This window comes from Papilio xuthus, unplaced genomic scaffold (assembly GCF_000836235.2).
Source record: "Papilio xuthus unplaced genomic scaffold, Pxut_1.1 DF827756.1, whole genome shotgun sequence".
Lineage (NCBI taxonomy): Eukaryota > Metazoa > Arthropoda > Insecta > Lepidoptera > Papilionidae > Papilio > Papilio xuthus.
Window position 1 is genome coordinate 3,089,725 of NW_013530893.1, and position 144,179 is coordinate 3,233,903.

General features: G+C 33.1%; 5 protein-coding genes and 3 non-coding genes across 11 annotated transcripts in view; 4 read left to right on the top strand and 4 right to left on the bottom strand.

Annotated features, from left to right (window-relative positions):
- Positions 1-345: 345 nt before the first annotated feature.
- LOC106116181 (barH-like 1 homeobox protein) lies at positions 346-50,615 on the top strand. Its single transcript, XM_013309930.1, has 2 exons — positions 346-926; positions 48,504-50,615. The coding sequence occupies exons 1-2, from the start codon at positions 422-424 to the stop codon at positions 48,893-48,895; spliced, it is 897 nt and encodes a 298-aa protein (XP_013165384.1). The 5' UTR covers positions 346-421; the 3' UTR covers positions 48,896-50,615.
- Positions 50,616-73,564: 22,949 nt separating this feature from the next.
- On the top strand, positions 73,565-91,466 carry polybromo (protein). Its single transcript, XM_013310156.1, has 33 exons — positions 73,565-73,890; positions 74,138-74,287; positions 74,702-74,873; positions 75,616-75,746; positions 75,966-76,220; positions 76,561-76,728; positions 77,084-77,189; positions 77,743-77,974; positions 78,439-78,557; positions 79,007-79,251; positions 79,865-80,141; positions 80,586-80,850; positions 81,312-81,410; positions 81,576-81,737; positions 81,879-82,085; positions 82,557-82,736; positions 83,212-83,360; positions 83,975-84,093; positions 84,514-84,627; positions 84,830-84,996; positions 85,563-85,629; positions 85,917-86,022; positions 86,451-86,584; positions 86,822-86,941; positions 87,198-87,321; positions 87,789-87,977; positions 88,504-88,643; positions 89,066-89,168; positions 89,447-89,488; positions 89,790-89,985; positions 90,165-90,241; positions 90,563-90,734; positions 91,151-91,466. Exons 1-33 carry the CDS (start codon positions 73,765-73,767, stop codon positions 91,425-91,427), a joined length of 5,190 nt encoding a protein of 1,729 aa, XP_013165610.1. The 5' UTR covers positions 73,565-73,764; the 3' UTR covers positions 91,428-91,466.
- Positions 91,467-91,818: 352 nt separating this feature from the next.
- On the bottom strand, positions 91,819-95,042 carry LOC106116168 (protein BCCIP homolog). The gene is made up of 7 exons (XM_013309914.1): positions 94,837-95,042; positions 94,147-94,273; positions 93,748-93,875; positions 93,467-93,603; positions 92,957-93,093; positions 92,485-92,630; positions 91,819-91,954 (listed from the first exon to the last, which is right to left on the bottom strand). Exons 1-7 carry the CDS (start codon positions 94,954-94,956, stop codon positions 91,883-91,885), a joined length of 867 nt encoding a protein of 288 aa, XP_013165368.1. The 5' UTR covers positions 94,957-95,042; the 3' UTR covers positions 91,819-91,882.
- Positions 95,043-95,323: 281 nt separating this feature from the next.
- On the bottom strand, positions 95,324-100,989 carry LOC106116092 (odorant receptor 85b). Its single transcript, XM_013309832.1, has 11 exons — positions 100,927-100,989; positions 100,442-100,548; positions 99,892-100,040; positions 99,217-99,369; positions 97,661-97,829; positions 97,346-97,453; positions 96,093-96,189; positions 95,862-95,963; positions 95,589-95,677; positions 95,449-95,515; positions 95,324-95,380 (listed from the first exon to the last, which is right to left on the bottom strand). Exons 1-11 carry the CDS (start codon positions 100,987-100,989, stop codon positions 95,324-95,326), a joined length of 1,161 nt encoding a protein of 386 aa, XP_013165286.1.
- A 34,689-nt stretch (positions 100,990-135,678) lies between these two features.
- Positions 135,679-144,179, top strand: part of Gyc88E (Guanylyl cyclase at 88E) — a 14,898-nt gene continuing 6,397 nt past the window's right edge. For 3 of the 4 annotated variants that reach the window (XM_013310331.1, XM_013310333.1, XM_013310332.1), the window contains exons 1-9: positions 135,679-135,850; positions 137,455-137,736; positions 138,030-138,235; positions 138,661-138,784; positions 139,234-139,375; positions 140,626-140,697; positions 141,207-141,333; positions 141,604-141,808; positions 142,864-143,010. In XM_013310331.1, the coding sequence (XP_013165785.1) occupies positions 135,683-135,850; positions 137,455-137,736; positions 138,030-138,235; positions 138,661-138,784; positions 139,234-139,375; positions 140,626-140,697; positions 141,207-141,333; positions 141,604-141,808; positions 142,864-143,010 (1,473 nt within the window). In that variant the 5' untranslated portion in view covers positions 135,679-135,682. The remainder of the gene's footprint in view (positions 135,851-137,454; positions 137,737-138,029; positions 138,236-138,660; positions 138,785-139,233; positions 139,376-140,625; positions 140,698-141,206; positions 141,334-141,603; positions 141,809-142,863; positions 143,011-144,179) is intronic. The other variant, XM_013310334.1, reaches the window with a different exon arrangement.
- Positions 136,984-137,057, top strand: TRNAI-AAU (transfer RNA isoleucine (anticodon AAU)). The gene has a single exon. It is a non-coding gene; the product is annotated as a tRNA-Ile (tRNA).
- TRNAA-CGC (transfer RNA alanine (anticodon CGC)) lies at positions 137,238-137,309 on the bottom strand. The gene has a single exon. It is a non-coding gene; the product is annotated as a tRNA-Ala (tRNA).
- TRNAA-AGC (transfer RNA alanine (anticodon AGC)) lies at positions 137,858-137,930 on the bottom strand. The gene has a single exon. It is a non-coding gene; the product is annotated as a tRNA-Ala (tRNA).

Here is a 144,179-nt window from a genome sequence, read left to right on the forward strand (position 1 = left end):
GTGTTGTAGCGCCGTACTTAGACCAAGCGTCTTCATCCCGGTAATTAAACGATGCCCCCGCCGCGCCCCGCGACCCCCATCCGAACCCCCCGCCGCCCGCCGGTGCAAAGCTAAATTAATCACACCACGAATCTCGCCCCCCAATCGAGAGGGCCGGATTAAAAAGTTTTATTGGATCGTACGGTGTGACAGGCGACCGCGCCCCACGTACCACTGCCAACCAATCCCCGCCATGCCCCTTCAAGAGACCGCCTCACCATTGGCCCATGCTTAAATTCGGAACGCCCTCGAGCGACGCCCGCGGCGTCAACCGTCGCGTCACGTCAGTCGACCGAGACGCGTCGAGTCGTTAGCCGTGTATCGTGTGAACCGCGACCTCCGATAGCGTTGTGACTTTACTGTGATGGATGTGAACTGAACCATGGAAGAGGAGTCGATGTCCGGGCACAGCTGTTCCGAGGACGATATCAGCGTGGGCCGCCCCTCGCCGGCGCCGTCGCGCTCGCCGTCACCTCAAGATTACTTCAGGCCGCTGAAGCGCTTGAAGATGGCTTCGGAGCCGGTGGAGGAGCGACGGGGGGAGGGCGTGAAGAGTTTCTCTATCCTGGACATATTGTCTCATAGCCCTAGGGCGCCGCCTCGTATAGTGCGTCCATGGGACGCGTCTGGTTTGGAGAGGTTGCAGCGGCTGCAGAGACTGGCGGGCGCGGCGCTTTTGGACGGCGAGCGGTGGAGGCTGGCAGCGCTTGGTCTGCTGCGGCCACGAGAGCCGGACTGTGATTCCACCTCAGAGCGTTCCTCCTCCGCCTCCGACTGCTGTTCGGAGCCGCGTCGCCCGCACACCTCCACCGCACCACACACGCCGCTCGACGCACTATTCCACATGACCAGCAAGACATTCGAAGCCAACAATACTGACAATGGAGGTAAGTCCTTACCTGTTTTTCTTATTCTTAATTGTTAAGCCTCGTTGAAGCTCTACTGCAATTGGTCAATACCAATCCAATACCAAAGGTCAAACCAAGAGAAAACAAACTCTTCAGTGCAATCACTGAAGAGTTTGTTTTCTTAATAATAGCATAGTTGTGGACATGATCATATTGGAAGGTCAATTTAAAATTGTCTAATATAAAACCTACAGGATGATGGTTAGCATTAGAGAAAGTTAAAAGTTACTCTATAAATCCTGTCATTTTTCGTCGCTAATAAAATATCATACTTTCATATATCTTCAAATAGGAATTAAGAACACGCCCTATAAACTAAACTTTGCAAATCAGTATGTGCAAACAAATATATTTTTTCAAGATATGAATTGCCTAATTGTGCCTACATTACTAACATATCTATAAAATACCATATAAAGTATATTTTACACTAAATAATTCAATAATATTGTAAAAAGTAGGCCTAACAACAATTTGCACTTTGAATTACACTCCTATAGGAATCCCTTTTAGTGGTATGCATGAAAAAAACAATTTGTGATTTTACTGCCTTCAAGTTTGACAAGAACTTTCAAAAAAAATAGCGTAAATGCACATTACCGCAAAATAAAAAACTATTTATTAATATCTTTCAAAGTATGATATTACAAAAAATAAGAAAATTCCTACTTCGAACTCGACCTAACGTAAAAATCTAACTATAAGATTTTTACTGCTGAAACAATTCAAAAACATTAATTTGTTCCAACAATACTTAAAATTGTCCTTGTTTTTTAAGACGATTGAGACGGCATAATATGTTTTTTGCATTTGTTTCGGTAGTGGAAACGTACAGTGAAATTATGAAAAAAAACAAAACTTTGATATCCGTTGGCGTCAGTTAATGATGTTCCCTTGTTTGATTTTCGAAGACGTTTTGTTTGTTCCGACATTAGCGGACATATTTGACTATAGAGAAACGGACTAGGCAAAGAGTTGCTTTCTATTTAATGTTTGCTACTTTTGGCGGAAGGTAAAATCACATAGGAGCATGGGATGCTGACACGTATTGAAAAGGCTTTATTAAGACATTTTGAATTAAATATTTAGTTTTCATTTGGCTGAGAGGAATACTCCGACTACTGGTGAAATTTCGAATTATATGTTGTAGTAAAATTGTTTGTCATACAGTGAATTTTGTAAATTCTTAGAGAAATAAAGATCTTAAACCACAATACACGTGCTTCGCAGGTCCTGTCTCTTAAAAGTTATAGGTTTAACGTTCTTTGCAAACCAAATGTTTTTGTTAATGATACGAATATTTGACTCATGATAACCCAGTGGCAAAGCTATCGGATATGAAAACTATCTTGTTTTCATTTCTTTTAGTTTTGGTAATTTCTTTCTTTGATAAATTCTTGCGGTAAAATTCCACAGCCTCGACCCTTGTTTATTGTTATTAACCTACATATATTCAACAACAAAACAATCTTCAATATGTGTTGATACATAGGCTACTTATTATTTTTTTTTGGACGGAGTCGTGGGTGACAGCTAGAATATAATAGAATCGAACCTGAATAAGCGAGACTCCACAGACCGCGATATTTTTCTTGCTTATAGAGGGCGCCGTCGGGAACAGACAATGACTCTCACTTATAGAGATTTGTCGTTTCGATTATCCATGTCCGACTGTATATGTATGTGGGTATATATCACATATGTGAAGCATTACAGTATAGGCAATCGTTTATCATATTTAAACTAAAATCAGACGAGAAAATTTCTGTAGTCTCTTTTATCTGACGTTGTAAAATTGCAGTGAGTCATTGTTCAATTCGATAGTGACGAAAAAAACAGTATGTAATCTTATGGCAAAGTGGGATTTTAATTATGTCACTAATTGCTTTTCGATATTACATAATTTTAAATATATTTTGTTAAAGCAATAAACTATAATTGACAAATGACAATCAATAATAAAAATTCTCACTTTGTAAAACAAAGAAAACATCTGTCAATCAATTCAAGATGGCTGACGTTGATCAGTATCATAATCGATATTCGTAATCGAAGACAAAGACATATTAAGAGATAATGCTCGCTCGTATTCAGAAATTGGTGATTAAGTTGTGATTATAGAGCGGCGTCGGACATAATTGAAAGATTTTTGTGAAGCGCCATCTGCGTTGCGCGCGCTGTCATTAAAATTCCCGCCATTTTTTTTTTCTTGTGTCATCGTCGATGTTGATATCGATGAGTATCGATAAAATTATATAACATTATATAGAAATTTTTACAAGTACAAGTGATAAATTAAAATTCAATTTCTATTACGTGGACTATAAATTCGACCACCCAAGTACCTTGCCTCCATAATTATTTTAGACTTGCTCTATGATTATAATCATAACATATTCCTAAACTATGTCCCTACTAATAGTAAAAGTCTTTCCATGTTAAATACCGTGTGAAAATAACTATTTAAAATATTTGTTATAGCAAATAGCAAATTAACCAATAGTAAATGGACCGTTTGAGCAATCATTTAAGCATTTAGAAGTGGTTATTATAATTTAATAGAACCTTTCAAAAACGTTATAAACCTAATTTAAACGGAGTCTGCAAAAAACGCCATTGTTGCTGGCACAATAGAGAAAGAAGACATCAACGTTTAACAATGGTCGTTCCAAATTTGAAGTTACGTCAAAAGGCGGTATCTAATCTTTGGCGCATATGTCATAGATTAAAATATTAGAGGCAGAACATTTGTCATTGACAGCACGGCACAAGACCGGTTGATTGAGGAAGTCATTTCTTGTGTTTCTGAACGGAAATAATATATTTTTTTCCAACATCCCCCTGTATACACCGCGGGGCATTAGATATTATTGTTGTAGATATCTCTATCATTATTATACGTACATTAGATAAACGATCGGGGTTTTATATGGACATGTATATCACTATATAATTACGGGAATATGAAAACGTCATTTCCACCGGCAAATAAATTGAAACTTGTTTTTTTTTAATTACAACAAGATGACATGTAATATTGTTTATTGTCGTTGAATAAAAGTATAAATTGCTTAAGTTAACACAATACAAGAATTTAACGTAAAATAAAAATTATACAAATCGATAGAAATAAAGGTACGTTTACACAATAACGAGAATAAATCACATCTAATTTGGAAAAAAAAACATAAAATAATTATGATGTGTTCATCATAGTCGTATCATAATTTTAGTAAACCACAGTACACAAACCAAGGTTGCAACAAAATTAATCTGTCACAATCATTTCTAGTTGAATATGACATTAAGTTAATTCAGATTTTATCTGTATAATGATCGTACGTGTAATTCATATAGTCTGTGTTACATACAATGTAAGCGACATTAAATATTTTACAAAGAAATTAATCATTGATGGAAACAATGATAGAAATCTCTTTAAATACAAGTAATTTTCTAGTAAATTATTGTTGATATGTTCTAAGAATATTATTAACCAATGGCTTTAAAATAGTATATTTATGAAATAAATATAAAATATCCAGCAACTTTAGTGCAACATCTAATTTATATTAAGTCAGTAGCGTATACAACTGGCATAATGTAAACACTAACTGAAGCCAGTCCATACCAGTGCTACCGTCCAGTAGTACTGGCATAATGTAAACCAGACATAAGCGCTTGCATTTAGCACTTTTTTGGCAGTTAGACTAAGAGTTTTCGCCGTCTAAATTATTAAAATTTCTCATTATTCCTTACTTCATTATAAAGTTATATGAGCGTTTCAATTCACGCTGAGAATTATTACATTTTATTACCCCACAAATTATTCCTATACAACCTCCTGTGGGGTCCGCAAAGGTGTCAGTCCCAACGCCTTATATTACCCCTATTATGAAAAAAAAGAAAAAAACGGCGGCAAAAAGCCACCGCCGCCATTATGCCGCATACACACTGAGCTTTTACACGTATAAAGTGAGTTTTTGAACGAATTCGCTGACTAATTGATTGTGAATAGGGTTCTTTATTTAATTGGATATCCATAGGGGAGTTCTCTTCATTGGTTACCGACTTTTTTATACGGTAAATAATTTAAAACGGTAGATAACGATTTTTTATGAAATCATTGTGTATAAAGTTAATAGAGAGAATGTACATCTTTTTTAATTTATCCTAACCTGAAAGCGTTTCTCAACTAAGTCTTTATACCTCCAGTTATTAGCTTTAGTTAAAGATGTGGACAAGAAGTGAATAAAGCTAAGACTTTTTTTTATAATTTTGGTGAAACTTCTTCAAATAGGTGACGACTGGTAAAGTTTTTGCGAACTTATTATTCAAAATCATTTTTATGTCCTGTAATACGAAATACCAATTTAAAGTAGCAAGGTGTCACTTGCAACATGCATCCTTTTCATTTCCAACTCATAAGAAAGGGACAAGTTACACATTAATTTAATTATAATATTATCCGGACATAATCATCGGATCCTATCGCCTCCATCTGTGATAGCTTGAAGATGGCTTTATTATACGTTCGACTTATAATGGTGCAAGCTTTGAAAGCTTTGGAAAAAAAGATGAAGAGTGCATTTTAAGTGGAAGTCGAAACTAAAATATATGTTTTAATTTGTTTATAATAATTATATCTGCATTGTTTATGTCTAACTATTTACATATACAATTTTTTTTAAAGTTTGTTATACAGATACAAATAACAAATTAAACAAAATTAAAAACAAACAGACAAAACATAATAAAGATAATTAAAACATATGACAATTTAATTTACCCGTAATATTTATCTGAATATATGCTATGTTTAGTTAAAAAAATATTTAAAACCTTTGCACATGTTGTAGGCGTGTAGATAATGCATTACGGCAGAAGCCCCATTATTTAATAACGTCGAATTAGTCCGGACACCCTGGAGCGGAATTATTGGCCTGTTTTTGTAAATAAACCGCCGGCCTTTTCGTAAAAACACCCTGTTATTTTGACCCAACCGACGAAAAGAGTTTCATCTAGTTCTATTGAGAGATGTAACCCTTTTCGTCGATACTACGAATCAATAGTATTGCTAGAATTCGAAGAGAATATATGTAAGTGATTTTATTTTTGATGAAAGCTTTAATATTGTAAAGACGTAAATTACGAAAATCACGTATTTCTATCAAAATGTATATAAGTACATTTAGTTGTATTATAAGTTATTCCTTTGTCTGTGGAGAGAATTAACCAACTAGTAGTTCTATATTACTCTCGTTAATTAGTTTTTAGTCAACTATTCATTCTATTTAAACAGTATGTTCAATAAAAAATTTAAATATCGAATACTTACAGAAGAGTACATAAAGATTATGTAGTCGATTATATTATTTTGAGAGTTATTTAAAAGTAAGTAGAGAAATTAAAAAAAAGCCAAAAACAAAAGAACTATTTCAAACACATTTCAAGGGTTGTCCCTTCATAGATATTGAACCAGATAACACATCCCTAACTAATTGATTAATTCATTTTTTTTGTTCTTAAATTGTCGATTGGAAATAATTGTGTGCCCCTACCATGGTTTGTCGGTTTTTGTAGACAGGTGTGTTCTTTAATAATTGATAGGTTGTATTATAAAATGGGGAGGTTTCCTCATGTTTTATATAATATATAAAGTAAATATAAAGATGTTAAATAGATTGCATTTGTTTTTTTCTGTTCTTAAAATGTATGTCGAAGTTTATTTTCATATCGTAGATTTCTGAGCTCAAAATCTATGTGTACAACCATATTGTAAAATAGAGATAACAATATGCTTGAAATACAGATTTTGGTATCAGAAAACCAAAGTTAGTCGTAGATTTCCACTGCTGAAATCTTATACATACTAATATTATAAGTGCGAATGTTTGGTTGGATGGATGTTTGTTGCAAGGTATCCCGTGACGGCTCAACGGATCTCGATGAAATTTGGCATACTCTGGAAGCACACATAGGCTGCTAGTTAGTAAATATTTTGCGCGGACGGAGCCACGGGCGACAGCCTTCTTGTCTCTTTTATTTATTACAAGAAAATTGAGATAGCAATATGGTTTTCACATATGCAGTGGAAACAGATTGAAATTATGATGTAAATTTTAATAATTAATATTAAATGATATAAAATAGTTTTCACTAATCGAATAATTTGCAAAAATTTTATTCCACATCCGTTTATTGCGAATAATTATTTTTTATTATATTCATATTTTATTATGAATAATACATAAATTACGTATCAGCTGCTGTTTGTTATAAAATTTGAAAAATTAATTACATCGATGGAAACACATTTCGAACATATTGCGAAACAATTCAATAAACTATATGACAATGAGACTTACTAAAAATGATGTCTTTTGTATGTAATTGTATCGCAAAATAAACGCAGTCACGACTTTTTCGTCTCTTTTATTGTAACACGCGATTTCTTTCAGTCGAAATAAAAACGTCCAAAATTTTTTTGAATTGCTTTCGAAAATTATTTCATATTAAGGAAGAAAGCTTCATCATCATTGAAAGCTTTATAACCATATAAAGCTTTCAATGAAGATCGTATGAAATTTGGATAATTAGTGTTGTGCGGTTTCAATAATATCGAATTGTCGATTTAAAAATCGTATCATATCTAGGTCATAATTTCACTAATTATTTATAATAATAAGCTTATATTCTTTAAAAAAATGAAAAGATAATTTTAAGATAAAGATAATTTATTTCATGAAGGACGAGAATAAATACATTATTGTATATCTTAAATCTTTTATATATATAGAATCTCGGAATGGGTTCCAACGATTTTCATAAAATTTTGTATATAGGAGGTTTCGGGGGCGATAAATCGATCTAGCTAGGAATCATTTTTAGAAAATGTAATTTTATTCGTGTTTATCTAAATCAAATTAGACATAAACTTAACTTTTTCTATCGGTAAGATCGAAAAATATTATTCATATTTCATTATTTTATTAGTAATTCGTACTTAAATATAATTTCCAAAAAACACAATTTAAAAAAAAATACCGAACAAAACTCGGCCATGCAGGTATTATTATTATATGTTTATTATAACCGAATTGAAAAGTTCATAATTTATCTATATTTTAAAATAATTACAGGGCTGATAATATGTTTTATACAGGGTTTTTTGATCTAAAAAATAAACGGTTAGTACTTTGTAATAACAAACGTAACGTTGCAAAAATACGTTAGTAATCTTTGTAGGTTTGGTTGTTCTCTACGTAATGCTTAAAAGTGATAAAATAAACGATTAACTTACAATTTGATACACACTATAAAACGTGATAACGTTAGGAAAACAGAGTGAAAACTATTTAATTGAATTATGTTTACATTTTACTGGACGCACGATAAACCATGTCGTGTACTTATCACTGATTGGTCCGTTTGAATTATGAACAATGGCGGACGGTTGACATGTCAAAGAGTAAAAAATAAAAGAATACAATTTGCATTTTTGTTTATTTTTATTTTATGTCCTGGTAACATAGACCTTTAGGTCATGCATTTTTATGATGTTTTATGACGCAAAGAATAATCTTTTCATAAACAGAATTGTCAAAATGTACAGATATGATTCGTAAATGCTTTTTATTCTTGAAAACAGATGTTTGTTATGATTAGGAAGATTTTTATAAACGAATTAAACATTAAATATAATATTTGAAATAATTAAAACTTATCTTTTTCGATGCAAGGAAAGTCGATAATAATTCTAATAAAAACTTATATACGCTAAATTAAATATTCACATTTAATAATATTTATTTAACAGTTATATTTTTAAAAGTTATCGTGCGTCAAATGAGTGTTACATTAAAAAAGTAATTTACATTGACAGTAAGTCACGAAGACATTGTAAGATGCAGCGAACTTTAACAACGTTTAAAATTACTCTGACAAACACAAAAGACGGTTGTGAAGTCATTTTCGGTTGTATTACAACGGTTAAGAGCTTAATGCGGTGTAGACTTGAATGGTTTGGTAAAAGTGTGTTTTAAACGTATCTACATTAACTCTTCAATGACGATATGGAAAAAGTTAACATAAAAAAAATGTTTTTTTTCCTATATATTTTCTGATTGAAGCCAAACCTACAGAAAAAACAATAGACACTAATTCTATTAAAAAAATGTATGAATTATCGTATGTTAGTAATTAAGATTAGTAGAGTATCGTTGGCGGTGTAGTTAAACGCTTGCCTGAATGGTACCATAATCTATACAAGGTTCAATCCACGCCATGTACCAATGTATTTTTCCATTTTAGAATTTCGTTCATTTCTCCGACGTTCTTACGGTGAGATAAGTGATGCAACCTGGACATCCGATTAGTTTGGCGGTAGTGGGGCCGCGTCCGCGAAATAATACCAGTACCACTCATCCTGATGAAGGGCCCCCGATGGGCTCGAAACTAGTCGGTGCCGCCACCGGACGAATATACGTGAGTGTTTAGCCGTGTTTATATATGAGTTTTTATAATGAATGCTGTTATATTCTATTGTAGATGTAAATTATCTACACCAATATAATTATTTACTATGACTTTGAAAGCAAATAACTATTTCTAAGCATCGAGACGAGCGTAATGTACCAATAGGTACGTATTAATACCACATTTAAATATGATAAACATATGAAGTATACCAATCCACTAATTCATGTAGCAACACTGAATAACTATAATTCAAATCAATGAGCTATTTGTGTCAATAATAAATCGCTAAAACTCGTCTAGAAATAGCCAAAGCGTGTTCATTATTCGATGTTGAATTGTACATATACCTACTAAAGTGTTTTCTGTTACGGTTGAGTGAGACAAACTTTTCCTAGTCTTGCGAAGCGCCCTATCGCGATTACATATTGACAGTGGGCCACCAACTTATGTTCCAGTTCCAGCTAAAAGCCGTGGTACTTTGTGCCTATTTATTTTGTACCATTGTGGTGCTGACTGACGATTGTGGTTGATACTGGTATTAGGTAAATTCTAATATTATCTCTATGATAAAATTAGATGACTTCAATTGGAGCTTTTAAGTCTGAACAAAACAAAAGGTTTTCAATGAACAATTCAAAGTATATGAGATCAGTGAGGTCAGATATGTATGTCGGATAACATTTTTGAACGCGATTGTACTTTCGTCTTGACAGAAGCAAGTTTCAATACGCAACAAAATGGCTCCTTTGTAAACGAAGACATCATATTGATTTGAAAGTCATGTAGCGATCGGAAAGCCACTTAAGTTTTTTTATATCTCAAATTGAATGTAAAGAAATTGGTAGATGATGACAGTTGATTCAACAGCTTGTATAAAATAACGTTATCTCTGTCTCTTTCAAAGAGTACGAAAGGGACAAATATATATTTAAATTTATCACTTTTTAATTATGTTGCATTTTGAAGAAATATATAAAATTCATTCGAGTATTTTTAAACATTTCATTTCAGACGACTTACTTAACCTTTTAAATGCTTAAGCATTTGTTTTAGTAAGTTCGGTAGTAGCAATCGTAAGCTTTTGTACTCGTTGATCCTAAAACTGCCTCCAGCGTTCCCCCGATTGCCATAAATAACAAAGCGTCGATACAGTGGCACAATAAAATAGTAGAGTTACATTTGAACTCTATAATTAAACGTTAAAATCGATTTAAAGATTATTTTTACTTTATATCCGGAGCATGTGCAAATATGGAACAATTATACTCTAAACGGAATATCAACTTTTTAAATTATTACGATAATCCTAAGCGTAGATATCTTATAAATCTTCACTAAGATACATCCTTAGTGGCCAACCAACAACTTTGTGGGAGACAGTTACATACTAATATTATAAATGGGAATGTTAGAATTTTTGTTAGAATATATCTCCAGAACGGCTATAGATTTTTTAAATTCCGTACAGACGTAGTCAAGGGCGAAAGCTAGTCAGTTGCAAATAAATAAACACTATAATTAATATTCAAAAAATATCTTAGTGAATAAAAATCGAGATCGGTTATTGAGTTCGACGGTTAGTCAATGGTTGGTCTTAATATAGTCCCCCATTGTAATCCAAGTTGACTAATCACTGTGCCGGGGGCGACGTAATGACCAGTAATAGACCGGCTTTAATTAAACGCGACTGCTATTCTCTGATTGAATTTGACGTACGACTAACCGCCATTTTGTTTCTATGTTACGCTATTTTGCTTCTGTTTTTTATGTATTTACAATGCCTATACTCTTATACATTGTTATTTTTTTTTAAAGTACGGCAATATAAGCAGTTACCAAAAGAATATTTTAACATGATATAAACTATAAATTAGCACCAATTATGATGGTTTAAAAAATAATTTTAATTATCATATTCACTTAAAAATGCTAGAGTAACCGTTGGTTTCTGAGACAAAAATCTTTGTATAAAACTTATCGTCATCCATCCCAAAGAAGAATCTTTGACAAAATAGAGATAGTAATATTTTAAACGGAGATTTTGTTCTCAAAAACCCACGGTAAGTAATGATTATGTCTGTAAGTAGTCATAACCAATTGACTTCAGCACTATTTCTTGCAATAAAAATTAACTTAAACTTATTTCAATTACAGCGAAAAAAATCTCGGCCAATCGATACTCTATAATCTAAATCGTTTATTAAACTTAAAACGCCATCTATCGATTTTTTAAAGACACTGCGCAATAATCAGGTTAATGCCTCACAATTAGTTCCAACACGAGCGTCGACCACCGGCGGCGAATAACATGTGCCCCGTAAACCGGTTCCAATTGAACTCAATCCATTCAATAAAAAGGCATCTCAAAAGACCGCATCTGGTAAAATCTTTTGTGCTCTTTCTTGTAAGAAAAGGGCTACATGATTCATAATGAAATTACTAAAGTGCTATACTGTAGGCCGTATGCAGAATTATTATATCACTAGTTTACGCACGCGACTCCGTCTGCGCGGTATTAAAAAATCTTAGTAGCCTATGTGGTCTTCCAGACTATTTTCTATATCTGTGCCAAATTTCATGGTCGCACGCATCAAGATGCGTTGAGCAGTTCCTGAGATACCTACTAACAAACATCCAACCATTCAAACTCTCGCATTTATAATATTATAATAGTAAGATGGTTTACTGTTGTTTAGGGAAGTTTTATTTTACTAAAATAAAAGATAAGAAATCATGTCTGACATGTAAAATAAAAATCATAATTCGATATAAATTAAAAGAAGTATAACTAAAATTACATATATCTATAGCAAAGGAAACTGTTCAAAACAAAAAAAAATATTGGCCTTTTTTTTGCAAATGTATTGCGAAATATCTGATTCGTTAAGGTCCTTATAGTTTACGATATAATGACCGTAATTTGTGTTATGAACGTTGATTTATACAAAAATATGAACAATTAACTCGTTTCTTATTATTGCCAAAAATATCGAGGGCAAAATGTACAATAATAAACTATTGTACGTACACAGAGTAATTAGGGCGACGGTCCTTCTCACCTGTAGCTTCTCTATGTAAATCTAAAGGTGTTAAAGAGGCTGTAACCCCGCAATATTAAATATTCTTCCATGACAAAGATTTACTAGTTCGTTCGTCTACCATGTTCAAATTATTATATGTTTATTCAAAATTTTGTGCGAATTTTAGTTTTTTTTTGTTATATAAAACCGAGGCACAGAGAGATTCTTCGTTTAAAACGGAGTAAATATAATAATACTGGATCAGCGCCTGGTAATATTTAATTAAACTAATTAGTAAGATTGCTATAATATTACCTGATTATATTAAATTGATTAATTTTCTCAACTTCGAATCCTCCATAGCAAGGCTAGTTACCGCACGCAACTGTAGTCGTAATGTTTCTTAAGTAGATGATTACTAGCTTTTACCGTCTTTTGTAGAAATATACAAGGAAACATAATAATAGTGTTCATGTTTTAAATTACCTCGTTGCTAAGGCATTTAAATATAGCAAAGTAGATCATGAGAACTTTCAATATTTATAATAAAAAATAAAGTCCTTGTCATTATCTTCTGATAGATGCTTACCAACATTTCGAAATCTTACTTCTTACTAACATTATAAATGTTAATATTTTTATGGATGTTTGTTTGAAGGTATATCCGGAACGGCTGAACGGTTCCTTCTGAAATTTAGCATAGATGTAGAGCATAGTCTAGAAGAACACATAAGGCTACTAATTAAGTTTTTTTAATTCCACGCAGACAGAGTCGCGGGTGACAGCTGGTTAATTAATAAAATAATAGATAGCTACTGTATAACGCATAATTTATTCAAATGTAACCGATAAAGAACGCATGGTTTTTGTGCTATAGCGTGGAAAATCAATTAACATACTAACAACAAAAATTGGCAATAATAACTGGTATCCATTGCCGAAAAATTAATCGAAAAAAACATATAGCTATCCCTATCATTGTCTATGAAATTAACTGAGATAGCATGTTTGTGTGAGTGCAAACCCACCAATAGAATCGCGAATGTCGACGCTCGCTAATTTGACGGTCGCCATACTTTTTAATATTCAAGGATAAATAAATAATTGAATTAAGGCAAATTAAAAACATAATCGTTTAGACAATTTAGTTATAAATGACTGTCCAATTACGATATTGTTGATTAGGCAAGGTGTTGTTAAATCTTTGTTAAAAAGGACAATCTGCCTTAAATGTTTCTTTGTAATTAAATTAATAATCTAGACCGTGTTTAGTAATATTTTTAATTGCCTTAATTATTAGACATGTGTTATTTTATTGCGACATAACGAATAGCGATGTATTTTAATACTTTGATTTTAAAAATTTTATATTTAATAAATAGTCAGAGCTCTTCATTTTAAAAGCTTTTATTAACTTTGTATCGAAAACTAAGGTTTGATACTATTAGAACTACTATACCTAATTTATTAATATTTCTGCGTAGATTATAAAATTCTAACCTATTAAATTATTTACAGATTATAAAAAAATTATGGGAATAATGAAGACATTGTCTATGGACACCCTAAGCGAAAGATTAAGCCATTTGATCGAGGCCCGAGGATCGATGGTATCGCGCGGTTGTTTTCTTTTTGTGAGGCCAGTCTTATTTTGACGCAACACAACCTCTCATTACAAATTAGAAGCGCCTTGCCTTCTAAATGGTGCCTTAATATGCCTTTAATATGAACATACTATTCCAAGTTTTAAAGCTTATTAACATTTTGAAATATAATAATTGCATTGTTCTTAAGAATATATTCTCTCGTGACATGTTCAAATATGGTGGTTAAATAAAATGATAAATAGAATCGATATATTTTACTTCTTGATATCCTAGTCGGACAATAAGCTGGAAATATTTGTTTCTGAACTAGTTATCGCCCACGACCCCATCCTGATTTAAAAAAACAACTTTTACCTTACCTTCTGATATACATCTATCCATCTATCCATCCATCCATCTAAGCATTGGCATTTATAATATTAGTAAGATGGAATAATATCTGATCTTAACGAACCGATTTCTGTAATTTTTTCCGAATTTAAATAAAAATACACTGATAGTGGACGAACTAAAAGCCTTTGAGAACACTAAATTCTCCTCCATTGTTTTAAGAAATCTACCTCTATAAGTCTGTAGTCAACAAACTATTGAATCTACAATTTAAATAATTCCTTTAAACTAAATTATACCTTATTCCATTGTAATAAAGATGTAAAGAGATGCATGTAGGTTGTTTTATCGTATAGAGATGGTGCGAGGCGTAGGAAATTGGTCTTAACGTCAACACTTCACTGACGGCGGTAACTTAGCGCAACATATACGGCGGGGCCTTTGTGGCTTAAATCTAAGTTATATAGCCTTTGAAGCACCTTTGGTTACGCTGGAGCGTACAAAATAAATCAGTTAACTCCCCTGCTATATTGCATATTGGAATCAATACCGAGGTATAGGTTTTATAATGTACTAGTTGTTGCCCGGGACTCTATCCTGGTGGAATGAAAAAAAACTTAATGAATTCCCGGCAATTCGAATTTTTCTCACCTTTCAAACCTTCCCTAAATCTCCATGAACATTTCAAGACCAAGATAAGATAATTCCGTTCAGCCGTTCTCGAGTTTTAGCGATACTAAAATGCATTCAATGATATGCATCATAGATTATCTATATAGTAGATCGATCAACGTAAATATTTTCAAGTAATTTTACGTAATGAACATAGCTGCAGATGTGAGTAAAACACACGACAATTGGCTAACTTCACACCGAAGGATCAACATTACTAATGCGATACAAGTGAGCTCTACCTCATTCAACACTTTAAATCCATTTTTGGTTGGTTTTCATCCGCGTGTGGTCCAGCCAGAATCATATGAGATGCATTTTAATAATCCACAATAGTTGGTATCAGGCTTTACCGCGATGTGTTGTGTATAGGTGAACTAAGTGATCACACAACAAAGGTTGTAGTAATTGCCGAGAGCCGCGCGGATCTCGCGGTGAAATTAATCAATCCTGCGCGAGTGCCTGCCTAATATAAACGTTGCAGTGTCGGCGCGCTTTGATCCCGGCAAGGCCTCCAATTAGCGCGCGCGCCGACGCCTTTGGCGCTCACCGCCCGCTTTGTATTCACCGCAACTGTCTCACTCACTCATCTCTTCTCTCTGTTACACGCTAAGCCTTTTTTAATAGGTTTTTTCATTGTGGTACTATGAACCCTTTAAATGCAAGGCCTATAGTTATTTTTGTGATAAAATATGCAATTTTCCTTATTGGACTTTTTCAATAGTTAACGGGTAACTATTTAAATGTTTCTATGAATAAAGTAAAGATATTGTGGTCTGTACAATTTTAAATGCAACTACATTTTAACTTAAAATCACACTTATCTTATAATTTAAAGTAACTTTCCATTAAGATTGTCACAAAACTACAAAGCTCTTATTTTTTATCATTTTATAATATTCACAAAAATTGAAAATGATTCCGAACCTTATAATGCCCACCCTCAAACCAATAAATCTCAACAATACGATTCACTTTTATTTTGCATTAAATAAAACTAAATTATATCAGCCCTTTGGATCGTCCGGTAGCCGACGGATAATATTGTAATCGGTAACGAAAATGAATTAAAAAAAAAACAATAAAAAGTAAAAAAGGCAGAGTAAAAAAGGTCGGAAATGTCAAAGAGTCCGCAGTCACGTACAGTGTTATGACTAACAGCGGGTGCTTTGGACGCTTCTCAGAGAAATTAACGAATTACAATACAATTTTCAAATCTTAGACAAGATTTGAATGTTAAAAAAACTATTTCTATGATTTCAGAACGAAATTTAAAAATAAATACTAACTTAAAAAGTAAGTGCTCCTTTTAAATAGAAACCACATTGAATATCGGATATGAAAAAAAAACTTTAAAAAGTTAATTTTGAGAGGTATTTTATATTTACAGTTAAACTTTAAACATTACTAGAAGCGTCACAAAAAAACTAATTTTGCAAACTGTCTGTAGATTGTATAATATATTGACCTAAAATATATAAACATTTATTTTCTTTTAATATGAATAAATTCTCGTGGAGTTCTTAGGGTACCTATCTACAGTACGTACGTTTTTGAAAAGATGTTAACACGTTGAGCGCCACGAGTATTTCTAAGACAATACCGTTCAGGCCACGAGCGCAGCTTATACGCACTGGTATTAAAGTTTACATTTTTAACGGAAAATAGTGTAAAATTTTATAGTTCTCATGATACACGCTGTCAGCCACCGATGGTTGACGCAACCTAAACAGAAAATGTAGTGACAGCCACCGATGGTTGACGCAACCTAAACAGAAAATCTAGTGTCAGCCACCGATGACTGACGTGGCGCTCAACGTGTTAATCTAGTTTAAAATATACAATCTTAGGATTAAGATAAACACTTTTAATTTAGAATAGTTAATTTTTCTTAAATGATAAATCAATCCCGTTTAAAACTTGGTATCAATCGCCTTCCCACAAATAAATCAACTACTGAATGAAACACAAAAAGTCATTGAGAGAGACATTCCGGCGTGTGATTAGAGCACTAGAGGTGTAGAGCCCAACCACTATAGCTGTAAGGTAACCATACTTTTATTCACACCAGGACATACTACGAACGCCATATTACGGAAAAATACAGAATTTCTTTGCGTACCAAAGTGATCTAATTGTGCGGTTGAGGTGCCACCTATTTGCTTTGCGGCTTTTTCGTTTGATAATTTAATTTATAATTATAATATTTTGTAAATGAACTAGCAAAATATAATAGTGTTCAATAAAAACCTATATAGTTTCATTTTCAAGTAAAGTAACATGATCTTTTTTAATATTTGGAGTGGTAATATTTTGTAATGTAGTAACAACTTCGCTTTAAATTCAATTCTAAATATAATCCTTGTAATATATAACGTATGGTCACTGTCGTCGGACCATTTTCTTTATACTTAAGAAGCTGTATACAAATTGTCTGTGGTCGACACAAATAATATTTATAAAAGCGATTTTTATAAAGCAAACTATTTTATTATTTTATAGTTTGAAGTGTTTAGATGCTTGTACATTTACTGTAATCGTAAATTTCTGCTGAAACAAATGTATTACAAAATATTGCTATCTCTCTTCTTTCAACGACAATGAGAGAGATGACAAGTTTTTAAATAAATATTGTGAGCCCTTTATTAGAAATAACACTGTAATTGCTGCCAAAAATTGTTGTAACTTGGAAAATAGTACTAATAAGTAAGATTAAACATTGTGGTGACATTTTAACCCGTTATTTCCACTTGTACTAAATCCCGACAAAACAAAACTAGCTTCCGACATTCTGATATCCGACACAACACAAAGCAATGGAGAAGCGCATCACCTTTGTAAAACGCCGACGCTATTAAAATGCGATTAAGCGGGCCCCCGAGACGACCCGGCTCCCACTTTCGATTTTACAACTGTCTAAAATTGAACCCGCCCTATTCCTTCTCTTAACCATAGACTATATTGCACTTGTCTCGTTTTCACACTACCATAACGTAAGAGAAAGAATATGTTCAAATATTATACTGTGATTAACTCAGTAATCCGAGAATACTTTTATAGCTTTCTATTAACATGGATTTCCACAAGAAAAAGACTTACAAAAATATATTGCTATCTCTATTTCTCTAAAGCGAATAATAAGGAGAGCAATACTTTTTTGTACGGTTGTTTCGGTATTAGGAATCCGTGGTTAATAACCCATTTGTTTTTAAAACATGACAATGAAAAAAAAATTTAAAAAAGGAATGTGTCCATGTCGAATGTGTTCCATATTTGAAAATTGCCGCCAAATAAAACTTATTCCAATTCGAGTAAGTTAAATTAATTTGTTATTAATTTAAATTTTAGGTAAATATTCATCTTGCTGGTATAAATGCGAATGTTTAGAATGTGTCTGAAGGTAGGGATCTCCAGAACGGCTGCATGGATCTCGCGGAAGAACATTGACTATTAAAATATTTTTTTTAATTCCGCGCGATCAGAGTCGCTTGCGATAGCTATTTTGTCATAAATACTGTAAAATAAACGCTACAAAAAGGTCACTACACTCAATTCTCTTTCATTGATACAAACATTGCAATTATTAAACAAAAAAAGACTTTGCTGCATTCAATTTAGAGCTGTATTGGAATGCCGTTAGTTTTATCGACGACCTCGTAAAGTAATTGAAATTGCGAATAGGGTTGTCAGTGGCATGCAAATTTAAAAACACACGAACGACAGTGAACTTCAACCGGTCAATAACCAGTTGATTGTTTTATAACTGCGTGTTTTCATTGTATAAAAACATCTTTATTTTTATCATTATTCTAAAAGACTAGCGGTTACTCGCGAATTCGTCAGCAAGAAATTAAATATGTCTATAACATGTCCGCGTGCATCAGTTAGCTTCCCGTCTAAGTTCCGACAAAATAGGTGCAGTCGTTACGGAGATTTCCCGACCCAAACTTGGCCGACGTACAGACAGACAATAGACAAAGCAGCACAAACACATCATGTGTACTAAATATGATTTTTTTTTCGATACTGCATACAGACACTCTAGTTTTATTAATATATAGTTTTGGCCAATGACTTCGTCCGCAATGGATTAAAAAAAAACGTAATGAGTAGCCGATGTGTTCTTCCAGACTATGTTCTACATTTTTGCCAAATGTTGTCAAGATCCGTTAAGCCGGTCCGGAGATACATTCAAACAAACATCCATCCAAACATTCGCATTTATAACATTAGTGGGAAATAGATTTGTTTTTATTACTAGTCGTTATTACTTTGTATATTTCCTGTAATACAATCGTAAAAATATATAAATTATGGTAAATAGTAAAAACCTTTTTTGTATGTAAATCAAGGGGGGTCACCTCGTGCAGTTTTTGTAATTTAACTACGTTGTAATACATAATATGAATTTTAATGAAAACGTGTATCAATACATTTATGTTTCTAATTTAAACATATACTATATTACTCCAAAAATTACAATGTTTGGGTAGACATCTGTTTTAACCCTTTCACCGCCGGTGATTGATGTTACAAACGTATCAGCGTGTTTTTTTTTATACTTTTAGTCTGAGTACTGCATAGATGTAAAACATAGCCTGTAAGACCGCATAGGTTACTAATTAAATTTTTACACAATTCCGCGCGAACGGAGTCGCGGGCGACAACTAGTATGTTTATACCGTACTAACCTTTTGGTTGTCAATGTGTCAATTAACATATTAAGTTGTAATGGTGAAATGTCAATGTGTTAAGCATAAACATATCGCCTGAGGGGACAAATTGTATGCATTATTTGCGCCACTTAAACGTTGAATTTAGCTCTAATAGATTGTATTTTAGATTGTCTAATTAGATTGTTATTGTTACAGTTTAAGTTCAAATTAAATCAATATAAGAAATGACTAACACATTCGATACGATGATTTTTTGTAGCATTTTTAGCATTATTCACACATTTTAAACATCTTACTTGAATGATACAACGGTAAGCCGGTAGTTTCCAAGAGCAAATCTCTGTTTAAATCATGTTGGTATCTCCGTTTTGTCAAAGATAATGTCAGGGATGACGTTATTTTTTATAAAAAGAATTTGGTCTCAGAAACCAATGGTTAGCTGATATTATCAGAATTTTAATGTTTTAACCTATACTTAATGTAAAAATGTTTAAATTAAATTATAAATGACATTAGAAGTTGAAATTAATTCCTAAACTTTTTGAAAAAGTATTGGCAATTTCAAAAGTGTCTGAATTCGCACATTAAACATAACATAAATGGCAAAACATCGTTAGCTATGTAATAGGTTCTCGGATCTTGATTTTCAATTACAAGATTATGTCTGTATCAGTTTAAAAGTTGTTCTGTTACTACAATCTTAATACTTAAGGAATAAGGGTCAAATTTCAATAAACCTTCATCGCAGTGTTCTTAATTCGGCAGTTTTAAGGCCAACTTTGTACCAACTCTAAGAATGTCATAATTATAATATACAGATAATTTAATAAGTATCGTTTAATAACATGTTCATGTTTAAAAAACTATAATCTGTTTCAAATTTCATCGAGATCCGTTGTGCTTTTCTGGAGATACCTTCAAACAAACATCCATCCATCTAAACTTTCGCATTTATGTTAGTAAAATTGCTTTAAGTGGTAAGTACAGTCAACAACCACGTTTGTTTTTAACAAGAATAACATAAATTAATGTAAAACACACGGACAGACAGGTAACGAGCCTTTTACAATACGTTCAAAAACCACTAATTATCATATACGTTGTTTTCTGCTTTTGACCACTAGTGCGACTTTTTAAATTTAATTAATTAAAGTGTTCGAATCAAGATCCGTGCAAAGATGTCGTAAATAATCGTCTAATAAAAACTTAATTATGTAAATTAATAAGTCCAAAGAATTAATGGCTTACGGCATAGAGTAGTTTGCGCACAGAGCTGATATTAGCGAGTGATTGATATAAAATTATATTGGACGTGTTTGAAATATTCGCACTTCGTTGATTGCTTATTCTTATTATTAAAGGGACTGTAATAAAAGTATTGTAAGGAAGCATTTATTATCATGGATTTTAGCCAAGTAAAATTGTTTAAATAAAATAAAAACAGAATCTTATAAATATTTGCGATTGGTTATAATTTTGTTAGATTACTTATCATCATCATCATCATCAGCTCACTATACGTCCCCACCGAGAGACTCGGAGCCTACCCTAAGTTAGGGGTGAATAGGCAATAGTCAACCACGCTGGCCAAGTGCGGGTTGGTTGACTTCACACATATCTTTGCATTTCTTCGCAGAAATGTGCAGGTTGCATTACGATGTTTTCCTTCACCGTAAGAACGTCGGATAAATGTATAATACATATATAATCGGAAATCAAAAACACATTGGTACATGGCGGGATTCAAACCTAGGACCTACAGATTGCAAGTACTTAACCTCTGAGTCACTGACTTATTTTTAAGTTAATAATCATATTGTTTACTATAAATACACATGTTTAATTTTTAAAATGAATATGGTTCTTTAAACACCTCTAAATATGTTACTTTCATAATGGGTAAACCAATTAACATTGAAACACGCCGTAGATTATAATAAAATGTAACTACGAGACTATATTCTAGAATTATCCAATTATAAATATACGAAGCGCCACATCAAATACAATTAAAAATGAATTACTTTAACGTTTCTACGCCAAAGTAATTGGTCGATTACTTAAGCTCGAAGCGATACATGATACCTCTGATTCGGTAACTACTCTGTGGCAGACAGTTATTTTGATAGTACGAGCTACGTGGGATATAACTTGTGGTTTAACCAAATCCCTAAATTAAGAATCATAACTTTTTTGATATTAAACATTTAAGCCGGACAATTGGGTCAAAAATGAAAATGAAATTTCAAGGACGCGTCACTTTTAGAACATGTTTGTTACGTGAGAGAAAAGGAAGATATCTTTATCTCGCTTTTAACATTAATTAATCAACAAATGAACTTTGCACTAACAAGAGCCTTTTATATACCTTTCGCCTTTACTATTTTTTCTATTATCGTTGGCTTCTGAGACTAAAATCTCTGTTTTCAGAGAATCATCTGTTTTGAGAGCTATGACAATATGTTTTATACAATTCAAATCAAAAATTAAATAGAGTATACGATTTAAAATAGTTTTCCAATAATTAAATATCATGTAACTTAAACAAAAACCTTTTTTCGCAAAAAAAAAAACAAATAGATTAATTAAATTTTTGTTACACAGTTGATGATGATTGGCCCGTATTCGTTACTATCACAACTAATTGTTCTCGAAAACACATCACAAATTCGAGTTGTGAAATACATACCAACAGTGGGCAATAACAGGCTATAATCGTGTGAACAGCAATAGAAATCACTACCATGTTATGTGTACAACTTAATTAGTAAAAATTAGGCATTTAGTAAGCTAATTACATATTATAATGGTTTCAAATGATGTTAAGAAAGATAATACGTGGAAAATATTTCTGTTTTTATAAAGACAATATGTTAGGACATTGGTAGGGGAAATTAACGTATGTGAAAATACGATTGTGAATTTTTCTACATAACACATTCAAAAATTTGCATTACATTTATAATTTCCCATGAATTTATTGTAGTTAACAATATAAAGAGATTTTATAACCAACCAGAAATATGCTTATTATAATCTACATTTAATAACAATTTTATTGCAACATAAATAAATATAGGAAAATATTAAAAAAAATACTGAATATAACATACAAAACATATTATACATATAAAGAAACAAAAAAGCAGATAAAAACGACAAACAATTTTTTTGACATAGTTATAAAATAAACTTACTGTTGCTCGCGAATCTAATGAAAAATTAAAAAATATATAATCTATGTGGTCTTCCAGACTATGTTCTACATCTATGTCAAATTTCATCCAGATCCATTGAGCCATTCCGGAGATCCTTTCTTATAAGCATCCATCTATCTAAACATTCCTATTTATAATATTAGTAGGAAAGTCGGAAGATATTATGACCTTCTTTCGAAGACAATGACTCTACCATAACCAGAAGAATAAGAAAACAGTTTTAAACTTACTAATAATATTATGTTTAGATGGATGGATGGATATTTGTTTAAAGGTATCTCCAAAACGACTGAATGGAACCTATAGGATACTAATTAAGTTATTTTATTTCCACGCGAACACAGTTGCGAGCGACAGCTAGTTTATAATAAGTATTAAAATTAAACAAAAATTCATATAAACTCAACTTACTCCTTGCTTTAAGGGTCTACAAGTATAAGCCCCACATCTCAAGTTACCAATTACAAGTGTAACGAGCAACAAAATATCTATTCCTAAATCATTAACCTGACTTTAAGGATACGACGTACGAGGGTTATACATGATTGTATTACAAAATTAATTTCTTATGGAAGCAAATTGTTCAAGCTTTCGAAAAGTTAAATAAATATAGATAAAGTTACTCGTCGATAGAAAGGATTTTTTTAATTATTGATTTTAAATGGAACAATTATTATTTTAGAGAAATGTTATTTTAATCGTTTGATTTAGATTTACAGTTTCCGTTTAAGCATTTTTTGTATCAATCTTCTATTTCATAAACACTCTTTAATTATAAATTATTAACCGTGGGTTTCTGAGACCGAAATCTTTGTTTAAAACATATTGTTATCTCTGTTTTATCAGAGATAATGACAGGGATGACAATATGTCTTCTACAGACATTTTGGTCTCAGAAACACACAGTAAACGGGCTACGGTGTACACTAAGTATCACAAATCTACACTAAGGGGTTTTTCATAACCGTTTGAATATGACCAAGTATTTTTGCTCTTTTCCTGTCTAACGTATAATATGGAATTTTAAATTAACTGGTTCATACATTGTTTAATACAAAACTAAGCAACATTAATGAAAAAAGTGTGAAAACGACCACCATCTGTTAACAGAATTGACAAACATTTTAAAAAAATGTAAGGACACCGCAAAAAAATATTTATTTACGATCTATGAGTTACGCAATCTGTGTGGTCGTCTTTTGTTATCTATATTGTATTGTTTCAAAATAAACACAGACGGGTGAAGTAGCTTTTGCTAGAATTGACAAATATTAAGTACTTCCGTTAATCTTACTAATATTATGAATGCTTAAATGGATGGATGTTTGTTTAAACTCCACAGCGGCGGATCTCGATAAAATTTGGCATACATATAGAACATAGGACATATGTCTTATGATGAATCTGTGTCCTGCATTATATAAATTTTTGTACAAATTGTATGATTTTTGTAAGTTATATAACAAACTAGCTGTCGCCCGCGACTCCGTCCGCGCGGGATTAAAAATAGATGTTGGCCGATTCTCAGACCTACTCAATATGCTCACAAAATTTCATGAGAATCAAGCCGTTTCGGAGGAGTATGGGAACGAAAATTGTGACACGAGAATTTTATATATAAGATGAATTTGAATAGCCTGGAAGAACACATAGGGTACTAAATAAGTTTTTCTTATTCCACATACGGATCCGCGGGCAATCGCTAGTTTATTATATTTCAATGACTGCCACAGACTCATTTAAAGATTACTTAAGTAGTTCCTTATTATAGAATTACAACCTGGTAACTTTAAAGAAAATAATTTTGTATGTAGGTACTTAACGTACAGTAGAGTAGTCATATTTTGTAAATACAAATATATTAAAAAATGTACTTAGTACAAAATACGATTTAATATTTAGTTTGACAGCAACCAAGTGAAAAAATTCCACATTTTACGCTTAATCTTTATAAAATGGATCCAATCAAGAATATTAGTCGTTTGAATGTTAATTAACTGCCAATGACAAAATCAAATGACCATAAATTAGTCATTATGAATATATCACATTATACAGACGAGTGAAATCTGTCATCGATTAATAAATCGAATAAATTATCGATATCGACATAACAACATCCTTTAGAATCAGATTTTGAATATATTTACCTACTTGTGATTTAAGTTTATGAAATATTATCTAATCATAATAAATTAACTACATAATAGTGTACTTACTAAAATTAGTAGTTTATTAATTAGTATTTTTATTAATATATCCAGTTTTCCCTATTATTTCACAGGCGAATTTTCAACTCAACTCATCAACTTATTTATTCCTATTGAAAAAAGTATAATTTATACGTTTTTAGCACTAATTTTACAAGAATATCTACAGACGTAGTAAATATATCAAGCTTTAGCCCACGACTCCGTCCGTGCGGAGTTAAAAAAAACTTAATAAGTAGCCTATACGATCTTCCAGACTATGTTCTACAACTATGCCAAATTTCAGCGAAATCCGTTAAACCTTTTAGGATCTTAAAATCTTGAAATATCTACAGACTTAGTGAATATATCAATAATATTTGAGATCCTTAATAAATAAATACTGCTCTTGCAACATATTGCATTCTTCAATCAATTCGTTTGCAGCAGGCGCGGTTCTGATACGAACTTAAATGCAAAATACGATTTAACCAGCAATAAATCAATAATGTTACATTAAACGTCGATCGAGTAGCGTATGAGCACACTTACCGCAAAAGGTTCTTATCTAAACTCCACTTAGTAGCATGTCATAATATTGAAACATGCCCCGGGTCTGTTCAATGTTCCCGGCCTTAGCGTCTTGTCAAAATATTGGCGCCAACTCGAGTACGGGAATACAAAAAACATGGCCGCCGCTTTTTCTTTTTTTTTTAGCCAAACACGCAAAAGTCAAGGTGCTTGCTTTTTTGAATTAATTAGAAATATTTTTTTCTAAATTATCACCGATTTTTATGACCTTAAATATTATGAGTCTATTGTCACTCACTCTAAACATAGACAAAAACAAAAATCTATGATTTTTATAAAGTTGCATAACGTACTGTCTCGTCGATGTATTAAAATTTAAATTGAAGAAATTGGTTATATTCGTAACTAGTGCTTCAAAATGTTTCTATTTATGTTTACAAGATAGATAATTAGCTTTGGGAATAGTACGTCAATTACTGCGAGCTTCGGAGCTCTAAAGATTTGATTCTTCACTTGATTTCTCCAGATTTATTGCCTTACTAATTAGGCCCGGAGCGGCCCTGCCGCTACATAATTTAATTTTAACGCTAGCAATTAGTTAATAACCGTCCCCGTTCATTATGAGCTACCTAATTTCGCTCTGTCATTGTTTTGTTTTACTAAAAGATCATCTCCGTGAATAAATTGGAAATGAATTTCTTCCGAATCATTTTATGTGCGTAGGGTAAAACAAACGACTCACCGTCGATTGCATTCAATTTTTTTTGTTTCGAATTGAGAACATTCGCCGGCGCCATCTCTGTCGCTAATGAAGATTTCGTATGCAGCCGTCCTTTTTTGTCAGCCATGTTCTGTTTGTTTTTGAATCACCATCAATTATTAGCCAGTTTTAAATTAGCCGCTGGCAACACCGGGCAGCTGCCGTCTCGCTCTTTTGTTTACATTATATATGTGCGTCCTTGTCACTTTCGTGTCGCTTGAGTTTGTTTTGTGCGTGACGCGCCACGCCCCCAGTTCTTTGGAGCGCAGGCGGCTGCTTTGACCGGTAGGTAGTAGCGACTCGTTATCGTTTCTTTTTTTCCTTCAGTGTGTCCAGTCTAATATTTGTGTAGGATGAAGAAAAAGTCAATTTGTAGACTGGGACACACTTGTTCGTGTTTATTAGTATACTAATTATGTCAGCCTATTTACATTCTCGTGTAATCTAGAAGCGACGTTCTAGTATTTACATAACGTTGACATGTGTAACATAAATGCATAAAATTAATATATTTACGTAATGAAATACAAAGAGTATTAACCTAACCTGTTCAGACACGCTGGCCCCTTCCCATCTACATGGAACCAACAACAGAGCGGGTGCGGCTTGTGAAGCGGCTGAAAATGCAAAAGCATGCAAATACAGGGGTCTAGGCTCCGAATATCATTTTGTCCCATTCGGCGTCGAGACCCTTGGTCCGTGGGGTCCTAGCGCTTTAAGACTTTTTAAGGACATTTCCAAAAAATTAATCGACATCACAGGGGACCGAAGAGCTGGCAGCTACCTCGGTCAAAGAATTAGTTTAGCTGTACAGAGGGGGAACGCTGCCAGTATCTTCGGGACCTTGCCTAAAGGGACTCCTTTTATTAACATATTTTAGTTAATTATTCGGTTTTTTTTTTTTTAATTTTATTTTATATCATAGATTTAAGAGTTTATGTATTATAAGTATATATATGTATAAGGATGTAAATAAAGAGTATTAAACATAGTAAATTCTACGTTTTATTAAAAATCAGGCAGTAATAGTAACAGTAGTCTACTATTTTTTTTACAAAACTAATAAATAATTTAAAATAACGTTTAAAATCAGGCTATTATTATGCCGCAATAACATAAAGATGTCCGTCTTTCTTTTTTTACTACTAGCAGTTGCAACTTCGTCCACGCGGAAGTGAAAAAGACTAATATAGTAATACTAGCGGACCCGACAGACGTTGTCCTGTCTACACGTCTTTAATTTGAATAAATTAATATGAAGTTATGAAGTTAATATTTGATGAAAATTGTGAATCTAAACCATTCCCAGATCCCCTTGAACACACACAAAAAATTTCATCAAAATCGGTCCAGTCGTTTGAGAGAAGTTCAGTGACATACACACTCACAGTAGAATTATATATATATATAAAGATAGTCTATATCATCCAGGAATAGTGTCAATACAAATAGTAAAAGAGTTTTTCAAATCGATTCAGTAGTTTCAGAGTCTAAGGCAAAAAAATGAATAACATCTTTATTATATAACCTAGACATATATAAGATTTTAAATTGTTCTACAGCTTCAGCAACAGTTTGTTTTATGTATTTGTATTATTCCATTTCATTTCATTTTACTAGTAATGCTTAATACAACAATGATCTTTGATTCTTCCATAAACATTACTTTAATTCGTAATAATTCCAGTATTTTATTGCATTTAACAAACTCATTGCAATGCATTGGTGATACTTTGAATGTTTCTCACTTATATTAAACGTTTAGTCGTGTCCATACATTGTTTTATTTTAATTAAACGGTTATTATCCGTAGTTAAAATACTTATAACTGTTTGTATTTAATATTAGATTAGGAAATCTTTTATTATTTGTAATAAATAACCAAAAAGATGGAACTGATTTTGAAATACTTTAATGAACACAAAATGCCAGTGGTGTAATCTCGTTGTTTTTTTAGCTGGCTAAGCGAAGTCGGGGCATGTTGCTAGTTGCTTGTAAATGTATAACAGGAAGCAAGTCAGATTATTGTTCTAGTTTATGCTGTTTTCCGTTGAAATACTACCACTAATGAGGCATAGTTCGTAATGACGGTGATTTGCTGCCAGATGGCGTGCGCGACGTCCGTCATCACGCGACTTATGTCGCCTCTTTCGACTATTTCCATGCTAATCGGATATCGTCTAAAAAATTCTGACAATTGAAGTGGCCAGTACTAATTTTTTTTTGTTATCTTAATGGATGGAAAATGTTTGGGTGGCACTAAATAAGTTATTTAGTTTCGAATGTCGAATATTTAGTAAAAAAAATAAAATAAGTAGTGTGGTGACTAGAGGAAAAAATTATTAATAATCACAATATTTTTCTTACTTGTTACCTTAAATTAAATTAAATAATAATCAAATTACATTTTTATAATGTAATCGATGTACGATAAATCGATTAATAATATCGATTCATGTTCTACACTTGGTGGTCTCTACTTTCAAGTTAGAACTTATACTAAACAATAGATTAATCTGCATTCAAATATTTGCATAAACATAAATTAAAACCTATTTCAATAGAGTAAATCTATGAGTAATTTATTAAACGTTCTTTGTGCAAATTTCTTTTGTGGCTGAATGATCGATGGTCGTTTGCCTTTTCTACTTAGTAAAAACTTTGAACCACAGACAATTTCTATTATAGCGGATAACGGTAGTTGTTTAGATAATATTAATCCGACGTAATTAAATTAGAAGGCTGCTTGAATGAATTTTAATCCCCTAAACTACGGTTGAATAAATTTTAATTTTTAGGTTATAATTTTTGTTTTACAATTCCATTCACGCGTAGAATATAACTGTGTTAAATTAAACATGAATTAAATAATGTTATTAACAACAAACACCTGCAGTAAAGCATCTACATATCAATTAGCATGAAAATATATTTAACGGGTGTTTTTAGTTTATAAATTTAAATAAGACATTCTTTATACTATCAGTTATGTATTGACGCGAGAACTTGTTGAAATATCGTATTCACTTAAGGTTCTTTAATTAAATGGTTTTATTAACAGGTTTTGTTCAATACTAGCTGTTGACTGCGACTACGTTCGCGCGGTATTAAAAAAAAACTTAATTAATAGAATATGTGTACTTCCAGACTATGCTCTACCTCAATTCCAAATTCCATTCAGATCCATGCAACCGTTTCGGAGGTACCTTCAAACAAATACTCACCCATCCTTCTTATCTATCATTCGCATTTATAACGACTTTCTAACGACAAACTTGACTCATAATAATTATTTATTTTTGTTTTCGAAAATTATTTTTTTAAATACTCTACTGCCCGCGTTTGTGTGTGTGTGTCAATTAGTTCTTTCCTTTATTAATTCATTTTTTTCTCTATCTCCTATTTGGTGATTTTTTCAATACCACGATTATGTATGTGTGACTAACATTGATCGTAGAAAATATCTTTGTTATTATTAAGTTTAAGTTACTGGTAAACCTATTATTGGCCTTGCTTTGTTTATAAGTGCTCGATGTTAATTTTACATTTCAATACGCTGTTCGTTGTTAAATGTTTTTGCTCATGTTCTATTCAAATTGTGCGAGTCGAGAATTTAAAACAAATATAAGTTAAACCCAGTTATTTAAATAAAACGACACTATAATTATAAAAATCTAGCATAATACATATGGTGTTACAAATAAAAACTAATTTAGATTACGACTGCATAGAAATAAAATTTAAAACGACAAAAAAGCTAAAAAAGATTCGTTCAGCGAGTGTTAACATAATATTGGTTTGTAGAATTAATGGAGTCAAACAATGTTAGTAATCTGTTGCTAATGTTTTATTATGCTTTGCGAAGGGGAAGAGATTCGCCACGCTACCGGATTACACACATCGACAAATTTAATTTGGTACAAGACGCAGCTGAAATAATGGGGTTGTAACTTGCAAAATAAACTTTGATATTCATCAATTATTTATTGAAACTTGTATTACATTTACGTTTTTGATATCGTCAAAAATTATTTAATTTCCTTTGGTCGTTTAGATACAAGGGTTAGTCTTTATTTAGTGCATTTTTTATGTCATAAGGTGGCAAACGAGCGAGCGGAAATCTGAAATCGCTGAAATACCGAAGTGACCGTTGCCCATAGATATACGCTATTGCATATGCGTTGCCTACCTTTAATCGATCGAGGAGAGGATGCTCAGAAAGAAAATATCTTCCCTTTCCATGCAGCCTCCCATCCGCAAAGTCCACTTCCACTTCCCATCCTTTCCTTATAAGAAAAAGGGTGTGAAGGGAAAGAGGACTAAATTAGGCCTCCGGGACGCACACTCATCAGACGAAACGCGGAATTGCTTTCAATTCACGCCTGACTTCTGTGTGGTCGTGGTATTTCACCGGGCGAGCCGGGCCATTTCGGTGTTAAAGCGGGCTCTACCACTGTTAACTGGAAGTTTTGACAAACACGTATGCAAAATCATATTGTCATTAGTCTCACTCTCTTTGAAAAATGCATAGACAATATTGTGTTTTTTTACATCTGTTTCGATAGTGGTTACTTACGGTACAACAAACAAAGATTAAAGTATTTATTCTTTGTACCGAAAAGGTTTTGACACAAATTGCCAGTCTGTATTTCCACATACAAATTTTAAAACATAAATGTACTTTTGTTGTTAATTTAATTACCACAAAGAATGACACATGTCCCCGGCGAAAATAACAAAGTAAACCAATAAAAAAACAAAATAAAAATTCCAAACAATAAAGAGTAGTGTAGCGCGTAAAGAATTATCTCTTTTATTAGGGCAAACCAAAGAAATGTGTTTACAGCAATAAAAGGAGCAATATGTCGGCGTAGTGGCTCGGAAAATGACAAAATAACAGTGCTGCCAACACAATGCCGCGATTGTCCGCGAGCGTTCGCGCGTCTAAATGTCATGTGGGGATGATATCAAATTATTTTTGGGAAAAAAATACATTTTTTATTGTCCAATGCTTATTATTTTCTCAAACTTTATAGCTATTAAAGCTAAAAAATATTTCATAAACATTGAAACAATTTACGAATAAAAGTAACATTTACTAATTTTGCTAAATTTTTGCTACTATTTAATAAAGTGAATTAAGCTTTGGACTAAAAGTCTAAAGAACCTAATTTAGAAACCCATTCGCGGTCAATTAAAAAAAAAAACGTTTAAAAAGTATTGTCTGTCTAAACATTTATTCAAGTACTTAGTCAAGAGCAGTCAGCGTGAATTCAAAGAGGGAGATAAATCGACTTGGATGTGAAAAAAGCACAAAATGACGCTAATTAAACAGCGGTAGTGGAAATGCGCCAAAGATTTGTACCAAGATGTAGTTAAATCTGGTACTTTAGATGTGATGGCAGATTGTTGAGCCACTAAAACGTTTGATATTCCGGTTACAGAATACGCTCATCCTTACTAATGTCTCTGTCTGTCTGTCTGTCTGTCATTCTTTCATTCAAAAACTACTGAACCGATTGAAATGAAACTTGGTACCCTAAACGCTAACAAAAGATAGAATTTCACGCGGACAAATTCAGGGCTGGGCTATTTGTGAATATGTTCCTTGACAGGAAATCCACAGCTTAACAAATACAAATTGTAATCTAGAACCAAGCAAACGAGGAAGTATTATGTGAAACCATAAATCCCTCTATGAAATACCTAGTTGTGGTCGGTTATAAAATGCAGAAAACTTTGAACAGCAGATAGTCGTTTAAAAGAAGATTCGAGAAAGACGATGTAGCACGAAGCAAGGAACCTACGCCCTTGGTTTGGAAATTATTCGTTCGCTACTCAAAGCCGTGGTGGCAAGTGTAAGTTGCCAATGATAGCTGACCTTCGAAAGGAGCAATTTAAGAAGTTCCCTGAGAACTACTGCCTTAAATTTACAAATTTTTATGAAAAAAAATCCTGTTGTAAGTACTGTTGTTGAAACTCTTACAGTGTTACTATCTTTATAAAACGTATCCACTTGTAAACATAAAAAATCTCGATTTTCCGACGTAATTTCAATAAATCATGTTATTAAACAACCGTGTAATTGTAGAGTGGGTACTATATAATTTTGTATATGTATATGTGTATATAAGTAGCGTGTACATAAGCGACGCCTCTCAGTCCACGCTCCGCTGACTTTATGCTAAATCATGATAAATATCGAAATAAAGATGTCGGAAATGTTCCTTATATTTAAAGACATGTTTATCACAGAGTGTGTTTGTAGCTTCTCTTACCATTTACAATGGTAGATAGACATATTGTAAACTGACGTTTATTTGCGTGTTCGGTACATTTTTGAAATCTTAATTAATAATTTTACAAAATAATTTAATTCCCTTACGTTAATTTATGTTAATGCAAATTTAACTTACCTTTTAATCTTTTATCAATCAAAATACACCAGAACCCATTTCCTCTCACTAAAATTATTATACTTTTTTTTCCTCTATTTTCCTTAAAGCCAGAAAGGCATAGTTTAAAAAAACAATCCATTGGAAATTGGAACGCAATGTGACTGAGCATTACGAATCAGGAGAAATGACAAATGATGAAGTCGCGTTCCATTTTCAAATTGTCACAGCCAGCATCGCACCGCGCGGGAATAATCGTTGCGTCCCGCCGGGATTTAAATCGATTCTCTTCTAGCATTAAAATCGACATTTTTTAAAACTCGAATACGCAATATTATTTAGTTTAATTATTATAATTAAAAAGACAGAACGACCCTGAACTCTGAACTTTAATTTAGTTTTGAAATCAAACCAGAGTTTCTGTTTCTAAAAATACATCCGTCGGCTGACTATTGAATATTTACGTATATTCAAAATACGTCATATCTTCCTTAGTATATAGACTCTTAGTAAAAAAAATGTTACTAATAAATAAATTCTTATTGTGTTAAAATATTCTAACAATGTCAAGTAACTACAGGATAAATATGATTCAACAAGATGGTTTCTTGTTCAAAAATATGCGAGACAAATGTTCGATATGTAGTTATCATAGTTATGTCCAATCAAACAAACGAGTTCTTAGAATTGTATAAACAGAGGCACGCGCTCTCCACTGAGCTTAATAGCCTATTCGAGTGGACAATAACTAGGTTTTTTATAGCGTCCGGACGCAAGGTGTTGTTCGCAGTTGTCAATGCGTTACACTCGGCACTAAACGGCTACCGTCGCATCGTATAACAAAAAATAACCTTTTAACGATGCATAAACAAAGCGTTATTTAACTGTCAAATAATAGTTTATAGACGGACAAAGTTATCTGTCCTGATAAACATAAGTCAAACTACGATGATAGCTCACTAGCGCCCTCCTGTCAATCGCAAGTGTTACAAGATCTTTGTCATACTATAGCTGTCTTGTTATATGTGTTTTTCTACTACTACTTAAGTTTGACATATATTTGAACAGAAATAACCGCGATAGGAGTTCTTTTCCCGGCCTAAATAAGCATGTTGCACTATAAACATGGATTCTATAGACTAAAAATATAGACAATAAAAATACAGTTTACAAAATTTCATTACAACACTGGTATTAAATACTTTTTCAATGCATTTTATTTATTTTTCAGCTTCCATCTTTATTTCTCTCTTCAAGTCTTTGCATCGAATGGGTTGGTTATACATATTATTGACTACATTGTTTACTTGACTTACAAATGGATTCATTAAAAAAGTATTTAATACCACCGTGTAAACAGTTGCAAGTGTTGTTTAAATACGTACAAGCTGTAGTTACTGCGTAATGACAATGCAATGTTTGTATGTCGACGTCAAATACAGACTAATAATTAACTTTACATTGTTGCCAATTTAATGCTGCCCACCGACGAGCAAAAATAATGGCAACATAGTGGAATTAATAAAAACGACGATTTCCTTTAGCATTTGTTTATGATGACTGACATTTTGTGTTCATCAGGAGTTTAACTTTGAAATATAAATAACCTTGCTTACATGTCGGTTTAACATTTATTTTGACGTCTGTCAATTTTAACATTTGTTTCCCTAACTAATATGGGTGAAAATATTTGCAAAGGAATATTTTTTACACCTACACAAGCCATCAATTACAATGCAACATTTGTGTAATTAAAAAAATTAAATACTATGTTAAAGCACGACATAAAATTACCACCTGTTCGAGTGCGGTCTTCAAAAACTAAGTTTAAGTCTGTCAGTTGTCATAAGAATAAAGTCCATTAGATGTTCCACTCAACCGACAACCTGTTAAGCAGTCACGAAAATCGATTACAGCAAAGGCGAGACATCAATGTTAAATCGAATCAATTTGTCGAGATTCCCGCTTGAGGTCGCCCCAATCACAATGACAGTTATGACGTGGCGGGCTGCGGGCTAGCGGACTGGCGGGCGTGTCTGGGATTGTCCCCGGGCTTCATTTGTCGAACCATTTGCTCTGCGGAATGCGGTGTCATCAGTGGGGAACGGAGCGTGAAATAGAATACGCCCCTACAGTGACAACCCTCGGGTGCCCATCCCCCGTGGACCCCTTAACGTGCTAACGAAAATTCCTCGCATCCACTCGATTAAATATACGGTTCATGTATTCAAAGAGGCATCGCAAATTACGTAAACTTATATAATTGTTAAAACAATTATGACTTTAATAAAAACAAAATGCAAATTGCAATTTGAATTAATTTCACATCAGTTAACAATTCATTTCACACGTGACAAAGAAACAAAAGAATTTTTACGAAAACGATAATATAAATAAACCAATGTTATTTATTCTTTAAAGATTATAAACTTGCATAAGTCGAGTTATGATCATGCAACTATTACTGGAGCTATCACCTTAGTAGAACAGTATAAAAGACAGACATTTAATTTTCTAAGGAATAACTTTGAAATATGATATATTTACTAAATAGCTCTCACCTCTGTTCCTGAATTAAAAAAAAAAACTTAATACGTAGCCTATGTGTTCTTCCAGAACAAGTGCCAAACAGTATATATGTATTCCAACATACCTATGTTAAATTTCAGCGAAATCCACGTCAATCCATCCATACATTCGCATTTATAATATTAGTAAGAATTAAGATTTAACTTAAAATACTTGCTCTAACACTAGATTGATGTCAATAAAATAATCAGTACACGTCTATAAATTTCAATGTCCCGTTTTCAATCAGTACAAAGTTAGTCTTGGTGTGATTGTAACAAATTGAAAACTCAGTCGAGTGGAGGTATCCTTTCTAAATCGTCACCCTAATCCTAGCGGGGGCGATTTGTTTGCTAAAGGGATCTCGCGGCTTTAGTGACATCTGTACGTGACCCCCAACACAATAAGGTTGTAATACAACAGATTTCACTTAAAAAAAATACTAGTCTTCTGTTTTTAATTTTAAATTTTTTCTATGATAGGAGTACAGAATATTATGTTCCGATATATCTTACTAATATTATAAATGCGAATGTTTGGATGGATGGATGTATCTTTATTAGAAGGTATCTCCAGAACGACTGCATGGATCTCTTTGAAATTTGGCATAGATGTAGAACATAGCCATTAAAAACACATTGGCTACAATTTTATTTAAGTTTTTTTTACAGCTATTCAAAGATTAAAGTCTCTGCAGCCACGTTTATTATTTAAAATAGGTTAGGTATACTTTGTGTTTTTGAGCTAGGAATATCATGTGGTATGGGCAATATAATATAGCCACACCTTACGTTCATCATCATTAGAGCGGTCATAGCATTCCCGGCATCATTGTCGTCAGTCGGCTAGTAGCGTGGACTATCATGGCGGCCTAATGTGGCGGGAAACGCATACGTCTCAATTAGTGACGCGCGATAACAAATGGCCGACCGGGAGCGGGATAACGGCATGGGCGCGCCACAAAAACTATGCTTTTTTATTTAAATATTAAATGATAAGTATTAGTAAAAGTATAAAGTATAAATTTATGAGCACAATTGTAAAAAAACTTTTTTTTAGTTCGCAGTAATCTACTAGATTACCGATGTATAAACTTTAATCTTACTAATATTATAAATACAAATATTTAGATGGATGGACGGATGGATGTTTATATGTTTGAAGGTATCTCCGGAACGGCCCGACGGATCTTGATGAAATTTGAAACAGATGTAAAACATATTCTGGAAGAACATAAAGGCTACTCATTAGGTTTTTTTTAAAATTCCGTGCGGACGAAGTCGCGGGCGACAGCTAGTCTTTTATTAAAGTCGAATTTTAAGATACTACAGTCAATTTATAATATATTGCATATAAATTAAATAATTCATTAATGTGTTAATAACCAATTTATTTCTGCTAAGACCACACATGAAGACCAAATGCCACCCTAGATAAAACTCATACTTCTCTCACCACGACATCTGCGACTGGCAACAAATTACAAATTTTACAATGCTCCGACATTTTTGGCGAAATTCAAGTGTCATTCTATTTTACGCCTTCAAGAAAAAAAAACATTAGAACAAACTAATAAACAGTGGCCGAAAATTGTTACGAATCTGCATTGACGTTTGACATTTGTTGCTTTGGTGACCTGCTGTCAAAAGTACAACTTCTACGGTGTTGCCAAAATAATCTAAGACACTTATGTCATAGCAAATACAGTTTAATTTCGTTTAACTCGTCGTTTTTTATTTGTATAATGTGTATTTGTTTTGGCGGGGAAGTGATGCTACTAATATATCTGTCAGTGGGGCGTTTTGTTGCGGGCCCCAATGACAACATGTGCAGTGATTTGTTTCGACCGCACACAAAATGTGTTGCTCTTAATATTGTTATTAGCCGACGATATATTTGTCGCAGTTTTAAAATATTTCATTGCTTTTTTACATCGTAAAACTATTAGAGTAAAACGGAGCGACTTTTTGAACGTATTTTTTAATATAAACTCAAATTGTAGTGCATACTTTTTCTATATACGCTAAGAAACTCCCTTAGATACAGTTTCTAAAGATTATTGTCAACTAAAAGCAACAAAAGATTCACAGTTTTCTCAACATTTTATCAAGTAAATAACAATTAATACCACAATTTACTTCAACTAATTGGAGTTAGTTAAAACGTGCTTTATTTAATTGAACATTTTAAATTAACTATAGTTCCGTTTACTTGTAATACTAAAATTGTCGTAAGAAAGTTTACATCCGTATTAAAATTCTTCAGTCAAATTAACATAGCTAGTCAATAAATCTAAATGAAGTATCACAGAGCGAGCAGTTAATATAAATGACACTATTAAAAGATCGTCTCTCATTCACTATAAATATCCGACGGTCGCTCCCTTCGTAGCCACAGTCATATGTCTTTATTCCGTCTAATAACAATTTGGGCAATTATGTGACAAAAGGGAAGTGTTTTCGTCGCGCACATTTCTCAGGGCTTTACTCCCCAGGGGAAGTCTGCCCACATTATTGCCTCTATCGTGATTTATTTAACGCTTTGCAACTAGATTTCGCACCGTTTATTTTCTTAGTAACATTAGAAGAATATATATTCTTACTTTTATAATTTAGGTCAAAGTTTATTTGTGATAAATTATATTAAAGCATTTATTTAGTTATTAAGTAATTTAAAATGTAGAATAAATTGTAACGAACAATCCGTAAAAACTTTGGTGACCCACTAAACCCCTCTGTTCCTCCAACGCATCCGGACGGGACCACGGGCACGCTTTCGCTCTCGTCCGCGGCCCCGTCTGCGCCTTCTGCCGAGGCAGCTCCCTCTCCCTCAGTCGCCGGTGATGGACTCCCCCGTGTCCATCACCAGAGGGCAAAAAAAACTTTGGTGACAATTTAACCCAACTCATAAAATTCTATTTTCGAAAAAAAAACACTTATTTGAGAGATTGTAGCTCCTAATAGAGGGTTTATGAAACCAAAATCTCCGTTTAAAACATACAGTTAACTCCGTTTTGTCAAAGATAATGGCATGGCGATATGTTTTATACAGATTTGGTCTCAGAAACCCACGGTAAGCGCTACTGGAACAGTTCAAAATTTAAAGTACAGTCACCAATATTCTAGCTTTCAAAGTTACCACTAGAGTACGTTCACGTATAGTCACGAAAACAAATGTGTTCAGCACACCGCGTGTTAGTCGGATCGGAACACGCAAATTGCTTTTAAATTCGATTTATGTCCCGCTGTTTGTGAAATCCTGTAAACAGATTATGTTACTTCCGTTTTTTATTTATATTAAAAATATCGTATCTATTAAATTACCAAAGATATGTGTGACAACTATCTTCTGTAAAAAACGTGATGTAGAGATATCCTATTGATTTAATTTTAAAGCATTGACAACCTACGGTAGGAAGATTCTGCTTATTAACAAAAAAAAAGAAAACAATCAAACATTATGCAAGTTATGGCGCGAACTGATAAACGTCAAATTTTACGAAATGTTAATATGGGGAAGTACATAAAGCTATTTTTAATTGTAAACTAATATTATAAATTCGAATATGGATGGATGTTTGTTTAAAGGTATCTCCAGAACGGCTGAATGGATCTCGATGAAATTTGGCATACATATTGAACACAGTCTGAAGAACACATAGCCTACTAATTAAGTTTTTAATTCCGCGCGGATGGAGTCGCTTGACAGCTAGTTACAAAATAAAACTCTTTGATTACGAATTATGTTCGATTTTCGAACAATGGGCACTATTTATTTTTAACTAAAGTTTATTATTCAGAAATAAAACGTAATATGAACAGCTTATGATTACGTTTCAATATTAACTAGTGCAGTTTATTTGTAAAACGTGCTATGAATATAAAAGACGGGGTAATTAATTATTTTAAAACAAGAGAACGCGGAGACGATAAATTAATTATTCAAAAAACGTGCCAAGTTTGTAGTTATTATAAATTAATATAATTTGCATGACACCGTCATTGTTAATTATTGCTTCTGTGCTAATAAAATTGACAATTTAAGTACTCTGAGTACAACTGCAAAGTTAATTAATAATGCAAGTTACTTAAGGCCTAGGTAATGAAAAGAGGTTAATTTTTTAAGACAAATGGAGTGTAATGGAATAATTCGTAGCAAATATAAAGATATTTTTTACAATGTTTCTTGGTGTATAATAATTGGTAATATTATAATTGCGAAAGTTTAGATGGCTAGATATTTGTTAAAGGTATCTTCGGAACGGCTCAATAGATCTTGATAAAATTTGGCACAGATATAGAACATAGTTAGGAAGATTCATAGACTACGTATTAAGTTTTATTTAGTTATGTGCGAGCGGCGTCTCTGGCGACAACTAGTAACCTAATAATATAAGAAAGCCTTGGTAGACGACATAAACATATTTTTTCAATAAATCATTAAGTTGGTTCAGGAATCTCGAGTTAGTATACAAAGGAAGACATCTATATCTAATACCTTACCTTACACAATTTGCTTTCTTGCTGCCATTTTCCTTCTCATTCGGCTTTGTCAAAAATTAAAATGCTTTGGTTATTTTTATACTATTTTTTATGGCTTCTTATTAAATATACGAGTATTTAAAATGCAATCGAAACAATCTAGGATATAATAAATATACACATAAAACAAAACAAGGGTAGATTCAAGTGGCATCTTAAAATGGACTCAAACGGTTTGTTGTGACTACTTTGAAGTGAAGAGGTATAAAAAGTTATCAGCCGCTCTGTTGTTGTATGTTCAAAGCCGGCGGAGAAATATTCAATGTATTCCTCTCTACGCGATGTTTTTACACCTCAAATAAGATACATCTTCATAAAACAATAGAAAATCTATCTAAAAAACTGGCTGAAACAATAAAGATTCGTTTATAAAGATCTAAAGAGGTTTTTCTTTAACATAATCAAGTCTTCGAAAATTAACTAAAATATTTTTTAATACTGGTAAATGAGCAACCTAGTTGTTTTTTTACTTACATGTTCTTAATTTAAAAAGGAATTAAGAAAAAATTTACTAACAATCTAGCTCCGAACATTATCACGGCGCCAAACGCTGACATTTTATTTTTTGTGTCTAATAACCAGGCAATATCTCAAGCTTTTAATAGATTAAAGAGCAAAATTATATATAATTTATTTTTGAAACTATAATTCCTTAATAACTGCCTTATTCATTAAAATACCAAACAAGAAAAACTCCGGCGCCTAAATTTAGTTTGGCGCCAAAACGCATGACATTTTTGTTTTTTCTGCTCTATGACGTTTCGGACGTTGCATAAGAAGAGTAGGGCACAGAGTTACAAAAACGCGCGGCGATAGACAAAAAGGTTGCACGCGTGAAGTATTGCAGTTAGTGCAGAGTCCGTAACGAAACGACCGATCTTTATCCAGAATGACAGAGATCGTCTTAAATAAAAATTACTGTTACTACTATAGCAATTTAGTACAGTGCAACAAATTTATCTTACCCGGTGGGCAAAGGTGAACTTAAATTATTGTAAAACAAGGCTATTTAAACTTGAGAGAGGCGCTGCTATCGCGGTTAGTTATGTCAGAATATATCAAACCTACTTATATATAGAAAATAAACTTCGATATACCATAGACAATTTTTGATGTCAAAATTATAACAGAAATTTCAAACTAAGCAAAAGCAATTATTAGCCAATTAAATGTTATTGTGTCTGTATTGTACTGTAATTGATACAGAGGCGTAATCGTATCTAAACAATGACAATAAAGTCAGTACAAAAGCGCCTACGCAGTACAACAATGTTGGATATTTCATATCACTAATTACGTCTAATGAGATATTGTACCGGTATAACTGGCTAAATAGAGTTGCACAATCGTGACAATAGATTTATAAATCTTATTTGTTGTAGCTTGTATCCTAAATAGATATATTTTCTTTACCTTAAGGCTCTTTAGATCCAAATATTTTAGATGTTACATATGTCTGGGTTTAGAAAATCAAACTTGAAGCAATATATTTGTTTACATTTTTTATATCATAGCTTTAAGACTATTCATTAGATTCTTTGTTAGTTTATTGTTAAAATACATTTGTACGATATATTGACGTACGATCCGAAAACCTCTTATCAATCAAAAAGTAACGTCTACATTTCGTTATACATAATAATATTGTTTATATGTTAAAAACATTTATATTCGTATAGAAGGGCCGTACTACTTTATAGTCTCAAGCCGTCAAATGGGAACATGATATCAAATTCTCAGATCAACCACAGATTAAATAAAAAACCTCAAATAGTGCGGTGCAATTTCACTGATAAAAAAGTTTACTCCCAGAGATCGGTTAACGGGGCGTAAAACCAGAAGTTACGTGCCGATTGCTATTGACCGAATACTTCAGTGTGAATTACTAGATGCGTCCGTGAGAATGTGGTCGAGATTTTTTTTTTTATTTAATATATATCATCTTTTCCCATAGGCTGCCAGTAACTTATTTGTAAGCCTTTAGATTATTAATTAAAAAAATATATAAAGTTCCAATAACATATTTTTGCTATTCTGAAAATAATAGTCCGTTAAATAAATGAACTCCAAATATACTGAATGAAAATGGAAATATACGCTAAAGAAATACGGATCTACTTAATATAATAATGCAATAACAAAACATATTTCATGGAATCCATTGCTGTTAAGATTTCAATTATCATGTGTATAATAAGCTTTTCGCGCCAAAACACTGAGCTGTCAAATTGATAACATCAGTTTTGGCGCGAGTATGAATTGAATCATCGGACAATGATGGCCGGTTGGGTTTGTTGAGGTTGCGTTCACGTATTGACCGTGGATAATTGTTCGGTGAAGGGACTGACTTTATTCTTTTTTACAAGAACTTTAAACCTTTTAGTTTTTATTTCAACATTCTTAAGGATTATTATTTTTTGCAAAATGAATGAACTATTGTAATAATTTTTTAAAGAAATAAATTAGTAATTAATCAATTAATATCCAAGTAATAAATTACTCTAAAGGACTAATCAGAGTGTGCGTAACTTCTGCCTCGTAAGGTTTTGTAGGTTATTTTTTTTAGGAAGTGAATATCCCGCGAAAACAGTCTATCAAATTTACATACAATTACGATTACAATATTCCAAATTTAAAAATGAAAAAAAAACAAGTCCAACCGGATACTTATCCCTAATTAAGGAGCATAAACAGAAACATTGTCACGGACCATTATGCGGCGGCTTCTCAAAGTATTGCCAGAGCGCAGACACACGAGCGCCCTCTTTTAATAGGCCGTGGTGCCAACCGAGCCGTTCAGTCGCGACTAAGAACGTTTGTTTTGATAACACCGCGCTCACGTTTTTTTTCCAAAATGCTCTGTTTGGTACTTGTCCTATATCTGTTGTACCTACAGGGCTGTCAACATGCTGTCAATTATTTTCTTTTGACAACCCTATCGTAATAAAAAACAAAACTGTCAAAATAGCTGTCTTTAATTGGTTAATGAGGGAGATCTTTAGTGCAGATACACAAATATGTGTAAAAATTACAACTATGACTTCGTATAAAGATCATACGATTTAATCTGTGAAGGTTTTATTCTGAATAAAAGAAATAAAAATTAAAAATTCTACAACTACAAGCCATAAAAACAAAACGAAACATATTACATTAACACAATCAGTTTCATCAAACATAACTAAAGTATTAGTCATTAATACAAACCTATTCTTATAAACGTAATCAAATCAGCATTCGTATTATAGTTTCGTTTCAATTTTTCGGTCGGTCGACACTCTATTATTAGTTCTTGTAATGACTACAAATAGTTTGAGTTTGCATATGTAATCATATTTATCTATGTTCATTATCAAATAATACAATAGTAAATACATTTGTTACTAAATAATCATAAACAGGAGTGTGTAAATTACTTCCCTCAAATTATTTTCTTTACACTTCTAAAATGTAATTTGAATATATTTTTTTTATCATGAGGTGGCAAACAATCGAGCGGCCACCTACAATCGCTGAAATAGCGAAGCGACTGTTGCCCATAGACATACGCAATTGCATATGAATTGCCTACCTTTAATCGACGGAGGAGAGGATGCACAGAAAGAAAACATATTCCCTTTCCATGCATCCTCTCATCCGGAAAGTCCACTTCCACTTCATCCTCTCCTTATAAGAAAAAGGGTGGGAAGGGAAAGAGGACTATTATAAATTAAGCCTCCGGGACGCACACTCATCAGACGAAACGCGGAATTGCTTCCACTTCACGCCCGTCTTCTGTGTAGTCGTGGTATTTCACCGGGCGAGCCGGGACAATTGATGCGAAGATGTTAATGCGGGCTTTACCACTGTTAAAATAAATGAATATCACGGATTTATAACAATTCATTACCTTATGTAATCATGTCTTCCTAAAAATGATATATAGTGTACAGCTGTCTCTTTCTGTCTGTTTTATATCAATTAACAATTAACTTAGCCAATTATCAGTAGGTACTGTTAGGAAGAAAATCCGACACTACGTCGGTGTATCGGCGCCACACTAGCCTTAATAAAATCTTAACGTTTATGTCCCCTCACTAAGCGATCTGACACATGACTTAGTAACAAAATCGCGCCATTGGCTCCAAATTTAGTAATATTTTGTAAAAGTATTATACCTAAATATAGAGTTGTAGCTACAGAATCACCTGTGCGCATCAAATGCTTTTAAATACGTGATTAACTCGAAACATTATAAAAAATCAATAGTCAACACGTAAGCTCGCTTTCGCTACGCATTTTTTCCGCCAAACTTCCAATAGACCCGTACGATCTAAGAAAGGAATGTTTTTCTACAAAATTCCATCAATTTGAGCTCCGTAACGAGGTATCCGAAACGTGTCAGGATATTCAATTTGTACTTGTTAGAGACCTGTCCACGTTCATTGTTCGAGACGCACGCACTAAATTACGTTTTGATGCGGTCCCTACACGTACAAGAATTTCTAAAAAAGTATATGTGATTCTAAATATTTTAAATCCGATTAAAAAGCAAAAATGCGAGATAAATGTACCATTATATAGACTTTATAACTAGTATAACTCAAACAGCTAAAAATACACAAGTTTTGAGGTTAGGCAAAGACTAGTTAGGACCTAAGCGATGTAAATGGTTACAATTCCTTGTGACCTGTCGCATGGATCACTATCACACAGTCATAACACTATTCTATTTCTTTGTCTAGAATCGAGAATCCTTTATGTGCAACGGAATATAATCGATATTTTAGTACTTGTCATAGGTATATGACTTTAAGTATCCTGTTTATTTTAATAAATACATCTTCATTATTTAAATAATGTTTAATGAGTTTTACTTTAGTTGAGCATCCGCTTTAATTGACCACATTTAAAAAATTGATCTTTTGTATTCAAAAGAAATGTACTAGGACAACATGAAACGCGTGATACGTGCGTATCGATCGGAAGACGGGCCCCGCCATGCCATTGACTAAACAGAGCTTAACATTGCCGAGTAACGAGATTCTAGAAATATCGATTTTATAAAGTCGGTTAACGTTTACATCTGACAGACACTACTAATGGCTACTATGAATTGTGTTATTGTCTTTGTTTTAAAGCATTTTTCAATGAAAGTTTTTTTTTTATATTACAAGGTAGCAAACGAGCGAGCGGCCACCTGAAATCGCTAAAACAGCGAAGTGACCGTTGCCCATAGACATACGCAATTGCATATGCGATGCCTACCTTTAATCGACGGAGGAGAGGATGCACAGAAAGAAAATATTTTCCCTTTCCATGCATCCTCTCATCCGGAAAGTCCACTTCCACTTCCTTTCCTTATAAGAAAAAGGGTGGGAAGGGAAAGAGGACTAATTTTGGCCTCCGGGACGCACACTCATCAGACGAAACGCGGAATTGCTTCCACTTCACGCCTGTCTTCTGTGTGGTCGTGGTAGAAGTAATTTGAACTAGGCTGAAATATCTCTTAAAACAAAAATACATTTGACATGACAAGCTTATAACAATTTACGAGTAAAATTAGGGCCCCTAACAAATGTCATTACAACGAACAAAATTGCCAGCCTCGAAAATTTCGAATTCAATACGGTGCGACGACATTTAAATTGTCCTCGTTATTAATATGTCGTTAGAATAATAAAATCTAATGCGATTTAGGCAACACTGTCGCTTGTCAGGTGCGGGGTAACTCCGAGCGTTGCTGATTCGTAATTTTTTGCTGGCTCTTAACGATGTCTTTTGCCTTTTTTTAGCATTTTGCGTGCTTCATACGGTCCTAATTGAGGTACAGATTCGCTAAGGATGCGATTAGGTCATGATTGATACAGCTGTTTTGCCGTTTTGATGCCTTAGGTATTTAAATCGTATATTATAAATTGTTCTCCTTTGTTAATTTTGACTTCTTCGAAAATAAGCATGACGGCCAACGAATGGAATTTAAATTATAATTAATGAAATGTTTTAATTTATTTTTTTATGTCTCAAGATTACATTTGTGTGAAAATCGACGGATATAAATCGAGGGCTTCGACAATGTTTTGCTGGAAACAATTGCAATTGACACTTGAAATAGGGTTGCCATAACAATCATTGCTTTTAAGGCAAATTTAAGCGATGAATCATTTTTGACACATAAACATAACAAAAGTATTTATTATTTCGTGACCAATTGGATATTAATAAAATCGATATGTGAAATTCCATAACAAAGCGTTGCATAGGCAGTTTAAATTAACGACAGCGATTTAACTGCGATATTTTAATGTATGTGGCTAACCGCACCCGCTAAGTACTCGGTCAGTTATCTTAACATATTCCAGGACGTTCTTTTTAAAATTTATATTTACAAACAATACTAACATTACTGGCAGTCTCGCGAATTTACGAATCCAGAGACTAATTTGTGTGACCTTTGAATGTCATTTTGAAGGTTTAATAATCATGAATCAATTGAATCACTTTATTAAAAACTACGCCATTTTGAGGAGAGAGCGTCGGTGGCTCAGGGGTTTCAACACTTGACTTGTAATCTGCAGGTGCTGGGTTCGAATCTTGCCATAAACCAATATGTTTTTCGATTTCCGATTTACATATGTACATTTATCCGACGTTCCTACGGTGAAGGTAAACACCGTGATGCAACCTGCACATATCTGCGAAGAAATTCAAAGATATATGAGAAGTCAACCAACCCGCACTTGGCCAGCGTAATTGACTATAGCCTAGTCACCCCTAACTTAGGGTAGGCTCCGAGCCCCTCAGTGGGGACTTACTATAGTGAGCTGATGATGACATGACGCCATTTTAATTAAACAAACTTAAATATTAGTCAACACTGTATATCCGAATAAATGTTTCGATAGGTTAGGTTATAATAGTGATGACGATAAGATAAAGAGCTTTAAAATTAAAAATATAACTTCGATGTTAAAGTCTAGAAAAATTGTAGTCATTTATAAAACTAAATGAGTTATATTTTACTAGTAATGTTTTAAAGTAATAACTGAAAACATATTCTTATCGCATAGCGAAAACAATAAAGTTAAAAACGGTTACGTAAACTAAAGCGTTAACTGAAGCCGTAAAATAAAACATTAACAAGTTAATTTCAAGAAAACAATTAACTGTTACACAATTTTGTTTGGAAATTATGTGCAGATAATGAATATATAGGGCAACACTGAGTTAGTTCCCTATACGTTCATAAAACACTGAAAATATTTTGAAAATAATTTGGTATAATATTCAGAGCGAATCAGCAATAATCAAAATATTAATTACCTTAAATAAAATTAACTTTATGTGGCACTAGCTTTCGCACGTGACGCTGTCTGAGCGTATTTAAAAAACCTTACTCAGTAACCTATGTGTTCCTCCAGACTATGTTCCGCATCTATTCCAAATGTCAACGAGATCTGTGCACCCGTTCTGGATTTTTTTTAACAAACATCCATCCATCCAAACACTCGCATTTATAATATAGATAATAATAACATTAATTGTATTTTAATTATTTATGTTTTGGTAAATTTATTTTTAGAGATTAAATTATTTTAAAAATTAAAGCAAAATATTGTTTAGTGACGTATCATAATTACTGACTAATTTCCAACAATGTGTACAACGATTATATATTTCTTTTAAAGCTTTTAAGAACGGCCCGTATATTATTGAAAGCTCGTTAAAATGTTACGATTGCTGGGTGTGTTTTTTATTGTATATTTTATGGCGGGAGAGTTACATTTTAGCGCTGCGGGCTCTTTATTACGGTGTCATAGACTCGAATAATGTTTTAGTGCCTGATAACGAGTCGAAAGTCGGTTCCCTACCTCTATATACAACACTAATATACTTTATGTCTGTCTATGGTCACTCGACACTACTGTTACGAATAAATTATCATGTTATTGGTATTAAATATATTTTAGAATATATCTAAAATTAAATATTGCTTTATAAACAGTTTGCCAACGTGCAACAGAAGTGTCTTTGTTGTGACAATTCAAAGTTACGTCAATATCGATGTACAAGGGTACAACACTGGCATAAAATGTGCCTGAATAAAAATAATAATAAAAAGCTATTTGGTGGACAAATCTATTCTCAATTATTTTTAAATTTAGAACGATTTTAAATTAGAACTTTTGATAAAAGACTTAACCAACTAGAGTTCACCAGCTTTGCTTTTGTTTTCTTAATTAAAACAAAATGTTTTAGCGTTTTTTAAATTATTTCCTGCAATGCTATTTTGTTAACAACGTCCTTTGTCATTAGCGAACTAATGAAAACTCATTTCTTTTATTTAGGCTAATGGTTTTGTAGTGAGCTGTGCCACTTTTTAACATTGTTAATTACTGCAGACTTTTTAAAATTACGTTAAATAAAATTTTTAAATTGAAATATTTGTAGTACAACCTTTTCGTACTTATACAATTTACAAGACATTTTACACTAATAAAATCTAACTTTCTCGGTCGAGTCAAATAGACAATTTGAATAGAAATTTCACTATTGTATTAATAAGAATTATTTCCTCGTTTGTTTCAGATGGTCAGTCAAATCACCTTAACTTATTCAACTCGAGGCCGCAGCCGAAAAAGAAGCGGAAATCAAGAACAGCATTCACGAATCACCAGATATTCGAACTGGAGAAACGTTTCCTATACCAAAAGTACTTATCTCCCGCGGATAGAGACGAAATAGCCAGCTCTCTCGGTCTATCCAACGCGCAAGTCATAACATGGTTCCAAAACCGACGAGCAAAATTGAAACGAGATATGGAAGAGTTGAAAAAGGACGTCGAGAGCGCTAAAGTCTTATCTGCACATAAAACCTTTTTGGAGAACGTGACAGATTTGGGTATATTGAAGAAGAAGGCGATGAGTATAGGTGCAAGCGAGGAAGCCGCGACCAATCTTGTGGTGAACGCGTCCAAATGAAACGAGGCAGCGCGCTCGATCGCACCCGATACCTACGATCGAAGCGTGCTCGATTTTTAAATCGATATAGACTATAAAATGAGTGACCGATTTTAAAACAACAGACTCTAGTGGCGTTGTAACTTAAAAAGTTTATATATACTGGCTGGCAGAAATAAAGAACTATTAAAAGTGTAAATTGTTTAGTAATTAATCACGTGTATAATACGTTATACTTTTAAATGAAATTGTCAAGTGAATTTTAGAGAAATAAATATTTAAAAGTATTTTCAATTTAAATAGTGACATTAGATGTTTTTATCTTCACTAGTTTAGTCTCGCGTACTTCACTATTTAAAACGTTATAAATAACTATATGTAAACGTCAACGAAACCGTTGACGGCATAGGAATATTTAGTACCGCTAAATATTCATTGCAAAAGTTGTATTGTAAATAAATCTTTGTACAAATGAAAATGCTTTTTTCGAAATATAAATGTGATAGTTGATTGTATTAAGTACTTATTACTTTATAGAAATATTTTTAAATTATTTATTACGGTAGCTATATCACTGATATAAAACGCAAAAAACAACTATAAATTAATAAATAACGATTAACCATTTAAATGCTATTAGCGTACCATAGTGCAATATAGATAAATATCTCTATCAGTGGTAATGCTATTTTTCGAATTATCTTGTAAATATTGTAATTGTATAGTTAGATTTCTTAGTTATAGAATATTTTAAAACGTCATTCATATTTTATCATATCTTAATGTTTCCCCTACTGAAATACCAACGCAAGAACAGCAAAAAAATGTAGTCATCGCATTCATTGGCCTTGAAAAAAAAAGAGATGGCAGTATATGTTTTCTCTCACTTGTTTTGACAGTAAAAACGGTTAATTTGGTATTTATACTACTAGTGCTGTTACATGAATTAGTAAGAATACTAATTGTGAAATATGTTTAACTTTGTATTTTTACTAATTATCAAATGAAGTAGATCAATGTTAGTAACTTTTCTATTTAAGATAAAAAACAATCCTAGAGCAATTGCATTCTTTCTGTACTTAATGTATTTATGTAGAACCTTTAATTAAAAAATAGATGTATAATATTTTATTTATAATGTCTTTGTTATAAACTATTTATCGACTGGCTAATTTTATTTGTTTAAAATTTTACATTGCATTCAATTTTATAATATTCAAACGACGAAGTTATCATGACTGCTACAAATAAACAAAAACTACTACTTTTAGGAACAATAAACAAACATTATTATACGAAAAATGAAAAAGTACTTAGTGTCTGTTTTAGCACGATCAAGGGCCTGGCCGAGATTTCTATGGAGTCCCCTATTTTTACCAATTTGGGGGGGGGGGGGGCTTTACCAGTGACGTTAGATTCGTAGATCAGTGGCGCCTCTTTTTATCCAGAGTGCTTACAAAATTGATTCACTTAGAAGCGATTCCATAGCGAACTTCAAAAATGTATGGAAGTGACGCGCGATAATCACGTGACTTACCGAAAGTTATTGTCAGTTCTATACATTTTTGAATTTTCGTTATGGAATTGCTTCGGAGCGAATGCACTTTGTCTAATCCTCTAGCGCCCTGGTCGGTTAACTAATAGACCTAACGCTAGTACTAAAGATATACTTAAATGAGTAGCAGCATTTAAAGTTCTAAGTAATATTATCCATATTAATTATGCCAATTTGTCAAATTTTCAATAAAGTTTTTTAAATTTCAACTTGTTAAATTATAATAAACGTATTATTAAAAATCATATATAAAAAACATATTTGCGTTACTCATAACAAATAAAAGTACACACAATATTATCATTTACATTATAAAAATAAGGAAAAATATTTATATATCTGATACCAATTAAAAAAAAACAACATAAAAAGTTTTTACCAAGTTTTTACTTGAAATCAAATAATAAAATGGGTAATTTTACAATCATTAAAAAAAAATAAATTGAAAAGAAAAAGAAATAATTAAAAATTTAAGAAAAGAGATTCTCTTTTTTTTATATACCTATGAAGTCAATAATGACACATTCAAATAAAAAGAATGTTATTAATTAAACAACGAAAAAAAACGAACTTAATGACGATTCATCAATTAATACTATTAAATACAAATGTTGCTTATACCTAATACTTGATTTCTATATTATCTTGGAAAAATAAAATATTTTATTTTCCTATCGTAAACAATATTATTAGCGAATTCTTATTTTGCTGTCTTTGCTAAACTGATTTTATTATCTGTAAGAATTTTGAATGTGTCAACACTGATTAAATGTCAAACGTTCCTACTAAGCTGCAGTTATATATGTTAATAGCACTCGATGTTTGCTTCAGCAAATAATGTGAATATTAATTAGTGTAAATAAATAATTACGTGTTCTTTAATAGTTGTTTTATATTCCCTTGTCCCAGATATACAAATAATATAAAGAATGAATAATTAATAAGAAAGAAAGGAAATACCACGAACTACTGTTTCATCTTTTTTTCTAATACAAGATTTACAGAAAAAAAAATTCATCTAACAAAATTATAAAAAGTAACACTGAAGGCAATGTGTGGTTTCATTTTTAATTTAAATATCAATTAAAAGTCAAGACTAAATCAAGAATCATCAAAGACCACACCGATGTAGTCGTTTAATTCAAATATGTAGTATATTAAACGGAATTAAAATAATCGAATAGCAGAGTAACTAAAAGCGGTTTCGAATACTGTAATCGATTCGCTACACGTCGAGTCTGGCTGTACGAGAATTGCCTTTGTTTGAATTACAAACGAGCATTGATGACGACGTCGCGTGCCGAACGCATACAGGAATACAGGTTTGTTGCACAGATAATGCTATAACTTTACATATCTTCTTACTATCTGCGAAAGTTTAGATGGATGGATGTTTGTAAAAGGTATCTCCTGGACAGCTCAACGGAACTTGATGAAATTTAGCACAGATGTAGAACATATTATAGTAAAGAGGAACACATAGAATACATACTGAGTTTTATTTTTAATTAATCGGAGACGGAATCGCGGACAAAATCGATTAAAAATTAAAAAATAAAATATAAAAACTATTCGAAACTTGGAAAGACGATATTTTTACTGTTTAATAGATTCCGATATTGCATAGTTTATCTGTCGTGGTTATTGTAAAGCTGTAACCAAAAATGATCTAAAATCTGCGTAACTTGCAATACCACTACCAAAACAGCTAGGTATAATTAAAATTGTTTCGATAAAATCAAACACAAACTCAAATTACTTCACAATTCTATCTAGCAAGGAAATCTTCATTTAACGCGTGCGCAGATTTTTTTTAAATTAAATTTTAAACCGCACTTTAAATCTTCCGATGTCAAATTACGTAAACAATCCTAGAATGTAATTGTTAAAACTGTACGAGAATTTGTTACGGACACGAGTTTGTTATTCTATAATTGGTCGCCCGATAGATTCATAGTCCATTGTAGAAAGAACTTATATTCAATACATCATAGATACTACACGCAGGTCAATGTAAGCTGGTTTGTAGACACGCAGTGTTTCGGCCACTTTTAAATATTCATTGTACGCCGTTAAAACGTTAACTATGGCCAGTGTCTTTAGTCGACGTGATGATCCGTAAACAATTAGTAATTGCTTTAATAAAGTCCAAATATAAATTGTTTCTTTCATTTGTATGGCGTACTTCGTAAATATTTATGAACCGAATTAATTTAATACCGGAAATGGAAGAGACTTGTATAGACTAGCCAAAAAAACGTTAATAAAACACTCACGCCTTTAACCCAAAGGGGTATGTTGAGATAACAGATCTCGATTAACTCTCCTTTTCTATCACACTTCACTTCCACTCTCTTTCACACTAAACAACCTCTCAATGGACCCTTTTTAATTGTTCCATATGTTGACGACTAAAAGTACCAATCATTTAATTTTTTTTATTTAATAAACGTTATAATTAGATCATTATATCAAAATTATACGGCAAGATATAACAACTCTATAGTAGCAATTTCACAACATTCAAGAAACCAATAGCACTTTAAATAGAAACCGCAAAGAAATTATACTGGCAGCCGATAAACAAAAGAAAAACATACATTGCTTACGAAAACCGATAATAGCATAGCCGTAAGCTGTTAATTACTGTTGCCTTGTGTTAAAAATAAATTAAAAAGTTGTCTTTATATCGTTTTGTATACATGGAAAGTTTTTAATTCAATGACGTTGGTTTATATGAACAATTTTAGTACGCCCCGGGCATTGGTATCCATCCTTTCTACGGTTGCCATTTCAAATTCGGCGGCTAATAACTGCCAGTGTTTTACAATGGCTGAATTAAAAACAGTTGTTCAAGTCGAATGTACCAAAATAATAATCGGGTACAATCGTGATGTATAATTATTCAACATTTGTTTTCGGAACCGAGGGCGCTTGTGTGGTGTTGCTAGATGTAATTATTGCTATAAAATATTTAATGCAACTAATCAATATGTGCTGTAATTTAAAATATTGATATAATATCTACTAAAACCACTAATTATTTATTGATGCAACAACTTAATATTAATATATATTGATATTAAAAAAATATATTTGTCTCTTTCTTTTTTAATCTGACATATAGTGAAACATTAAGAAAAAAACTGTCACAAGTACCTTTATATTAAAATAAAACTATCAAAATAAATTTCGTTTAATCGCAGCATTCACAAACCTCACAACAGCCGTTACATAATTTAGGAACTGAATCTGTCATTATCTGTGGCGTCATTTTGTTTATAATTAAACTGTCATTATAATTAATTTAGGCGCGCGCGCGCCGCCCTAGGCGCTGACAGTTGCAGTCGTATTTTTTTTATCTGCATTTATAAATTTTAAGTTATGCTGTCATTTGGACACTATCATTTCTTGGTTGAATGTTTAAATAAAAAATAACGTTGAATATGTATACAATAGCAAATATAATCATTGTCATATCTAAACATCTGAAAATTCTTTCAACAAGAACGATTCGTTGACAATTAAAAATTAATATTCTCAGCGAAAATTTGGCCACACACCGCTTTTAAAGTACACTTCATATAAATGAATATTTCAATAGCCATTTCGCATGTCGAATGTTTCGCCAATTTAATATCGCTCCCGCAATTCATCCTTTGAATCCCAAATGGCGTTTACGGTAAAGTTTTTTCTCACATTAACTTACCCCTGCGGCAAAGAATTGACCCAAAAATCCAGCCTCCATACTGTAACGAATTAACAAGAGAATTTGGCCGAATGATGAATCGTCATTTCACTTACGAGTGCACTAAAAAAAAACAAATTCCTACTTTATAGCTGTTAAAATAGATTCATTTATAGTCTGCGTTCAAAAATTGCAAATGACACATCTTTTGAAAGTTGCAAAGAAAATAAACAGGGCTGTCTATGGTTCGTAATTCGGCACAATGACAATTTGATGTGGAGCGGACACGTAACAATGGTTGATAATGAAGTGGTTTTGTCGTGTTTTAGAGCTTTAGCGGCAACTGTGGGTATATTAAGGCACAATTATGTTATAAATGGGGGTTTATTGGACGATTAGCGGCAACGGATCAATGTGGCGTACGCTGTTGTGAAACTCGCTTTACGAAATCTGTGTACACTCGCGTACACTATTAATATGCGTTTTGTTTTTTTTTTTTCTTAGCTAAATTGATTTTTTAAGATCATCACGAATAAGATTTGGACTTATTGTCTTAAATCTTGTTATCCATCGTTTCAACATGTTAGATATAATCACGCAGATGACAAAACGTAGATTTATGATTTCAAAATAGCAAGTAGACATTTCAAAATATGGCTTTGAGTTCATGTTATAACTTTATAGGCATAAAAATTATTTTTAAATTTTGTAATCACTTTTGTTCATATATGTACCATAAATGATTGTAATAAGTAATAACGTCGTAATAAATTTATGAAAGGAAACGTTTGACGCTACGAGAGACATATTATAATATCCTCATTGTAATCATATTATTACTTCGGTTATTTAATGCCAAGTATTTAATTTTGACATTCACTCTTCAACTTATCTATCACTTAGAAACCCATCTAACTAATTCCAGTTCCAGACAACTTAGCGATGTAAAAAATAAGTAGCTACAAATGTTCATGAAGTATAACCATAAACAAGTACTCAAGCGAAAACTATCAGAGTTTCCTCGTTGTTTATATTGTACTACCTGTCGCCTGTCACCGTCAGCGCGGAATTAAAAAAACATAATTAGTAGTCTATTGTTCTTCCAGACTATGTTCTATATGTATGCCAAATTTCATTGAGATTCATTTAGCAGTTCTGGTGATACCTTCAAACAAATATTCATCTAAACATTCGTATTTATTCTATTAGTAAAATGGTAAGAGATTAATTTGAACTATGGTTTTTACGCAGATTACGTTTTAGTCGTTAAATACTGTCAAAAAGGCAGTACGTGTAGAAATAAAAGAAAAAAAAAGATTTCCTCCACTGGCTGTAGGAGTAAAATACCTTTGCCCTGTCATAAGACGCGGATGTTTTAAAAAGATTTCATTCTATTTACAACTATCAATTTAACGTCACATCAGCTCGTGGATCTTGTACGTCCGTGATCCCGTGCCGCTTAACAAGGCCCCGAATTATAAAACAAATCAAAGACACCGCTGTATTATTGCCACGGCTCGTTTGCGCCTCTCAATCACAAGCGTCCGATCCGACGAGGGATCTTGTCGCATTAAATAATCACCTCAAATAGGTGCATATCAATTGATTCGTGAGATAAGCACTAATGAGCCAGGGTTCCTTTTGATACCATGTCTATCAAGCGACAGATTTGTTTTGCAACGTTTTTTACCTGTACATTCAATCATTTTCAACCTTATTACAATTCAATAAGGTTCTAATATTTTATTTTGGTTTATAACAGTAAGTTTGTTAAACAATAAGCCGATAATAAAATTACTCGGATCTTTTTAACGTCTTTCCTGACATTCGGCTTAGATGTTACTTTCGGCCACACAGTCTTTTGACATGTACGAAAGCATGCAATAATATCCCCAATACCAATGCAATAGGGACCACTTTTGCTTTTTAGAATTTTATTCCAAAATTCATAAGAATATTTTTTTTTGTAAATACAAATAAATGTCCTTATGAACTTCATAGTTCAGAGTTAAATTCAAAAGGGAATTACTACACTATTAGCAACTGCATTCTTTTTTCAAATAATCATATATATAAAATTCTCGTGTCACAATTTTTCCCATACACCTCCGAAACTGCTTGACCGATTCTCATGAAATTTTGTGAGCATATTGAGTAGCTCTGAGAATCGGCCAACATCTATTTTTAATCCCGTGCGGACGGAGTCGCGGGCGACAGCTAGTAATCAATAGATATCTCATCTAATATAAAGACAATTACACATTAAGAAAAAAATATAATGTATTCTTATAATATAGATATGCTTTATAGCCACAAGAAGAGGATGTTTAGAGCAATTAAAACATTTCTAGTTTATTAGACCGAGTACGTCTTATAAAGATAAGAAAACTGTGGTTCTCAAAGTCTCCTAATATAGCTTTTCAATATTTAAGATTTAAAACATTAAAAATCTTCCGTTATGTATGACAGATTTCTCTAATAATGTCACACCAGCCTTATTAAAATATCAACGTTTATGTCCCCTCACTAATCAATCTGACACTTGACTTGGTAACGAAAGCGCGCCATTCACTAAAATGATTTCCACTAATAATGTCTAAAAATAGGAATAATTTATACACAAAAAGCATAATACTAAAAAAATACCTTTTGAAAAATTAAAACAAGAGCTACCACAGATGTAAAATTGTAACACTATATTGGTTGTTTGGTCTATTATTGGCTTGCTTTGTTATTAACTACAAATATAGTCAAAAAAGTTTGAGTACCACTGTCGTGGAAAGACTGTGTTCCATCAAATTTTAGTCAGCAGTCGGTTAGTCCACCAGCCAGCGATGGATTAACAAACAAAAGTCCACATCAAAGAAAGACATAAAATTACGATTATGATATTCCTTTTGATATTAATTACGAGAGCATGTCGAGCTCTGGCCTTTGATAATCGTAAATCATCGCTAGCTTCATGCGATCCTGGTACTGCGTTGTATGGAATGCGATCAGTTTCGCTATTTTTGTATTCTTTCAATTTGCACTGCCGAAAACGTTCACATAAAAACGAGTTATGTGACATTTCTCTGCAGTGAAAACTAGTCAACGTTATTATATGATTTTACGTTGCTTTGTCTTTAAAAAAATTGATAAATTTTCTTATCGTGATTTTCTGAAACCAATACCTCTATATAAAACATACCATCAAACCTGTCAGTATCTTTGATAACACAGACTAACAATGTATTTTAAAACAAAGATTTTGGACTCGGAAACACACGATTAGTTCCAATAGCGTACTAATAGATTTACTTGTAAATTCTTATGATCATTGCTATTTCCGAGTATTTTTATTAATTTAAATAAAAACTTTTACAATATAAACTTACCACTATCGCTTAATGAATGAATAAAGACAAGTAGTTTTCCATCATTACGATATCCATTGCTGGTTGTGTACCACAAAAAGAAATAATAAAAAACTATAATTACATTGCGGACGCTACTTGGCGCCAACGCTTAATCTATACTCGTCTAGAAAACTGATTGATTCCCATGGTTGTTGCTAGAATTTTTGCAATGGGAAGACTAGTACGGAACATCCTGGCTGTTTTTTATTTTTTTTATTTCATATAGGTGAGAAAAGCGAAGTAACTACTCATAGTCATCTGCCACATAATAAAAGATTGCAGATCGGAATGAGGCGTCAAAAAATTTCCCTTTCTTCCTCCACAAAATTCACAATCCGTTTTCATACTTTCTTTATAAAAATAAAAGGATTTGAAACGGTCTACGAATTACAGGCTTACATACCTACCTCCTAGGCCTGGTAAAGAAAAAGGGTGCCGTAGAAATCTCACCCAGAGCGCTTGTAGAGCTAAAGAGTTACTAAAGGAGTTTTCCTAATTACAAAGGATCGTCAAAGATATTCATTGTTTGAAAGGCGTATTTCCACTTCAAATAGTAATTAAAACATTTTTACACACGAAAAAAGTCATCTCTTAAACAAGTTATTGCTATTACTTGATATATGACAAATACATATACTAATATTATAAATGCGAATGTTTAAATGGATGGATGGATGTCTGTTTGGAGGGATCTCCGGAATCGGATCTCGCTGAAATTTGGCATAGATGTAGAACATAGTCTGGAAGAACACATAGGCTACTAATTAAGTTTTTTATTAATACTGCGCGGACGGTGTCGCGGGCAACAGGTATACTTATAAATTTTTAAAATATTAGACACTATTTACATCCGTGATAAGTGCGTGGGCAGACATCCCGATACGCAAATCACTGTCTTGTTGATTTGAATAATTAATACCGTCAGCTTGCCACCGAAATAGCCCCTCCTAAAATTTAATACGTATTAAATATTATGCACACATAAAACATAAACAATTATATGACCAGGCTCGCAGTGAATTGATCCTAATTATGTCGAAATAGGCGTTAATAGGACACTTAATGGCCGACTTTACGACCCTCAAGGTGCCGCCAAAGAGCGTTCCGTTGTTTTTATTGACCCCCTTTTTTCCATCTCTCTCACACGAGCTAAGTTTTTGGGCAAACATTTCGATTCATATATCTCGATACTTCAATTTGAACCTCTCTGTTTTATCCTCCGCGTTGGATAATGTAACCTTCTGTTTGCTTTATTTGTATATTAAGACTTATACGCTTTCCTACCGGATGCTAACTTTAAAAGATTCGATATCAAACACGTATTTAAAATTTGGTAATTAGTAACGGACGTAAAATACAAAAAATATCTAAAAGTTTACTATAGCATAGGCATGTTAGAGGAGGGAAGAAGCGTATGTGACAAAGAGAACTTTAATAATGAGTGTGGAATGTACACCAATAGACGTAAACATAGGAAAAGATGAATGAATTTCGTAATAGGTAACATGATCGAGATGGGAGTGACGACTGAGATGACGGAAGATAAGATCGATATGAAGGATAAAAACCTTGTGCGCCAACATTACGATAAGGTCGGGGAGATAGAGACATCTATGTATGAAATATTGTTGCTATTGGAGAAGCGAAAGAATTGGTACTATGTAAAAGTAATGCAATATACATAAAATATCGATTAATATGCCCTAGTCAAAACCTTTTCATATTTACAAAAATTCTATACATACCTCTTAAAATATATAGAAGAATATGACTTCATTTATATACTCCAGACTTGTTATACAATAAACACCAATTAAATCTAGACACCCAAAGATCTTTATTCGACTCATCAATCCAGCGATATCCGGGACGGTCAACTGGGCGATGACCACCGGGACTGGGTTGGGACGTCGCAGGATCTGGGAAAATGAAGACTTTTGTCGGAGGCCAAGGCCCAGTTCGGGTCCCTGCATCACCCTAGTTATTTAAAGACCTTAGTACATTTATACCTATTTAATCAAACAGACCCGATAGCTTGTAAAGGCCACCATCAGACTTTATCTTAAGAAAATGAATCTGTCAGATAGCTTTTAACCAAAGCGAGGCGTCCCAAAGAATAGGTACAATTCCACTATAATTTATAGCACAGTCGAAGCGAGCTATAACACTATAATAGCCTTTCAGACACCAGCCGCGGGAAAGGGACGGAGTCATCGGTGTGAACGAGAAAGACGACCAGAAGCGCCGCTTCACGTCAAAATACGTGCTTCATTCGTTTTATTGCTTTGTAGTGATGGGAAAGTAAAAGTCGATATCGATATTTTTTGTGAAGATCACACAACTTTCTTTTGTATCGAGTTACATTGGACTTGTCTTTTAGATGTATGGAATAAGTCCTATTCACTTAATTTCTTCGTGTTTTTATCAGATATTCTTTTTTGGCTTAATGGATTTTATTTTATTTTTCTTACATACATAACAAGGAAAGTAAGCTATTCATAAATATTAAAACTTATGTGCCAACATCGTGATACACATATGAAATAAATACGACAAGTAACTAAGTAATTACAAGTTCATCAAATCACAGAACTCATATTTGTTTACAACAATACAAAATTAAGAAGTTTATTTTATCGACATTAATTAATCGATAGCTCTGAGTCGGCGCGGCGCAGCGCAACATCGAGGGCGGCACCGCGGCAACATCAAAGGAGGCCACCTCTTTGATGTGGCCGGCGGCGCGCGCCTCCAAACGCCGTAAGCGACAAATCCATACGTCATCCCGCTGTCATTATAACGCCTCACAATCGCGCTGGGAATGTGGAATTATTAATGAGACAATATAAATTGACAAGGCGCTTTAATACCGATTACTTGATCTCGAATATTGACGGAGCCCTGAGCCCTGTGTCACTCGACATGCTGCTTACAAAAGCCATTTGTACAGTGGTGACATCAATTAGGAACTTATAGTATAACAGACTTATTTGGCCCGGCGAGGGAAGCGCTTTTATCACAATTACATCTGTCAAAAAGTGTATGAAACCTGATAAGACATGACAAGGTAGGACTTACGACAAGGATCAGATTGGAGCTAAAATTACACAAATTTTTCTGCGCCAAGGACTTTATTAAGACGGAAAATATTTAAACTATAATAATGTCATCTTGACAGCGTCATATATTGACCAATTAGGTAGCCGCATACACAATTTTGGTATTCCATAAAAATATTACGCTTGAAGTTATTTGAAGATCGAAAGGCCAAAGCAGCATACCTCGGGACCCCGATTGGCCGCCGACCCATCGGTCGGCCCAGGTACCGCTGGCGAGACGCCGTAGAGCTGGATCTGCGGGAGCTACAAGCGATGGACTGGCAGGAGAAGGCACAAGACAGGCGACTTTGGCGATCTCTTGTGTCGGAGGCCAAGACCCACTTTGGGTCGATGCGCCAGCGGAGTAAGTAAGTGAAGTTATGACATGTAGGTTAATTTATTCATTAGTTTTGATCATAAGTTGCAAATCAATTGTTTGGGATTGCAACATGGACGTCTTTCCGAAGAAGTTAAAGGAAATTTTAGCACACTGGTTAAGTACTCAGTTACGAGTTTACTGCCCTTTCTTTACACTACTCTTGAAATTCTTCACTCCGGCACAGAATTTGTGCAACAATTTATATGATTTGAACTCTATCAAACTGTTATTAAACGGTACAAAAATTGTGGTATACGTAAAGGAAGTTATTCGTCAGTTATAACACGGTTCAACCAGTTAAACGTAAAGATAACATCTAAAAAGGTAAATATAAAGATGAGATGGAAAACACAAACGTAAGTGTTTTGTTTATGTCTTTTGCCGTGTTTCCATTGCTATAAGTCTTCTATTAAAACATTATTATGTCTGCTTTTTCTAATAAGAATGAGTGAGATGACGATATGTTTTTATACATGATTTTGCTTCAGTGAAAATAACGACGAATGTTCACTCATTAGGTTATTCTGAAGTGTTATCGCAGTAACAATAGTTGGAACCAATCTTGAAAGGGAACAAAAAGGTAATTACAGGTTGCTTTGTGCGCATTGTTGCTCAGGATAATTTGGGGTAACCCTGTATATATCCTTGAGGTAATACCTATGCTCTCTTTAATACTGTGGCTTCAATTTCCGAACACGTTGAATGTTCGGATCTCACCATTCGACTCAATAGTCGTTTACTACAATTAGTAAACCATAACAGTACAAGCCTAGACCATTAGTTGGAATGTTACAAGAAATATTAGTAAATTTTCAAAAAATGAAATATAAAAGAAAGTAGTGTTAGTTACACTATTTATAACTCAAGAACGGCCTTACTGATATGGCTGAAAATTGGTGATGCTGTAGCTTAGAGCCAGGAGACGAACATATGATACTATTCATTAAATTTTTATGATTGTTTTTTTTTTCGAATTTATGCCTTGAAGAGCTGCTTTTTGTTTAACTTACTAATATTATAAACGCGAATGTTTAGATGGATGTGTTGTGGATGAGTGGATGGGTATCCACCCGGGCTACACTAATTAAGTTCTTTATGTATCCACGCAGACGGAGTCGCGGGCGACAGCTAGTTTTATATAAATAAATAAATTAAAAATTACTTGAAATTGAATTTAAACGTCGCATTTCTTGGCTTTTTTAGTCGAGTTCGTTTCAATCACTTCACACTATCTCAAAATTCCACAAAATCAGATTAGTGTGGGATTTCATTGTATGTCTATAAGATTTAGGGATTATATATCTCGTTATAATTTGGCATTGTACAAATATATCTTATAAGAACACATAGGCTACTAATCAAGTTTTATATTATAAATGCGGACGGACAAAGTCGCGGCCGACAGATAGTTTTATTCATAATTATGTGATGTACATATAGTATGTTTTAGGTACATGGGTGAGGCTAACCCAAACTCCCAAACACCTATGTAATGATTAATTATAATAAACAATTAGGTGATTAAATTTTTTACATAGCCTACCGAAAAATATGAAAGTTTGGTGATTTACACAAGCCGACTTACCTTCAGTAAATTTTATGTGTATTTACATTGATGTCGTTTAAAATATTAAATTACTATCCCATGGGTGTCGTTTGTAGCAATTGATAATAAAAAAAGAAAACCAATGGCTATATTCGTTGGTATAAACTTTATTTACATTACACGACCGCACAAAAGACAGGGGTGAAGTGGAAGCAATTCTGCGTTTCTTCTGATGAGTGTGCGTCTCGGAGGCCTAATTTTAGTCCTCTTTCCCTTCCCACCCTATTTCTTATAAGAGAAGGATAGGAAGTGGAAGTAAACTTTCCGGATGAGAGGATGCATGGGAAGGGAAGATATTTACTTTCTGTGCATCCTCTCCTCCGTCGATTAAAGGTAGGCAACGCATATGCATTTACATATGTCTATAGGCAACGGTCACTTCGCTATTTCAGTGATTTCAGGTGGCCGCTCGCTCGTTTGCCGCCTTATGATATAAAAAATAGAATTAAAAATCAATAAGGTTTTAGACTTGAATGGTCACTTACACAAACCTTTAGTGTAATTTCTCGTAAAAAAATATACACTAAAGGATACTTAGTTAGTGACCAATTAAGAATCTATAATTTTTTTATGGTAAGATGAGAGACGAGAGATTAGCTACCTTAATTCCCTAAAAATAGTGACTAAAGCAACGACATAATTCGCAGATTAAAATCATTTTGTAATCTGTTTCGATTTAGATGCTAGACAACAGTTGTCCGGACGTAAGGTCTGGTCCGGCGGCCACTCCCCGCCAAGCCGCCAACACAGGCAATTAGCGATCATTTATCTTCGCGCCTCTGTCAAAACTGTGTCGTCCACATACAAAACATTTTACTAAAGCCCGCCATAATTACGGACCTCTTGATTAATTCGAAATGCGCTTGAGTTGAGGTCTTTGTGCGTCAAATTTGGGACTCTTTAACGTGTGAATTAGACGATTTTTCTTGATGATAAAGGTTGACGGATGGAAAATGCACCTTTGTTGTTAATTATGCACGGTTATCTGTTAAATTTATTTAATTATAGCGTCGTGTAGAGGTCGCCGGTGTCGGATGTTACCTTTTTCGTTGATTGATGAGTTACTCGCGTTAGTAGACCTGTCTGTTTGTGGCTTATAAATCTATCATTATTACACCTACCGCAAAAAGTTTTTGTGGTGTAGTGCAAAAAACTCTAAGATCGAATTCAAATGTTTGTTACTACGGGACTTTGTTGGAGTTTAAATACCAGTAACTTTGTAAAAAATTGTCACAAAATTAGTGACAATCCGACAATAGATTTTTCGTCCCCGATACATTTTTCTAATTAAAATTAAAAATAGATGTTGGCCGATTCTCAGACCTACTCAATATCCTCACAAAATTTCATGAGAATCGGTCAATCCGTTGGAGTATGGGAACGAAAATTGTGACACGAGAAACGTTTAACACGCTGGTTAAAATCTATTATAACATAAAACAAAAACGGTAAGTTACTGAATTAAATTATGTATAAATTAAGAACTAAACACTAATAATCATATTAAAATTAACGCAAAAAATTCTACCAAAAAATCTCAAGTCATTCGGACATTTTAAATATTTAAACGTACCTAAACATTAGAAGTGTGGAAAAGGATCATTTTAAATGGTAACACTGTTATCATATTCGCGATCGTGGGAACCTTATCTGCACTTTACTGCATCGTAATATCCGAGATAGCTTCATGACACAGCACTATATCTATTAACCAAATACCAATTTAACTTGGCATGTCTTGAAACTTTCGGCTCAGTGGTGTAGAGGTCATTTATAATCGGACGAATTACATCTAATGAGTAGTTAGGTTTTCTCTTCAGAGTGAACGTGTCATAGATAATTTGATTTAATGGCGGGTGCCTGGTAATTATCGAATTAGGAACGACCCTTCGATGACTTTTGTCTGTGTTTTTTTTTATATGAGAAAATTATTCACTTATTTTACTAATTAATTAATTTTATAAGCATTCAATTGTTTGCAAAACTACAAATAAAATTTGAGTACAAATAGCACGTGTGTACTTCAGGCGGATTCGACAAAGTGCAGTCGCTACGAAGCGATTCCATAGCGAACTTCAAAAATGTATAGAACAGATAATAACTTTAAATAAGTCACGTGTTTGTCGCGCATCAATTCCATACAATTTTGAAGTTCCCTATGGAATCGCTTCGAAGCGAATAAACTCTGCCTAACAACCCCAGATAGTAATAGAGAGAGAGAGAGATAAATGCAAAGTCTATTTTTATTTACACTTATTAAAAAAAGTTAATCCAGTAAAAGAAGAGTAATCTAGTATCTTATCCTAATTTTAAAATGTAACCCCAAAAAAAAACGAATCAATCGGAGATGATCTGTCGGACGAAGCGGTCACTCATTTATAAACAATACGTCAGTGACGTAAGCTCCTTTAGCGGCACAGATTTATTGCTAGTGATGTACCAATTTGAAAGAAAAATATCGATTTATAAGAAAAATTACGTTAAATTAAACTTTTTTGCTCCATATATACTGAATATTAGAAGTTTATTAGATATTTTTAAAAAAAGCTTGTAAATATAAACACAACATTTAAGATTACATGAAAAAGGATCAGTCTGTAATTTTATACAGCTGTTCTATTTACCTATGTAGTTATAAACTTTTGATTTTACAGCTCGTGCTATATTATTTCATTACTCTTATTTTTACGACCTATCATATCTTCCATGTTACAATTAGTGACAGTACTATCGCAATAAACTATCGACATCGACTTAATTAAGGACATCGATATGTTACAACTCGCATCCCTAGCGGCCATTTCCAACACAACTTGATTCAACCCGTTCAAGTTACTACAAACATCTTACGTGCGTCTCTTTCACACCAGCATTGGGTATCGCGCTCGCACGTCGGCGTGCCTTTGTGACGCGCGCGGCGCCTTTGATGTCGCCAGGCCACGCCCACAGCCCCTCACCCGCGCTTAGCGTCCCCCCGCGCCCTCCCGTTGTTAATTCGTCACAAGATAATGACAATGCTTTTTAATTACCATCGGAAACGACGGATTGCTGAATATATTTGCCCGTAAGTTGTTCTGCTAAACGTCTATTAAGTTAATTAGGTTGGTTTTTACTTAATGTATGCAACTACTAAAGATTTTTATGGTTTGTTTTTATTTGTTTTTTTAATAGAAGTCAGTTTAGGTGTCATACATCCTTTTATTTATAAATATTGTACTTTTTATATTCAATAATGTAACCTCTCTGAATTTGTTAATTTTAATTCAATATGATTAACTATTTCAGTGTATTATAATGTAAGTTCAGATTAACATTTTTAACTTTTTATCAATCGATCAAGGCATTGAGGTAACATATTGTTGACAATATCCAATAAGAAAGTAATCAAAAATATTGTTTAGAGTTTTAAACAAAAATGTTTTTGGTTTACTTGATTCGAACTTTAAGCTTATATTTGATTAAATATATGTCCGGTATGTTAACATACGTTGTGGGCCGATTCGACCGAACGATGCATTCTACACTCGCGCTTACGTAATTACAGGCGGCGACTACAAAGGGGCCGCCGCGAAGAGCGGTTTCTTTGTAGTCTAATAAACGAGCTTTGATCCCTTTACCGAAACAAACCGTATTGTAACGAAATAAAATCGATTTTAGGTTGAAATATTAAAGTTACCTTAACACCTTAGACGAGTAAAGGGTCATATCGGTTAGGGATTTTGCCACGGATATGTCAAAAAGAGATTTTATTGCGTCTCTAAATGAGGGACCGCACGGAGAGCGAACGAATTGGGTCGTTCAGAGTGCGCCGAGCTTCGGACGCTGTTTTAGATTGATTTAAACAGGGCTATGATTATACGCGCGACTTGTGCGAGCGTCGGTAGTTGTATGAGCAAAATTACTTTTGGTTAAGCGACTTATGAAAACATACCAAACCCACAATGGAAACCCACATCATGAAGGTTCGGATTAAATCGTCCTTATCTAAATTTTGTAACAATTATTCTTTCCCGTGAACAAATTTACTAATCTTTTCATACTTGTTATTAGTTAAATATTAAATAGAAAAACCCCTAAGATAGTTTTTTTAATTATAATAAGATTAAGTAACCTGGCACTAGCACATTATTCCAGCCAAAAAATATTGTTTTACTTTTATAAAAGGCTGTCTATCTACGAACATTTGTTCAGTTTTTTTTTTAAAGCAAAGGTAATCAAGTCTTTCGGCTAGTATTTGTTTTAGTATTCTTAAGTATCGCGTGCAGAATAAATGCGTGTTACGTTCGATCAATTTTCTTTTTTTTTTAAATACAATCGCCGCACACGGAGAGCTCATTATGGCCTTAAAATCACACCGGCCAATTGGCTGGATGATATTATTACGCGGGAAAAATTTGTTATTTTTTTTAAATATGGTAACTGACAGCTTAATTTCTGTCTGATTTTCGTTTACTAAATACTTTAGGTATCGTTGTTTTTGATTTAATAATATTTAAAATAATTAAATCGTATTTTTTTACTTATAAACTGCAATAGCAAATGCAATTTGTGTCATATTTCTTAATTGATTAAAACTTTCTGTATTAACACTGTCACAAAAGTGTAAGTATCATGTGTACATATAAACATTAATTGTACCTATAAATACAATTCATTTGAAATGGATGAGAAGAACGAAGGAAGAAAGTTAGATATTTTCAAATATTTACAAACAGATATTTACAATTTTCGTCAAATTTCGTGGCAAAAATTAAGATATGTTTATATCCATCGCATATAAAATTACCTCATAATATTTGTATCGATAAACTTTAGGTATATCATAAGATCAAAGTCTTAATTAAAGGTAGACCTCATCAGATAGAGAGATAGCTTTAGAACAAATTACTATCCAATCCCGCGCATGCTCGCTCAAATAATAGATCATTGTTTGGTCACCTATAGTGATGTGTCGATACCTTATCGATAAAAATCGATCATCATTGTTGTGACAAAAAAAATGCATTGAAAACATTGAAAAATATAACGCTCTTAAACATAATTCCTACTTAAAACCTACATCTCTCTCGTTCTCTTTTTCTCTCTGTGTATCGTTTCCCCCGCGTGCCGCGACCTACCTTTTTGATTATCTCTTGTAAATATTATAATGTACTTCTACTATTACAGGTTACAGAAAGATAACATAGCTACGGCGAAGCATTTACCATTATATTAATAAATCAAAGCTTATGTTTAGGTATCGATTCTTAACCTTTGCATGTGATATGATGGTTATATTATCGATATAATGTACATCACTAGTAGTCATTATTGCAGACGGCCGGCCACCCAGCGCGGCTCCATCTTACTCCCACACACGTTGACTGTAACGAGAACTAACAGGGAAAAGCGAATCGAAGCCATATAAAGTACTTACGGATTAATGTAATACATAATTAATAATACTGGCCATAAAATATTATAGAATAAATCTATAAAAGGTAATTTATAAGTTCTAGTTGGATATTTTCAGTCTACATGTTACAAGTTTAAAGACGACGTTTTTGCGAACATGACGGACAAATAAAAACTTTTACTACAACCTTATTTTTAGGATAAGTAGCGCCATCTATTTTAAAAAATTATTATTAATATTACCAGTAGCAAGACAACATTTTTGTTGTGTAACGACAGAGAAGCCTTTTTTCTTTTAACTCATCTTAGTAATATAAATGCGAATGTTTGGATGGATGGATGTTTGTTTAAAAGTATATCCGCAACGGCATAACATATCACACTGAAATCGGACGTCTATGTCAAACTTAGGTGTAGAATATAATCTAGAAGAACACATAGGCCCCTTATAAAGTTTTGTTTATAATTCCGCGCGGTGTTGCGGTCAACAGTTAGTAAGGAATAAAAACTTAGATCTTTACTATTAAAAAAGCGTACTTAAGTTACCTCTAAAGATGCAGCTAGACTTCCAAGAATTCTTGTAATAAATCGTCTCGACACCCACTACGTATAATCGATGGCGATCGTATTAAAATTGCATTAATTCCGCACACACTCGATATATCGATGTTAACAATTAATCATACGGAGAAGCGAATAATCGGTACGATATCGAACGCTTGCTTTTGCCTTTTTTGTTTTTTTAATGTGTTAAAGTCAAAACAAAATTAGATTTTGATTAGTAGCAAAGGAAACTCGTTACTCGCTCTTTTTCTTAATACACAGTATGAACTATTCTTCTATACATCTCTATATGCAGTCATATCTGAATTCATCTTTTTCTTTCACACAATCCATACTTTCTTTAGGCTTTATCTGCCCTTACAGCCAGTCACATTCAACCTCGTTATGTGTATATAAAACCTCATTTCGCAAATGTTCATATACTGTAATTCATTACTAATCAATAAACGAGATATTTATTTATCACAGAATTTTTCTTGCCTGAGGCCTAATTGTCCTGTTTCCCTTTACTCCCTTTTTCAATATGGAAAGGATGGGAAGGGGCAATGGATTTGTCAGAGGACGCACTGTAAGGGAAAATATTCTCTTTCTATGGTAGGCAATATCCGCATTGCAGATGTCTATGGGGAGCAGTCGCTTCGCTATTTCGGCGAATTCAAGTAGCCACTTGATAGTTTGCAACCTTATAATATAAAAAGTAAAAATAATCAATTGACTAACTGAGTTACTTCAGTTGTTCTGTAATTTTTTTTTAAATGAAAACTGCATACATATTACTTGTAAACTGTCAGCTTTGGCTTTACTAGGACTTTCGCACGCTTTCAGTCAAGTGGCGACCTCTGGCGACTGTAATGCGCGGTCACGTCGTCCGCACGATCAATCATACGTGTCACGTCGTATCAAATTATTAATGGTGAGATTTTTGTTGTCCCGTTAAAATGTTTAGCGCTTGCCCTCGATTACCTACTCGATCGCGTCACGCTCTGACGACGGTTAAAGACTATCTTTAACCGTGAGATTCCACTGCCAAAAGCATGTAAAACATCTCTGTTCTTTAAAGACAGAGAAATGACAATATTTTTCGACACATTTTAGTCAATGGAAACTTACAGTTGATGTAAAGACAAATAAACATTCGAATTTCGAACATCATTGCCTCGCTGATTAGTCAGTAAGGGATAGTTTAGTCGCAATTTAATCTAGTAGGCGGAAACCATATAATTTGAGAAGGAGACCTTTAATTGTGAATGCAGAATGCAACAGTAGAAGTAAGCCTAGGGATTTCGTGAAAGGAAACCTGGTTATGGGGGTGGCAACTTAAATTTCGAATGATCAATTTTACCACTGGATTCTGGCCAATTAATCTCAGTTCTTACTAATGTTATAAATGCGAATGTTTGCATATAAGTGATAAGATAGAAAGATGGATGTTTGTTAGAAAATGTTCAGAACGACTGCATGCATGAACTTTGGCACAGATATAGAAAATAGTCTGGAAAAACACATAGACTACTAATTAAGTTTTTAATTCCGAACAGACGGAATCGCGGGCGACGGTAGCTTTTTAAATATAAGACACGGTTTACATTCAATTAATGATTTTATTTCTATTGTTCAAAAGTTTTTAAGTGAATATTCAAATCAAAAGATTATCACGTAAGTATTAAAAATAATTAATTGAAGAGATTCTATTATAAAATGATATTTTATATCAAAATCATTATAAAGAATTCCCATACATAAAAGCAAGATGGCATCGTGCATCTCTCTCTAATCTTCGGGCGGAGCTTACCCGCGCTTGGCCCACGTATTTAGACCTCTATGTGAGGTCCCGATGATAATTTATTAACCGGGGCCCCACAAATACTGACTTTCGAAACGCACCATCCATTTCCAACTGATGGCTATATGAAATTATAAGACCTTTTTACTGATACTTTCGTATAACGGTGCGAATTCATGCTAATTAAGACATCACGATGTAGTACTGCTATTAAAGTGAATTAATGTTATTCCATTTATTTACTGGAATATATCGGCATTTATGAAATTCGTTTCTTCGAAATAGGTTTATTATTTCAATTCTTAGATCAATAATAGATATTGTAGATAAAAAATATTAATCGCACATTCGATTCGAATAAATCAAGGCAAATGTTTTATAGTGTTTTTGGGTTTTTAGTATATTCTAATTATAATATTCTATTAGAGTTTATCAGATTTTATTCAATTTTTGGGACAACTAACAGTCGATATTGATTATTTTCAAAAAACGTACATAATGCTTGTTTTATTTTCAAACAATTGAATCCCCAAAACCTACTAAAGGACTGAAAAAACAGGTTTCTACCGTCAGATGGCATATCAGTCAAAAATAACCGAAAAAGAATTCCAATTGTAATGACTTCTACTCAACATTAGATGGCGCCCTTCTGCCAAATAAATACGATGCAGGATTTTTCCACATACGATTTAACCTGTAAGATAAACCTTACTACCAAGTTCAATTACTTGCAATAAACGTCTTTCCGTTAAATTTACAATTTCTCAGATCATGAGTTCGTGCAAAACTTTGATTAAAAAAAGTTTTTCAAATTCATCATTTCTTTCATCTTTGACAAGCTTCCGTTGACATTGACAGGAAACAAACAAATAATGTAGTTTTAATTTTGAATTTGTATTCACTTAAATATTATTGATTCTGATCTCCGATTACTATAAGCAAATAAAGTGTAAAACTTGTGATGGTACATTGACACGAAGTAAAAACAATAATGAATAAGCAAATGATAGAAAAAATAAATAAAATAAACAATAACGTGTGTCCAGAATTCGCATTCGATAATCCTTTATTGGATCGAAATGTAACTAACGCGTTGTCGAAGAGTTTTATTAAAATACTTGATGTGTTAAAAAACCCTAACAGCAATAGCAACCTTCGATTTTCTGTTCTAGAGATTATAAGAAAAAGTTGTCAAACTGAACCGAAAGATCATATAAAAGTTGATGAAAATTTAACAGAAATAATATCACAATTTTATTGCTCTGATTTGAAACAAAAAACTGAATTGGAAGCACAAGAAAAAGTAGAGAAGACTTTAGATGCATTTTTACTACGTAGAATAGAAAACTGTGAAGTGTCAGCTAAATATGAATCTAAATTAGATCTAGAAGTTATCCAATCATTGATCAATCTTAAACAGGATGGTGTTTATGATATACTTTCTAAAGATGTCATAAATTGGAATGTAAAAGATTCCAAACAGATATGTATTTTGAAAGAAATGTTTTTAAATAATCAAATTACTGATGAAAGAAAACTATTGGATGATATTTTCATTAAAATGTCACCAGAAATAGAAAAGTATTTTCTAGAACTTGCTCATCGCTTGATAGAAAGTACAATTGAAATAGAGACTTTCTTTGTTAATTTAAAAATAAAGCGACTTATTAAAACATGTGCAATTTCTCCTAAAGGCTTTCAAATATGCTGTGCAATTTTGAACTTTATATTCATAACAAGTAATTACAATTCAAATATACAAAGTTTTATTGTAATGTTTGTGAATCACATCAAATCAAACATTACAAATTATTCATTTCATTCATTATATCCAATTCATCTAAACCACATTGTATTACTTTTAGATTTGAACGATGAAGACTTATCATACTCCCTAAGAAACATATTTGTTAAAGAAACTCTTAAATATTTAAAATGTTTACGTACCAATGATGAAAGTAGTTTAATAATGTTACTATCTCACTTTCCGAGATGGTTTGATATTTATTTTGATTCTGAACATTGTAGAAATTAAATTATACAAACATAAGACTTCTTGATTATTATTTCTTATTTATCTTTTACATTTATATTAAAAATAGTTATGTTTGTTATTATTATTATTTTCTGGATATTATTCCAAATAATATAAACCACTTGTGACTTCTAGGTACTATTATTACACAAATAATTAGTATTTGTTAAGACATATAGGATAAGCCATTTGAAGGAGTACCTGTCAATTGGCACATTCATATAAATACCAGAATCATTATTTTCTCTATTATTTAATAAAAATACGATCTATATTTACCTATACATATAAACTTTAACTATTTTTAAATAATAAAGTAAAAGTTTTATAAAATATTTTGTCAATTTTATGTTATTTCGAGTAACTTTCACCTTTGCTCCTGGATGTAAAAAGTACCTTAGTAAATTAATATGAAAAAAACTCACCTTAGGAAGATCTCTGCTCTTCATTGTAGGTGGAGGTGTCCTTGAAGTTGTGTTAATTCATGGTAGCCTGTCCTGAAAATTTATTGTTAAATTTAACATGGCGACAAGAGAATAACGAAATTTTGTCTACATAGCTATATTAGGTTCCATACCTTAATTAACTCCAATCTTATTTCTCTCAGTCAACATCTTAGTTTTGTTTTCCTTCTACCTACTTATACAAGTTTGTCTATTTAATATTATAAACTTACATATCAAATTTATAAAGAGACAGATTGAATTGCGCGGGCCAAATTCAAACTGTACTTCAGCTTTCTCAAGCTGGACACACTATAAGTTAAGTTATATATTACTATAAGCACCCACACTTAGAATATAAGCCTATATCAAGTATATAAGTAATAATATATAGGAGTAATAAAGATGAGGGGCGAGCTTACAACACAAGATTCTAGACTAGACTTTTAAGGACTTTTAGATATTAATTCATGATAAAAATATTTAATTATTGTAATGTCGCACTAGCGCCATCTGGCGGTGTTAACTTCAATTCCAAAACTCGATAATCGTTAACCAGCGCTCATTTAAGTGAAACTTTTCACCATTTTAAGAATTTAATGTTTATTTCAATTAAATTCGTACCAGAAGCCAAAATCCACACATTCGCAAATATTCAAATAATACTATTGTTTGCAAATAACGAAGCCTACCTTTATTCTATATTTCCACCAATCAATAACCACTAACATACTCTTTGAAAAATACCGTAAATGAAAAAATGGCGGTCAAGTAAATGACGCAGTTTTTGGATTCATCATTTGTTTATTGTGATTAAGATGAATTAGAATTAGTTTAAAAATGAATATCCTAATGTAAAATAAGTGCAACGTTTATTTATGAGTGCATTTTTCATTTTATTTCGTTTTAAAAGTGTTACAAAGAAGTGGCGTCTCTGATAGCTAATAATGAGTAAAAGACGCCGGGCTTCGTCGGTGGCGAGCCGTGGGGCCGATGGTGATGATAGTGATGATGCTGTGGAACTGAGTAACCCAGGACCACCACCTTCACGTAAGAAGAAAAAATTGGAGCCGGTATGCTGAAAATCGATAATATTGATATTGACATACATATTTGTTTTGTATTCATACCTTACGCACAAACCTATTTATCCCTTTGGTATAACTTACTTAAAACGATTATGAACTATGAAAGTACATAAGAAATATTTATACACAAGGACCTTTATTTTTAGTTGAATTAACTAACTTTACCTTTGAATATTAAGCAATATTTACACAGTACCCATTACTACAGTTTTTACTGGTTTTATGTTCCCAGAGTGAAATGTGCCAACAGTTGTATGACACAATTCGGTCATACAAAAAAGAGGATGGTTCTCTTCTATGTGACTCATTCATTCGAGCTCCAAAGAGACGACAAGAGCCACAGTACTATGAAGTGGTTTCACAGCCTATTGATTTGCTTAGGGTAAGTATTGTTCTATATTTGAATGGTTTATAAACTGACAAGAACATTGTGATCCTTTACAAACCTGTGATAAAATTCAGAAATTCTGATGGAATGAAAGTAAGTAAGAAAGTATGAAATCAACCTTCCTATACTAGACAGGTTGTAAGGGTTAAGCCCACCTGTAGGGAAGTATATGAATCAACTACAAATGTAATGACTTATTTGACTTAAAGCTTATGTCCCCGTAGTGGGGTAGAGGGTGTCCAAGTGCGCCACCAGTTCGCTTTATCTTGGCCTTTGTGGTTTTGGGCCATGTCAGCCTGATGTCCTTCATGTTGGCTGCCACTGAGCGCCACCAAGTTTGTTTAGGTCGGCTAAATGTAATGGCAATTAAACTTTTTAATGAAATTGCTATTATCAACTTTAATATAGGTGCAACAAAAGCTGAAAACGGACACATATGAGGACATTGAAGAATTATCTGCAGATATTGAGCTATTAGTCAACAATGCAAAGGCATTCTACAAACCCGATTCAATAGAGTATAGAGATGCTATTGATCTATGGAAACTTTACACACAGAGTAGACAAGCTCTTGAAAATGGTATGTAAAATGTTTTAACATACAAATATATGTTTCAAATGTAAAAGTAAACATTATAAACAAATAAATGTTACTGGTGTAGTTGTTCATTAAACTCTTTTATATTCTTATCAGAAACTAGCTGTCATCTGTGGCTCTGTCTGCACAAAATAAAATAAAACCTAATTATTAGCCTATGTGTTCTGGGCAATGTTCTACATCCATTTCAAATTTTATCAGGATCCATTGACCCGTTGTAGAGATAAGGTCTTGCAACCATCCATCTAAACCTTTATATTTATAATATTAGTAAAATGTTTTGTGGTAACTTTTAATATGGTGAAGCGCCTGTCTATATCTTCTATCTATATATATAAAAGAAAGTCGTGTTAGTTACACTATTAATAACTCAAGAACGGCTTTACCAATGTGCCTGAAAATTGGTGAGACGGTAGCTTAGAGCCAGGAGACGGACATAGGATACTGTTAATTATTTTTTTTTTAAATTTATGCCTTGAAGAGTTGTTTTCTATTTAACTTACTAATATTATAAATGCAAATGTTTAGATGGATGTTATATGGATGGATGGGTGGGCTACACTAATTAAGTTTTTTTTATATATCCACACGGACGGAGTCGCGGGCGACAGCTTATTATGGATAAAATATAATATTATTGAAGTCTGTTTATGTCTGTAACTAATATTTGTTGCTTATTATTTGTTATTTTTAGATAAATAAATTCTGTTTAAACATTTAACAGGAGAGGAAATAAAAACACCAAAAGTGTCCCGCAATGGATCATCAAGTAGAAGATCTGATGTGGCTGAAGATTTATCAGAAACCTCTACCAATAATGAAGATGATAACATTTATGAAGAACTGTTTAATGCTGTAAGTTATTCATTGTTCTGATACGGGCATCAAATGTTAGGGCTTTTTGGTAGATCCAAATAATAAATCCAAGATGGCCGTCACTACAAAATTATCAAATATTTCTTGTATCAAATTATAGAGATTTCAACAACAATATCTATATCTAAACATAATTTAAAACTAAAATTGAATAACAAATTTGTTCAACTTAGTTGAAATTATTAATTTTGTGTTTAGGTTATGACGGCAAATGTGGATGGGCGACCTCTTTACCCTCAGTTCCAATTTCTTCCATCCAAACGTCGATATCCAGAATACTATAATGTAATAGACACACCGATAGATCTAAAAACAATTGCTCAGAAGATACAGGCTGGTGAATATTCAAATTTGACGGAACTGGAGAGAGATCTAGTGTTGATGGTCAGAAATGCATGTCTCTTTAATGAACCTGGAAGTCAGATTTATAAAGATGCCAAAACTTTGAAAAAGGTAATTTTTTTTTTATTCTCAACATGCCCTAATATTTTTAACTATATGTAATAATATGAAGTCTTCAGTATGTTAAATTATATATTTATATAATACTAGCTATTGCCCACAATTCTATAAGCGCAGAATAAAAAAAAATATGTTGCCTATGCATTCTTACAGATTATATTCTACTTCTATGCCAAATTTCAGCGAAATCCATTGAGCTGTTTTGGAGATACCTTTTAACATCCATCTATCTAAACTTTCGCATTTATAATATTAGTAAGGACCTCACCCTGCAAGTCTTATACAAAATAAGTCATAGTAATATTGAATATATTATTTCAACAATTTCTAGATAATACAAGTACGTAAACAAGAGATTGACCAGCATGGCCGTGGTGGTCCACCAAAGACGTCGGAACGCATTAGAAGCAAGAGGACTTCTCGAGTGGGTCCTGTGCCCAGTAGCCGCGCCCTCGCAATCATGGATCCATTGGGATCTGAAGCTGATAGTGATGTTAAGGTATGTGAACCTTAGATTTTTAGGGGAACACAAACATTTTGGTGGCCTGGAACATCTTAGGAGTGAAACTTCGTGATGTCCATGGGCGTCGTTGAACACCGCGGTGTTGCTCGTTTGCCCCCTTCTGTTATAAAAAAAAGTATTAGCTAATCAAATTGTATGGCAGCTTATGGTTAGTAGTGAGCGGTAATTGCTTAGGTTGATTATGACGGTGCACTTTGTAACATTCAGTATCATATTTAAAGTATAATATTTAAAACAGCATATTCCTATAAAGCCAAATAATTATAATCTTAACTAAATATTTCTTTTAAACCAGTTATTTGCGAAAAATGTTAATTGTTTATATTTACAGCACTCTGATGAAAGTGGTGGGGATAGTGACGATGACAAAGTAGATAACGAGGACACTCCGCAGTGGAAACTTCTAGAGACTGTCAGAAACCACCTTGGACCTAATGGTAAAGTGTAATAAAGCTTATTTTCTTTATTTCTTGACACTTATTAAAAAAAACAGGAGTCCTGTTTCAACAGAAAGTGTTTAAATATACTTATTGAAACTTATAGTAAATATGTTTTTAGGAATTATAATCAAAATTTATTAAAAAAAAAGAATCACAATTAAAAACTACTTATTTTTTACATAATAAAGTTTTAGCAATTTTATTAACTAACAATCAACCATTAATTTACACATCACTCCGACACTAGGCACTTTTACACTACGCACTTTGACACGACCTATCGCCTTGAAAGCCAACGAGCAAATGAACACACTGAAGTTGGCTGACTGTAAATAGGGTGTCAATGCAACTCCATATTTTAATATATTTTTTTTTGTCTTAATTTATTTTATCCTTATAATATTTATTAGATCGTTACAGAAGATTACAATGTATTTCACTATGCATTTGTTCAATTTGTGATGTGTAGCCTAGACATTGTGACGAAAATATTTCTATCTATTCAATGAACCTTATTGCCGCTTTAAAATTAACTATAATTTATCCACAGGTACACCAATGGCTGAACCATTCTGGAAACTTCCATCCCGTCGAGAATACCCTGATTACTACAAAGAGATTAAGAATCCAATGTCATTGAATCAAATTAAAAATAAAATACGTCGCGGTAGTTATGGTACTGTGTCAGAAGTGGCAGGCGATATGAATATCATGTTTGAAAACGCCAAACAATATAATGTACCCAGCTCTAGACTGTATAAGGATGCTGTTAAATTGCAAAGGTGAGATGATTAACAGTTCCTACCGATCTGTCTTCCACAAAACAGATATAACAATATATTTTAATTGGGAAGTTTGGTCTCAGAAACACGCAGTTAACTATTTTTTTTTTTTCACAAAGAAAGAGTGAGAACTGATTCAGTGTGTAAACTTTAAAAACTAAAGTATAATTTACACTGTAATTTGTTCGAAGTAGTGTAATTATTGTTTTTTTACGGTTCCTTACTACGAAAGTAAAAAAAAAACGTAACCCTTATACATTGTCCGTTCTTCTGTCTGTCTCTGTCAAGACCCTTTTTGTAAGTAATGCGTATTTATAAAGTGTATTTCTAAAGAGTCGTTAAATTGTCATGTAAGCAGTTACTCAGAGTTAATTTATTATATTAAAATCAAGAAGGGATCTCCCTTAGTGATTATCAGAGAGAGGAAGCAAACATTTTAGCAATATTTTCATTTCTATTTCCAGATTAATGCAACAACGTGTTCAAGAACTGTTAGACATCGTGCAGAGTTCCTCGAGCGATGATGAAAGTCTGTCGTCAGTTAAAAACACGCAAACACTAGTCGCAACTCCTAGACCAAGAGGTAATTATTTGCTAACTAGCTGTCGCCAGCGACTGCGCCCGCAACCAATAAAAGCAAACTTATTTAGTACTCTATGTGTTATTCCAGATTATGTACTACATCTATGCCAAATTTCACCAGCATCTGTTCAGCCGTTCTGGAGATACCTTCAAACAAACATCCATCCATTCCTCTAAACATTGGCATTTATATATTAGTTAGATATACGACATAAAAAAATAACTCAAAGACAAAGGTTTACAATTTTGAACAAATTAATGTTCGTAACAATTGTAATTCTTATCACAGTTAGCATGTACAAGCACTTATAAATTATTCTTATGAATATAAAAAAATATTATTTACCTTCTAAGACAAGGGCATATAGTTTTTCTTATTCAAACCCAAGTTTATATTATTAAATTCATATAAAAAAAAAACAAATTTAAATTAATTCTATCTGTTACCAGGTCGTCCACGTATAAATCCATTGCCATCATCAATTCAATCACCAATAATGAGTTTACCAAAACCTAATATGCCGCTGAAGAAAAAGCTACATTATATATCAAAACATTTGGTTGAATTCACTTGTTCAGACGGCAGACAACCAATGTTGTTGTTTATGGAGAAACCAAGCAAGAAGTTATATCCGGAGTACTATAATGTTATTGACAGACCTATAGATATGATTACTATTGAAGCTAATATAAAGGTAACTCTTTAGACATCATTATCAGCTCACTGTACAACCCCACTGAGGGGCTCGGGGCCTACTCTATGTTAGGGGTGACTAGGTTTTAGTCAACCATGTTGGCCCATAGCAGGTTAACTTTACACAAATCTTTGTATTTCTTCGTAGATATATGCAGGTTGTTTATAAAGGTTACAACGCGATGTTTTCCTTCACCGTAAAATGAGGAATGTACATATGTAAATCGAAAAACACATGGCAGGATTTAAACCCAGGACATGCAGATTACAAGTCAAGTACTTAACCCCTGACCCCCGTAGCTTACTTACTCTTCAATGGCACCTATGTAAATTGTCGTAACTCACAATTTGATATTAGCATATTTTTTTTAATTTGGAAATTAACTTGGTGCTTACCAATTTGCAAATATGTAAGATATTTAGATTTTAGTAGTATATAGCTTTTTACGTCTAGATTGAAAATAAGTTTATTCTTAGGAAAGATTTTGAGGAGCATTTATTTTATTTAATTAGGCATATTGCTAATTGTTGTTGAGTTTTTAATTGTAATTTTTTTCTATTGAACCGCATTATATGCAACTACATAAAGTATATTTTGAAATGTTTTTTTCCAGAATGACCGTTACAACAGTGTTGACGAGTTGGTTGCCGATTTTAGTCTGATGTTCTCGAACTGTCGACAATTCAATGAAGAAGGTTCTATGATATATGAAGACGCGATACTCCTAGAGCGAGTTATGAATGAAAAATTGAAAGAACTCAATTCAGTAAGTTGCGAGAAGAAAACACCAGTGAAAACACTCAAACCTGTAAAAACAAGGCAACTGTCACCATTTGAACAGAAACTAAGAACTTTATATGGTGCTATTCGTGATTACAGAGATCCTAAAGGTAATGTTTAAAAAAAAAACAATGATTAATATTAGTTATAGTTAAAAATATAGTGCAACTAAGTACTGAAAAATTATTGTCAAAATGAAACTTTTTTTTTTCTACATATTACAATATTCACAAAAACATTTCCTATGAAAATATAATCGTTTGTTTCCACTGATAAAAATCTATACAAAATCTGTTATTTGTTTATAAAGAGTGGATAAGTTGACAATATGTCTTTGTAAATTTGTAAGCCGCCTTCTATAATATGTGGTAATTGTTTTCAATGACTTGCTTTGATACACTGACCGGTTTTTTAGACCAAAACCTCTATATATAACATATAGTTATCCCTGTCATTGTCTTTAAAAAATCAGAGATAATATGTTTTAAGCGGGGATTTTGGTTCTCAGAAACCCAGTGAATAAATAATCAAACTAATTAAATTTAATATTTCAGCATATCGACAATTAGCCTTAATATTCATGAAATTGCCAAGTAAAATTGAATATCCAGACTATTATGAATTGATAAAAAATCCAATTGACATGGAGAAGATTGCCCACAAATTGAAACATGGGTCATATAACTCGGTTAATGAATTGGCTTCAGATTTCATACTGATGTTTGACAATGCATGTAAATATAATGAACCAGATTCACAGATATATAAAGATGCATTGATACTACAGAGAGTTTGTTTGCAAACAAAACAAATGTTGAGGTAATTATAACCAATTATTTATCACTTTTGTGTGATTCCTATAAGTAGAGTTAAATTTTTCAAACTGGAATTTTTCAAATGGCTCATATCCCTAAAGATTCTCATCATAATCAAAAAATGGCTTGAAAAGAATAAATTTCAACAGAAAAGAATGCCTTTAAAATAAAATACTCCGTCTGAATGGTATTAAAAAAAACTTAAGAAATAGCGCATGTGTCCTTCCAGGCTATGTTCTACATCTATGCTAAATTTCATCAAGAACCATGTAGTATAATAGTTCAGGAGATACCTTCCGACACTAAGCTGTCCAAATATTCGCATTTATAATATTAGTAAGATTTTTACTGAACTTGAATTTTAGTTAAAAATAACAACAGGTTTCAAGTTACTTGATGAAATGTGGCATAATTTATGCCTATTTCTATTGGAAACTCTAGATTGTATGTAATTGCATTTTCCAGGGAAGATGAGGACTCTGTGCCAGACGTTCCCGCCGCTGTACAAGATCTGTTGCTCACATTGTTCACCTCTGTCTACAATCATCAGGATGAAGAGGGCAGGTAATAAAAGCCTTACAAAGTATTGGTTTCTCAGAGATAACATGTTTTAAACGAAACTAGTACTGTTTTATCATTAAAATTAATTGTGCTTTAACAAATTACCCGTATTTTAAAATGTTGCAATTTATAAAAAAAATCATTCATAACAAAATTCATAATTTCCAGATGTTATTCAGACAGTATGGCGGAATTGCCGGAACATGACGAATCTTCCAATGGTGAAAAAGTGCGCGCCATCTCATTGGACTTAGTGAAGCGACGTCTGGACAAGGGACTATATAAACGTCTTGATCACTTCCAACAGGATATGTTTGCTGTATTTGAAAGGTACGAATTAATTGTAATAAATAGTTTTTTTTTAAATGAAGTGGCATAGAGCAAGTGGCCACCTTAATTTGCTGAAAAAGCGAGCACGGGCTGCCAAAAGGTTAAAACACGTGTCTAAATACAGTTCTGTTTATCCCGCAGAGCTCGTCGTCTCTCCCGCACCGATAGCCAGATTTTCGAGGATTCAGTGGAACTGCAGACATATTATACGGAACAACGCGACCTGCTGTGTCGCGGCGTGCTGCAGTCTCCGGCGCTCGCGTTCACACGAGACGCTATAGCCACCAGCGTGGAACTTGTGAAGCAGTGCAAGCTGTTGCAGGAGAATGAAGATGAGGATGAGACCAGGTCAGTTGAGATAAGCGCCATCTATCGGTACACAAGGTGGCGTAATTATATCCCACTAGCTGTCGCCTGCGGCTCTGACCGCGCGGGATGAAAAAAAGCTAAATTAGTAGCCTATGTGTTCTTCTAGGCTATGTTCTATATCTATGCCAAATTTCATCGGGTTCCATGGAGTCGTTCTGGAGATACATTCAAACAAATAAATGTTTGAAGGTCAATTCTTAATTAATAATATATTAGTAAGATTTAAAAGAGACAAATTGCAGCTTTTCTACTCGGCGAATATTACATTATTTTTTAATTTGATTGGAAATTTTGAAACTTGGATTTTTAATATAGCAATGTTAAAAAGGGGTTTCCTAATGTTTTTTTCAAATATTTCTATGTCAGCTTAACTGCTTCAATTCATTTGTCTTCCCTGAAGTAGAACACTTCACACGGTAAGTTTTATTTAACTTGAGTACTTTTCTTCAGGTCCAGTACAGATGACTCGATGCCCGCGGGCGCAGCGCCATTGAAAACTCAGTACAACAAGGGAGACTTCGTATACATACAACCAGATAAAGGCAATAAAGAACCTTCCATAATGCAAGTTGAGAGAGTCTGGACAAATAATGAGGGTGTACCCATGATGTACTGCAACGTTTACTTTAGGTACTTTGAATTTAGTTAATCATCATCAGCTCACTATACGTCTCCACTGAGGAGCTCATAGCTACCCTAAGTAAGGTTACTAGGCCATAATCAACGCTATCCCAGTGTGGGTTAACTTCGAACATATTACTATACTTATATTTGAAATCCTTCACAGATATGTTCAAGTTACATCATGATGTTCTACACAAATGTACATTATATATTAATCTAATAACAGATTAGCATCTGTGGAATTCGAAACCAGGACCTGCATTTACATGTCAAGTGGTTACCCACTGAGCCATCACGATCTTCCGATTTAGTTAATAATCTACATATATAAATAAAATTGAAAATTCGTAACTGTTTGATTGCTGTCATAATTGTATTATAAATTGTCATCTATTTCATTGTCATTGAAAAACAGAGACAAAAATATGTATAAATATATGTATTAGTGCAGTATTGTAGTAATATTGAAATATTTGTCCAGGCCTCAAGAGACATTCCACGTGCGCACGCGCAAGTTCCTCCAGCAAGAGGTTTTCAAGACGGAAACTCACCGCGCAGTGCCTCTCGACCAGGTCATAGGACGCTGTTACGTTATGAATGTTAAGGAGTACTTCAAGTTTAGACCTGAAGGTGACTTAATTATATCTTGATTTAGTCATATAAGTTTGCTATGTCTATCTTTTGTCTGGTCCGGCAGATACAATCGAACCTGGATAAGTGAGAGTCTGAGGACCGCGGTATTTAACTCGCTTATGAAGATTTCTCTTTCGTCGTCCGTCAGACCGGACAATGACTCTCTCTTACCCAGATTCGACTACATTGAACTGTAACTTGTCTTGTATGGAATTTTCTATACCTATGTATGTTTTACACATTTTCTGAGAGACCTAACCGCGATGAAAGCACTTCTCATAAATGGTCATATGAGAGGTTTTAAATCCATTGTGACGTGTCATTCCTATCTTGTTTTCTCTTTGAATCTTATTAGGGAACAATCATATGAGATTGTTGTTTTTTTTTAAATTGACAACTACATATGTATAATCTATAAGATGTTTACTTTTATAATTTAAAGGAACAATTCTATTCAGCTTCTTTTAATTTATAAGATCCTGGCAGTCGCCCGTGGCTTCGTCCGCCTGAATTAAAAAGAAGACATAATAAGTAGCCTATGTGTTCTTCCAGACTATGTTCTATATGTATATACTAAATTTCATTAAAATATTGTAATTTATCTTATGCAGGTTACGCGGACAAGGACGTATACGTTTGTGAAAGTCGCTACAGCACCAGGTACCGCTTGTTCAAGAAGATCAAAGTATGGGAGGGAGCCGAAAGAGAGGTCACTCTCATACAAAGAGATGTAAGATATTCTTTTTTTAATATGATTATCTTTAGCAGACAAGTAATCCAGTCATTTGTAATCTGTGTCACTTTTTTTGTAGAAGATGATGGTGATGATAATATTATATATTAAATCAGTGACATCGTATAATAATTTATAGTAACTAGCTGTCGCCCGAGACTTCGTCCGTGCGGAATTATTAAAAACTTAATAAATCGCCTATGTGTTCTTCCAGAATATTTTCTATATCTATTCCAAATTTCAGCGAGATGCGTTAAGCCGTTTTGGAGATACCTTCAAACAAATATCCATCCATGCATCCATTCCTATAAACATTCGCATTTATAATATTAGGAAGATAAGATAGAAGTCGGACCACACTAATAATAATAATATTGAATGCAAAATAATATTTTATTGTTTGTATGACGTTTGCAGGTCCCCTTAGAACCGAACAGGACAGTATCGGTGTTCAGAGAGCGAGTGGAGAAGCATAAAGACGAATTAGCAGAGTTAGAAGTGTTGGAGAACATACAGGAGAAAGATAGACCGGTCAGTAACCTATCACAGATGTTGTTTTGTGTCAGAGGATAAGTTTCAGTCCTCCCACATTTTTCTAGTAAAAAAGAGGAGGGGAGATGAACTTGGCGGGGTGTGGACGTATAGGAAAGGGAAATATCCATTCGAATTCAGTTACACAATTGCTCGTTTGCCATCTTATGTATATATTAAAAAAATATATTTGTGGTTCCAGGACGTAGTAATGTACAATCCATTGGGCACAGACGATGAGAACACTTACTACGAGCAGTACAACACAGTGTGTTCCGGTGTCGTCAAGACTGGAGACTACGTGTATGTGGTGACTGATGGTGGGAAGCAGATGATAGCTCAAGTTGACACCATATGGGAGACTGGCGAGTCAGTATTCAACTGTATTAGTAATCGGAGAATTATACTGCCATGATATTTGTATTGATGAACTAGCTGTCGCCCGCGACTCTCTCCGAGTGTTATTAAAAAGACAATTAGTACACTATGTGTTCTTACAGACTATGTTCTACATCTATGCGAAATTTTATCGAGATCCGTTAAGCCGTTCGGGAGATATCTAAGCTTTAGTATTAGTAAGATATTTTGGTCTATGTTTTGTCATAGAGTAACTGACTGTCAAAGAGTAATACTTATTAATACAAGTGTCATGTCAGAACTTTAGTTATGATTGTGAATGTATGGATATTTGTTACCATGGAACTAGTGGCTGAACATATATCTCAATAAAATCATGTAAAAAAATCAAATATGGCTCCGATAAAACACTTTCATGTAGAAATCGTTTTTTGTGTCACACTCACAGTTAAATATAACAGAACTTTCGATTTCAAAAATGATAAGGGGACATTAGGAAAATAACATAAACTTTTTATGTTTTAATATAAATTTTTGTCGGTTTTTTTATTTTTGTTCACAATTATTTTCTATTTCAGTAATAAATGCTACTTCCGTGGACCCTTCCTTATATTTCCTGCAGAAGTCGCGAACGTTATAAACAAGGTAAACTGTTTTTTTTGTGTTTTATTGATACAGAAATATTTTCCATTTATTTTCTTAAAGAGCTGTCGCCCGAGACTCCGTGCGAGTGGAATTAAAAAATACATAATAAGTAGCCTACGTGTTCTTCCAGACTATGTTCTACATGTGTGCCAAATGTCATCAAAATCCGTTCAGCCGTTCCGGAGATAACTTCAAACAAACATCCATCCATCCATCTAAACATTCTTGACTTACTTTTATATTACTATTATATAACTTATATTTAAACAATGATTATTTATTTTCAGCCATTCTACAAGCAAGAGGTATTGTTAACGACTATGCACGACACTAGCCCATTGGTGGGCATTGTAGGCAAATGTGCCGTACTGGACTACGATGATTATCTGAAATGTAAGATATTTTTATTTATTTTGGTATTACACTGTTTTGAATAATTAAGTTGTATATTAGAATAAATTAAAATTAAAAAAAAACATGTTATTACCCAATGTTATGGGAAATATTTCTTTCATGTACTATATATATATTTTTTTGTTATACAAAAACTTTACATAACAAATTAAGTTACGGTTAGACAGCAGTACTAAAACCCACGGGGTTTAGGTGTACTTACTGGTCGCTTATTAATTTATAAGATCAGCAAATTAACAAATACAGATGTTATTAACCACAATTAATTATTAAGACCACAGACCAAAATAGGGTCGATTTGATTCATAATCCTCCGAGAGTCAGAGTTACAGTCCCTAAGCCAGACGAGACAGTGTTAAATATGTTAACTATTGATTGTCTTATTAATATATTATTTATGTTTTCAGGTCGTCCTACTGAGATAGCGGAGAGTGACGTGTTTGTCTGTGAGTCTGTGTACGATGAATCTAATCGCGTGGCGCGCAAACTAAAGACTGGACTCAGAAAGTTTGAGCACACCAAAGATGTTACCGTCGATGAGGTAAGAATAATTAAGAAGTAAAAGAAGACAAACACGTCTTCTTGTATTAGTTTGTAGTTTGGAGCTTAGCATAAATAATGTCCTTATAATGTTATTACTAGAAAAATAACTTTATAACTATAGATTTAATATGACAAATTTACACTAAGGGACTGATTAAGTATCACTAAATAGCTGTGATTGAGGTCGTAAATGTCATAGTAAAAAAGATTGTTAAAATATTTGTGTTGTTTCTAGATCTTCTTCTTCCCGAAGCCGCTGGGTCCGCCAGCGCTGGCTTCCGCGCAGGAGGTACAGACCTCGTCCACGGCGTTCACACAGAAGCCCTTCAATCCCAACATCAACATTGACTCAATGGTATGTAAGCACGACATTTTATTTGGCACCTAAATGACATATATGTTCTTCCAGGCTGTGTTCCATATATAAGCCAAATTTCATCGAGATCCATTGAGCTGTTCCAGAGATACCTTCCAACATACATCCATCTAAACTTTCGCATTTATAATATTACTGAGACAATTTTTCCATACATTTACAGTACAGGTTTATTACCATTGTTATTGTCATTGTTTAGAATTATAAATAGACTGATAAGATAATTTGTTATCAGGATGGCAAGCCGCAGTTCACGAACCTCATCAACACAACCATCGGCAGTCAGGATGTGGAGATGATACTGGAGAACTCTCTCGACGACTCCTCCATGGCCTCGCCTGCCACACCGCTCTCTATTGGTAAACATACTAGTTAATTCCACTATTTCTCATTAAGTTATAAAAAATACGTACATTTTCGGGGAAGGTCTTATTTTTATCTACTTTCCCTTACCACTATTTCCTTGTAAGGAAAGGGTGGGAACAAGTGGGTTTTTCGGAGGATGCATAGAACGGGAAATTTCCTCTTTTTATGAATCCTGTCCTCCATCTTTGGATTTATTTTAGAACCATCGAGTGTTTAAATTGATACAAACGCATCTGTTTTTGATTAATCTGTGATTATATTCTTATTAAGATTGTCGAGAAAATGTTTATAATTTCATTGAATTGGATCTTACTTGTAATAAATTAAGATGTAATGTAAAGAAAAAATATATTTCTGATTCCTGCACATCCTATATTGGGCATGCGATGGAAAATTATTGTTCAAAGTTATGTATTCAATTTATTTTCCAGTACTTAGACATATTGTATGACATTTCCAGGTGGTAACAGCAACCCGTACAATCCGTCAATGACACCGTCGACCAGCAACGAGCGCTCAAACCCTGCGAGCACGCCCGCAACCAGCAAGAAGAAGAAGGAACAGAAGCAGAAGATTGTCACCGGCTATATATTGTACTCGAGTGAGGTCCGCAAAGCTATCGTTGCTAATAACCCGGAGTCTACCTTTGGTAAGATATTCTTTATTAGCTGTCACCCGCAACTGCGTCCGCGCAGAATCAAAAAAAAACTTAAATAGTATGTGTTCTTCCACACTATGACTTGAGACAAATTTCAGCGAGATTCATGCAACTGTTGTGGAGTTTCCTTCTAACAAACATCCATCCATCCATCCAAACATTTGTATTTATAATTAAAATGCCTTTTAATTCTTTAAACTTTACATTTTTATTGGAGTTTTAAATTAGTTTATGACTTTTTATCCAACATGAAGTTTTTTCGCGCGTGTCTAAGTTTGTTAAAATCTTTATTTTAATATACTGTCAATAGATGGCACGAGATTAGTCAGACTCAGTCAGTGGGGGTTTTTAATTAAAGTTATTTTGCTGTGTATTATCTGACTGACATACATACATTGTTTTTGGGTATGTTTGATATATGTCCATCCCATTATCACATGTAATTTTTAAAAGTGAGGTGTAAACTCGAGCCTTAGTGACGTCATATATCTATGGATGACGTATTTGTGTTTATCAGGTGAGATATCCCGCATCGTTGGCAACGAGTGGCGCTCCCTGCCGGCCACCACCAAGCAGAGCTGGGAGGAGCGCGCCGCGCGATGCAATGAGGAGACCTCTGCACGACTTGCTGAGGAGATGAGGGAACTTGCACAACACGTATGCATCACTTATATAGATTTATGTAAACATAGAAATATTACATACATGGTGTTTGTGCAATTCCTGAGTAAAGAAAGGAACGTCATATTTCAAATATGGTCATATTACACTGTTTTTTCAGTTGTTTTGTGAAAAGAAGATTGTGTGATTGGAGTTCTATGTAATCTATTCATCTATACATAATAAAATAGGAGTGTGTGTATGTAATATTAAAAATAATCGCGTAGCTTATAATGAAAAACCAAATTTTAAAATTTTTGTATGTCTGCCGCAAAGGCTCATTTTTCCGGGTCATCTCAATGACATAAAGCAATGGTTTTCAAACTCATGGAAGAGATAAATGAAGTATTAACCAACAAACTTCTAGTATTATTAACTTGTAGTGCTTTGGAAAAATAATTTAAATTGTTGCTTTTCAGACTCCTATGGAAATGACGTATGAATGTGCATGGGACACATGCGACTTTCAGTTTGAGGATCTCTCTGATTGTATGGAACATTGTATTGGAGATGGAGGAAACAGTATGTATTATATGAGTATTGTTATTGTGCATTTTCGCTATGTCCTAGCATTTTTTATTGTCACTAATGTGTAATTTTAATACTTGATTTTCATCTATTAGATATTTGCATCGTTATTTTGATAACATGTTTTCTCTAACTTAGATTAAATAATTATTGTTTTAATTTGAATATAGCGCCATCTAGTTGAAATAATATGTTAGTGCTTTGCTTGTTTTTGTTTTTAATGTGTTATTGTATTGTTGAATGTTGATGTGGATTTTGTTTAATGCTGCCAGTGATTGGGACATTTATTGAGACAAAGAAGAGCAAACTTGAGCGTAAGTATCATTTTTACTTTATTTGCTACATAAGATTATCTGATTCTATTAATTTATATGTGTTTAATAACAAACAAGCGTTGTGAAAGATGGGCATTTAATGTTTGGCAACTCTCTATTTGTTCACTTTTCTAATAAAAACAAAATAGAAAAGTACAATTAAAGTTTAAAATATCTCTCATTTAAACATCTTTGTTGTTTAAATGAGAATGAAAGAGATGGGAATATGTTTATCTGCGAATATTTTATAATTTATGGACTTGTCCGCGTTAACCTGTCTCTACGTCCACATGTTCGTCAGCGGGTCACGTGCAGCTTCACTACCGCGGGCTGGGCAGCGGCGCGAGTGGCGAGTACGCATGCGCGTGGCGAAGTTGCGCGCGCGTGCGCAAGGGACAAGCGCCCTTCCCCAACCTGCCGAGACTGCTGCGTCATGTGCGAGATCTCCACGTCAACAAGGGTAACGGCAGGATCATGGCGGTGCACGAACGTTCCAGGTAGCTTATTCAAGATAGAGTTTACCAACTTTTTCAAAATTTACTGCTTTTGATGTTGGGCAAATGTCACTGTAAAATTGTAATAATCGTTAACATATAATAATATTCTCTCAGTCAAATCATAATGGTGTTGTTTATATTGTTTTATGAAATATTTAATTATTGTATTTGTTGTGCAGGAACTTTGTGCCGTCGAGTAAAAAGCCAGTAAAGACTTTTATGACCAACTTCCGTAGCGGAATAATGTCGCCTGGAGGTACAGTTCATATTTTTGCTTATAAAAATTTACAAAATCACTTTTCTACAATGAAATGAAAAATGTCTTCAATGAAAAACCATATCTTAATCTTACTTATATTATAAATGCCAATGTTTGGATGAATAGATGTTTGTTTGAAGGTTCTCCAGAACGGCTGCATGGATATTCCTGAAATGTAGCAGTATGGAATATAGTCTGGAAGAACACATAGGCTACAAATTTATTTTTTCCATTCAACGCGGAAGGAGTTGCGGACGACAGCTAGTACTCTTATAATCCACTAAAAATCTTTGTATTAATAGGAATCTAACATTACAGCGTCGTTATCCGGCATGTCGCCAATGGCACGCAACAGTCCGTCGCCGGGCGCTGGCGGTGGTATCACGTCTAGCGCTGAGGGTGCTGCGAGCGCGCGCTCAGGCCCCGAACCAATATTCGTAGCTGCACCTCCCAGAGCACAACGACTTACCCACTCTGAAGCTTACATAAGGCGAGTATATACTTTTGTGCAGTTATTTTGATGTTAAGTGTACTATAGATCCTAAGATATTTGCATCGAAATGTTAACAGTGGTAGTTGTCAAAGAAAACATCATATTTTTTTATATTGAATAAACCAGTGCCTGACCACAAACCCACTTTATAGTGTGTGATTTAAGGATAGTACGCACTAGCTTAGTAAATACCTATTCAATTCTAACTTAGTGTTCTGTTCGGTCATGACAAGTAATTTAATAGTATATCGAAACTCAGAAAGTGTAAAGTCTTTTACGGGTGTGTGTGTAAATGCAATAACTTAGTCAGATGTCTTCAATGGATTAATCCACAATTGAATTTATCTTGTTCATAAAATTCTTAAATCTAATACCTTAAACATACAAATGTTGAACCTAGTCTCAATCACCAGGTATATTGAAGGTCTACATTCAGAGCAAAAGTATATAACACCTTGGGAGAAATCATTAACACCGATGCCATCCAATCCCGACCCTGCTCAGTTCAACGTGCATAAACTGTCACAATGGATGTCAGAAGACGCTGTCAATGGATATCTAGCATATGACAAGACTCTAACAGATAATGACATACAGAAAATGGATCAAAATACGAAGATAGTAAAAGCTATATGTGTACTAAGAGATTATATGATGAGGGATGCACTCGCTATATACAAGAATATGTAAATCAATGTTTTAAAGACATATTAAAAATTATGATCTGAATATTATGTTTTACTTGATAACTTCTTCCATTTTAATTAAATATTTAACGATAAATATTTTATGCAAATAAATAAATTAAATTAATAATTACCTTTTTTTAATGTTTATTTATATTTTAGACAATAAGCTTTTAAGTTTGATAATCAATATTATCAAGATACAATAATTATTATGTATATTTCATGTTTTGTAAAAGGATGGCATGGCTTGGCATTTGGTCTCTTGTATAGAAGACTATGGCTGCGAAAAGGTTTATAAAAATCATTTTAAAATGTCATTGAACAGTGAAAACTCAAGGACAAATGCTCTCAGTATTACAAAGGCAAAGAAAAACAAGGTTTGTGTGCTTACATTTAATAATAAAGTATAAATACAATAGTATATTTTAATTATATGGCATATAGTTAAGGCAATAATTAAACATTTTCCACCTCTTCTTTAAGGAGTCGCACCAAGTTGTTAAATTTGCTGCCGTCGAATATAAGAACCTGCAATAGTTAATTTATTATTGAACAAAGAACTTTGTTACTTTATTTGTGTAGTCAATATATTCATAAATAAAACTCTGATGGTTCAACTATAGATAATTAAGGTATTACTTTTGTACAAAGACATTCAACATATATATTAAAAGAACGAATAAGATACTAAATCAAAATCCACAACTTGTTACCACTGGGTAACAAATCTAAGGTTGACGTGTTCAAATGCATGGCATTTGGTTTTTACTAGCTATCGCACGCGACTCTGTCAGCACGAAGTAAAAATGAAACTTAATTAGTACCCTATGTATTCTACCAGACTATGTCCTTCATCTGTGCCAAATTTAATCGAGATCCATACAGCCATTCTGGAAATACCTTACAAACCTCCAGCCATCCATCTAAACTTTGGCATTTATAATATTAGTAAGAAGTTAAAGTGTTAGTAATATCTTTTAATTTTTATAGAAGACTATTTTCTACACAAGTTTGGAACCTCATATAAACTTTTTTTTGTTATATAACAAAGATCATACCTTCCTGCAGGGCGTCAATGCACCTCCTTCATAATCCCATTGCGACAGATCAGCCTGTTCAGTCACATCCACTTCAAAACTTGCTAAAGCTTCTTCTAATAAGGGTTTTTCCTCTTGATTGGCAAACAACACTTCTGAACTATCCTCTAGAAATAAGAGAAAATAACATCACATAATAATTATATGAAGGTATGTTTTATCAAGTCATATTTTTTAAATGAAACATTAAAAAAACTTTATCTTAGTTTCAATGAGAATTAGTAGAAGGGAGGATGTTATGGGCATTAGGCCTGATATAAGCAATTTTTATTTTTTATTATGTTTTGTATTATGACAACATATATACAGTCATAATATGTAGGTTTATATTAAAACTAGCTGTCAAACATGTCAGCTATCTTCAAGATATCTTCAAAAAAACATCCATCCATTCAAACATTCGCCTTTATAATATAAATAACATAATACAGACCTCCAGTATTATATGTTTTACATATCCATATTAGGTATTGGAATGTATATGGCATGTCTCTCTTCACTGCCTTCTCTAGTTCTGACTGCAGAGACGCAAACAGTGGTACGCTTATGGCAGCTGGAATGTTTAGGATCCTAAAACAAAGGTAAAAGCATTAGATTATATGAAAAAATATGTTTATATAAAAAATGTTTATTGCAGTAATTTTTTGGGGATAACAGCTTTTTTTTGTTATTTCTGACTAAAATCTCTCTATCCCAAATATACAGATCAGTTTAGCCATTTTAGACGCTTAGACAAATTACATTCGCTCTGAAGAGACTACATAATGATTCTGAATATATGTATGGAACTGACCAGTTACAATTACTTGACATATTGAGACTTATGATCAGTTCTATACATTTTTTAAGCTTGTTATGGAATCACTTCGGAGCAAATTAACTTTGTCTAGTACCCCTAGAGTTAGTAACAACTATCAATACTATCAATCCAAGTAAGATTTACCTTTCATTAATTACCAGGCCAACATGACGATCATCATCTGACAGAATTTTATTAACCAAAGCTTTTGTCTTGTCATTTGCATTTTCTTCAGCAAGTGTCATCAACAAAGTTCTTATTTGTTGTACACAGCTTTCATCCTAAAATGATACAAGAGTTTACTTTGTGAGTTCCCACTGTTGAATTACTTGTATAAAACATTGTCTCAACTCATTCTTTGAAAAAGAGATGACAATTTGTTTTAATTAAGTGTCAAAATTCAGACATATTACAACAAAACTTACTTTTCTTTTAGTGATATTTATAACAGTGGTGACTCCAAAGACTCCATCACTCCCATCATCGTCTTCATCATCATCATCCTGCCCATCATCCAGGCATTGCTTCACAACACTGCCTACATAGTTTTGTGCTGCAAACCATGAAATATGATTTACTAGTTAGCAAGACAAAATGGAGAACTGATCACCAATCTTCGTTAGTCGGAGAGGCACCTCAAGAAGACAAAGGCATTTAATTAAATAATTGGATAGAAATTTGAAAAATTATAAAAGTGCTACAAAGCAAATCTCTGGAAGTAAATTTTGCAACTCTAGCTTTTTTCTATAACAACAGAATAATATAAAATTATTCTTTAATAGTAATTTTAATTACTATTTAATAGTAATTTTTTACAAGCTTACAAATGATAATCTGTGCTAATTCTCCCAGGTCTACATTGGATTTCAGGAACAGTTGACGTAGAAGTTGCTTAATGCCGTGGAAGTCACAGTCTTCAGGGTTGCGACCCTCAAAGTCTGCTTGCAGTTCCTATAAGCAGTACACAGAGCTTTAGTTAGTATTTTGATGTTTTTATGACCTTCTAGACAAAGTGCATAGAATATTCAAAACTATGTTATTTAAACAATAATTTTCAATGTCACATGTTTTATACTATATAATACTACTACTACTAATATAATGTGACTTTATATATGTCCTCTGGTTCCTTTTAAAATAGTTAAACTCTGGGAATATAATTTCCCATGTTTTATTGACAGTGTAAAGTACCATTAAACAACTAAACTACTCCCTTAGTGTATTGCAACATTTTGTAACATAGTACTTGAAATATGGTGAAATAATTAGGCAATAAAACATGTTATGCAGAGGCTTTAACGATTACAATGAATAAACGCGGAACAATAACATTAATCTTTGTTGATAGTTAACATTTGTTATGATTCAGAAATACGATAGAGAATTCAGACGTGTCAGTCTATGTATGTCTATAGAAATAATATAAAACCCAATAGATTAGCTTAGAATCGTTTTTAACACAATTTAAGTTGTAATTCGATGTGTTTTTATTGCGCCATGTGTTTTTAGGTTACCTTGTCTCCGATGTAATTGCCGTCAGAATCTAAATCAGAGTCTCTGTCGCTACCAGATTCGTTTTCATTTTCACTTTCACTATCGTCTATCTTGATATCTTTGTTCTTTTTGTTAGACATATTAGTAAGTTCACAAATTTTAGATGTTTTATAAAAAAAACAATGCAGAAGTACGCCGCTGCCGCTAGCCAATTTGAGAATGACAATTTGTCGTTTGACAATGACACTGATTGGCCATATATAGAGCAGGGACAGCAAAGAGTACAGGAACAGAAGTAAATAAAATAGCAGAGTTTTAAAAAAAGGTTATGGAATTGAATTATAGAAGAAGATTATATACTTTTACGTATTTAACTTATTTTTAAGGGCAGGTTAATGGATAGATATAAAAGGTAATAAACTAACAAAAGAAAGAAAAAAAAAACAACTAACATCGAGACAAATTAATTTTTATTTCAAGTTAAACTACATTTCATTACAATGTAATTTATTTCTTAAATACGTTGACTAGTAGCATTAAATAAGACCAAGAAGTTTTCAAAATCTGAAAACAAAAAATTCAAAATGTAGTCTGTACTAAGTAAAATAATAATAATAAGTTTATTTGCTTACTGTACTATAACTTGCGATAGAAATTACTGAAAATCCATATGTAGTAACGTACACCTCTTTTTGAGCACTGGAAAATAACACAAATTATGTAACTTGTCTCACATCTCACAAACAAATTAATTTTTAAAATTTAAATATACCGATAAAATATAATAATTAGGAAACTCTTTACACGTTGCGGTACGTTATACCAGCCACTACAATATACAGCATCAGCGATTCCTTGACTCTGAAAACATACACAATTTTATAATAACCAAAATAAGCAAACAGTATCTCGGTTGACATAGCAAATGAAAGACGAAAATTTTGTCTTATAATTTAAGTTTTTAGTTTAAATTAAACAATTATTGAAATCAAACGAAAATATTGCCGATTGTCGGTTAAATAACCTAGGAATTGGTTTTACTTACGGAGTCTAGAAGTTTTTGTCCATACCAACAAACTAGCCAGATTTGAAGAGTGGCGGTTGTCAAGAAAAATTTATACGTAATTTCATTCCATTTCTCTACAAACTGGAATTAAAAAAAATTGAATACACTCAGACTAATGTTGTTTTTGTGAATACTTAGTCCGTGGTGGCACACGATTAAACGGTTGATGTTATGATCAAATAAACGTGTTAAAGATATGTTTGTACTTACCATACAACAGAATCCACAGAAGCAAATAATAATAGAGCTATTAATGAAATTTATGAGAAGAGAAAATGTGAATTGATTTTCCACGACGCCAGACATCCTGTTGAAAGCAATATACATAAGTTTACACGTCGTACAAGTACAATCAGATGTACAAATCTTATTATTATAATATTATAAATGCGAATGTTAGTATGAATTGATGTTGTGTGCGAAGAGTATTCACATGTGCCCACACCCCGGTAAACAGTGAGTCGAGGGAACCAGAGGGGGTTTTGGTGGGTAGGCTCCTTGTCCCTTTAGGGATGTGGAGAGAGTCCCACATAACCGGAGTGGCTTTCCTCGAGGCTTGACCCGATATGCGTAAAAGAGCGTGTTTAAAAAAAAGGATAAATTGATGTATGTTTCAGAAGGAATATCCAGAATGGATGCATGGATCTCGCTGAAATTTGGCATAGATATAGAACATAGTCTGGAACACAGAGGTTACTATTTAAGTTTTTCTTAATCCCTCGCGGACGGAGTCGCGTGCGACAGCTAGTAACACTATATTCTTATTCTAGTCTTCAAATGTCTTCAACAGTGGTAGAGCCTACAATAACATCGTTTTTGCGGACCCGACCGGTGAAATACCAGGAACACAAAGAAAAGGCGTCAAATGGAAGTAATTCCGAGTTTAGTCTGATGAGTGTGCACACCGGAGGACTAATATTTTAACAGTGGTAGAGCCCGCTTTAACATCTTCGCACGAATTGGCTCGGCTCGCCCGGTGAAATACCACGACCACGCAGACGACATGCGTCAAGTGGAAGCAATTCCGCGTTTCGCCTGATGAGTGTACGTCCCGGAGGCCTAATTTAGTCCTCTTTCCCTTCCCACCCTTTTTCTTATAAGGAAAGGATGGGAAGTGGAAGTGGACTTTCCGGATTAGAGGATGCATGGGAAGGGAAGATATTTTCTTTCTGTGCATCCTCTACTCCGTCGATCAAAGGTAGGCAACGCATATGCAATTGCGTATGTCTATGAGCAACGGTCACTTTGCTATTTCAGCGATTTTAGGAGGACGCTCGCTCGTTTGCCACCTTATGATATAAAAAAAATATTAGTTTAAATTTTACACCAAAAGTTTTTTACTTTAGTTTTTAATTAGAGAGATGGCTATACTTTTTCTAAAAGTATTTAGGTAATAGAAAATCATGGTTAGTACGGAAGTTTTGTTATACCTTTAAAGTACTTTGGATAAAAATATTAATTACCTGATCAAGGCACGATGTTTCAAAATAACATCGACCAATTTCTTTTGATAAACTTTCTCCGATTCGTTGTTGTTATTGAATTCAATATTATCCGTATCACATTGCAAACTGTATTGTGCTAAATGTTAAAAAAAAACAAGTTAAAAACATAATAATTAAAATAATTGGTCGTTTAATTTTTTTTAATTAAAATCTTTGGATATTTTAGACGGACCTCCTTGTTGAAACTTTAATTCGCAAACAACAATCGTACAAACATCAACAGTTCATATAATACTAGAAAATCATGGCATCAATGTGTTTTTATAACGTAACAATAAAAGCATATTACCAAGTGGATATTTCTCAATAAGCTGTTCATCTAATGGCACGTAAAACATTTTCTTTAATCTAATAGCAAGCAAGTCGAATTGAGTGGTAATATGACTCAGGAATACCCAGAATAATGCGTCTGTGGGCAGCATGAAACCAAGCGCGAGGAAACCTGGAAACAATAAAAATCAAACTATACGCTAGTAAAAAACAAATGTGCCTGTTCACTATGTCCAAGTTAGGCTTGAATTAAAAGGTTGTTGTAGACATTATGAGTTAGAATCAAATTATTCAAACTTTCGTGAGACATTATACTAAACTGATATATAAACATGGCTAAACACTCACGTATATTCGTCCGGTGGCGGCACCGACTAGTTTCGAGCCCATCGGGGGCCCTTCATCAGGATGAGTGGTACTGGTATTATTTCGCGGACGCGGCCCGTCGCTCGTGAGCTCGAAACTAGTCGGTACCGCCACCGGACGAATATACGTGAGTGTTTAGCCGTGTTTATATATCGAGTTAGAACCATTAAGCGCGAATGGCGCGCTTTTGTTACCAAGTTAGTGTCAGAATGACTAGTGAGGAGACATAAACGTTGACATTTTAATAAGGCTAGTGTTCCGCCGATACACCGGAACACTCGGATTTTCTTCCTAACAGTTAAAACTTTTAATCATATAAAGTCGTTGTTGGCGTTTCACAATCTTCAAAAAAAGCTGTCGCAGACTATTTTTTGTCAGTAAATTTATTTGTTAGTAAGTTATCCAGCACTTTACACGGACATTGTGTAACAAGACCTTAATTTTAACATTTTTAAATACTATCCCATCAATAGTTAGTTCGTTAGTCGCATATATTTCGCTGGGAAAAAGTAGAGGGACTATATAATACAAAAACATATTGCTGTCTTTGTTTATCTAATATAAATCGAGAGGGATGTATGCATGTTTCGACGGTCGAAACTTTACTCAGATCAAGCTTAATTTAGTAAAAAACTTAAGTGATATTTCTTACAATGCCATGTTTGTATAACAGCTATGACTTCGAAGCGACCTCGTTGGAATGGATCGAAGGGAAACCAGTAGGAGAATCCTAGCGTTAACGGCACTTCTTGACCCATAGCGCGCTTTATCATTGCCGTGAATGGCGGCGCTGATAATAATATAAAAAGAGCCAATGTGCAGAAATAGTAACCTGCAATAAAAACAGTTTTAGATTATGTGATCGCCCGCTAAAAGTTAAAGCCTCATTTATAGCCTCACTAGTTGTCGCCCGCGACGCCGTCCGAGCGGTACTAAAAAAAATATTAGTAGCCTATGTGTTCTTTCAGACTATGTTCTACATCTGTGCCAAATTTCAGTGGGATCCATAAAGCCGTTCTGGAGATATCTTCAAACAAACATCCATCCATCCAAACATTCGCATTTATAATATTAGTATGATTATATTACAATTTACTGACATAAAATTCTCAGGTTCAGATAACAGCTGAATTTACGTTATTTTGGCTTGAGGATGTCCTAGGGCTCTAGCAAATACATAAGAACATATTTACCTTTGATATTGCGTCTCAATCTAACAAGTGCCAAACGCACTATGTCGTACTCTTCCTTCGTCACCGCGTCCTGTGGCCACATGTCTCGTAGCTCAGTGATAAGATTCTCATAGACGGGACGATAGTATAGTATCTTGTATGATTTCACAGAACCTTAGGGAATACTTTATCAATATTAAGTTGCCTATCAACGCCAGTTTGGAAATAGTACCCGTTAGCTTTTCAGAGCTATGCTATCGAGAGTATATCTAAGCTACCCTAATGATCGCCGACCGAAAGAAGTAAGCTCTTTAACAAAATGAATAATCAAATTGCCTTGCTGGCAATTTTCAGTAAATTGTGATTCTTCCACGACTTTTTAGCACCCGCTATATTAGTCTATTTTGACGTATTTTATGCGACGCTTTATAAGCAAGTAAGGAAGTCTTTAGTCTCATAGTCTGACATCGTTACTCTAGTCAAAGAATGCGAAATAATTGAAATGTAGGTAAAAGTAAAGGAAGATTAGTCGTTGGGAGAAAGATAATACTTCTGTAGTTCTCTATTTAAGAACGAAAGTTCTAATGAGTCACATTTACATCTATTTTATCAAATCTTAGTTTTTCACTTAGCAAAAAATGGCCTTCTTAAGAAATCCCAAACGCTCTTTTAACATCATTAAGAAGTAATACTAACAAAGTAACAAATATCCAACGCAGGGCATCATAGTGAAAAGTTCAATAAAGGAACCGTCGCGTGCTGTTTGCTTCATTTTGATAAGCTCAAGGAACATCGCCAATAGCACGTTGATAGCTTCGAATAAGTAAAAAGCATTCCACAGCAATCTGCAATAAACAGATTATGAAAATATTATAGAATAGAGTTATTGGAATCCTTAAAAATAACATTTTGGGAAATGAAACATTAAAAAAGAGTTTAGATTTTCAGGCTTACATGTTCTTTTTTGAAACTCTTTATAAGATTTCGTCCAATTAGATATCCCCAAGAACGGTTTCTTGACCTCTACATAAACAACATTCTATTATAAAAAACTAGTTGTCGTCCGCGACTCTATCCGCGCGCAATTTAATAAAAACTTAATAAGTAGCCTATGTGTCCTTCATTCAGCCATTCTGGAGATACTTTCAAACAAACATCCATCTATCCATCCATCCGTCCATTTAAACATTCGCATTTATAATATAAGTAAGATTATCTAATATTTAGAAGTTTGAAGGGTTAATACCTTGCTAATGGCGGATCGTTATGGGTTAACCGGAGACCGACCAATCGAAACATTGTCTTTGAAAGATCGTAAGATGCGTCGTATTCTTTCTTATCGAATTTTAACTCCTGTAACAAAAACAAATTATGAATGGAATATCATTAAGATCTGCATGAAATAGTCTACGTTTATGTCTTATGGGTAGACAGTGTACAGGGGCCCTTATACTCTACCCTTACTTAGAACCTACCACATATAATAAAATGCAACCAAGAATAATCTATAGACTTTGAATGTTCTTTCATACTATTGCAGAATTTTTGTACATAAAATTCTCTTGTCACAATATTTGTTACCATACTCCTTCGTAACGTCTTGACCGATTTTTATGAAATTTATTCAGTAGGTCTAAGAATCGCGGGCGATAGGCAGTATTTTTATAAAAACTAAATTCTTAATTACTCGTATATTTCTTAAAAAGTAAATTAAATATTCTTAATACCCACTTGATTTTCAGAAAACGTTTCGACGTTACTTTTCTTAAAGAAATATTCCCTTAGAAAAGACATGCTGTATACTGTATGCGACTGTAACTTTTGTTCCGTAATAAATAAAGGTTGTCGTATTTATATTGTTTTGACGTGTTCAAAGTATAATTAAATATGAAAAGTTAAGTTACGTTTACAATGGTAATATTAGGTTTCTTTTCATTTACAAACTACCTGTCGCCCGCGACTCTGTTCGTGCGGAATTTATTAAAAACTTAATAAGTAGCCTATGTTGTCGTCTGCGCAAAATTTTAATAAGATCCGTTGAGCCGTTTCGGAGATACCTTCAAACAAATATCCATCCATCCATCCCATTTATAATATTAGTATTTTTTTTACTTTAAAAGAAACTTCAATCATAATTCTCAATAAGACGTTGCTTACTTCTCTCATAGACGTTAATTGACCTCTCAGATATTCGCTTAGTATAGATTTGAAGTTGTAAAGTGAATAATTAACAACTTTTATGGACGAGTAAGATTTCTTTTACATTGGTATTTTGCTGAAATAAATGTCGTGCCAAAATCGTAATCCGATTACTGTCAAACACTAATCTTATCTTTCAAGAGAATTAAGTTTTACAAGACAAAATAAATGATTTAACAAAGTTTTTGTACTTAAAATATCAGCAAAAAGGTTTAAGTTAAACTGTGTAAATAACGGCCTATATTTTCTCATAATAGCTCTTTAATTACACTCAATATATTATTTATTTTTTAACTACAATATTATAAATTCAAAAATAAAAATTGCTAGGTTTAGGCGAACCTTCTTTTAAATATTTTCTATGTTTTGTTTAAGTTAATTGTTACTTACAAATAAACATCTGTGGTGTTTCATAACCAACAGAATGAAATTAAAGATTTAAACGATTGTTCGAATAATACTTTGAATATCATGTATGTATTTTAATGTTACTTTTTTTATATCACAAGGTGGCAAACGAGAGAGCGGCCACCTGAAATCGCTGAAATAGCAAAGTGACCGCTGCCCATAGACGCAATTGCAAATGCCTACCTTTAATCGACGGAGGAGAGGATGCACAGAAAGAAAATATTTTCCCTTACCATGCATCCTCTCATCCGGAATCCACTTCCACTTCCCATCCTTCCCTTATAAGAAAAAGGGTGGGAAGGAAAAGAGGACTAAATTAGGCCTCCGGAACGCACACTCATCAGACGAAACGCGAAATTGCTTCCACTTAACGCCTGTCTTCTGTGTGGTCGTTGTATTTCACCGGGCGAATTCGTGCGAAGATGTTAAAGCAGGCTCTACCACTGTTAAAGTGTCTGTCTTACTTTTTACTAATATTATAAGTGTGAAAGTGAAGATGGATGAATGTTTATTAGAACGTATCTCCGGAACGGTTAATCTTGATGATATTCGGCACAGACGAAGAACATAGTCTGGAAGAACACATAGACTAATTAAGTTTTTTTCTCACATGGACGGATTTGCGGGCGATTGCTAGTCAGATATATATTACAGGTAACTGGTAATTTACAATTAACCGCATATGTAATTTTTACGATCCTTTTCCCTGAAGGCTTTTGCCGCGTAAATTAAATATCTTACAGTATATATAAATATTAACGTAATAAAAAACATTCTACTAAGCCAACCACATCTCTTTGAACTCGGAGTATAAACCTTACCCGTACACCTCTTCCCTTCTATTTCTTTTTAAATCAAAACAAGAGAAAAACATCTAAAAGAACCTTGATATTAATGGCACTTAACGTTACCAGGGTGCCATAAGAATTGAGGAGTTGACTTGGAACATTGTTATTACGAACACGTCGACCGTTCGTTGTGGACGATGGATTTGCGGTGTACCGATGGTGTAGCGATTAACGATTTGCATTTACAATACATTAGATATCACGATAACTGTGACGTTGGGACATTTTATTACGAATTAACACTCAAAAAAGACGGCGACGTTTAGTTGTGTAAAATAAAGTATTTTATTTTAGACAACTAAACGTCGCGGCAGTTCTGCCGCTTTCCCAAAAAAAATCTGAACGAGCTAAAATCTAGGCATCTAGTCACAATTGAAACTAAAAATGTACAGATTTTCTGGCTAAGTTGTAAATGACAGTAATACAACTTCGAAAGGAAGATTGGTCGTATTGATTAGTTATAAAAATGTAACACTCCATAGTTTATGTGGTCAATTAAATTAAATAACTGGAGCATTAAATTTTAAGAGGTAAACGACTAAAGCTTTTATCAAGATATTAAGTGATAACTCGATTATATTCAGCATTTTAAGGGAAAGAAGGTTTAATAATCTCTCGTTCCCGCACATTATTGTTTTAATAATACACTATTTTACTATTATAAACAAGCAGTTACCCGCGACTTCGACCGGTCGTAATAATAAAATCTATAATAAGTATAGCCTATGTCACTTGGAGATAGTGTCAATCTCAACAGTGAAAGAAGTTTTCAAATCGGTTCAGTTCTAGGTTTAGTTTTGTAACCTATTCAAAGTAAACAGTCAAATCTTTCCTCTTTATAACATTAGCACAATTAAAAAAAACTATTTTCTTTCTTATATAACTTAAGATCTTTAATATCGTAAGTCTTCACAGCTGAAAACATAAATGAAAGATCATATTAGTTTTAACTTAGCGGAACGCTAACTTTGGATTTATGAGACCAAAATCCCTGTTTAAAACATTAAAACATTATCTCTATTTCGTCTTAAAGATTTTATTCTCACAAATAAACGATAAGTAATCAAAACTCAACAAACATACTAAATAAGTTATAACAAAAACATTTTGATGTACATCTCCAGACTCGGTTTTTGGACAAACAAATTACCAGTGAAACGATTACATATTACGTGTATGGTTATGAATAGGTGATACGATGTTGATTGTCTTTTAGTCAGTGGGTAGTCGCGTGCGGCCCATTGTCAACTAATATTCGCGCCATAAATACAACAATTGCGTACTCTGCTCGCCATTACAGAACAAGGAGACGTTTAATGGCTTCTTTGACTTTTGCGAGGCAGGACCAAGCGCGCGTAAAATTACTAATTATCTTATAATACTAATATTATAAATGCCTAAATTTAGACAGATGTTTGCTAGAAGGTATCTCCGGAACAGCTCAACGGATGTTGATGAAATTTGGCACAGATGAAGAACATATTCTAGAAGGACACAGGCTACTTATTAATTTTTTTTTAAATTCAGCCCGGACGGAGTCGCGGGCGACAGCTAGTACTTTCATAAAGATGCGATTTTACGTAAGAGCATGATAGGCATGTGTATTTGTTACTTTACCTCCGTTAAAAAGTGGCAGAATTTATTTTAGTACAAAGGTGTGGCGCGGATTGTGGCTTCTTACTTAGTCCGTTTCTCTATAGTCATAGAGTGGCTTACATGAAATTATATTATAGGTTATAGTAGTAGGATGTAGGGTTTTGTTATCACGTTTTTATTTACTGACCTTGATTTTAAATGGATTTTATAAATTCAATGATTAGTTTAATAATTATAACTCTTATAACTAAATGTTTATTGAATATAGGTTACTAGCTTTTATTAGCAATTTTTTCATTAATGTATTATCTCAGAGTCGGTTATTGGTCACTAAGAGAGTTGCTTAGCATAGATTTAGCATAATAAATCCACACTAAGCGACGTGCGGCATAAACATTTGTATATTCATAAGCTGAACGAAGAAAATACTTATTAAAAGGCATTAAAACAAAGCTGTATACTATTTCAATTAAAAAAAAAAGTTTCCGAGGTCAGGTTGCATCGCGCCTGCGGATCGGCCCCATCCTGACATCCGTGCCATAGAGTAGATCACAGACATAGACTCAGTATAGCGCACGGTTCATCGCGCGTCGCACGCTTTGCTGTGTACCTATCAAATGTCAAAAAAAAAGCTTGACGCGTAAATTTTCGCGGCAATTTGAATATTTGTTCAGTTTGCTGACTATAAAAAAGTGTTATAAATCATAATTTTTACGAAATATGTTTAATATTGTTTTGTCGTGTAAATTAGCGTTGTTTTCTCTAATGTGATATTTATTTTATTGTGGCTGTGACATCGTAAAGTTTAATTGGTTATAAAATGGCTTTCAACTAAAGATTAATTATCTTTTTATTTGAAAATATAGATTAAAAAAGGTAAGTTTGAAATTTTTTGTGTTGTTTAATCGAAATTGTATCCTATGTGAATACATATAGAATGGATATTTATTATTTATATGTAAATACGTAGATGGAGGAGTGTATTTTTGTTATATTGACTTTACCCTGAATCGTCGATCTCGGGTCGTTTGATCTCTTCAATATATCACTATTGAAATTCTTTGAAGATTTAATATGTTACTCATTTCATTTGTGATGATTGATAGATTTTTACTTTAATGAAAAAACTTTACAATCGTTTTGATTCGTTTTTGAACCTATTCGGAATTCTCATTAAAATATTCAAGAGATGATAAAAAATAAAACAATTATAGGTAAAATATTTATGATATTTAAATGAATAAAATAGCAGAGTTTAAAAAATTATGAGGGTATGTGGAAATTAAATAATGCATAGAATAGGTGATGTAAAAAAGAGAATGTATATTTGAAATAAGAATTTTTGAAAATGTTTTCGTTAAAAAACAATTAAAAAATAAATAAATCTAATCATCGCATTTTTTTATCAGTTTCAATTTACAAGAAAAATTACAAAATTTCGGTAATATTTTTTAATACATTTGTAGTTACCATTCCAAATAATATGGAAGCTTGTGTTTGGACTTGTGTAAAAATATATTTATAATATTTTGTTCTTTTCTATTATAGGTGTAGAAAGTACAAAAGAAAGATTAAATGTCATAAGTTTTTTGTTAATCCGTATATGAGAGTTTGTACGTCACTTCCGGTAGAGACAGGTGGCGTCAAGGTCAAGTTGTCTACGTGCCGGACATAATCGGCACCTATTTACTTTGGCAATTCGGTCAATAGATAAATTTCAACAGAAAGTGTTTTCTTTATTACAAACCGACCACAAAAACATCATACCTTGCTACACTGCAATCCTATAGCCTCTTAAAAAAAATACAGTTAACAAAAGAACGTGCGACTAAAGTCAAAATATAATATGTAGAATAACTTTGTTACATCTTATTAATATTATAAATGCGAATGTTTCGATGGATGGATGTTTGTTTGAAGGTATCTCAAGAACAGCTGCATGGATCTATCTGAAATTTGGCATAAATGTAGGACATAGTCTTGAAGAGCATAAAGGCTGATAATTATTTTTTTTTAAATTTCGATGGAGTCGCGGGCGACAGCCAGTAGTATATAAACACGAGTGAAGTCGATGGTAAATCTAGTTTAAAATAAACGCTCGTAGCGCCCCTGGTGTATTATTATGTAACTAAAAATGCCTGCTGAAAATGCAGTGTTTCGAAACTAATAGAGCGCCCTATCTCTTTGTTTTGTCGAGTCCATTATCAGTGTATATTTTATACTTGAATGAATTCCTTTCTTCTCTTTATATAACATTTTATGTGGTTATATATACATATAAAATTTCTTTTATAGCTAAGCAGTTACTTGCGACTTCGTTCATGCGACAATTTCACCAGGGGATAGTGTAGCTTCCCAATCGTGCCGTGAAAGGTTTGTCTTAATCGTTTCAATAGTTTCAGACTCTATTCACACAAACAAGCTTACAAACAAACAATCAAATCTTTCCTCTTTATAAAATCGGCTATTAATCTTATATGTAAAATTCTCGTGTCACAATTTTCGTTCCCATACTCGTCCGAAACGGCTTGACCGATTCTCATGAAATTTTGTGACCATATTGAGTAGGTCTGAGAATCGGCCAACATCTATTGTTATTCCCGCGCGGACGGAGTCGCGGGTGACAGCTAGTTATATATAGATTAAAGAATTTTGAATTTGTGTAAAGTATTCAAATGTACTTTGATTGTAATCGTTGTAAGCTACTTTTAACATAAAATCAGAAGCGAAATTTCTACTTCTACTTTTTTAATGAATGAAATTTCAAATAGTGCCACTAGCTTTGCCGGAATTTTCGAGTTGCCGAATAGTTCATAGTTGCAGTGGACATCGTTTGATAAACGATACGAGTTTCCCATTCGTGTGTGGCTGGGGACAATTAAATTTACGGATCGCTTCACTTGTATTTTCACGTTTTTCGTTGGCAACCCATTCGATGCTATCACTGGAATGAATTATTTATTTTGTTGGTTAACTTTTTTCACTATATATTTGAATTAATACTTCTAAATGTGTTCACATTACCGAAACATTAATATAAAACCTGTTATATCACAATATTGTTTGCCAATTTAAAAAAAGATATAAATTATTACCACCACCATTTAAAGATAGAATAGACTATGTGGAAAAGGATATGCTTAAGAAGGGAGTAAATTAAGGTATTAGCTATCGCCCTTAACTCCGTTCGCACGGAATTAAAAAAAAAAACTTAATTATCCTATGTATTCTTCCAGACTATGTTCGACATCTATGCTAAATTTTATCAAGATGCATTGAGCCGTTTCGGAGACGCCTTCTAACAAACATATAAGAATCCATCCATCCATCTAAACATTCGCATTTATAATATTAGGAAGATACCTATATGCAGACCGATAAAAAACTTTAATATTGTCAAAAGACTTTCCAATAGATTCTATAGTTTTCGAGTTTATTCGCTACAAATATACTTCAACTTTCTTTTTCTTCATTATTACGAATGCGTAAACATTATACGAGTTATTGACCTTAAGTTTATAAGACTGTATTCAGCAACTTTGTGGTTTTTAAAACGAAATACGATACAAGTTTCAAAGTATTGGATGGGCTATTAAAAGTAATGGAATCCCATTTCAGTCAATTTGTCTTTAAACTCGAAGCGCTTGCTGTGTTGGACTTGACAAGCGTTCCCTAGAGTTTTTATATTTTACCAAATTGGATACCAAATCAATAAATTAACAATCATCGATGTTTACCTTTTGTTATACCTTATGTACGAACTTCTTCAAGGTCACATCTTACTAATATTATAAATGCTAATGTTTGGACGGATGGATGGATGTTTGTTTAAAGGTATCTCCAGAACGGTTGCATCTTAATGAAAAGCATAGATATAGAACATAGTCTGGAACAACAATTTTTTTATTCCGCATGGACGGAGTCGCGGGCATCAGCTAGTATACATATGAATGGAGATCAATAGAGGTCTACGTCCACCTGGTCACTGATTGAAAAGGATAGAATGGATATATCACCGAACAATCTTGAATGCCGCCCTTCATAAGTTGCCCGGGAAACTGTAATCAGAAACCATTCATAATTGATTTCATGAGAAGCGAATGAATCCTACCTTTTGAGGGACTTACATTGATTTAAATAGGGAAAGCTCATTATAAGTCTTATTATTAAAGGCTTGTCGTAACTTATCTGAAACAGAATGAAGGAGAATTTAATACCATCAAAGCTTATCTAATCTCGCGCCTCGGCTTAATGAAATGACTTAATTTAATTCCAACCTTATTAAAACAATGCTTCGCAAAGGAACTCCTATCTCGTAATATATAGAGTAAAAGAATAATCTACCGAGTACTAAGTAAAGAAAAAACAAAAGAAAGTCGTCTTAGTTACACTTCATAACTCAAGAACGGCTCTACCGATATGGCTGAAAATTAGTAAGTCAAGACATAAATTCGAAAAAAAAAATAGTATCCTATGTCCGTCTCCTGGCGCTAAGCTACCTCCTCAACAATTTTCAGCCAAATCGGTAAAGCCGTTCTTGAGTTATAAATAGTGTAACTAACACGACTTTCTTTTATTTATATAGAAGATATATACTAATATTATAAATGCGAATGTTTAGATGGATGTGATGTGGATGGATGGATGAGTGTTTGAAGATATCTAGAACGGCTGAACGGAGCTCGATTAAATTTGGCATACGTACGAACATACGAACATAGTCTGAAAGAACACATAGGCTACACTAATTAAGTTTTTTATATATCCACGCGGAGGGAGTTGCGTGCGACAGCTAGTAATAAACATAAAGTAAAAGATTTTTTTCATATATTACATACAGACATTCCAATTATATTAATATGTATTGGAAACAATATAACGATTTTTGAGACACAAAAAATTTGGCGATTATCTAACAAATTCGATTGGCGATTTTAAATCTCTATTTCCTTCACTTTAGTGATTTAAACATGTCAATCGGTTTTCAACGCTTTGTACTCAAAGAAGCCAATTGATAAATTCCCCGTAAGCCTTCTGTAACATTTTCAATAAAGCTAACACGAAATTCCATTGACGATGTAAAATTATAAACAAACTCTTGGTTCGATGATGTAACTAAAATCAACAATTTAATGTAAATAACAGATTTAACTCAAGCTTTGTGCCAAAATAACAAAGTTTTATCCATTTAAGGTACGTTTCCATGGGCCCGCGCCGAACGCAATGCACGCGCGGAAACGGATTTGCTTTGTCTTGATGCGATGCGGCGCGGATAATGTACCCAGCGCTATGCCAAATCATACAAAGCAAACTAAAATATATTGCGGGCCGTGCGTGCGGTGTGTCCGGCGCGGACCAATGGATGCGTACCTTTAACAACGAAAAAATTCAATAAAGTACGATAAAAAATCAATTATTCTCGATAATTTTTGACAGAATGTAAAAAAAAGGTCGTTGAACACATCCATCAAATTTTGATTCCATTATATAACATTTTCGCCATCGCAAAGCTTTCATATTAAGCCCAAATAATTTGCCTTAATTATAATTTACGATCAGATAGTTTCATTCGTTAACTTGTTAGACATTATTCGTAATTAGTTTTTTATACTTTTACTAAGTGATTATTTTTACCTGTCTGTAAAGGCACGTGTCCATTGGCCCGCGGCAGTGCGTCCGGCGCGGGTCAAAAGCTACACCGGACTTTTGTGTGCGGGAGTAACTTACTTATTTTATTTCTTCTCTGACGAAATCGCATGCAATCGCTAGCTTTTAAATAAAAACGAAACTGGAATATATTTCGTTTACAACCAATCTCTACTAAGTAGAATCATTAGGAAAAGATGAAGGAAAAAATGTAAGATCGTTAATTACTTGATAAAATATCGCACAAAAAAAATAAATTATTTTGGAACACAACTCAAAGCTTATAAATCTCACAGAGACGCCAGCTCAAGCCGAACAAAGCTCGGGAATTATTTTTCAGCGCGAGAGATATTTGACTTTCTAATACTTAGAGTTTGTATAAAAAGCTCTTTAAAATCTTTCGTATTTCTTTTAAACAATTTAATTTACGTTTTGCTCGAATGAAAGGAGTATCTATGTACCGTTCTATTAAGACTTCCTAGAGCCTAAATCTAAACCTACAGCATGCATTGTTTCTTGTTTGTTTCTTTCAACAGAATAGTTTATTTATAACTAGCTGTCGCCCGCGACTCCGTCCGCGCGGTCTTAAAAATAGATGTTGGCCGATTCTCAGACCTACTCAATATGCTCACAAAATTTCATGAAAATCGGTCAAGTCAACGAAAATTGTGACACGAGAATTTTATATATAAGATTATTGCCCTTGAGATGCGCTTAAAATTTGACAAGGACTTAGGAATTTTGTGGCAGTAATTTTCTGTTTTTCATAACTAAAAATATCACTTATTATTGCGCGTAGAATTTGATCTAGTGGTTTGGTAAATATTTGTATCAATCCATTGATATTTATTTTGTTTAGATGTTTGTATGGAGCGTTTGTTTTTCTTACGACTTTGACGTAAATAGAAATATTATCATAGATTTGTTTACCTCACTTGGTAACACCCTATTATGTTATCTCTTTTCTTTTTTAGAAAATGAAAGGGACAAAGATACCTACTTTAAAAAAAATTGTCTGTCTATCCGCAAGACTATTTTCCGGGTAAACTCCGGAACGGTTGGACCGATTTTGACAAGACTTTTAAGGAAAGGTAGCTGATACATACAAGTATATTATAGGTTACGTTTTTTAATTCCCCGCAGACAAAATCGCGGGCGATCGCTAATCTTAATACAACTCTTTGGAGTATGATCTCTACTATTTAAGTATTATTATCGGTTTCTTTTGTTAAATAGATTATTCCATTAAATAGGTAACAACATCGTACTTCCATTAAGCGAAATATTTTACAGTTCGTACGTGACATCGTAAATTTAAGTGATAGACGTAATTGAAAAGTCTTGCTCCACAATACTGTACAGGTGCGAATTATAACCATTATTATTAATATGCAGGACGTGTGTTCACTTCTAACGCCGAAAATGTTTCGTGAATTAATTTAGTATTTGGTACTTTCATTGTATTTAAAAAACCGAAATGACAGCTAGCTGTCGCCCGCAACTTCGAGCGGAATTAAAAAAAAATCACTTAATTAGTTGCCTATGTGTTCTTCCAGACTATGTTCTACATCTGTGCGAAATTACAACGAGATCCGTTGAGCCGTTACGGAGATACCTTCAAACGTTTGTTTGAAGGTATCTCCGGAGGTAACGGATGGATGGATGTTTATCCATCCATCCAAATATTCGCATTTTTTATATTTTAGAGCTGCAATTGCATATTGACATTAATTATTAAAACAATGATGATACAATTTAATAACCCTAAATATCCCAATTAGTAAAAATGTGAAAACGAGAATAATTTAGCATTTAAATTTCTCTAAATTTTGTTAACTTATTTAAATTTCCAGACGCCTTCTTTGAGAAGTTAATCTTTAAATTTCCCTTTACTGTTCATGTTTTTTTTAAACTTAGATCGTAAAGCTTTCAGAGCTTTTTCTTTTAATAAATTTGGATGCTTTAGCAGTCTTTGTTTTTTTTCTATAACTGCTTTTTATATATTTTCTCATTTTTTATTAAGATTTTAACATAAAATTAATTAAACTTAAAGACGGCTATATTTTTTAATTACTTAATAATCCAAACCAACAACTTTATATAAACTTAACTTTAAGTCATGTTAATAAGGCCATTAAGGGTCTTTGGTATCCTTCATCCAATACTTAATATATCCTTGTATAGAAATATAAGGCACATAATTTAAGTACACAGCGCGTAGCAATATTAAAACATCATATCAGTTTGGGCGGGATATGAACCGTAGCATAGTACGCGTAGCATAATGCTACGTGATCGAATCCGTAGGGTTTGCGCTGGCTGAATGAAACTGAAAATGCTTTAAGAATACACAGATAAAAGAAAGATACTTTAATATATATGTCGGACAACTCACCTACGTCATAAAAGAATAAAAAGTAATATACGATGTGGGTCGGTCAAATATTGACCTACGTGGAATATTGTACTTCCAAGCGACACAAAGCGAATACACGACAAAAACGTTTTACATTATTTGTATAGTAATTTTATTTTGTAAAAATTCTTAATTTCAAAAATAGCACGTGGTTTCGGATTTGTATGGGTGGATCTTCTTCTAATGCCTCTCCATTCCTGAAGGTTGGCAGTCAGCTAAACGAATCCATCCCTGTCCTGCGCCAAGCGAAAAAGCTGTTCATGGGACATGGGACAAGTTCTGCATGAGTACATGTTTTAAAACACTTTTTACCCGACTTCAAAAAGGAGGAGGTTATATAATATAACCGATGATACTCAGGGTTAATGTAGCATTGTAATGGTGAAAGAATTGTTGAAATTATTCGAGTAGTTTTTGAGTTTATTGATTACCAACGTCTTCACAGCATAACTTTTTTAAATGACCAAGTCGTAGGATGAAGGCCAAAGATTGTGCATAGCAATTTTACTTTTGTGTTTTGCTTATTTTAGAAAAAATAACTAAATATATAGTATATATATTTTACGTTTTATAAGCTAGCGCTTGACCACGATCCCACCTGGTGTTAGTGGATATTTGGTCGAAAGATGGTACGCGCTAGCTTAGTAAGTGCCTATTCACTCTACTATTGAAGGTCCCAACATCATATTTGGACGGAAAAACAGAGGCTGGCAACTTGTTCCAATCCTTTGCGGTACGCACAAGGAACGATGCTTCGAATCGTTTCGAATATATATGGTACTGACAAAATAATATTCTTATTGATAAAATAATAATCGTGGTTGAGAAACATTCGGGACTGGATCACTATAGACAGCGTTATACAACTTTTTCGTTTGGTACAGGACAGGGATTGGTTCGCTGAGCTGACGGCCAACCTCCAGAAACTGGGGAGGCATAAGAAGAAGATAAAGCAATAAACATATTATAATAAGTATGTCTTCTAGCACGTGTAAGAGTTTCACTTCGTGCTTTTCTGAGTGATGTTTGAAGTGAGCTTTTCTGACAAACTTTTCCTCTGGCAGATTTGCTTAAGAACATAATTATATGTTTATATTAAAAAGCTTTGACGATTTCCGTATAAATATTTCCTGCTCAAATATATCAGGAAACGTCTCTTTCTCGGATAAAATATTCCTTTCAATTAATAATATTACTTATTTTTCCATATTGATAGATCTTTTGGACAAGTCACAAAAAAATGGGTTTTGATTGAGGAAAAATTTTTGAAAGCAACTTTTCATTTATTCACGTCAGGAATTGTGGAAATTACATTCTTAATAGATTTAAAAGATCAAATGTGAAAAGGTTATAATAGTTGGTTTTTATATCAAATGATTTTGAAAAGAAAACACATACATATATCTTGATTTCATTGAACGTATAATATAACGCGCAGACGAAGTCGCGAGCAACAGCTAGCCGGATATTTTAGAATTTACGAGTCTTGTAGCAAAATGTGCATTTCGTCAATAGTGAGATTTTATATTAATTAAAGAATTAAAAATGAACATTTATTTCAACAAAATTTGAGTAACAAATCAATTTAGTTCTTTATGGAAAGACTAGTTGTCGCCTGCGACTCCGCCTGTTAGGTATCAAAATAAAAAAAAACTTAATTAGGAATCTATGCGTTCTTCCAGATGATGTTCTACATCTATGCCATTTCACCGAGATCCGTTCAGCAGCTTCGCATTTATAATATTAGTAAGATGAGTAGTGTGCTAATGGTAGGGAGACATTACCTAGGTAAAGCTAAAATAAATTGTGAGCCGCATTGGTTAGTTTAGTCACCACAAGCTCGAAAGTTCTGTCGTAAATTTCCAATTTAGTCACACAGATGACTGAATTTGTAGCAAGTTTTAGTTCAGAACTCAAGGCAACGTTTCTAATTAAATATGATAATTATTTAACATTAGCAAATGAGTATTGGCGGCAACTTTATTTTATACTAGTTGTCTACCGCGACTCCGTCCGCGTGGGATTAAAAGATAACTGATTCTCAGACCTAGTGAATATGCGTATAAATTTTCATAAAAATCGGTCAAGCCTTTTCGGAGGAGTATTGTTATTAACATTACTCGAGAATTTTATATATAAAACTAGCGGACCCGACAGACGTTGTCCTGTCTACAAGTCTTTAATGTGAATAAATTAATATGAAGTTAATATTTGATGAAAATTGTGAATCATTCCCAGATCCCCTTGAACACACACAAAAAATTTCATCAAAATCGGTCCAGTCGTTTGAAAGTTCAGTGACATACACACTCACAGAAGAATTATATATATAAAGATTAGAACGATTTTTTGTCATTATAATTGAAATTAATATCGCATTCTGAGTTTTTTGTAGTTCGGAATTCGTAACAAAGTGAAGGTCGAAAAGTTTTAATAATGTGGTTTTTATAAACCTTTGGCGACAGAAAATGTTTTGAGTTTTTTGATAAAAATTTGTTTGCGCTTTTAGTTTTGTCTTAATATAAAATTATGCTGAATTAATAAAATATTAAGTTTTTGTTTCAAGGTTTTTTTTTTAAATTAGATTTTTAATTTTTAAGCGGCTCCTCCAGTTGGAAATTTATTTCGCAATATTAACATTTTATAACAATACAACCTTTCGCCCGAGACTCCTGTTCGCATGGAATTCAAAAGAAACATAATTAGTAGCCTATATGTTCTTCTAGATTGTGTTCTATATGTATACCAAATTTCATCGAGATCCGTTTAGCCGTTCTGAAGATAAATTCAAACAAACATCCATCCATCAATCTAAACATTCGCATTTATAATATTAGTAAGATTAAACTTAGCCTATTTTACTCAGAGATAAAGTACCGTTTTATTTATTATTTATTTTATTACCGCATGTGACAGTAAGAACTTTATCAATATGGAGGGGTCCACCAGATTAACTGTGGGTTTCTGAGACCAAAATCTCTATTTAAAACATATTGTTACCAAAGTTTTGTCAAAGATAATGTCAGGGTGACGATATGTTTTATACAGAGATTTTTATCTCAGAAACCAACAGTAAGAAATGATCGACGACTGAGATGACGGATTGAAGATCGGTCAGGAGAATGAAAACTCTCCGGAATGTCTCAATGGATCTCTCTGAAATTTGGCATAGATGTAGAATATAGTCTGGAAGAATACATAGGCTACTTATTAAGTTTTTTTTTATTCAGCGTAGACGGATTCGCGGGGCGACAGCTAGTAAGATATATATTGTAATATATCTTCGTTAAGTCTTATTTCACCAGTTCCAAGTCGCGTCATTTACTTTAGCCCTCGTAAAAGTCAAATAAAACCTGGCCGTAACATTTAAATATATAAGTAAGGGAAATAATTCTGGAGCTGAGACTGAGGTTTGGCAAAATAAGTGTGGTTGTAAAATTATTAACGCAAAATGCGTCTGAAATATATTAACGACTAGCTGTCGCCCTCAACTCCGTCCTTGCAGAATTAAAAAAAAACTTAATAGCCTATGTGTTCTTCTACACTATTTTTTAACATTTATGCCAAATTTCATCGAAATTTCTTAAGCTGTTCTGGAGTAACAAATATCTATTCATACATATATCTAACCTTTCCTATTTATAATATTAGTAATATAAGTTATAAAATGGTACATTTCTGAAACAAACACAATATTAACGTAGAGTTCCACTGCTGTATCATTTGTATAAATACATATTGCAGTTAAATATATGATGACAAGTGTAAGTGCAGCGAAGCTCTACAGTTAAGCTCTCGAAAGAAGTTTACTATTAGTTAACAATTGAGGTAATTACATCAACATTCAGATGTTTGTGAACCGTAAATAATAAACAACGTTAACATGTCTCGTAGCGCGTAGCATTTACCGTAGCTAGTGTCTACGAACGTGCTCAGAATGTTCGTAGCAAGTGTACTACAACAGTATAAGTTGTTTTAACATTTGACTTTTGGATATTATTTTAATATTTAATGTTAAATTAATTTTAGAATTATGATAATTTTTAAAACCCTTTTTTACGCGAACGTTTGTAAATCATATTTTAAGAGCAATTAATCAAAAATTTTATCTATAGTTAAATGAAAAATATGTCTCCGTCAAATAGAAGTTTATCTTAAACTTGCTTTTCTTTTTTTTTAAGACGTGATGCGTTAAAAAATAATCTTACATTTTTGATTGTATTTTTTGTAAATGCTGTACAAAATATGAAACATTCTCGAGGGATTGTTCGCAAAGGGGCTATAAAAATGTATGTTCAATATATTGTTATAAGAGATCGCCAATTAAGGGAAGCCATTTTATCTCACGAAACTGTACTCGACGGGACGGGTTTTTCATTTCCTTTTTGTAATAAATTTAGAAGAAATCCAACAATTAATTTAGATGTGCCTTTTAGGGTTTTGACTCTTAGAGCTTTTTATATTTAAATCACATTGAGATATTTTAATTTTTTGAACACAATTTATTTTTTTCATGAGTCGAATTATAGTATGATTTTTATCAGTAACTTTAACCAACGGTTTTGTTAACTTGAAGCGAACAAATATTCGCAATACAAAAATAAACAATCCTTTGTAAATTACCCAAAACTGTTTACTTCCGTTCATTAATTCAGTATTTGTCCACAATGCCGGTCGTTAAGGACAATTCATTTTAATTGGATCCTATAGAAAATTATTTCAATTCCTTTGAAATTACAATTGTAGACATTGATGTGGATATCTCAAGAAATACATATCGCAAACGAAATAAAAAAAAACTGATTACAAATTAAATTTTATGACACTTCACAATTCAAATCAATCAAGAAGTTTAAGTTACTGGTCACAAACACAAAGGCACGATACGTACCATAAATAACATGCATCTCCTCACAAACACATTAAACCTATTTAAAATAAAAACTTTTTTATTTTTAAAACTATTTAAAATGCAACATGACTACCACATTCTTCTTACTGTGAAAACATTATGACCTAAACGGCACATATCTGCGAAACAATTTAAGATATATTTGAGGTCAACTCGCACTTGGTTGACTGGTCTAGTTACCCATGACTTAGGTTAGGCTCTGAGTCTCTGTGGTGATGTATAGTGAGCTGATGATGATAACCGCATATTGTAGAAGGTATTAGGCAATACCAATATTTAGCAGTTTCTGAAAAGGATGCGAGTTGATTAAAAGCAAGCTTTTATTATTTAAATAAAAATATGGTAAGTAAGCACGCTACAAAGAAAGTTGATAACAAGAGAATGTTTAAGTATAAAAGAGCGTATAAAATTCAGATTCTAGATAATGTTAAGAATTTCACAAAAGGATGAATATTTTCTTGTTTCGCTAAGGAATAATTCGAAATGTTCAAGTTATCGTCGAATACGAACGGGTTACGATATAAGTTGAAGACGATTTGCCTCATATTTGATACGTTGAACAATAGTAAAGGTTTTCAAACCTTTTTGTTTAGTATTTTTTTAATATTTATTTTTATAAAAACATGGTTAGATATATATGTCGTCAAATAATATTAATTTATCTTTACTGTTATATCAAATTCAATAGATAACTGTTTTAAATGAATAATTACATACTAACATAAAAATATGACTTACTTCGTATTTCCTATTCCGTTCAACCACTAAGGGGAAGATGAGGAATCCAAGGATACCTCACTGGTCAGTATCAATTCATTCGTTTAGGCCACAGAAGGCAACAATGAAGTTCTAATTTTAGCCTTTTCATTGTCTAAAACATTAAAAAAAATATTGGCTGTAAACACCAAAATAAATTACAACTAACAAAAGATAATTCACGCTAGTAAAAAAGAAAACAAAAAAAGATATTCTCCTAACCTCAAAATATTTAATACGGCTAGTTATCTTTCCTTCCCTTTGAGTGTGACGACACCGGCTGTGCGCGTATGTTTGTATTGGATCACTTCAAAGCGGGAACGTCATAAAATATTGACTCTCCGTCGATATGAAGCGACGACATACGACACTAATTACTCGACGGTTTAATTTCGCAATTATAACGTTTAATTTCGATACAGGTCAATGACCTTGATGTAAATCATGTCTACACGTGGCAGTAAGACGTCTCTGCCACAGGTGGCTCGTGAGATTAAATACGGTCTTTGAGATGTTAGTGATAATATTTTATTAAAGGAATATTTCCACCGGTGAAAATAACGGTTAGGAGTGTACACTGAATACTTACCGTGGGTATCTGAAACGAAAATCTCCGCTTAGACCATACTTGTCAAAGACAATAACAGATATGTATACGTATATTGTGTCTCAGAAACCAACGGTTAATCACATGAAATAATGCTAAATGTTATTATTTTTACATATTTGATCTCAATCTTACTTCTTACTATATCTTACTAATATTATAAATGCGTATGTTTAGATGGATTGATAGATGTTTGTTTGAAGGTATCTCCAGAACGGCTGAACGGGTGTCGATAAGGTTTGGCATACATATAGAACATAGTCTGGAAGTACACATAGGCTACTAATTATGTCTTTTTTAAATTCCTCGCGGTCAGAGTCGCGGGAGACCGCTAGTATTTATAAAAATATCGTAACCATATAGCTTTAAAAAAAAAGCAAATGCACTCACAATTAAAAGAGGTTTTACTGAAGAAAATTATGAAACAAAAATACCTCTGCTATTAATAATTCTTGATCAAATAATTATTCTGTTTTCTGTGTTCGATACTTTTCGCAGCTCTGAAATAATCCCCGACGATCTCAGTATGGCACGCCGGGATCAGAGATTACTCTCCCTCGGGACTTCAGACTGCCGAGGACTACTTAGTAACTCTTAAATAAATTAATAACAATATTCTATCTTACTTCTTACTAATATTATAAATGCGAATGTTTGGATGGATGGATGTTTGTTTGAAGATATCTCCAGAACAGATGAACGGATATTAATGAAATTTGGCAAAAATGTAGAACACAGTCTGGAAGAACACATAAGCTACTTATGTTTTTTTTTAATTTCGTTCAGACGAAGACTTCGTAGGAGGTTAATAATTCGTCCATATTTTTTTATGTATGTTACCGCGTAACTCCACCCCTGGTGCTCCTATTTTGAAACATTTTTTTTGATCGAAAGGTTTTGTTGGCAGGTAGGTCCAATTTTTTTTTATAATTTTTAAATTGACTAGAAGTTTAGTAGATTTTGAGTTTAAGTTGAAAATGCGTTATGAAAATTTAGGAATTTTTTGCTTTCTTCGCTTACGTAGCATAAACTATAGGACCTACATAAAAATGATGTATGAACTAATTGTAGCTCCTTAAATTTGCTAAATAAAAGTCCTCGATAGCATATATCTATCTGTTATAGTTTTTTACGAAAATCTTCGTCGTCAACACATACGTTCCCACTGTAATTGACTTCATATATACATCCATGAATTTCTCAGATATGTGCTGGTAACTATATTAACATCGGAAAGAGGAAAGACAACTGGTATAGATATAGCTAAGATAATTAAGTTAGTGTTGCCAGCCAAATAAATTTCTTATAACCCAAAAATATAGTTACCACTAATGTATAAAACGCGTGTCTATACTTCATTTCTCAAGCAAATAAACCTCTTTTATTTATCTTCGTTATAAAGGTATAACGAATACAAGTAGAAATTACTAGGTAACAGGCAAATTCAATTAAGACGACTAATTGAAAATGTTATAGATATGCGAAGTTACCTTCATATGAATAACTACTCCGAGTACGGCCTATGTTATGTGTCCTCTAGTAGTATACTACCGGTTTGGATAGAGATGTAATTACAAACATATATATATTTTACAATATTCTATCTTACTTCTTACTAATATTATATATGCGAATGTTTAGATGGATAGATGTTTGAAGGTATCTCCGGAACTGCTGAACGTTGAATCTCGTTGAAATTTGGAATACATATAGAAGATAGTAAGGAAAAGAATATAGGCTACTTGGTAACTTTTTTTGATATATAAACACGGCTAAACACTCACGTATATACGTCCGGTGGCGGCACCGCCATAGTAGTATAATGTCTCACGAAAGTTTGAATAATTTAACTTTTTTTTTATTCCTCAAGGACGGAGCCGCGGACAACATCAGTTTAGTTATAAAATATCTTCAAAATATCGGTTTAGTAAATAACCTGAATAACTAAGATATTTATTTTGTATTTACAACATTACTTCGGAGTAACGTAACACGAAATGTAGTGGAACTACCCACATAAAATTGTATTACTTTCCCAAACATTAGCAAGAACTAATATTACTCCGGCCTTGCCAAGTTCGTCGGATATTTTGTGACAAGAAATCAACAAGTGTTACGAGTAAAAATAACAAAATTAATTTAGTAAAAAAAGGAACTTTAACATGTGTAGTACAAAGGACAACAAGGCTACGTAACGCATAGGAAGGGGAAATATCATTTTTATGTTTTGTCCCCTGTCCATATCCTTTGGTAGGCATCAGCCTTTTAATATGTTGCAGATGTCTATAAGGGGTACTGACTTCGCTCTTTTAGCGAAATCAGCGGGGCTAGACAAAGAGCATTCGCTTCAAAGCGCTGTATGGAGTGCGCGCGACAATCACGTGACTTATAGAAAGTTGTCAGTCCAGCCCTCCAGGTGTCAGCTTGTTCTTTTCCCATCGTTTGAAATAAATATGGCTGAAATATACTGTTTCTTTACACTTGTATATTGATAAATGGTATTGATATTGGCGGATGTCAAAGATTATAAAAATAATGGGAATATGTTTTGAGATCCATTAATTTCACATTAGCGTCGCCGCATTGGTTTTGTACCCTTTCACGCTGAATATACCATGAATTGGTATTGCCCGCTTTTTAAATGTTATATCTTACTTATATTATAAACTAGCTGTCGCCCCAAATTTCGTCCGCGCGGAATTTAAAAAAAACGCTTACGGAGTGGCCTATATGTTCTATATATTATATGAGCCAAATTTCATCAAGATCCATTGAGCAGTTTTGGAGATACCTTCAAACATACATCCATCCATCCATCTAAACATCCGCATTATAGATGTATATATATACATACTCGTATGTAAGATGTGAATGTTTAGATGGATGGATAGAAGATTATTTGTAGTTAACTCTGGAACGGCTCCGTGTATTTTAATGAAATTTGGCACACATATACATGTTAAGTAATTTTTATTTTCGCGGACGTAGCCGCGGGCAACAGCTAGTATGAAATAAATATAATAATGACATGTTCTATGAGTATGTTGATTTTATTATATTTTCACTTCTATTTTGGTTTAATGTAAAAAAAAATTATAAATCAAAATTATTCTTTTTTACGTTATTATTTAAAATGTTTTATTTAGTAGCCAGAGTTTTTTTTTATAAAATATGACAGCACAGAACATTTTTATCCTTACGCGTCCACCCCACGTGAATGGAGTAAGACTAGTTACATAATTTTGGGTACGTTCATGAAACATGTTTGTTTTTCTTGTATGGAATCAAGTGAAAATGCCATCGGGATACGAACACCTCTACTAAATCACTAATATGTCGTAATAAATAAGATTCAGCACCGTTGGATAAAGCTTTCTTTGGTACAAACAGATAAAAAAATCTTACGTTTTATACCTTAATGTAATTACTAGAGTTGTTATTTATCTTAAGAGCTTTTTATTATTTATTTTTAGATCACACTAGAGCTGAAATTGAATCGTGTATTCCGTAACTGCGATTAACATTTAAATTAAATGGACTCCGTCGTCCTTGTCGTTGAAATTAATTAATTATATTTAATCTAGGGGAGATAGTCGATGGTGGACTTGATGATGTCAAAAAATCGACTAATTTAAAAATATTGCGTCAAGAAGAACAATTGCCTCTCACCACTGATATAAATCGATAGGTCATTGCTTGAAAATTGCATTGCGACTTCAACTCGCCTGTCGAAGTTCCTGATAGTTAATTATATATCTGTTGTAAGTCCTGTTGTAAGTAATGGCGAAAATCAAATAGGCACAATATACCATGGTTTATAGCCTGTCCATATATAGGGGTCAGTCCGTCAAACTCATCTCGAACGAGGCTTCACGTACGCATATCTTTAGGGAAGAGGTGCATAAAGCTACCAATTTGCGCAAAAAATGTCTGATTTTGAATTAGAGATGATCGAATTTCGACGACATTTTTCTAAAAGTGAACAATTTAAATCGATAACCTTTAGTAGTAGCCAATATTAATTCTATGTTAATAGATATTTTGGTCTCTCTTAGAGACATATTAAGCAAAAATACAGTATGATTCATATTCCCCGGAAATAATCTTCACTTCCATTCCACTGAGTGGTATGATAAATCACATTTTTAGACCGTCCGAGGACAAAGAGTAACGTTTCTCTATACACCTTACATAACGCCGAAAATAGGACGTTATACAGGTGTTCTGAAATGCGAACTAGTTTACAAATATGGTGATGTTAATTCAACGATATTCAAATGTAGTATATAGATATGTATATTTAAACATATTTATGTGAATAAAAGTAGAACAAAAGCTTAAATTAACTAACAACTTTGTGTCTTGACCAGTAACAAGTTTTTGTTACCATCTAATAAAAATAAACAGTGTATTCAAGTAACATGTTATATACTTTATTCTTCGTGAGTAAATTGAATTTTACGTCAAGCGATAACTTACTTTATATAGGAAAGGCCTTTGAAGTTTTTTATCTCACAATATGGAAGTAAAATGGTACATTATGTACTTTATTCTCATCCCACGTCTTTGTGATAAAGAATTATATAACAAATTCATACTAAACTGTACTTTACCATTGACTAAAGTATTGTAACAAAAACATATAATTATCTGTTTTTAACCGAATTCTAAAGAAGGTGGTTCTCAATTCGTCAGTATGTTTTATTACTTCGTAATATAGGGTAAAGCATCTCGGATCACCGAAATGCTTTAAGAAGATCACCGACATCAAAGGGTGGTTGGGATTCTTCGGAGAGTTGGGCTGGCTGGAGTAAATCCGGATCCTGCTCACTAACTAGTTAATAATTAATTAACTACTTCGTAATATTTAAAGAGAACAAAAGACATGACGTCGTCGTCGGTGCCTGAGGGGTCAAGCACTTGACTTGCAATCTGCAGGTCGTGGGTTTGAATCCCGCCATGTACCAATGTGTTTTTCGATTTCCGATTTACACATGTATATTTATCCGACGTTATAAAGATATATGTGTAGTCAACCAACTCGCACTTTCCCAGCGTGGTTGATTATGGCCTAATCACCCTTAACTTAGGGTAGGCTCCGAGCCCCTCGGTGGGGACATATAGTGAGCTGATGATGAAAAGACATGACAATTGTTTTGTACGTAATCAGCATTATAATTATAGATATAAGATATTTTGCACAATGTATAGTAAATTAAATTAATACAGATAAGCTGAAACGACCTAATAAAATCTATCTTTGTAATCTCTTTCAGCATAAAATTACCATATAAGTGGGAAATCTAAAATACGTTTATTGAATGACGACAATGTGTCGTGAGAGAAACATTTTCTATCGTCAGATTAAATTGAATTTTACATCGGTCGTGATTTTTATTGAATTTTTTCGTATGTTATAATACATTTTAGACGTATTTTTTTGTGATCCAAAGTAATATATTTTTTGGAAAAATATAATACGATACCAATGTTAGTTAATTTGATACAAAAGTCTTCTAACCCATTATGTCTGCGAGGAATTAAAAAAAAACATAATTAGTAGCTAAATTGTTCTTCTAGACTATGTTCCATATGTATGCCAAATTTTATCGAGATCCGTTCAACCGTTCTGGAGATACCTTGAAACATCAATCCATACATCCATCTAAACATTCGCATTTATAATATTAGTAAGATTTTAACAGTGAAACTCATTTGCTACCTTATATAAAAGACTCGACCAACTTAAAAAGGTTAGTTATAATTTTTATCTCGGAAAATTATTTACTCTAATTTTTTCAATCTGATTATTGCCGATGATGTGACGGGATCATATGACATTATATAAAACGATTGTCCCTATCAAAATTGCAATCCATCCCCGTCCCTTATGATGTCCTGGTACGAAGTAACTAGCATCAGGGATTAAAAGGAAAATCTGTCTAATCCCGTAACCTTATCTTAAGCCCGGTCATGCTCATTTGCAAGACGACGTGACGACGATGCCAGATGAGGTAAATAAAATCTAACAAGAAAAGTTATATAGTTTCAAAGACACTTTGATTGCAAGATACTTCTTTTATGAATCACTTAAAGTAAGAGTTTTGTAAACAAGTATATAACAGATTTATTACACTCTTACATTTATTACACACACTTTAACAGTGGTAGAGCCCGCTTTAACATCTTCGCATGAATTGGCCCGGCTCGCCCGGTGAAATACCACGACCACACAGAAGACAGGCGTCAAGTGGAAGCAATTCCGCGTTTCGTCTGATGAGTGTGCGTCCCGGAGGCCTCATTTAGTCCTCTTTCCCTTCCCACCCTTTTCCTATAAGGAAAGGATGGGAAGTGGAAATGGACTTTCCGGATGAGAGGATGCATGGAAAGGGAAAATATTTAATTCCTGTGCATCCTCTCTTCCGTCGATTAAAGGCAGGCAACGCACATGCAATTGCGTACGTCTATGGGCAACGATCACTTCGCTATTTCTGCGATTTCAGGTGGCCGCTCGCTCGTTTGCCACATTATGATATAAAAAAAACTCAATAAATCAATTAACTTCGCATAGCTATTAATAATATTGCTAAGGAAATGTTTATCTAATAAGCTAAAATTGTTGCGTAATTCTGAAAGCTTAGTTTTCCCAACTATGGAAATCCCCTAGGATATCTATTAGTGATAGTAATTACGACGTTAACTCGTTTCTAGATTGTGTTAGAAATAGTTATATCGCTATCCTTATCTCACTAAGGTCAGCGCAACAGTTTTGGTCTTTCAGATCGATCTATATTTCGTCATCAGTCGTCACTCTCTTCACGAACATCCATCTCTTTCTAGTCTCACAATTCATATTAAAACTTCGACATGAGATTATTTTCTCCTCTTAATATGTAAACCATAAAATATCCACTGTTTTTATTTACATAGAAAGGTCAACAGGATTCGTTTAAAAGATTTATGGCGGAAGTAGCTTTGATGCTCGTTTGTTTAGGGTCCAGTTGTTTGGTCACGTAAATCCTTCGGCGATATATTCCGCAAGTCAGATTCCAATAAAATAAATTGCCTTACTTGAAATTACTTTTGAAAAACATGTTTGTAGGTTTCAAGTATTTTTGAAATTATTTACACCTCGTTATGTGAACTTAAACTTTTAAGTAATAGTAATATTGTTTAACTAAAAAATTATCAAATTATTTATTTGAGATTAACAATTCCTCCCTCCATTCCAACTAATCTAGGTTTAGGCTTTTGTTATAATAGTATATAGTTTAAGATAATCTGATGCAGGGAATCGAACCCACGACCTGATAGGATCTCTGTATCCCTAACCATCAGACTATTGGTGCTTGAAGTAAATTAGATCTTTATAATTAAAACAATATGAGTTATTGAGTCGATAACCGACTTAGGCTTTAATAGAATATCTAAGTTATGTTACCCCACGTGTACTCAAAAGGAACGATAATGGATACTTGATTAAGTGATAAATAAAAAAAAAGGTTTGATTGAAATAGATATTTGTCATGACTTTAAATCAAAGTACTTCGTACCATTGTCTTATTTTCATCGTAGATATACGTCATTGACACGACACCTAATTATTTGAAGCCCCAAATATACTATTAACATACGTTATTTATGGTGGCACTTCAAATTTACTTATAGAGATTATTTGTCTTGATTTAGAAATAAAATAAATTTCAAAAATTATTTTTTTTAAGTCAATTTATAAATGTCTAAATTCAAGCGAATTGTAAACCTCCTTCTTTAAGAATGGTCTTGTAAACGTCTGGCCAATGGACTCGTACCTTTAGAAGACTAATCTTTATATATATAATTCTTCTGTGCGTGTGTATGTCACTGAACTTCTCTCAAACGACTGGACCGATTTTGATGAAATTTTTTGTGTGTGTTCAAGGGGATCTGGGAATGGTTTAGATTCACAATTTTGTCCGCTGGACAATGTTTTTTAATTAATTTTTAATTTATTAGTAGTTGTTGATTTTGGAATGTTTTACATTGGATCCGACAGACGGCGCTACCATCGCAGTGTCAAATTTTAAATAATATTCGAATTAAAGACGTGTAGACAGGACAACGTCTGTCGGGTCCGCTATAATAATATAAAATTAGTAATACATATTAGTGTATTATAAACAAATGTATAGATGGATGGATGTTTGTTTGAAGGTATCGCCACAACGGCTGAACGGATCTTGATGAAATTTGGCATACTTTTAGAACATAATCTGGGGGAACACATAGTCTACTAATTATGTTTTTTTTTAATTTCGCGCGGACGTAGTCGCAGGCAACAGCTAGTTCTTTTATAATGTTTGTGCATTAAATAGAAAGCCTCGACTCAAAGCTTATTTCAAAGTACTCTTAATCAATATAGACTGATTGAAAACATGTTAATTAATTTGAAAATTAATTAACACTCCTAATATCTTAATAGCGTGACAAAGACAGATATTTAATTAATGTGGTCAAAGATTAACAATTTTTTTCTAATTATCCAATAATGAAATTAATTTTGTCAGTGTAAAACAAAAATCATATTACGTTATTAATGTACGTGAGGAAAATGGTTTTATTTTTTCCTTTTTATAGTAAACATTTCTGTAATTTTGAACTTTACAATTTCTTTAATTTAATGTCCAAACTGGTTAAGCGAGAGTCCAAGGGACCGTGATATTTTTCTCGCTTGTAGGTTATCTAACACGAGTTTCTCGCTTATGGAGGTCGTTCGTCGAGACCGGATGACTCGCTTATAGCATTGCACACTGCCACACGTACACAAATAAATATGGTTATATCTTTTTTTCTTCAAAGATAATTATAGGGATAACGATATATTTTTAAACTGTTTCAACAGTGAAAAATAGTATTAAAATAATAAGTTGCGTTGCTACGTCGCATGTCCTTTTAACGCGATTTGTTTTTAAGGTTTCGTACCTAAGCCGAAATAAGCGTAACCCTTATAGGATCACTTTGTTGTCCGTCTGTCTCTCAAGACCCTTTTTTTGGGTTCCGTACATCGAAAGGAAATAAGCGTAACCCTTATAGGATCATTTTATTGTCCGTCTGTCTGTCAGGACCCTTTTAATATCGTGCCTCGCTTCACTCAAGGCAACGTTTTGTTATGATAGTAATAAACAGGATTAACTAGGTTATCTTCCTATTAACTTAATCGGTAATCGATTAGGAACAATTCCTTTTATTAACGTTAAGATCAAAGGAAAACTTTTTCACAAACATAAGCTGAATAACAACTTTCAAAGCTTTAAGTGATTTTACAAGTTGAATACACTTTAATATAAAACACAACTTTTAAATAAATAAAAAACCTTAATATAAATAAGTTTGTAATGCCAACTTCATTTATTTAAACTTGATAAATTCAACAAAGACGAGGACAGATGAAATCTTAAATTGATAATTTCAAAATCGTTTCCAACTTTAATTTACTTCTTAATTTGTAATATTACACATTGGTGGGTTGAATTGTATAATTTAGTCCCGAAATGTGTTCACTATTATTATTATTAGGGATTTTGTAGCCTCAATCCTAATTACGACATATCACTGGCAAATCATTATAATACGTGTAATTACTATTTGTATTTAGGTCTCTGGTTTAGTGGAAAATCCCGTGAGATACTATATCTAATACATAATCTTATATAAAAAATTCTCGTGTCACAATTTTTGTTCCCATACTCCTCCGAAACTGCTTGACCGATTCTCATGAAATTTTGTGAGCATATTGAGTAGGTCTGAGAATCACCCAACATCTATTTTAATCCCGCGCGGACGGAGTCGCGGGCGACAGCTAGTATTCTATATCAATAGTTTGTAGTTTCTAAGGAAATCATAGGGTACAACTAGTGGGTGAAGTACTATCATCTTACTTCTTACTAATATTGTAAATGTTTGGATGGATGGATGTTTTTTGAAGGTATCTCGGCTGTATGGATCTCGTTGAAATTTGGCATAGATGTAGAACATAGTCTGGAAGAACACATAGACTACTAATGTTTGTTTTTAATTCTGCACGGACGTAGTCGCAGCCCACTAGTAATTCATAATCAAAGTAATTCATCTTTCTCTCTTTCAAATTCATCAGTTCGCAAAATTTACTTTGAAAATGTGTACAGTTATGGCTATGTAGTTGGAATTACATTCCTGATAATTTTTTAACATGTACTAATCGTGGGTTTCTGAGTCCTAATGATACGTTTCAAATATATTTTTATGCCTGTTTTGTCAAAGATGCATGAGAATGAGAAGAGGGAATGACGATATGTTTTATACCGATTATTTGGTCTCAGAAAACAATGTTAAATCATTTTCTCGTTATAAGAATATTTAAAACTACTAAAATATTACATATAGCAGTTTATTTACTTTAAATTTAAAAAAAATGATTTAAAATGCAGACAATGAAGACCAAGACCAAAGATGGCGCTGTTTCCTTCTGTCACTTTGTTGTTTTTTTCAATAAGGCTTAATATATTTTCTTTATTGAAGAATGATGTCATAACTATTAAAATAACTAATCTATTAAAATAACTACTACAATATACAGCAATAAATATAATGAAATTTCTTTTATGACCCCAAGTTTGCTAACAAATGTCAGTATTTCGCAGAGAATTGAATCCGCTCGTACTATGTCGTAGCGTGGTAACATATTGACTTTTAAATCTTATAGAAGTGACATCGTGGATAGATAAAGGTAATGAGGTTCTATAACTCTGCTATTCCCGAGCTTATGTAACTGGGTTTCCATTGCCGAAACATTTGTATAAAATTATACTGTTATTTCTTGCATTGTTAAAAAAAATGAGATAATAATGTGTAGTTCTAGCAGTGGAAATCGACGGTTATGTAACCTAACTTTTATCTTATACTAGCTGACGCCCGCGACTCCGTTTGCGCGGAATTAAAAAATATTAAATAAGTAGCCTATGTGTTCTTTTAGACTATGTTCTACTACGACTATTCGCAAAATTTCATCTAGATCCGAAGAGCTGTTGGAGAACAAACAAACATCCAATTATTCATTCAGAATTTGACAGATATACAATTCTCGCGTCAAAATGTTAGTTATCACACTCCTCCGAAACGGCTTGACCGATTTCTATGAAATTTTATATATCTATTTTTTAACCCTCGCGGACCGAGTCACGGGCGACAGCTAGTTGACTATAAATTTAGTAGATGGTAAACAAGGTAATTTGAAGCGAATCTCGAAGATATATCATCTGGATAGGACATATTATTGTTTTAATAGGTCAAAGAACAAATTCCAACAGAAATACTTCCATCGAATTAGCTTTTTGAGACACAATTTTTTTTCCGCTAAAACGTTTCTTTAACTGTCTTTTAAAGACGTAACGCTTGTGTTATTGCGTAACATATTGCTGACTTTGTTTTTTCAAAGAGAATGAAAGAGATGACAATATGATTTATACAAATACAATCTTACTAATATTGTAAATGGGAATATTTAGATGGATGGATGTTTTTAGAAGGTATCTGCAGAAAGGCTCAACGGATCTCGACTTAATACGGCATGGATGTGTAACATAGTCTGGAAGAACACATAGGCTACTAATTATTTTTTCTAATTCCGCGTGGACGGAGTTTAGGTCAACAACAACTCCTAACATAAAATTTTTTTTATCAATTAAATTGGCCTTCAGTAACGTCCATGGTCTTTCCCCATACCTTGAGCTGTCGATAACACGATGTCGTAATCTCCAATAGAATACAAACAGTTAACTTTGTAACACATACATTTTGGTCAAATGTCCTTTGAACCCCATAATGCAATTAGGTCGAAAACTTATCGAAACAACATAGAAACGTGCTAAATTATAGCTCTTATAGCGACAACTTGCTGAACGATAATCGATCTTAAGTGGTAAGCGAATTTAATTCTCGAACTGTACATTCCATGCGATAAGTTTGACGATTTATTTTTAGAACCGACCTCGAAACACCCTGTTTATTATTCGGCAACACTTTCGCTATTGTTTCAAAAAGGAACGGCGCGTGACATTTTTTTGCGATTGGGAAGAGATAAAAAATTCGCATTTCGGATTGTTTTTTGGGACCATTGTTGTTTGAGTTACGGTAATTGAATAAACATTTGATTTTGTCATTCTTTTTATTATTATTCTAAACATATGAAGTATGAAAGCGGTTTATTAATAGGTTAAGTTATTTGTACTACAGGATGTTCTTTTATATCGTCGCGACAGATTATGTTAATACCGTGAAAAGCTAAAATTGCAAGTCTTGGGCCTATCTTTTTCAATCGTGATATTGATTAAAATAAAATTATTTATCTTGTAAATTGCGTATTAATTAGGTTCAGACATGTTTAAAATAAATCTGTCTTTTTTTAATTAAAATTCAACGTAACCAGTTGACGATAAATATAAATAAAAAAAACAATATCAATTACGTAATCATAAAATTATTTTTAATCTGTTTAATTTATGAAAAAGTTATTTTACGAAGCGTTAGCTAGATAAACGGAGCCTGTATAAGTCGGTTGCTTCGATAAATATAGCGGAATCAATTCCAATCTTGCCCCGAGGACGTGGAACCCAATCCGAGAGAAATGTTATATACGACTAAATTTAAATGTAATCTTCATTTCAATAACTTGATCTATAAAACTTGCATCGTATCTTATTAATATTATAAATGCGAATGTTTATATAGATGGATGTTTGTTAGAAGGTATCTCTCGAACGACTCCACGGACCTCGATGAAATTTTTCATAGATATAGAACATAGTCTGGAAGAACACAAATCCTACTTATTAAGTTTTTTTTTAAACCTCGCGGACGGAATCGCGGGTGACAGCTGGTATAACATAAATCTTTAAAGATCTGTAATTATGGCAAGGAGAGTCATCTATACTATTAATAAAATTGAAGTGTCTGAATGTAATATAAAATTTTTAATATTGCTTATAACGGAAAACTATTATATTTTTTTTTCTCCGACCGATCACCTAGTCTTTAAATCTCCTTCAAATATCGGTTTTAAGAATATCACTACTTAGTAATCATTGAATCTTGGTAAATCATTTTAAAGAGACGCGATACGCGCCATGTTATCTTCGGATTTAATTAAAGCCATCGGGTTGACAATTATAAATGTTTTGTGCGGTCTTATCAAACAACAAAATAGCGAAACCTTATAATTGGGTCAGTGGGGTTTATTTATAAACAACTAGCTGTCTCCCGCGACTCCGTCCGCGCGGGATTAAAAATAGATGTTGGCCGATTCTCAGATCTACTCAATATGCTCACAAAATTTCATGAGAATCTGTCAAGCCGTTTCGGAGGAGTATGGGAACGAAAATTGTGACACGAGAATTTTATATAATATATAATTCGGTGCGACTAACCATGGGTTTCTGACACCAAATCCCCCGTTCGAAGATTGACGATATATTTTATATCGAGATTTTGGTCTAAGAATTCCGCGCAGACGAAGTCGCGGGTGACGGCTAGTATGTTATAAATGTAAGATATATTACGATGTATACAATCTTAATTAAACTCAAGATGAGAAAGGGCAATATAAACATATGTATATATAAGTTATTTCGCACAACGTTGCAATTAGCGTAAACAACAATTCAAATACAATGCAAATTTGAACGTTAGTCAAAATAAACTGTTACTGTTATCATTTAATTTGAAAATGAAATACATTTTACTATCATACTATCAACAGAATGTCTGATGCAGTATAACAGTCTCAAAAAGTCTCCTTCTCACTGGAGTTGTATCAAGTAATCACAATAAAACACTGGTTATATCTTGGTGCTAGTCAATTTTAATGAAATGCAATTGGCAAATCGATAAATATACCAAATAAATTAATACCGCGATCTAGTAATACGGTCCACCATCTATTGACATAATATTATAAACTAAATTGTCATAACATTTGGCATGCAGGATAAGGCAAATGTTTAGATGGATGGATGTTTGTTTGAAGGTATATCCAGAACGGCTGAACGCATCCCGTTGAAATTTGACAAAGATGTAGAACACAGTCTGGAAGAACACAGGGTATTATTTTTTTTTAATTACACGCTGACGGAGTCGCGGTTGACAGCTAGTTAAGAATGTAGCCTTTGTTACCTAGGGACAATGTAGCATTTTACAGGAACATGTAATTATTTCGTCATTCAAAATCTTTTTTCTTTATTGTTAGTGTTGATTTTAAATAATTGGTATAAGAGCTTAACCGCAGAGCCGGTTCTATGCTGCCGGCACCCTTGGCGAAATTTTACGTCGCCCCCTTTTAATATGTCTTTGGGTTTGTGAGGCTGTGTATTTCTTGTCCTTTGTCCTTTTCTGTTCACCGCCCTGGGCGGTCGCTCAACCGCTCTACCCTAACCTCGGTACTGCTTAGCGGATTCTTAAAATTAATTGAATTTCTTATCTAGTTAAATATAAAAAAATAACGTAATGAAAACTAATTTGCTTTGCAAATAGAAGTTACAAAGTTAGTATCCATTGTTTTAACGAAATTAATTCTTTTGCTTCGTAAAATTTAATCTAATTTTCATTATTATTGTTAATTAATTTGAAAACAAAACATCTTAACTAAAGTTTCCAACAGTACGAATTTCTTAGGAAACTTCCAGCTTTTTGTTGAAAAACTCTTTATTTTTGTGACTAAAAATATTTTAATTTTTTATAACCAAAAAAATAACTTATGCGTCTCATCAATAGTAATAATCCTTTACGATATCTTATTTTTCTACACACGTCTATCGAATGAGTTGTGTGCAAGTTAATCGATGTGTTAGACGATAGCGGTTACGTTACGTAATCGCTTATTGTTGACACCTATGTAATCTACACTGTTGTCTACATCTACTTATGCTGTCCTGGTATTTTTTTGCAATAGGTTCCGATGTTTCTAGATATTTTTAAAAATCTAATATTGTAAATGTAAATATTTGGATGTTTGTTAGAAGGATAACAGCTGCATGGATCTCATTAAAATTTGGCATAGATATAGAACATAGTCTGGAAGAACATAAATGTTATTAATTAAGATATTCCCGCGCACGGAGTCGCGGGTAACAGCTAGTATTTCATATTAAATTGGAATTTTATTGAAGCATTAATGAAAATAGAATTTTCTCGAATTTTTTAAAAGTTCTTTATATTACCGTGTTCATTATTTTTTATAGCCCCGTAAGGGTTTCCTCTGCATATCATATTTATGGAACTTCATAAAACGTGGTAGAGCATAAGTGAATAAAGAATTATGCCTTTTACTACCTTATTTTGTACGCAGATGTTCTTAAATCAAGTAATGCAAATATTATATTGCGTTTTACGTTAAAAAGAACTTATTCCACACAAACCTTAATATTTTGGCTTATTAAATTAATATAGATAATTTTCAATTCAAGGCCAAAAAAGTATGGAATGACTGTGTGAAAGAGGATATGCGTAGAAAGGGGTTAGATTCGGATATGACGGTTGATAGAGATGTTTGGAGGAGTAGTACATACTGTGCCGACCCTCATTAGGGATAAGGTCAGGTTGATGATAAATTTGATTTAAAATATGCAATTAAATCATTTCAACATTGAATTAATGTATTTTTTTTAATAATGTCTTTATTTTTATTAAAAAAAAACAACACCGTGGCTGATTTAATAATAAAATCGTATGTCATTTTTATAGGCGCCATATTATTACAGCTGTCAAATTTTGTCGCGCCATATTTGACAAGATGGCGTCACAATGCGTTGTGTAGCTAATTTTAAACACAAACGCAATTATAGACAGTAACAACAGGTTTATTCTTTGTTATTAGTGACATATAATTAAATTATAGAGAAAAAAATTATACGTCTTAACTAAAAACATATGAAACATAACCAAGTCCTAGTCCGTGAAAGCGACAACGATTAAAGGAAGTTAACAACAGATGCGAGTGATTAAATGATCTGCAACACTCAGAGTCTTTAGTACGTAATTAAAAGAGTCCTTAACCGTGGATAATCACATTTAAATGCCATACTTTGTTGCACCCGTTGTGTAACATTTACGAGACGTAAAAGAAAATATAAAAGAAACAAAGAAAACAATCACATCAATATAAGAGTGGACGACGTTGCGTAATGACAAATTAAAAAAAAATCCGTAAGTTCACTGACGAAACATATAAAATATCGTCTCTTTCTTTCTCACTATAAAAACTGAGATAACAATATAATAATGAATAGATTTTTTGCCACTGAAAACCAATCAAATAATAAAAAATGATCTAATATTTATTTCAATCCATGCCCTTTATTCTAAGGAATCAAACACTGCAACCGCTATCCTGTTAACAAAATGGGTTCGCTATATCTATGAATATATAAGTGACCACGAACCTCGTCCATTCAATACTATATAAATCATTTAATGTGTTATAATTTGCGTCATCCATACATATTTGGTTTGTGCAGATCGTGTTTTGTTTCTTTATTACTTAATTTGATGTTAGAATAACTAACATTCAATGAGTTAATTATAGAACAGCTGTCGCCTGTGACTCCATCCGCGCAGAATTAAAAAAAAACTTAATAAAAAGCCTATGTGTTCTTCCGAAATTTCAGCGAGATTCGTTGAGCCGTTCCTAAGATTCCTTCAAACATTCATCCATCCATCTAAATTTTCGCATTAATAATATTAGTATGATAACAAGTTATCTATCACGTCAACCTTATCACGATAGTTAGTTTAAGACGACACACAGAAGAAAAAACACACAAATGACACCCTAAATTAGCGCTTTAATAGAGAAAAATCTAGGTTATTTTTTTTAAAGCGAAAGCGAAGATCTCTACCCATAGAGTAACAGAGTCAATGCCTATCTTTAATGTGTAACTGACAAAAAAGGATGTATTCCTTTCTTGTAGAATCTTTTATCCGCCAAGTACCCTTCCCATCCTTTCTTTGTTAAAAGGATAGGGGGAAAACAACTAGAATTAAGCGCAACGCTAAAGCTACTAAATTATCAATCTTTTGCACCAGATATCAAGATGTACGGTCTCCTACTAGAGAATATGGCGGAGTACATCCGACAGACGTACGGTGAGGAGCGTTGGGAAGACATCCGGAGGCAAGCGGGCGTTGAACAGCCTTCGTTCTCCGTGCACCAGGTGTACCCCGAGAACCTCATCACACGACTGGCAAAGAAGGCACAGGAGGTATGTATACAATGTATATACTCGTGTAATTCATATTTTACGCCTTGTATAATATGCTGCTATGATTACACTTTAATCGTTGGTTTCTGAGACTGAAATCTCTGTATAAAACGTAACATCCATGTCAATATCAATGTTTTAAACGAAGATTTTGGTCTCATAAAACCAAGACAAATCATTCAATTGTCTTTATATCCCAACAATATGTGTGTTTAGTCTGCCGTTTACAAAGCCAAACTTCGCTTTGAAAACAAATTGTCTTATTCACCCTAAGTCCTTGTCTACTCGGGAGTGTCTCCTTTAAAGTACACTTAAACACGTAAACACATTTACAAAAACATAGGTATTGTGATGTTATTTTTCAATTAGAATGACTGGTGAAAATGTGTTTTTGTACTTGTGTTTTAGTAATAAATACCATCGGTAAAATCTCTAATAAATCGTATTGGAATATTTGAAATAATTTTATAATTTATAAATTGCATTATTACGCTAATCTAAATTCAGCGACTCGTTTAAATTGATTGTCTATTTTTAAATTTAACGTATTATGAAGATCCCATGTGATGACGTATTTATCACATTTTTCATTTGATGTAATACGAATCTAAATTTCTATTCCCGCCATTTTGAATGTTTTAAGATTTAATATAGAACGAAAATCTTTACTTTTGGTTGTCTAGTGTGCTTCTAATCATTTGTAAAAAATGATATAAATTAGTTTTAGGTTGTACGCTTAAAAATTTGTGCGATTTTTCTTTTCTCGTCCTTTCTTTTTGTATTCCTTAAAAGTGAATATTATTAGCTATAAATGCCGGCAATTCAAAGCAGATTGCTGCGAAACGCTCTCCAAAGTCGTTAATTTTAAATGGCACATTACAATTTACAATCGAAATTGCACACTTTATTAAATAACCAAAACAATCCGATTTTCATTCAGGTAAGCGTCATATTGTTCCCAAACTAAATGTATCTGACATTTAAAAAAATATATTTGTGATGTCAAAATAATTAGTTAGTAATTATAATATAAAAGAGATATCAACCATTTGAGCCGAACTTTATGATTGTTTTTTTCTTATTGTTGAGTTGGAAAAACTAACTTGGTATAATATTTCTTTCGTTGTAGCAACGGCCCATTAGCTCAGTTGGTTAGAGCGTCGTGCTAATAACGCGAAGGTCGCGGGTTCGATCCCCTCATGGGCCACATCTCCTTTTTGCAAATGTTGCCTTTTAAAATGTGTGGTTTTATTTTTATTAATTGTTCTTGCTATAAAGGAAAACATGTACTAAGTACTATTTATCTTTTTATTTTTCTGACTAAAAGAAAATGTAGGTAACAAAAAAATTTAAGCTCAAATAAAAGAAATTTTCATGAAAAAATATTTGGAGGTGCTGGGATTTGAACCCAGGACTTTCAGCATGCGAAGCAGACACTCTACCACTGAGTTACACCCCCGATAGTCAAGTGTGATGAAATTATGTATTAGATAATTCACTGATCCGGTTAAAGTATGTTTAACTTAATATAAAACATACCAAAAAGTCACGACAAGTAAATTGCTTATAAAAAGTGTCAGGCGCTTAATATTATTTCATTGCAGGTACTGGGCATCTCGGAACGTGAATTCATGGATCAAATGGGAGTATACTTTGTTGGTTTCGTCTCCCAGTATGGCTACGATAGGGTGCTATCGGTTCTTGGACGACATATGAGAGACTTTCTCAACGGGCTTGATAATCTACATGAGTATTTAAAATTCAGTTACCCAAGAATGCGTGCACCAAGTTTCATTTGTGAAAATGAAACTAGACACGGTCTTACTTTGCATTATAGATCTAAGCGAAGAGGATTTGTCTTCTACGCGATGGGCCAAATAAGAGAGGTATAGTTTTGATTTAATTCCTCGATACCTATTTAATTTCTTCGTTTCAATTAGACTACAATAAATAACTTGTACCTATTTTTTGATAATAAAAATAAAACAAAAAAGAACAAAAAGGAATTGGAGGCGCCGGGTATCGATCCCGGTACCTCTCGCATGCTAAGCGAGCGCTCTACCATCTGAGCTACGCCCCCGATATTAGTTTTATCGAAAATTTTGTATAAAAACAGCTCATTTACTAAAATACTTTTTACAATTTGTCATAATATGAAGAAGATCAATTATATTTGCAGGTCGCTCGACATTTCTACCACAAAGAAATGCGAATAGAGTTAGTTCGTGAAGAGTTGCTATTCGACACAGTACATGTCACCTTTCAGCTGACTTTTGACAACAGAGCGTTTACATTAGCTTCTCTTGCTATGACACGAGAAGAGAAACATCTCCCAATCAGCGCCTCCGTACTCTTCGAGATATTTCCATTTTGCATCGTCTTTGGGTAAGTTTTTAAGTAAACTCTACAAAAAATTGCTGTTCCTTTAACATTTTTGTTTAATAAAAACTAACTTTAAAGGTTAAATGCGGAAAAAAGATGATAAAATCGTATATTTTAACTTTTGTGTAGTTTAAAATTTTGTTCGCTAGATGGCGTTAGAGGAAGCGATAAAAGTGTATCCTTCACTTTTACCCAAAAGATGGCGCTCAAAACTAAGAAGTTTTATAAATTTAAATTTACCTACCTAAACATTTTAAAATTGTTATTTTAACACTCAATTGATTGAAATCAGCAGTTTTAAAATTATTTATTCGTAAAAATGAATTCAAATCTTGTGTTAGTCTTCATGTTTCGAAATAAAATTAGCTTTCGTGATGAGTTTAACGTTCGTAATATAAAGAAATATGCTGAAAAGACAAGGTTTACAGATCAGATATGGTGGTACGAAGTATCGGTAATTCTCTGATGGTCATCCTGCCCGATCTAGTTGGGAAGAAAATCACCAATTGGTTTGACCTTGTGCGTCCTTTGATAGCGTTCAAGTTTGAAACAGTAAGTCAATATTTATTGTTAATTTCTCATTGAATTATTTACATGACATTTCTATATTTAAATAATATACCTACTTTGCTTAAATTAAATGTTTCATAATAGTAAAATAGCGTAAATGTAACCTACATTCCACTGTCGAAACTTCTATAAAATCAAATATTTTCATCATAATAATACAAGTTACGGCAGTCGAATTTCAGTGTAGTCTTGACAATATTATAAATGCGAATGCTTGGATGGTTGGATGGATGGACGTTTGTCTGAAGGTATCTGCATAACGGCTGATCTAGATGAAATTTAGCATAGATGTAGAACATAGTCTGGAAGAACACACAGGCTACCAATTTAGATTCTTTCCTTGCGGGCATCATTTCCCTCACTGTTATTTATCAGCAACAAATATATTTTTACTTGTAATTAATGTTGTTTTTTGTTCTTGTTATTTCTAGATATTGAATCGTACAAATAATATCTTCGAATTGGTGACAGTGGAAGCTGTAATGCATGAGAAAGCACCAGACAAAAGGAATGAATTGTTGCGACTTTCTGACGAATCTGACGGTACTACGGAAAAGAATCTAAGGCTTAAAGGTATGTTTTATACTTTATAACCAATAAAATTTATCAAACGGCGGTGGCACAGCCGTGCTCCCCTCCTCCAGGTACCCTGTGCTTTTCTGATATAACTATTGGAGTTCACTATAAACAAATCATAAAAACTTGTATAAATCAACACTTAGTGTTATTTAAATAATGCTTAAATTATTGCTTTACATTTTATAATCATAAAATGTTATTTGTCTTGTTAATAATTTTGTGGTTTATGTAAATAAATAATTATTAATATAAATACAATTGAATTTGCACTATCGTAATATTAACATCAAAACTTATTATTACATTCTCTTTGATAAAAACAAAAACTCTTAATATTCTCGTAATTTTGTCCTTCTAACGAAAGGTCAATGAACTACCTCGGGATAACAAACACGTGTAAATAAAAAGATATTCAACAAGATTTATGTTCAACGGACAAATTGGAGAAATACAACGATCTTTTCTCTTGTTTTTCGCTTTAATTAGTTGTAGAAATTCGAAGCAACCGTGTTGACAATTCTATAAAAAAAAGAAAATAATATTTTATACAATAGGGATATAATAATTACTATCATTAGATAGCGAAGAGCTTCGACCAACATCTCAAGAAGCTCTCGCTAAACAGTTGGATTAAGGGCCCGATACAAAAGGCAATTATCCTAGAAATCGCACGCATCGTGAGAAGGTTCCTGTCTCTGCAGCCCTGACCACTGGTTGTTTGAGTCATGGGATTCCGCAGCCGGTGTTGTATTTTTAATATAATATGTTTTGTATATATATATTTTTTGGATATGAAATGTAGTATATTAAAAATATGATAAATAAATAAATACGTATAGTATACAATAAATATCCAATTAATAAAATAAGTATATTTTTATTTTAAATGCTTATAAAACATTTTTTTTTAATTTTTATTTATCTGTATGTCCACAAATCCGCATCTATTTAAAATGACTAACGATTTTGACAGGATTTTCACTTGGAAGGTAGCTTATTTGTGCAGTATGAAGTCTTATATATCTTTTTTAATTCTGTACTGACGAAATCGTAGTCAAACGTTAGTTAACAATATATTTATAGTAAATTTATTCACAAATAAAAAATGTATCTAGTATCCAATGGAGGGAAGGACTTAAGTCAATGGTTGGTTTGACTTTAGAATTGGATGAAGTTCGTAAAGAGTTTTTCCTTTTAAAAAAAAAGAACCATCAAAAGGTTAAAGATATGCATACAATTTTCAGGCCCTACTCCAAAAAAACGATATGCTTACGACGGAAGACGCTTACCTGATGTTATTAACTTACAACTCAAAGGTAGCCTTATAAAGGCACAACAAACTTCATTATCATTTTACAGTACAATTTTCAGCACCGGCTTCGCAATTTGCATATAAAATAGCACCTTTTTAATTTCTGCTAATCGCTAAAGTTGTAGATATATCAAACGATTAAGATGTTTTTAGAAAATAATTGTTAAAAAGCACAAATAAGTAGATTTTGATATTAGGTTTTTTACGAAGTTTCTATAAGTAGATAGGTACACTTCAAAATATTTTACTTCTAGATAAATTCTCTAGTGAAACAGTACATAATATTTAGCACAATTTCATCATTATATACCTTTTCATATATTGAAATAAAAAAAAAACTTCTGGAAGGTAAGACAGAAGCAACATACAGATAATTTTAAAACAAGTAACAGTTGTTTCCCATGGCAACGAGAATTTAAGACATTGGATTAAAATGAAATACCGATATCCCAATCTGGCAGACAACTTTGGTATTACAGTCTTTTGAATATAGTCTAATTTCGGTTATACCAGGTCAGATGATCTACATGGATAATTGGCGCATGATGATGTATCTAGGCACGCCCGTGATGCCTGACCTTGCAGCTCTAGTCTCCACCGGACTTTATATCAACGACTTATCGATGCACGACTTTAGCAGGTAATAATGGGCTTCCACTGTTGAAATACATGTCTGAAAATAAGGTCAATACAGAATTGACTAATATGTGTACACAAGTGTACAGTGAAAATGGACTTTAATTCAAACGTTTATATAAATTAAACCATAAAAGTATTTGATTAAAGCATATAAAAACGTAATTAAATCTAAAAAATAAATATATTTCGAAGAGTTTTCACATATTTTTTACAACAGTGATATTATTTCATAAACAAATTTTCAATTTACTTTCAAATCGCACATTTTCAGAGACCTTATGTTGGCTGGTACTCAACAATCTGTTGAACTTAAATTAGCACTAGACCAAGAGCAACAGAAGAGTAAGAAGTTAGAAGAGTCTATGAGAAAGCTGGACGAAGAGATGAAGAGGACAGACGAACTGTTGTACCAAATGATACCAAAACAAGTTGCTGATAGACTTAGGAATGGAGAAAATCCCATCGATACTTGTGAGGTAAGATGTTAAGGGTGAGATGCATCAACTAAAAAATCCTATATTTTTCCTCAAGGGATGTAGTGAAGTCATTGTAAATAAAATCCCCATATAAACCTTGTCAACCTTTTAACTTCAACTTTTTTATGAGACTAGCTGTCGCCCCCGTCTCCGTCCGCGTGGAATGAAAAAAAACTTAATTAGTTCCCGGCTATTATTCGAATTTTTTCTCACCTTTTAAACCTTTCCTAGACCTCCACTAACATTTCAAGACCAAGATAAGATAAATCCGTTCAGCCGTTCTCGAGTTTTAGCGAGACTAACGAACAGCAATTGATTTTTATAAATATACATGTCATGGTTAAACAATTCGTAGTTAAAGTTCACGTTAATGTTTATCGTTACAATTAACCATAACGAAAACTCTAAGCGATGATTTGATGCAACTCACCCTTAAGTGCCACACTCGAAATTACTTAAACGTAATATTTCAGGTTTGTCCTTATAAAATTTTAATAAGTTCTCAGTAATTTAATAATATTAGTATCAATTTAAATATAAAATAAAAATGGCTTTACAAAAATAATTTGATCTTTATAAAACTTTTATTTTACTAATTTTCATCGCAAGGACAAAAAGTTTAACATTTGATCTATTTATGTAAGATATCTCAGTTAGTTATTCTCGTTCTGCATACAATATAAAAAGGTCTAGACTTGTATTAATTAGATGTCAAAAGTTTTGTATAAATATACATTTATTCATTCAACTTTCATATTCTTATAAATATTATTCAAAAACTTGCCAACTGTTTAAATATAATAAAATTGCAAATGATCCTTGCCTTAATAGACCAATCAGAGTATCATCACCAGACGCGTATCCAAGATTATTCTTGTAAGGACCTGACCTCATTTTTGGGGGTCTCTTTCAAGAATTAATTTTACACAGCCTTTTATAAAATAAATAAATAACATTAGTTTTATGTTCTTGCAATTTTATGAACCTAAGCCTTTATCCAATAGTGGACTTTTGGACTTTTCTCTTAGAGTCTTACGTTGTTCTTTCCTCTGCAGATGTTTGACAGCGTGTCCATCCTCTTCTCTGACGTGGTCACCTTCACGGAGATCTGTTCCCGCATCACGCCGATGGAGGTGGTCTCCATGCTCAACGCAATGTACTCCATCTTTGATACCCTTACGGAAAGAAATCGAGTTTATAAGGTGAGTTGTGAAATTTATTTTTTTAGTGTTTGCGTTTTAGAAACTTCACGTAGTAAGGAGGTAAGTAACCTCGCATAGCCGCGTTGTGGAACACACTGTCCTTAGTATTTACAAACAGTTAGGTATTAGGTGTTTTCAAAAAAAGGTCTTACCTGCCTTTAAGGCCGGCAACGCATCTACGTTTCCTATGATGGATGTCCATGGGCATCAGATCAAATAATTTTAGGCGACCCGCTACCGGTTTGCCCTCTGCTCTTATAAAGTAAACCAAAGTAAATGGAAAGATTTGAATTGTTGCAAAATTCTTTAGGATCTTACAGTGATTCTAAAGTCCAGAACCCCTGAGGTCACGTAGGATAGGGAGGGGTTGAGCGATGGCAGGAGCAGTTAAGAGTTCTCAAACGGAGAAATACATCGAGCACAGTTAAATACGACTTAGGGTCCTTCAAGAAGCGAGCTTATCACCACCTCAAACGCCAGCAATGCATCTGCGATGTCTCTGGTATTGCTGATGTCCATGGGCGTCGTTGAACACTGCAGTGTTCCCGCTGCTGGTTTGCCCTCTTATGTTATAAAAAATCATGAAATGGGGTTATTGAAAAGAAGTTTGACAATCTCTGGTCCATGATTTCACTAAATTTATTTGAAGTTACGAATTGGTTTACAAATAGAATATTAACATGAATCAGATTAAGTATTCAAGTTGACATTTCAAAGGAAAGGTCTTTGAATTATTAACTTAACATTTTGAACTTTGTTGTCGAAACTTTAGAACTTCGACAAACTCCAAAACATTATTAATATTATGTCTCCTTACCAAAGAATTTATTGACTTTATTGCAAAATTAACGGTCGTCTGCGACTACGCCTACGCGGCATTAAAAAACTTAATAAGTAGCCGATGTGTTTTTCCAGACTTTGCTCTATATGTATACCAAATTTCATCGAGATCCGTACAGCCGTTCAGGAGATACCTGCAAACATACATCCATCCAAACATTCGCATTTATAATATTAGTTAAAATAGAATAAACATTAGTGGTTTATACAACCCAGATCTAATTTACAACACACAGATAGCATAGAAATTAACATATAGATTCAATTACGTATTGTATTTAGTCCCGCGAGTGTCGTAACAAACTATCACAATTAGTGTTCAATAAACA

What these genes read in the sequence shown, in the direction of transcription:
- LOC106116181 (XM_013309930.1), top strand. Translation starts at nt 422, where the DNA reads ATGGAAGAGGAGTCGATGTCCGGGCACAGCTGTTCCGAGGACGATATC. An exon ending in CAACAATACTGACAATGGAG is followed by an intron (nt 927 to 48,503) that starts GTAAGTCCTTAC and finishes CGTTTGTTTCAG; the next exon opens with ATGGTCAGTCAAATCACCTT.
- LOC106116168 (XM_013309914.1), bottom strand. Translation starts at nt 94,956, where the DNA reads ATGTCTAACAAAAAGAACAAAGATATCAAGATAGACGATAGTGAAAGT. An exon ending in TAAAACATATAATACTGGAG is followed by an intron (nt 92,631 to 92,956) that starts GTCTGTATTATG and finishes TCTTATTTCTAG; the next exon opens with AGGATAGTTCAGAAGTGTTG. An exon ending in CATTGACGCCCTGCAGGAAG is followed by an intron (nt 91,955 to 92,484) that starts GTATGATCTTTG and finishes TAACTATTGCAG; the next exon opens with GTTCTTATATTCGACGGCAG.
- polybromo (XM_013310156.1), top strand. Translation starts at nt 73,765, where the DNA reads ATGAGTAAAAGACGCCGGGCTTCGTCGGTGGCGAGCCGTGGGGCCGAT. An exon ending in GATGCTGTTAAATTGCAAAG is followed by an intron (nt 77,975 to 78,438) that starts GTGAGATGATTA and finishes TTCTATTTCCAG; the next exon opens with ATTAATGCAACAACGTGTTC. An exon ending in CACTCTGAAGCTTACATAAG is followed by an intron (nt 90,735 to 91,150) that starts GCGAGTATATAC and finishes CTCAATCACCAG; the next exon opens with GTATATTGAAGGTCTACATT.
- LOC106116092 (XM_013309832.1), bottom strand. Translation starts at nt 100,989, where the DNA reads ATGTCTTTTCTAAGGGAATATTTCTTTAAGAAAAGTAACGTCGAAACG. An exon ending in AAACGTTTTCTGAAAATCAA is followed by an intron (nt 100,549 to 100,926) that starts GTGGGTATTAAG and finishes TTTTTGTTACAG; the next exon opens with GAGTTAAAATTCGATAAGAA. An exon ending in TCTGTGGATTCTGTTGTATG is followed by an intron (nt 95,964 to 96,092) that starts GTAAGTACAAAC and finishes TTTTAATTCCAG; the next exon opens with TTTGTAGAGAAATGGAATGA.